The 121,896-nt window shown below is 45.3% G+C and overlaps 3 protein-coding genes and 1 pseudogene across 6 annotated transcripts; 1 reads left to right on the top strand and 3 right to left on the bottom strand.

The window, feature by feature from the left end:
• Positions 1-4,165: 4,165 nt before the first annotated feature.
• LOC119461438 (TGF-beta-activated kinase 1 and MAP3K7-binding protein 2-like) lies at positions 4,166-28,659 on the bottom strand. Its single transcript, XM_037722741.2, has 8 exons — positions 28,536-28,659; positions 26,563-26,694; positions 24,086-24,430; positions 22,514-22,634; positions 16,441-16,589; positions 15,675-15,897; positions 10,657-10,803; positions 4,166-4,507 (listed from the first exon to the last, which is right to left on the bottom strand). Exons 2-8 carry the CDS (start codon positions 26,665-26,667, stop codon positions 4,500-4,502), a joined length of 1,098 nt encoding a protein of 365 aa, XP_037578669.1. The 5' UTR covers positions 26,668-26,694; positions 28,536-28,659; the 3' UTR covers positions 4,166-4,499.
• Positions 28,660-33,808: 5,149 nt separating this feature from the next.
• On the bottom strand, positions 33,809-82,320 carry LOC119461434 (protein kinase C-binding protein 1-like). 4 transcript variants are annotated; one of them, XM_037722734.2, is made up of 20 exons: positions 82,108-82,320; positions 81,629-81,668; positions 81,247-81,323; positions 76,978-77,232; positions 74,023-74,115; positions 73,849-73,936; positions 72,893-73,023; positions 69,729-69,788; positions 69,001-69,056; positions 66,812-67,058; positions 66,187-66,244; positions 64,931-65,373; positions 61,790-62,035; positions 54,547-54,904; positions 51,166-51,269; positions 47,625-47,682; positions 47,394-47,533; positions 38,900-39,011; positions 36,629-36,753; positions 33,809-34,104 (listed from the first exon to the last, which is right to left on the bottom strand). In XM_037722734.2, exons 2-20 carry the CDS (start codon positions 81,657-81,659, stop codon positions 33,823-33,825), a joined length of 2,964 nt encoding a protein of 987 aa, XP_037578662.1. In that variant the 5' UTR covers positions 81,660-81,668; positions 82,108-82,320; the 3' UTR covers positions 33,809-33,822. The 4 variants fall into 4 exon arrangements, with proteins under 4 accessions (XP_037578662.1, XP_037578663.1, XP_037578665.1 ...); XM_037722735.2 differs by having other exon boundaries at positions 81,247-81,308; XM_037722737.2 differs by lacking the exon at positions 61,790-62,035.
• Positions 82,321-88,460: 6,140 nt separating this feature from the next.
• Positions 88,461-89,834, top strand: LOC125947583 (uncharacterized; annotated as a pseudogene).
• A 5,373-nt stretch (positions 89,835-95,207) lies between these two features.
• LOC119461433 (testicular acid phosphatase homolog) lies at positions 95,208-97,337 on the bottom strand. Its single transcript, XM_037722732.2, has one exon. The coding sequence runs from the start codon at positions 96,458-96,460 to the stop codon at positions 95,495-95,497; it is 966 nt and encodes a 321-aa protein (XP_037578660.1). The 5' UTR covers positions 96,461-97,337; the 3' UTR covers positions 95,208-95,494.
• Positions 97,338-121,896: the final 24,559 nt, after the last annotated feature.

Here is a 121,896-nt window from a genome sequence, read left to right as displayed (position 1 = left end):
ACACTTGCAAGAATGATGACAAAGTGTTGGTTGGCAAAATTGATGGTAAAATTTTTTCGGTGCCCAGGACACATTGCAGTTTTTTTTTTTTTTTCTTGCTTTCATTTTCTCAGTGCTGTACCGAATGTGGGTGGAAAAAGGAAGTTTAGGTGCTACAGAGCTCTCGAAGTGAAGCTTACCTTGATTATCAGCGAGGAAGATTAGTCCCAATATATTCCAGCACTTTCCACACATATGGTATCCGAAGTGTTGCTGAAAGTGAAAATTCCTGGGATGATTGACGAAGATTATCAACTCCACTCTGACATGTTTCTGCAGACATGTGCTTCCTCCAAGCATGCGCAGTTCTTTCAAATTCCTAACCGCAACAGTTTATTGTTCAACTCTGACAAAACCATACTAACTTCTTGGTTTCTTGACATGTGCAAGTACGTGAACCCCAGGTAGCCCAAATTATTCCAGAGTCCCCCACTACGGCGTGCCTCATAATCATATCGTGGTTTTGGCACGTAAAGCCCCATAAGTTAACTCTTTAGGAAAGCAAGTATTTAGGAGTTAGAAATGGTCGATCATTGTATGTGCTGTGCACCGAAACCATATGCGTTGAACTTTACCAAAACTTCATCCACCCAACTACACAGGGCGCTTTTTGGTAAGTCATTTATTGCTCATTTTAGAGCGCATGCAGCTAAGGCGCTCGTTACTGCGTCGGCACTCGTAACCGAGCGAACGCGGAGTGCAGCGGGGGATGAGAGACGGCGAGGAGGAAAGCGGTGGGGGTGCAGCGGAAGCATGAGGCGGAAAGCGGAGGAGGATATGGCGAAAGCGTGAGAAGAAAAGCGTAGTGCGGCGACGATGGCTACGAGATGGCGCCAGAGTAGCGCGCGTCGTCTGGGAATCTGTCGGCGGCGGCTGCTGTAAATCGCGCCCACGCGTCACCCACGCGCTGGCTCTCGCGATCTCCAGATTAGCGAAGCAGTCGCGCCACACTTGGCTCCGTTTGCAACGTCCCGCACGAGACAGATTGCCCACGCCAGCCCATATATCGCGAAATGACAACACCTATAGAGCGGCGCTCAAATTTTGCATTAGGGAGTATCGTAATCGTCGGGAAATTTTTTTTATTGCGATAGCAATTACATGGACACTCCAGGCGCATTTCTGCCGTCGCCGTGAGGTTCCGAATAAAGTCCAAGGGCAATAAAATCTCCTCGTGTATGTGCGAGTGAAAGCGTGCGAGCCGGCGATCGCGGCTCAACCTCGCGCACGCAAGGGAGGGAAGCGGGAAGGGAGCGCGCAGTCTTCCCTCACGCGCAAGGCTCCGGGGGAAGGAGAAGGGGACGGGGGTAGGTTTCTACTCCGGGCGGCCCCGGCGCCCGCCCGGGCCGCTGGTGAAAGCCACCTGCGTCGGGGCACAGTTCACCCCGCAACACGAAGATCAATTCGCGCGCTTTCACACTCCAGCGTTCTGACGGCGAGTTTACACGGTCATCGAGTGTATGTGTTCACGTATGCTTGTGCGTGCGTGACACCATGCTTTTTAATATGCCTATGTTTACATGTTTATACGGCCGATAAAACTCCTATCCTTTATCTGTTTACTAATTTTATCGCAATCGATGGTTCGCCTTTCGGGCAAAACTACGACTTTTCTTTTTTATTTACGCCAGCTAAGCTTTATTTTTTCATTTATTACGCTTAAATTGCTTGAACAGGCCTTTTCAATGAAAGATCACAATGACGAAGGATACGTAAGTAGTGTAAGCTCATAAGAAAAATTATTAATCGTAAATGGACAGGTACGTGTTCGAATTAAAACAGCTTCTCTGTCGCATGATTATAAGCGTTCTGCGCCGTAGCACGCATAATTAAGGATCTCATTTCATCCCACCACCAAAGAAGGCACTCGAAGAACACCAGATAAGAAAGGAATCATGATACCAAAAGTGTACCTCTTTCGCTGGCCGATATGCTGGAAGACCGAGCTTCGAAACAGCACTGAACTCGTGCGCGTTAAAACTCTAACGAATTCGCTGCGCGGAGCCCGCGTGAGACAGTGTATTCATGTGAAAGTGGAGTTGTTACACGAGTTATTAGATTTGCTTCAGTAATGTCGGCGACAATCGAATTTCGTGTAGATCAGTTTATGTAGGGCTTCGCTGCAGTGCGCAGAGGTCATGCGGTTAAAGCACGTGATACAGTGAAGTACACCACTTTCCGCGGACTCGCATGTGTCGGCACGCGACGTTATATATATCGGCAACGAGTCACCGACCTACGACGACTCCCTTGCATTGCCAAAAACCAACATGTCGACACAATATGCACCGTATGTTTGACCTGCGACGCGGAACCGAGGGGCGTGCAACTGAAAAAATCCGGGGCACAAAATAACGTTGCCATGGCAACCGCGCAGCGGCCCAGGTACACACACAACACGCACGAGCGGCGCCGTCGCACGTGTATTATGTGGATGGTAGCCGCGGCGCATAAGAAGTGCACAGGCCCTATCGACTCCTACGACAGCTTCAATGACGAACACCTCAGGCCCCACTTCCACAAGAGCCTCGTCAGGCAACGCTTGGCCCGCGTCGGCTTGGTGCGGTGCCTCCGACACGACGGTAAACCTAACGACGACCCTGGAGCGCACCATTGCACCTGCTCCCTCTCCGGCTCCCGGGAGAGCCCGGACGCAACGAGTACGACGAGTTCCGGGGACAGCGGAGTCGTAAGCTTAAGAAATGCGGACCTCACCTGCACGACGTGCCGCGGGGGGTCCTCTGGTGTGGCTGCTCCGCCTCCAACGGCACTTACCAGCGAGCCCGTGTCGCCTTACCTGATGCCCGTGAACCCTTCGTCAAAACGCAAGCTGACTATGCCGCGACCAACCCAACAGGCCGCCGGTTCTCGGAGCACAGTCAGGAGGGTGAGCATAACGCCCTCGACGCCGGCCAGTTCGAGGGAAGACCTCGTCGTCATCAAAAACCACTTTCCCAAAAAGTCGGACTGCAAGGTCTCGCTGCTCTTTCGTGGGTCGGGCTTGAGGAGGCCGGTCACCGAAGCGTGCCAGTCGGTGATCAGGGTGACTCAGCAGCACTGCGGCGGCACATCCCTGACCGTCTTCGACGGCCGAGTGACTCCGGGCGAGACGTTCACGTTTGCCTCCCGAAGGCACTGCGGCTACCCCTTCAGCATTGTCGTGTTCGTCGACGACATAAGGGACATGCAACTGAGCAGCTGCTGCGAGTACCGTTACAACATGGGCATGCGGCTGGGAGGCTCCCAAGGTCACTTCTCGCTTGCCAAGCTCGAGGGTGGAAGCCCGTGCTACAGGTGTGTACTTGAGAAGAGGCTCAAAGCCTTGCCGAAAGAAGAGCCCGAACAAACGCCACCTCCTAGTAATATGTCGGAAGAATCAAGTGGCCTGAGCAGCCCTGTTATGAGTAGTTCCGAAGCTGTAGACAGTGTAGAACAAAGTGTAGACAGCGCCGTTACGAGCTCTGTATCTAGTGAAGAAGAGTACAGCGACAGTGAAGATGAAAGGCAACACAGTAAAAGTCAACAATCAAGCGAACATACACAAGATGAGATAGCAGATGATGCCGAAAAAGAACTTTACTCGAGCGGGACAAATTACAGCTTGGAAACGTCACGCAGCCAATCCCAGCTTCGCACTTCTGGATCCGAGGATGTCGGTGAACAAATTGAAGGTTACGATGTTTCCAGTCAAGACTCAACAAAAGCAGACAACAGTGTACAGGAGAGTGGCACCATTTCCAACAGCTTCGAAACTTACAGCAGTGTAGAGAACTCGGGGGAGAAGTCTGTACACGGTGAAACAGGGTCACAGGTCGACGATGGAGGTCAGTACAACATGCGCCACAATGTAGCAAAACCATCCGTCTATTTCGTGCAAGATAAAAAGAAACAATGGGGCTCTGACGAATGTCGTGGCGAAAGCTTTTCTTCAGATGACGATGCTCAGACAGTTACACTTACCGTTAAAGCAGAAGTGCACTCTACCCAATAAATAGTATTTGAAGTTGCGTTTAAGCATGTATTTACTGTGAAGAGTGTGTTTACTTTGGTAACATGCTGCACACAGTGTTTTAGCACGTCTGGGTGATCAGAGTCCAGACGAAATAAATATTCTCGGACACTACAGGACGCAGTGCTGCAATTTTTATTTGTCACACATACGCAACTAAGACAAATACGTTACACGAAGAACAAAAAATTATGTCGTCACAAATGAATGGAATGCACGAACCTCACAATTATCCTCTCCAACTGCATAACTTAAGCTTACAGGACCATCTTTTACCAAAACATTACCAGCACGTTTAAATGGTATGTACAAAAAACTGAAGAGTTCATCTGTACAATGTTCTGCACATAGTGTGCCACCAGTGACGAGAAGCATGGCATTGTCTTTGTGTGAACGCCCTGGCTGCCTGCTGTCTCCTGGCAATGAATACTTGTGGTGGGCGCTTTACCGGTCACACATCTGATGAAAACAACAAAAGGAAAAACATCTTCAGGAAAAGTGCCGATAACAAGAACTCGAAACAGTAAAGTGCACATCAAGCGATCTTTGTGTTCTCTATACAGTTTTGATTTTTGTCATGTCCAGCAGAGGTGTTATAACACTGAACCCTAGCCTCCGTTAAAAAAAGTTCTAATTGTGAATTGCCTGCTAAGCAGAACATTTGGGGATCGTTGCTAACGTTTCACAGATGCAGATAAATTCTGTTTTAAGCTGTACATCTGATTAAACGGACATTTTGAAGTCCTGTCATGTTGTTCTTTTAAAAGGTCTGCTGTACATGTGCCAATTGTTGAGCCCCCACACAAGTACTAATTAAGGTGCTGGTCCTAGTCTAGCTCCTTCACCACTGAAAGCGGTGGAAGCAGATATGGCAAAAGAAATGCACACATGTGCACACTTCCTGTTAGCGTTGCTACGATCTGAAGTAATATTGTAACATTAAGGATCGCCCCTTGATGCAACGATGCACTGTACTGGACATGACACACAACAAATGTAGCAGTGTCATTGAGGTACCATTGCATTAAAGTACTTACACTTGCTGCCTCACGTTTGCTCAGCATGTGTTATAAGGAAAAATGGGAAAATGACAACAGTTACTACACTGATGATCACATAGGCTTTCCAGCACAATGCAGTATGCAGCGTTCAGCTTTTGCAAATGTAGGCATTACTGTTTTGCTGTGGCATGAGCAAGTGCTGCAAAGTGCTGACATTTAATTCCAACTTCATCATAAATATAAGAGGGCTGCTAACATAATTAAGACTTCACTAGTCAATTCCCAAGAATACAGAGGGGTGGGTCACTTCTTCAAAAATAGATGAAGGATCGATTTCTCCAAACATGTTTTACCGATGCTTAGCCATAAAATGATTTTGCAATCAAACATACAATGATTCACATCTTCCAAGTTAACTGCATGCCGCATATGCTTTTGGCTAACGATTTGCTACCAAAGGCATTGATTTTGCAATTTACATTCCTGTTACTGATCTTAACTTGATTTCTAAGCCTTCAGAGCGTACGCATCCATCAAAATTGTAATTCCGCTCTTTGCGTTCTCCCCCAGCTGCTTCCTACAGCACCGACGAAGTCCTCAATTTAGTTATGCAAGTTATGCAGTGGAAGATGCACAGCCCTAGTTAGCACAGAAAGCCTGGAGCATTAGTGTTGCTGTGCAAGAGCCATTAAGAATTGGTATGAGCAGGCCTTTCTTATGCCTTCTGTCACAATTGTACTATTACTTACAGTAACAAGATTGTGATGTACATGACAGCAAAAGGTTTCAAAACTTCAAAACTAAAGAAACAGCATCATGGAGTACTGACACACGTTTTCAAATCTAGAAACTCTACCACTTGCTTCTGGCAGTAAAAGAATCACACTTAGCAAGTATGAAGGATGGGAAACATAAGAGATATCAATTTGATACTAAAGTCGTCTCACAATGCACCTCACGCCATCAACATTATCAAGATGTTGTGTGGCAATAAGGCCAGGTATAGTGGTGTTGCTCATAAAGAAATAAAAAAAAAGCACTGCGCAAGCTTATTCTGGCTAGGCACACGAGCGGAAGCCACAGCGATCACACAAATGAAGTGAGCCAGTGTATAGAGATGTCATGACGCATCAACCTCCTAGGTACTGAAACCAAAACTGGTTCAGAGAAACAAATAATATGGTCGCTCTGGTGCTTGCCAGTATTTTTTTCCAAGGTTTACAGGATTTGAAAGTTCATTTAGATAAATTAAATTACAAGTTGAGAATGTCCGGTCAGTACTCCCTTTTACTGTTTCCCTACCGTGCCCATTGGGCATCATTAGCCCGCTAACAACGGTTTCGAATGCCGTTTTCGATACCTTCTGTACAGCTAACCGACCCACTGTGCCATCTGACACATAGCAGGACAACTAAACTTTAGTTTCAGATGGAGTTCGTTTTTTCCCCACTTGGTGGCGATTTTTGAACGGACTCTGAACACGTGCGCATGCTCAATAATGGCCACCCCCGAAAGCGATGTGTGCTCCGAAATATCGCAGATCTCGTGTTGTGCTGCGTCTGCAGCTGGCTTTACCAATGGCTTGAGCATGAGCGAGTCAAGAGGATGGCTGCCTTTTCATCTGACTTTGACTCTGAGAGGGACGACGTCGGAAATCAACCCGGAACTTGAGAATGCAATGCTAATTCGTGCTCCTCCACCAATTTAAGCCATTCGGCACTAGCCAGCTAACAGGGAGACATACTGAAGCTGCAAGAAATGTTATGACAGCAAAATGCAGCAGAAAACGAGCCTACTGCAAGACTTGCAACACTCCCCTATATGTTTCACACAGAGGAGCTCCATGCAGCTGTTATAGCTGTGCATATAATGTGGCTAGTATTAGACAGTGAAAGATTTTGCATATTTCAGAAATACTTTAGCATGTTTTTATTTTTAGATAAAAGCATGTATTTAGAAGTTTTGTTAAATTTTATTTCACAATCTTGTGTTTGGCAATTTATATTTTTTATAACATAAATCTCCTTAATAAATGCTGTATGCCTGAAAAGTCGACTAATTATGCTTTGCTTTCATATATTGTATGAAACTTGAAGTGCAACAGTTCTTCTAGAGTAAAAAAAAATCTTGTGTAACTTACAAAAACAGTCATTTTCCCCAGGGTAGGGAAAGAGTTAAGTGCACCTAAACATTGCTTTTGACAATGACACTACCTATTGCTTCTGCAAATTACAAAATGTGCAATACTCAGACTGAGCTTTTACATTTTTAAACCCCCAAGGCAATACAGAAGCATACCTTAAGCAACACACCTTAAAGCAATCCTAAGGTTGCTTTTGCAGAGCTACTACAGGACAGTGCTCAATAGAACAAGTGGCTGTGTCTCCAGAAGTCAACGTGCGCTCTTACAGACTGCAACACATACGAGACCCCAATAAAAGCGTCTCTTCTTTCTGACACCCCAGCTCTAGTGCAAGTCATAATACTAGCGCAAGCCTCTTAGTTCACTTCCAGAGGGCCTATAACAATTTGAATGGTGAGGACAAGGCTTCCTGGTTTTCCCAAGTTCTGGAGCACTGTGCCTACAACAACAGATTAAAAAAAATGCCACAACCACAAAGTTTTCTTTTTTTTAACAATGTGGCACACTACTAACTGCTATGGCCACAGTGGCCACAAGCAAGCTTGAAAACATAGTTATAAACTGTCTTCAGGTACGAGATTTTATTTAATCAAAACATTATGTACGAGCTATTGTGTCGTTTTACAATTAACATTACTGTAAGACATTACAGAAGTCAACAAGTGTACCAATTAGCAGTATCAACAGACTAGGAACTGTGCTGGTTGACACTACAGGAGACATACTAGTGACAACGTGTATATACATATGTCAACAAAGAACATGTGTATACAAGTGGACAGTGAAAGGGTGCACACAATCTTACACAGACTGCCTTTAAGATGAACCCTGTTAAGATGGATTCTCTGAGAAGCTGAATGGTTCAGTGACCTCTCTAAGACAATTCTTAAAATGACGCTAAAGAGAAACAATTGGTTTAGACTGATAAAGTATTTTGTTCAAAACTCTATTTTTGTCGATTTCCCGGTATAAGAGGTTCAATACTCTTATATTTAGAGAGAGTGATGGTCCAAATTCCATTTTTTTTTTTCCGCAACTAAATTCCAGCGCTAGTATGTCAATGTGACGTCACGGATTGAAAACTTTTCTCGTATTTGAGCCATTGCAGCTTAGTAAAATTTCTTGAAACTTGTTATGTTCAGTTTTTGGCTCTTTTAGAATGTAACGTAGCCCATCTCAAGATTGATAACAGTTAACTAGGCCCCAGCAGGTGCTGTCACAATCCATGACATCATGACAAGTTGGTGTGGGAACTTGAAGGTGGCATCGCCACCGGTTTTCGTTTTTGCATATTTTATGGCTTAGCAAGCCTTTTCGCAATCGTACAAAGGTACCATATTTCCCGGTGTATAAGGCGCATCTTTTTTCTAAAAATTTTCTTCGGTGCGTCTTATATATGCATAAAACCAAGCACGCCTGGTGCAACCAATATACGTGTCTTTTTTTTTCATGAGTACAAGAAACCATGCGTGGCAGAAATCTAATCCTGTGTTAACAGTGGAGCGACCATGCCAGCTCCGAGCGCTCACCGTGTAGGCAGTGTGGCTACCGTAGCGTAGCAGCTGCAGTAAAGGTCGCTATCGTGGCCTCCGTGATAAGAAGTCACACGTACTAGTTTACAGTTATAGTAGTGCAGTTTTCTTTGTAAAGAAGTTATACCCACAGGACTAACATACTAAATAAGACAATGGCACCACAATTTTTCACTGTTACATGGTGGCGCCCGACATCTGCTCTAAAAAGGAAAAAGAGAGCACCACTTATATGTCATCATCATCAGTCAACCGTGCGAGAAGTCTAAGCAGTTCAGCAGTAGTCGCCGTGCTTCCAGTTTCCAGTCATTTCACTTTGTAATGCATTTCAGGTGTGACACGTGATGTGATTGCTGTTTGTGTGTACGGCTTGAGCATGCCACAACATGTCACTCCCCAGACGAAATGCCAGCGACTGACTTCAAGATGCTTATAACATCGGCGTACAAGTTATTCAGAGGCTGCGATGGTAACCCAGCGACGCTGCCGGCCAAAGTGACTGAACTTTGAAAGTTTGCCAGGAAGGTGAGACATTCAATGACTTCGGGTAAAGTGCAATATATGCTGGTTTTCTGTGCCTAAGAGAAGCGTTGGTTCAAGTTACCTTGCTAGAATTTTCAGCTCATAAAAATTTGGTTTACGGAAATTTAGTGCCCTAAAATGGGTGAGCGCAACATTTCACGATGAGTGTACAAAGGAGCACAATCATGTTTGATCATGCCGACCAATCTAAAATATGTGCGTCTTATACAGCAGATGCGCCTTATGTACCAATTCTTTCTTTGAAAGTTGCGAAAAGTAGAGGGTGCGTCTATACAAAGGTGCGACCTTATACACCAGCAAATACAGTAATTTATTTATACAGCTCAACTTACTTTGTCTCTTTAGTGTCCTTTTAAAAGGAAATGGGAAGAGAAAATATGAAGATGAGCAAACAAGCAATCTGAATGTGTTGACTCATCAAGCAGAAGTGAATGCGGCCTGAACAATGGGCAGATGTGAGACACCCTTTCATTGACCACGGGGATTGCAAAAATCGAGGGTGCTCTTGGTGTGTGCAACAGACAGATACAAGCTCTACAGGTACACAGCCCTAACATGTGGGTAGGCTCCTACTTATCATCCTGCTTACTTGTTACCCTAGCAACACTATTGTACATGTACGGGGTCAAAGTGGTTTCTCTTGCCTCAACACAAGTTTTCTCATCCATAAAATTATTGATCATCAACTATGTACAAAGAAAGCAGTCCCACTACACATGACTACATCTTAAAAGCGACAGCTATCCTAGTCTTACATCTGTTCTGCTGTACGGTTTGATACAGATTATTATAGGGACATTTTTGCATCGGTGTGTGCAACAACAGCCAATATGGCATGTTCGAGAGGCGTAGGAATGATGGGAAGTACAGGTTCTCCCCAAAGGCAGCATTAAATATGCCTACGTGGCTTATGTTAAGCACCTTATTAAAGCTGATCTGTCCTACAGATTGGCTTGGTAACAATTATAGCTCAGTTTGACCTCTGAATGCTACCCTTTGAGTTTTTTCAGGGCCTTGAACAAAGCAGGTCATCTTGAGGAATGCACACAGCACGCACACAAGCACACTAACACACACTTTAGCAAGAACAGAAAAGACAATGTAATGAAATAAATAAAGAGACAAACATTACCTCTGACACGTTAAGACCAGCGCACTTTCCACAAATCTCACAGTTGAATGGCTACGGTAACCCTCCACTGATGTGTGCGTCATGTCAACAAAGTCTACAAAGTCAAAATCTACACACAGCCAACTAAGGTGATTTCCATTGCGTCGCATGTGAGCAGGGCTGTGTAGTTGGTCATGCGCGCTGGAGGTACGTGTGGCAATAGCACCGCTGATCGGGTGACAGATTCAGGTGGTGCAGGTAGCGCAGACCCCAGTTACCTGACGAGGGTGCCTTGGGCATCTCGCACAGCTCGCAAGCCTCCAGGGCCGGGTGATTGAGAAAGGTGCACTTGGAGCACTTCCACCGGTTGTCCTCCTGGTTCTCCTCGTCTTCCGAAAGGATGCTGTTCGGTCGCGGTGAGGGTGCTGCACAAGGAGAAATGGGGTGCATGACCATACATGAAGATGGGAAGGGGGAAGGAGCCAAAGAAGGCAAAATGCTCAAAAGACAGAGGTTCATCCTCTGGATGGATGACATCCTGATTCATGGATGAATGGCGTGTGATTTGGTGCCCCACAGCCCTCGATTAGTTGGTGAAAAAAGCGTGCTGCTGCACAGTGTCGATGATGGGTGCAGAAAGTTGGCTGCAGCACACGACACTTCAATTTTGGTGGGAAGTCAATTTGTGATGACAATGAGTGTTTTAATTGTACCCCCCCTAGACATGTTCCTCACTCTCTTTTAAACTGCAGCTTCAAATTACCTCCTGCTGTGGTGAGTCAACAGGTGAAATGTGAAGAACAACCACCCATTTTCTAAATGATACCAGATCTCAAGAATGTGCTTTGCCTAGAAAATCAGGTTTGATACATGCAAATGGCTCACAATTAAGCTTTTCGGTATGCCTTTAGAAGCAGCAACAAATGGAGACACATAAGTACCCTTTTGGATAAAATGCATGCGAGGCATTAAACAATAAGAATAGCTAACAGTGGGAAGTGTTTTCATAGCAGTCATAGCAGTCAGAAGCACAGACTTTGTGCTTAGACACAAGTGCGCAAAGGGATGTGTACATAGATCGGTGCACTAGAAAACATGATAGGCGTCCGACAGCACATAAAAAACGCAAAATAGTTCAGAACACAGTGCTAAGATATTTCTTCAGTGAAGAAAACTATGTCCTCTATAATAATATGTCCAGTACATCTGATGATACAGAAAAGCTGGCAGAAAATTTCACAACGCAAACATTGCCACTGTGACCATATACAGTGGAACCCCAATTATACAACTTTTTCGCGACCGCATGAGAATGTCGTATAATCCGGGCATCACAGCATATTCCGACCAACAAAACCTATGTCTAAAATGAACGGATTCGTGCGACAGAGTTCGGAGGAGCTTTAATTTAAACTATAGGCTAATACTCTGCAGGACTGGGAAACCAAAATCACCATAAGATTAACTGCAAAAAGAATACTGCTGTGCAGCTAGGTGCCAATCACGCTTTATTGGAACGATTTATCATACCTAGCTGTACTGCGATCCGCACCTGCCAGCATGGCAAAACCCATTTGCACACTTAAAAAAAAATCAGTCAATTTCTTGTAGGCTTTCTATGAGCCACGCTGCAAAAGCTTTCTTTCGAGCCCAACGACTTCTGCAAGGAGGTCCCCTACAGCATCGCCTGCACAGATGAATTTCCAAATATTGTCGATGCTACGTAACTACATCTGTGAACACAGGCACAGCAGCATCTCTGGCATCATCCTTGTCCAAGGTGGCAGCCAGCAGTGTCAGCATGAGGCAATGCCTCCTAATCCTGTCTCATATGACGGCCCGCGCGGAACCAAGAACCTAAAGAGGGACGCGCAAGAAGTGGTCTCTTGTGTAGACCGAAAGCTCTGAACTGCGTGAGTGAACACACTTATCAGATTCGCACATGTTTTCGTGCTTTCCATATACACTGGGGCGATATTCTCGGGGGACCACTTTCAAAGATAGTTTCCCTTTCACAAGGCTTGGCAATGGACTTTGCACACTTTGCACTGTGCAAAGATAGAAAGCTTGACACAGTGCCAGAAACAATGTCAGTCATAAACGCAGACACATCTGGTGCAGAGTCACGCGAGAACAAAGCTATCTCGGAAAGAAAACTTAGAGGAGCAAAAAATGCAGAGAGAAAGTGCAACGAGATGGCAACAAAGGGAAACGAACAATGAGAAGGCAGCGAATGCGAAGGAAGGAAAAAGGAGGCTAGTGGAAAGAATTCTCAGCTTACTGCGTGCAAAGGGGCGCTCTCCCCCTCCTGACAAAGGGGATGGTGCCGCAAAGGAGCTGGCGGCGCCTGTGGCACTCCTCAGGTTGGGTTCGCAGTTCCGCGCCAGTTGTTGTAAGAGACAGGACGTGCGTAATCTTGCCTCATATAATCAAGTTTTTTAATGCATAGTCTCTAGGGGGAGTTCGCTGGGACTACACTAATCTGTCGTTAAACTTGGGATGTCGCAAAATCGGAGGACACACAATCGGGGGGTTCCACTGTACCTGTGCCAGAAGGCTTGCCATGTTTTGCAAGTTACAGACCTTGACACAGAGGTCCCGTTTTCACAAATGTCTACAATACGGTCTGCTGTTAAAGGGAACACAAACTTAGTATTCTGCCATTGATGTCATCGACACATTGCAAGAAAGGCCTACTAGTACAGAGGATTGAATTGGTACAAAAATTGCACTGCTTTAACCGATGACTGTTATGACCGGTTTGTGTCGCAAAACAAGCCAGGAAAAGGACGACAACCAGGAAAAGGACCACAAGCATTAACCGTATTTACTAGATTGTAACGCAAGTTTTTTTCCCAGATTTTTGCTACCTGAAGTCGATCCTCGTGTTACTATCGAATACTGAAATTCAAGTTGTCTAAAAAGTGCAATGATGCACCCAATTCTAATCAACGAGTGAAATGTGCAAGTGAACATGCACGAGGGACGCGCACGCTTTCACGGAGAGTAAACACACGGCAGAGCTAGCGCAAACACGAAGTCTTCCGTCGTGCGAAAGGTCCTGGGGGGGGGGGGGGGGGGGGCGGAGGCGACGTTTAGCTGCGACACCAAATGCGTATCTTGCGACCAGGCACAAGGGGAACTGGCGACTCAATTTCCCATGCGAAATAAGGAAAGCCGAAAGGCAGTGCTGGAGGGAGGGGGCACGGCTTCTACTCTGCCACCATGCTGCGTACTTTGCGCGGTGCGGGCTGTCACGCGCACCGTATCTTGAAAGCCATCTCCACACGGCTCTTACCTTTCTACACGCTGTGCTTTCGCCGCTCAGTTTCCGTTCAAGCGATAGACTGCACGAACCTTCGGTCGCTGCAGCTGGCACGCTTGCTCACGCTAGCATTTTGACAGTGGTTGTGCACGGTCATCGAGTGTGGTCTAATCATGTTTGCTAGTGTGCGCTGCCACCATGCTTGTTAATTCAGTTAGTAAGCGAATGTGTCCAAGTTTATACATCCAATAAAACTACTGTCCTTACTCCGTATAGCTTTGTACTAATTTGCTATCTCAATTGATGCTTCGCCTTTTGGGCGGAACTGCAACATTTTCATTCATCCGGTGGTCTCGCGTTACTTTAGCAGCTTTCTTTTTATTTTGTCTTGGTGGACGCAATGAAAAGTCACCCCTCGCATTACAATCCAGTAAATACAGCATTTACTGTATGACAATAGAGCATGCTACGACACTCACTTTGTTGTAGTGAAAAATCCAGCCAGTTAATTTTGCCTGCCTGGCACTAAGGTGACTTACATCTTTTGCAGCACATGCAAAGTCATGCAACAGTCATGCGAAGAGCCTCTCGGGATAGCACAACTTTTGCCGGCTGCGCATGGCTATTACTGTCACTTTCATTGATGTCTGCCCATTTCACCTGTGCAACGAGTGCTTCGCCAGTCAAATATACGTACTTCGCAACCGTGCCATCTGAGCGCGGAAAATCCTCTAGCGCCAACACGTGGTTGTCGTCCATTGTTTCCTCGAGCTTGTACCATGCCACGGTTGATGAGCAGACGTGTGCTTACCGCGGTTTGTGGTGTGCAGAGGCGTAGTTCTATTGGCATCCCCTTACCCCTACATAATGGTGTCCAATGTGGGGCTCTTGGAACATCGAAAGACAGATTTGCTCGGTTCGAGACAACCTTTGTTTGAACTGGAGCGTAGGCTTAGTGTGGATTTTGATAGCTAGCGTCGGCGGCGAGCTTTCTTGGGAGCGAGGCCATGGTTGCTGCGGTGTGTTTGAACCTGCCAAAGTGCTAAGCCTTCCGGAAAGGTTTTAGAAGAAAATCATTTATACGAGAGCCACATGGCCCGCGTCCTTGGAGAGCGGGGCCCAGCACCCGCTGAGCCTCGGCAAGCCCACAGCGAGTGAGCGAGGAAGTATCGTGGGCTAGCACTTAGCATTTAAGTAGCCGCCAGACATTATAAAAGCTGAATTTAAACATCATACCACGTGGGCGATGCACATACAGAATTGCTCTCCCTTGCACTACTGCAATGTTTGTTGAGTGCATTGAGTGCGCTGGGGTGCAAGGATAGAGAGAAACATCGGTTTCACGTGACCTTCAGACCATGTGTATGTTCTCGGCCATTGGGCAAGGCCATTAAAGCAGAGAAGGCGGGAAGGGGTGTAGGGAAACCTCCTTCGCTTCACTTCCATGTTTGAAGCAGCTGACTGAGGCTTCAAGGGTTAAGAAGCAAGTTACATGTACACAGCGCAGTGCCATCAGAAGAAACTCACAATCCTGTTTTTTTTCCTTTTCTAGCTGGCTCACACTTTTCAAATTGTCAAAACCATTAATTCAACGCGAAACAATTGCAGTAAGCGTTTTAACGTGGAATACATTATGAAGTTGGCTGTAACATGGTTTTTTAATTGTTATATATTATATACTGTTTAAAATGGTATTGTTATAAGTGGACTCAACTTTACTTTTATGTATCAATGTATGTTTGATGGATCATATCAGCGACTTTCCGAAAAAGTAAACGAATGTTTCAGTTGTATTGGCTTGACCGTACTGTACAACTATATGACAGAATAGTCGGCTTATAAGAACACCATGAACTATAAAGTGCACGTATTCTAACCAAGTCAGAAGCTTTCCTCTCCGGGCATTGCCCTCTCCTGCCCAGCTACTTAGTTATGCATGTCGTGCACAGACCTAAGGGAGCTGTTGCTCTAAGACTCTAGAACAATGAGTGCTGCAGCATGCGACAAATAATCCTCTGTAGGGCTGCTTACTGTTAGACTGCAACACCCGGGGTGGCGACAGGATAGGTCTACTAAGAGGAGGTGGCACTGGGTGAGGCACAGCCTGGCCCGGATTTAACCTATGGTAGAAGTGCTCGTCAGTGGCCCCTAGCGGCACCTCCCCACGTGCGTACAGGTCGACTTCACTCAGCAGGCAGTGGCATTCTACGTTCAACGTCCGGTTCCTCCTCCGCAGGGTCCCGAGTTCCTCCATCTAAAACAAGGAGAGCAGAGCAGTGTCTTTTATTTTCTTACAGGCTCATATGTGGCCCTTAATATCAAGCACTTGCAATAATAGAAGTCTTATTACCTTCTGGTGCAGGCGAAAAGCTAATTTGGAGTTGCAAACAGGCACTTTTGTTGCAGCGTCCAACGTACTTATACAGCATTTTTCTGTGTGTAACCCACCTCTGCTTATAACCAGGACCCCCAATTAAAGCACCCAGAAGAAGAAGAAGAAGAAGAGAAAAAATACATATATATATATACATATAAAACAAGTGCATACAGTGGAAGTAGTAAGTGCGCACAATGCTCACATCATTTAAAAACAGTTCCCATTTGCGGATGCACGACTCGTCCACGTCGTATCTTTGCCCAGAGGCCATGCTACCCACCTCTTTGGCGATAATGATTATCTTCAGCATCTGCTGTGCTGTACAGAACTGCTTAACAGATTGAAGGGCAGCAAGATCTGACTGGAAAGCTGCAGGCAAGAACTACACAAAAGTAAACAAAGGCACTGATGCCCACCAACCTGTGAGGGAGTGGCATCAAGCAAATGCTTGCTCATCAATCTGGTCTCTTTGGATTCCACCTCTGTTCGAAGCTGCTGGAGGAGCTGCATCTGCTGGGCGTACGTTCGCTGCAGCAGCTCAAACCTTTGGCGCTGGTGGGTGAGAAGAGCTGCATCACAGCGAAAGGGTGCAAGAGTTCATGCCGCCATACCTGCTAAACTACAAATCTTAATATTCGTAAACAATGACACAAACACAACAAAAAGGGTTCATCGCGTTACCACAAGCCGACTCCCCTACCCCTTCCCTTTCCCCTTGCTCGCTCTCAAGCCGCCATCTTTGTCGGCTCACCCTAGCATGCCTTCACTCACACCTAAAGCATGCGGGGTGTGGTAGGATCTTATTGCACTTTGACTTTATACGAAACATGATGCTGCTCCACTTTTTCAACATTAAAGTGTTGAAAATCAGCCTAAAGGCATTTTTCATACTGCAGTGGATCCAGGATATAAAAAACTCCAAGGAGATTACAAAATATATCGGAGTATTGATAATTCTAAATATAAAATAAGCCTATCTGAACTTATCTGAGATCTCCACATGCTTGGACAGTTTCTCAAGATCATGAAAAGTGGGGACTTACTGATTTGCTTCTCCCAAGACTGTATCGAATGCAGAAAGTTCACTAATGTTTTGCTCACGAACATTGCAAGTAGTTTGCGCTGCGGAATGGGCTGATACACAATAATAATGCTAACCCTAAATGGCCGCATCACCCGGACATGCGACCGCACAGCGCCTTGCGCGTGTCAAAGTGCTTGTTGCACATTCTTATTTAGCACAAGGTAGAAATGGATGCACCGCGGAAGCAAACTAGCCTGTATGGATATGCGCTGTGCCGCTAGCAGCGCACTTGTACTGCAAATTGCGCAAGAATATGCCCGGCCGCGTGTCTGTTACAATACCAAGAATACAGCGTTTAAATGACCGATCGTCATAAGTAGGATTGTTATGCCGGGTTTTGGAAATGAGTTCCTGTTGGAACCTGTTGTCCTCACTTCTCGACCGTCCTAAAAAGTCCGCACGTCTCTTCTTGTGTGCTGTTCAGCGCTCTGATGCCTGGAGGCAGGTACGTCCCTTTGTTCTTGGCCCTCCGCCTTCGGCCCCTATGTCAGTGAGTGTCAACACTAAACACACGCCGTTAAGTTTTGGAAGTGGGTTTAAGCTTGCAGGACATTTGCACTCAAGTGTAACCATGTGTGCATGAATGAAACCCTTTCAGGGCAGACCCGCAAATTGCACAGCAATGAGTCTTGCGGTGGTTTAGTTAAATGTTAATCTAACAATCCGTCCAAGTGCAGGTTGAGGTCGGATTCGTTTTGGCCGCTCACAGAATCCTAAAATGCCGTTTGCGGGAAGCCCTTGTCTACAAGACAAACTCAGCAGCACAGCATCTCCAGTTTGGCATCCCATACCCAGCGCCACTCAGTGCGAAGATGGAATGTCATTCACGCTTTCTTGTGGAATGTGTATTGGACCATAAGGCCTTTCGTGTTCTTGAAGTAGAGTGGCGATGTACTCTTGCCAATAATGAATGGCCACCGTTTGCATAAGCCATCCATACGTGCAGCGAGCAAAACTGAGAGCACCCTGCTCATTTTTCCTCCGTGGCATGTACAGTAAAACCTCGATGATACGATCACGGCTGGTACGAATTTCGGTGTGATACGAATTCATAACATTCCCTGGCCGAAATACATTGCTCACAATACAGTGTAGGCCGCTTATAACGCAAGTCACCGGAGTAGCGAATATCCGCATTATAAGCGGTACTGCACTATAACCAAAACAACAATTTTATTGTGACAGCAATTATATAGACACTCCAGGCGCATTTCGAGCTGCTGTAGCTGTCGCCGCGAGGTTCCGTATAAAGTCTAAGGGCGATAAAATTGTTGCTGTGTGCTATATGTGCGACTGAAAGCGTGCGAGGATGAGCCGGTGATCGCGTCTCAATCTCGCACACGCAGAGAGGAAAGCGGGAAGGAAGGGCGCTGCATTCCGTCGCGCGCACCGCTCGGAGGGGGGTGTTTACTCCGAGCGCGCATAGCGCAGATACAGCGGCCCGCAGGGGCCGCAGTATCTTGAAAGCTATCGTGAGGAATGCTTGAAAGCCACGCATCCTGCACCTCATGAGGAATGCTGGGATGCTTGGCCGGCGCGACTTGGTGCGTCGGGCGAAAAATATGAACAGAGCTATTCACGGGCCAGCAACGTTGGAACACGCCGATGGCGCGAGATGCACCAGTTGTTCGCCACCGTGACGTCATGGAGCTCAATGTGCGCACTCGCGTTACATTGGAGTATATCTACGGATTGAGGAGAGCGTTCGCCATCCCATTTGACTGCCAAACTTCCAGACAGCCGCACTGTAACCGGTATTTCGGCTTCCGCAACTGCACTATAAGCGATACGTGTATACATGGAGTGCTATGGGAAAATTAACGGGAGTCTGAAAAGACTGTGCTACAGTCAAATCTCGTTAATTCGAACACGCTTAATTCGAACTGCCGGTTTTTTCGAACTGACGCTGTGGTCCCGTCAAAGTTATGTGTATTCCAATGGGCGAAAATGCTCGGTAATTCGAACGCGAAAGCATTTGCGACGGTTAATTCGAACATACCACGGGCCGACAATGCTCTCAGCAGCGCGCCAAATAACGCGGCGGCGCCTCCGACTGGCATTGCTCCGACACCGCCATAGAGCAAAAGCTTTGGAGAGACCCCTTAATGCAGCGGCGGAGGCCCAGTCCGGCAAACGCTCGCTTCCCGATAACGGCGCCAGCACAGCGGCAGGCGCGCGCGGAGACCGTCGAAGGTGAGGGAGTTGCGAGGGAGTCAGGAGAGAGGGCAAGGGGAGCCACCGAAGCCACTGCCACCGAAGCGGCGGAGTTGCCAAGGCCAAATCCGCTTCCCTGCCGCCCTCCTCCCTCACATTCCACGGTCTCGGCGCGCGCCTTCCGCTCACTGTAAGTTTTGTTGTCTGCCGTTATCGGGAACCGAGCGTTGGCCGGCATGGGCAGTTGCGCTTTTACGCTCGCTAACGGCAGAAAACTAAACTTCAGAGAGCGAGCTATGCCGGCGCCGTGCGCGCGCGGGGACCGTTGAAGGTGAGGGAGCTGCAAGGGAGTTGGGAGAGAGAGCGAGGGGAGTCACCGAAGCGGCGGAGTTGCCGAGGCCAAATCTGCCGCCATAAAGCAAAAGCTTTGGAGCGACCCATTAATGCAGCGGCGGAAGCCAAGTCCGGCAAACGCTCGCTTCCCGATAACGGCAGAAAACAAAACTTCAGGGAGCGGGCTATGACCCGGTGCCGGCACGGCACGGTGGCGCGCGCGCGCGGAGACCGTTGAAGGTGAGGGCGCTGTGAGGGAGTCCAAATCCGCTTCCCTGCCACCATCCTCCCTCACATTCGTCTCTGCGCGCGCCCGCCCTTTGCCATGCAGGCGCCGTCCGCTCCCCGAAGTTTCGTTTTCTGCCGTTATCGGGAACCGAGCATTGGCCGGCGTGGGCAGTTGCGCTCTTTATGCATTTGCGCACCGCGATATTTCACGACTCGCACCGTTCGTGCATCATGCTATGGTGCTGGAATACTTCAAAAATACGTCCTTCCTTTAATTCGAACAAATTTTCGGGCCCCTTCGAGTTCGAATTATCAAGATTCGACTGTAGTAGAAAGTTATACGAAGTAAGGATAGTGTTACTTGTAACGGCCATATAAACTTGTAAGCATTCGCTTACTAACTAAATTACCAAGCATGGTGTCACGTGTGCACAGGTAAATATGAACACATCTCGCCCGATGACCACGGACACTCGCTATCGAAAGGCTGGCGCGAGCAAGCGCAGCAGCAGCGAGCGAATTGACCTTCGCATTGTTTATCCCTTCTACACGAACTAAAGAACGAAAGCACAGCGCATACGAAGCTACCGGCACTAGGCACACTTTATCAACATCGCAGATCGTTTTGACGATGAGGCCCATGCAGGCGCACACTTTGCGCACGTCACAGATTGCTGTCTCTGCAATGTGCTAGTCACTTGTTGCAACATACAAGCTGGCTGCATCGCTAAATTTACGTGAACGCCACATTCAAGCACAACGTAAGCTGCAGGAACATTGCAGATTGGCGACGTATCACGGGGAACTTAATACATGGGAGTCAATGGGATTTAGGTCGGGACCGCAAAAACGTGACATTGCAGCCAGGAAAACACAGCAGCGAGGAAAGTATCAATGGGGTTCTACTATTAGAAATTTTTTCTGGTAAAAATAAAATAATGTTTTTTAAACTTTGTGTATGTTTTGACGGTACGAATTTTGGGTGATACGAATATATCACGTGACCCCGCGAGATTTGTATCCCCGAGATTTTACTGTACTGCACTTCAGATTCCATTTCTTGTTTGACAGCATCTTTCTTAGGAGAAGCACACTTGCAGAAGCGGGGCACAAAGTTTGATATATTGAATGTGGCGGTGAAACGGAATTCAATGTACACGTAGTACATTGCTATACTTGGACATGGGATTTTCAAGGGGATTTTACATCTGTTCGATATAGACAATAATTCGATATATCCGAGTTTGATATAATTGGGATCGACTGCATTACTCATTAACTAACCAGAGGTGTTTTCCAAAGATGTGAAGAGACTATAGGGTTAATGAGCACCACAGTGGTTTCCTCAAAGACATTTTTAGGTACAGAACAGCACAAACTAGCTCAAGCCAAGATATTGCGCGTAATTGACTTCACTTTGCCACTCATTAGACTACCAGAAGCACCGCGACATCTGGAGTTCACACTGAGCGATTGTGTGCATGTCCCTTGAATAAGCTAACTGTAGCGACATTCCTCCTCTCTCGGCCTTTCCTTATCCGAGTTCCCTCCCTGCATGCCCTTCCCTCGCCACTTGCACTCTCAGTTTGCTCTATTTGAATGCAGCAATTGCACTTCCAACCACTGCAATCGCTGCCATACCAGGATTCGCTATCTCCGTGATTGGCGCAATCGTGAGGCTGTGCACTGCGATCAGCAGAAACTGTCATGGCGCCTTCATGATTAAAAACAAAACCAAACAAAACAAAAAACAAAAGGCGCAGCCGGCAGCGCACGCTTGTTTCCGCATTTTCGTGCTCGCATTTTTACGCATTTTCCGTGCTCACGTTGGTTTCGACGGGAATTCAGGGCGCAGGCTCCTTTCCCAAGCGTATCGCCCCTGAAGGAAGCCGAACGCCAGGCCGGGGTACGCTTGTACTTTTTTGAAGCCAGTGGGTGCCCGGCGGCGGTGGGAATCGAACCCACAGGCGCTAGCACAACCGCGTGACATTGCTGCACCAACAAGGAAGTGTGGATAAGCCAAGGACCACCTTGCCTGCCCTCACTCGCCGGCTCGGGGAGCAAGATAAAAGAATGTCGCGACCTCAATTTTTATTCAGGGGGCCTAACCGGTAGCAGCTGTTAGCATCCACAGACAGAAAGAATACGAAAGCTACTTTTACAAAACATCTGAGACCAACAACACAAAGCCCTGCACTGTGCCAGCGATCTTTTGCCGACGCATGCTGGAGCCAAAGCTGTTTTGGCGCCCCATTTCCGACATTTTTTTGCTTTCGCCGCTATTTCACACAGAAATTTATGCGAGTATTAAAATGGCACAATTGGTGCAGGATCCCCACCCCGTGTTTATTGAAAAGTGCTGCTGTCACAATGCAACACAGAATTTTAAGAAAGTCCTGCAATAACTTTAGTTGTACATTTTGCCATACCTTAGGCATATGTGGCTGTGCCTGACATGGTCATACAAGCCAGAAACATGAGCAACATAGGTATAACTTCCAATTAGCATTTTTGGTGATAAATATGTCATTATCAAATACCAACTAGATGAAGAAAGCCTTCTAAAGGAACCTTTATTAAGAGCAACAGCCTTAAGGTCCCAGAAATGCTTCCATGGACTGCAAACCGTTCACAACATTTCCAAGAAATCTTCAGTGAGGACTACTCATATGGTGAACCCTTCAGTGGTCTCACCTTGGATCATGTCATCTAGGACAGGTGGAGAGTGGTGAAGCCGAGTCATGGGGGAGTCCATGGCACCTGTCTGCGGCCAGCCAGGTCCATACAGTGAAGTTGTGGGCATGCTTGTGGAAATCTGCAGTCCAAACAAATTGGGAAAACATTAGAAAAAAAAATGCAAACTAGGCACAACATCCTACTTCTGTTCTACAGCAAAAGGGCAAGAATATGAACAGAGTAAATACTAACACAATAGGAACCTTGGATGCTTCATACAGGGTGTTCTTTTTCAGCTGCACCAAATTTTTAAAAATTGCTTGTGGCAGATAACACAATTCTAACCGTCGATCTAAATTACTATATGAGGCAGGCATTACTTCAATAATAATTCAAACTGCTTAATTGAATAATTAACATAGTTCAACTAATTAACTTAGTGAATTTTTACTTGATGGCACATATTTAAATCTACGAATTGTAGCTAGGGAGTATGCAAGGTATATCGACTTAGAACGAATTTTCAGGACTATGCTACTTTCGAGATAATATTCAAAGTGTCTGATGAAATGCATTGGCGTTCCAGTTACTTTGGTGTGTCAATGCATAAAACAGCCGTTTTCTTAAAAAAGGAAGTGAAACAACAATGCAATTTTACCGCAACTCCAATAGTGCATATCTCGAAACCGGTACCATCCTCAGAATTTGTTCTAAGTTGATATGCTTTGCATACTCACTAGTTACATAGATTAAAATATGTGCTGTAAATTAATTAAAAGTTCATTGGTGTAATTATGTTAATTATTCAATGAAGCATTCCAATTTTTCATAAAATTAATGACCGTCTCACCTAGTAATTTAGATCAAGGGTTACTATTGTGCTATCTGCCACAGACAATTTCAAAAAATTTGGTGCAGCTAAAAAACACCCCTGCATATTAAAATATTCCGACTGTATATTCCCAGGCTACCCGAACTCAATGCCCATCTTTCTGTCTGTCTACAATAAATCGAGATGAGAGCCACACAATCTTCAAAAAACTATCTATCTTTATCTATCTATCAAATGCTTTATCCTGTCCTTCGTTTGCTAGAGTGCCACTCCAAACCACCTCTCCTAACTTTACTGCTCTTAATGCTAGAAATGTATGCACTATGCACTGGCATCCCTAGCAACCTTTGCCTCTCTTTGTTAAGCTGTGAAAAGCCCCCAAACCTTTACTCTCTTTGTTAAGCTGTGAAAAGCCCCAAATATGTTTAACAGCAGCTGTGGTATGCAAGATGGAGGCGATGGACCATCCACTATACAAACCTGATCAGCATGTAAAAAATTAAATTTAGGGGTTTTACGTGCCAAAACCACAATCTGATTATGAGGCACGTTGTAGTGCGGGACTCTGAATTCTGACCACCTGGGTTCTTTTTTTTTAATATGAACCTAAATCTAAGTACACAAGCGTTGTTGCAGTTCGCCCCCCATGGAAATGCAGCCGCTGCAACCGAGATTGGACCCGCAACCTCGAGCTCAGCAGTGCACAATCTTACTAAGCTAATGCGGCGGGTAGCACGTAATAAATCTCACGGACATACCTGTGGCCTGTAGTCCGCGCGTGCGGGAGGCTGGTCTGGTCGAGTAGGAGGAAAGTAGGGTGGTGTTTGGTGGGTTGCCTGAGGGGAACGGTGATACTGCAGCCTGGATGGCGAGTGTGGCGAGGTCGGCGTGACGGGTGTCACGGGTGTCAGCATGCCAGGGTACGGTGGTGGCAGGTCCTGGTCCACTGGGAACGGAGGCTCAAGGGGCTCGAACAGCCGAGAAGTTGGCAGGCGTGCTCCCTCCCGATTTATCGAGGCCTCTTCCGAGTCAAACTGGCTGTAAAGCTGGTCTTGGCTTGCACGGGTGAGGTGTTCTATGCACTCTGCTCTGTTGCGGGGATACTGAAAGTCGCACCAGACAAATAAACAAGATCACTCTTTACCTATTCTATCCCCCTCAGACACAGTGTCCACCCTCCACAGACGACCTTCAATTTCTCCAAAATAAATGTGAAATGATAAGCTAAATTGTTCTGATGTAACGTAAACCTAGACACAGGTGGCACTACATGTCAAGCGTGTAATCAATTTTTATGCCACCAGTTTTCAAGAAGAATCATATCTTATGTGGGACGCAGGGTTCATACACAACACTTGACCCAAAATTGAAGGACAAGTTAAGGATTAAAGGTAAACATTTGATAGATATCTGCCTGGTTGTGGACAACTGAAAACGCCATATAAGCACTGCTACACCTCACGCCATCTCACTCCTGAAGAAGGAGCCGGTTGGGCTCCGAAACGTCAGGTTTTAAAAAGAAATTTTGGTTTGAGTTTTTCCTTCTCTTCAAGAATTTCAATGATTTCAAAGGCTGAAATTCAAGGAGGGGGAAACAAACCTTAATTACACATACACTGAAATATTGTGAAATCTCCCTTCTTTGCTGCAATTTCTAATCAGCTTAGCAGCTGCTGAGTTGGCCATGCACTTCACGCTCTTCAGGTAGCATTTTTAAGTTGTCTTTTCCATTATAATGATGCCAATCACCTCCTGGCATGATGGTCAAGGGCATCAGACATGCCAGACACTTGTGTAAATGCCAAATGTCTGAAACTTCCTTTCTGCTAGGCATTTATAGAGCCTGGGGTATGAAAACGGAGCCATTATGGCTACGGTGCGAACCAACTAGCAAAAATACAAAGTGGTAGCACAGCTTGGTCACTTGATCTGGCTTTGTCTAGCTCTACAATGGCAACGGTGATTCAAACAAGCCTGTCGTTAGTGGCCTGTGGACATGCCACATGGAAATTGTTTAGCCACGCTCTCAAAAGAAAATAACCTGGGATCGTTTCCCAATAGACAGTGCCCATGGTATAGCCCCCATACAAAGCTGGTTACTTTGAATGTTCGAAAGTTTCCCCCAAGCACAGTTTTCAAGGAATACAAGGATCTCATTTATTTTCAAGGAGTCCTGAGGGCCTTTGAATGTCATTTTCCGAATTCATGTGTTTTCAAGAATTTCAAGGAAGTGCATGAACCCTGGAGACGTATTACTGTGTTGTCACCAAAGACAAAAAAATTAGTGCGTAGTACATGTTAAATGCAAACAGATGAATCGGCAATCAAGACTGAAAAGTAAATGCGAGCAACCGCCATGTGATATTAAACCTGTGTCTGCGTGTTTAGGCAAACAAAAGGCACTTTTATGAGAACAAAGTGGAGAAATGGACTTTCTGTCCACATAATGGTACTGATGTGAGCACGCATTGAACAAAGAAGTAGTTTTCAGGTTCATAACAGGCCATTTGACAATAAGAACTGACTTTAAAAGGCAAGTGTCACAACAATCTTGCTGGGTCTGAGGAAGCTATACTTATGTTTCATACTTGGCAGGCATTGCTGCTGAAGCCACTCAGCTATAGAACTGCATCACTGCACGTTTCGGAGCAAACTGGCTTTAATTTACGATGTCTTTATCTGAACAACTTCCTACGTTAAACATACAGGTGGGGAAAAAACACCCAGTAAAACCTTGTTCATACGTTCCGGAAAAAAAAAATATACATATATGTATATTGTGAGACGTTGGCCGATGCGATGCCTTTATTTCCGAGCAGCCGCCCGAGTCAGGGACGAAGCACCGCACGAGACAAAAGATGATGATGAGTCGTATGTACAAATGATGACGACGATATGCACAAATAGCGCTCACACAAGATGATGAGTCGTATGTACAGATGACGATGACGATATGCACAAAATGTGCTCACAATATATATATATTTCGAGATGATAAATGTACTAATAGGAAAACGTACGATCCGAAGATGCTAAAAAACTTGACAGATTCAACTGTAGTTGACATCTATATAATGCGAAGCATTGAGCAACACACAATGAGTAACCAAGTGTGTCTTATAAACACGTAACTTCTTTATTTCACATGTTTTTGTTGTGAGAGTTATTATTTACTAGGGCCCGATGCTAGGAACCACTGACAATAATACAAAGACTGATAGGAAAGGCTACTTACAAGCTGTACATAAGACTGAATCACTGCATCTGGTAGTTCCGGAAACTGAGCTCTCATGTCATTGTAGAGGTCCTGGTGCACTGGTGGCACTGAACACATCGCCATACCCGTAGTGTGAATCTAGCACAGTGTCTGCATGACATAAGAGGCACACACAGCCATCAGGCATCACAGCACCTGCTTCCATACTATGATGGCAATTAAGCAAGCTTGCTGCATATTTATTTAGAATGGGTTAGTGCGATAGCATGGTCTTATAGAAAAATGTCATGTATCTCAAAACAAATTATTGTAAGCTGTTCCCATTAGATATTATTGATACAATTCCATCCTATAGTTCCTTTATTTATTGTGTTGAAGTGACTGTTATTCAGGCTGGTAATAAGACAGTCACAGTTTTTACATTTATAATAATGGTTTGAAAACAGACAGGGCCAGCAGTCCTAGGTGAACTAGCGTTGCTGCAGACACCTGCATCATGTTTGCGGTTCCATTGCTGGTGTGGGTGTGCAGTGTTGTGCAGCACGTTATTCAGAAAGCAGCACATGACACTTTTCAAAGGTTAGGGCTATATTTTGTTTGTAACCCCACTAGGAAAAATCCTGACGAAAATGACATAGAAGTGAGCTTCTCAACACACTAGAAAAAATCCTGGCTACGAAAGCGATGCAGAAGTCAGCTTCTCAATCCCAAAGGATTAGGAACCAAACCAAAATAGACTGAGAGCCCACCACACGAAGGAAAGCGAAGGTTTTGGCAAATCTAATAACTGTGAAAAAAAACTTGCACTGTTCAGGGCTTTACTGAGACTCACCCCTGTGGCTGTAGGGTTACATTTGATTACATTTTTTTTTTCGCTCAAAGAAATGACAGTGATGACCCTTGTAACACCCATCAAAGCATGACTGTTCAAATCAAATCGTGCCTCTGCATAACCAAACCTTCTCGATATTTGCTGTTCACTAGTTAGGACGTTCACTGTCAAGCTGCGTGCACTGAAGCCCCCCGACACCGTGAACCTAAACACGCCAGCGTAACGAGCACCTCTACAGGGTGATGTTGCGTGTAACCCTTCTATACAATTTGTACAGACGGAAAATAGTGCGTGCGCCACGTTCAAGACGCGGAAAGCGAATGAGACGCGAATGATGTGCCGGAAAAACACGTAAACCAAATGAAAGAGCAAACCAAACCAAAGGTGCAGGAACGATTTCGGCGCCGCTGAACTTGTCAACATATACCAAGAGACCATAGTTCAACCACAACACCCCGCTTCATCGTTTCATCGTTTCGCCGTGAATGAACTTCTGTTTTATTCCACGTTCCAGGAACGAAGACAACATTGACTCTCAATTAATGGACGGCTCCATCAGCAAGATCGTTATTGTTACAACACAATGAACCAGATCAAACGCCGGCGTCGGATTGCACAGCATCCGGCAACAATCGGTAATCGCCCAATTTCAGAGAAATATTTGAAAACGAATTTCAAAGTCTAACTGTCCACGGAATCCACATAACTGAGGCCAAAGATAGGGTTCACGACATGTTAGGACGCTTAACATGTTTGCGTATTTGTCGGTGACTTGTAACGATTGATAGGTGACTGCAATGATCTGCGGAAACACGAAACGCGGAGCATGAAAACAGTCAATGCGGCAGGAGCGTGTAGGCTGCGACGACATTCGAAGCAGTTTCTGTCACGTCTCATCAAAGTTACCTGTCATACTTCTGGCACCCAAAATCACTAACTTGCTCTCGGACCTAAAGATAACTTCGCGTTAAAAACAAAATTAAAATAGTTGTGGTCCCGACAGCTATAAGCCTAAATGATATCGGCACAAGACGAACTCAAGCAATGTAAGAAATGACAGCTTTGTATACACTTCCTACAACTTGGCGGCAATGAACTGTGTTAACTTCGTCAGTTATGAGATTACGTAAAGAGTTAAAAACCGTAAATGGGCGCTCACCATCTCAGCATCTTGCAACAGAAAATTACGTCACATCAGCGCGAACTGACATCGGCAATCACCTGTTTACAGTACCTTGTTGCCAGCACTTCATGTTTCCTCCGATGGTTTTCGGCGTTGTGCCCAATGATATGCAACGTTCAAAAATGATTAAATTCTGGAGTTAACCACGGTCTATTATGACGTACGCCGTAACTGGGGACTTCAAGTTAATTTTGACCACCTGAGGTTCTTTAACGTACACCTAAATCTGCACCGTTTCATCGAATCATCGTTGCCATAGGGTAGCACTTATGGTTAAGGTCCCTACATAAGAAAAAAAAAAAAAAAAAAAAACGCCACGCATCTCCACGAAGTTACTCATGAATTTTCTTCAGCATTCCCACTGCCGCCCGATTCTTGGCCTATCCCCCTTAGTGGGTGCGAGCCATGACAGAGGTACATCATCATCATCGATCATGACGAGTGGATTCCAAGCACAGTGCATTCCAAGCACAGTAGCACTGGGGATCGTTCTTACCGTAGATCACCCGTGACATTGCCCACTCGCGCATGTACAGGGTTGTCCACTCTTAGTGCGAACACGGCGCAGCGTCGCCGCGTAGAGTTACTGCTACCAAAGGTAGCATATACAGTAACTCTATGGCCTATATACAGTAACTCTATGACAACTCGTATGTCGTGTTGAGTTCTGTATTCCGTTTTCCCTTCATTATCACTGCTTTGTGGTCCGTGAAATGTAGAGCCAATGGTTCTTCGATCGGATCTAGCGTGAAGTTGGGAAAAACAAGATCTATGCACGTTCCCCTGGTGGTTTTTGGTTGTTCCAGTCATGGGAAATGCATCGTAGAGCGTATCGAGACGTCATATACTGCACAAGCCAGTCGCTGTCCGTGATGTCTACGTTGCAGTCTCCAACAAGTACGAAGGGGTTGTTCTTCCTGCCACGAGCTTATTGTACTCGGCTGTATCCATAATGTCCTGTCGCTTGCGCACAGCAGGACAGGGACTGGTTTCATTGAAAAGACGCAGCAAGTCTTCGTTTGGAACGAGATCTGCATCCTCATGTTCGAGATGCACCGCGGCGGCTCTATCTTCACGCTGTCGAGGTTCCTCTTCTTCTTGTTGATGCATCGCGTCTATCAATTCAGCAATGATGTCACCGTCGTTACCTCGACAATATTCTCATTGCTTGGCAGCAATCACCTCTTTGTTGTCATCGTAAAGCTGCTTGTACTTGTTGTCTAGTACATCTAACAGCTCGTTTCTGGAGCCAACGTTAGCCGTGAGCACGGACGTGAACGGACGGACAAGCCTCCACCCTAAGGTGCTTCGCCCCTAAAAATCTTTATCTAGGGACCTTATTTATAGGGGTGCCCCAGTAGAATCTGCCGAATTCACCATAAGCACTTCACAAATGGCGGCCGCCGCGGCTTGGTTCGAACCAATTGTTCGAACTCGCGACCTCGATCTCAGCGGCGCAACGTCATTGCCACTAAGCTACCACGGTGGAAAAGTGGCAAACGTGAGGTGCAAGAAGTGCAACAAGCGTGATCCCGAATAAATGAAACTATAAACTATAAGTTCACATGCACTACTTTAGGAGGCTTGTAACGCTCTTTTAAAATTATGCAACACTTAATGGCTCCACTCTTCTTTTTATGATAACACCAGCATGCTCGCTGCCACAGCTGCTTGACAAGGTACCTTTTCATTCAACAGCAGGGTTACCATGTTACTTACCTGCACGCCATTGTGCGATGGGGCAAGAAGGCCTGACATCTAATACTTACATGTAGGTGTGTGCGAATACTCAAAACTTTCGAATAACGAATCAAATAGTGTCCTATTCAATTCGAAGACCGAATTGAATAGTCACTATTCGCAATTGCAAATATTTCAGAACGCCAACTGCCCCCAAACAAACATAAAATTGGAGCAAAAGTACAGTAAATATTCATCTCTGCTGGCATAGAACATGAGAAATTACGTAGAGGAGCAGGCTATGTTACTTTAGGTAGCCATACTCTACAGGCTGTACAGCCATCATTTGCACTCTCTGAAGAGTCCTGTGCGTGCGAAGGAACTACTTGTTTGCTTCCAATGCTCCAGTTTTGCTTTTAATAAATGCTTTATAATGTACTATGTAATGACAGAAGCTTGCCAACTTTACGAACACTGGGATGTGAAAATCATTTTATGTTAATTCTTGATAACTGTTACATTAATTGTAGTTAATTGTTAACGGCTGTTCATTGTATACGATTCGATTTGCTTCTGGCACTATTCAATTCGGCCTCAAAAATAACTATTTGCACACCCCTACTTAAATGTAACATGTAGGAGCAAAAATTAAAGGATTGCTGAATTTTGCATCCCATTTATGCAGGCATAGAATACTCGGCTGATAAAGCTTTTCAGGACAACTTGAGATATTTTCAGAGAGTAAAGTAAAAAAATGTGGTTGATCCCTCTTATATAGGAATCGGTATAGAACACGAAAGTGAAACGTGTCTTCACAGAAGTAGTGTAATGTTTATTGCACATTGATATATAATGTCTATTGGTGTTTTGTGGCTAAAGCGCCCTTAGGCGTTGATGCACCCACGCTGACGCCTGGTGGCACGTCTCCTCCATCACGACTACCAACGTCGATGACCATGAGCAACCGTCGTGCATATGGAAGCTGCACTACGCTGCACACGCTAGCACAACGCGAAAGACGAAGCACGTAACTGACACACTAATACAACGCGCAAGACAAAGCACGTATCTGAATCGTCACCGAGTCAAATCAGCGCGTACAGCGCGTCGTAATTGCAGCCTCCGCGATCAACTTCAGAAACATTTTCAGAGCTAATTGCGGAGGCCACGCTCCGCTGTGCTGAGTACGGTGAACGTTGGCGGCGTTGGTAGTGCTTCTTGATGCCAGCGTCCCTTCGAATGCTGGCATCGAGGCGTCGTAGTGCTGAGACCACCGAAGCGTTCACTGTCGGTATAGTGCCTAGAATATACTTACTAGTGTGCCGACCGCGGGCTTTCCGGTGGCACGGAGAATGATGCCTTCCGCCTGCGGCCACCAGACGGCGATAGCCGTACGGACCGTGCTATGCCGAGCGGCGTCTCTAGCCAACGCGCGCGTGTGCGACAGACGCCAATGGACTGTCCCAGCCCGTTTCGTTCTGCGGAACGTTGGTTGAGGTGCAAAGCGTAATCGAAAGAATATGATTTTGTTGCACTTACAAACGATCGTATGCACAGTTATCATTATAACGCTACACGATACGGGGTGTTTCTGCGAAAAATACCAATAAATAAATACGTGGTTTCCGAAGAAGTGTAACTTTTTTCCACAGTAAACTATTATATGCGAGACATGTCCACAAATGCTAAATTCACACCAAGTTGTATCTAATTACCATAAATTAAATTAATTACCATAAATGAAGGTAATTAAACAGGGCACATTTTCATAGGCGACACACCGTCAACTAATTTTGAACGAGCGCTCAATGTAGCAATTATTAAAGTGTTTCTCACAAGCGACAGCCGCCAGAGTTAGCCTTCGATCTGCACTCTTATATTCTTCTCCCACTCGGCAAAACGTTCTGGCCAGTCAGCAGGCGCGCTGAATAATGAGACTTGCTCGTTATTTGAGCGGTATCCAGTTGTACAATATGGGACAAAACAGGTGCTGTGTTTACGCCTCGTTTTCTGCGACGACATGTCGGTTCCGTCCGTGAACAAACACAAGTACGAACCATGCGCACAGAAAAGAACCCCAGCAATGACGTGCGGAGGCACCACACGCTACTTGCTCGAAAGCAACAACGCGCCGCAACCGACTGCGCTTACGAACGCGCATCCGAAGTGCACCCGAAGCGCAAGCGACGCGTGATGCGCAAGCGACGCGTGATGCGCAAACGACGCGTGATGCGCCGCTCGGTTAGCACGGTCCCAAACAGTGTCGCCGTCTGGGGGCCTCCGGCGGAAGGCATCACCGGCAGTGCCAGCGTCTCCCATTGGAAACTCCCGGCGGTCGGCACACTAGTAAGTATATTCTAGGCACTATACTGTCGGTGCGCGTTAGTGTCATAATGTAGTACTTCTCTTTTCTGCTCGTAGGCGGCGGCACCACCCCGAGCAAGAGCGCGGGTACACGGAGGAGTGTTAGATATATAAGGCGCGTCTGTGTAGCTCTCTGCAAATGCGTTTGTGGCGCAATGGGTTAAACGCTCGGCGATCTATCGTCGCGGACCGAGAGGTCGTGGGTTCGATCTCCAAATTTTGCATGTTTGTGGAACTTTTTCTTCTGGTTTCTTTCTTTGTATTATGTTCGTGTATGTTCGTGTGACGTATTTCCGTGACGGAAATACGTCAGTGAAGTCTTGGTGGACCCCGGCATAAAACACTTTCGTGTTAAAAAAAATCTAACAATGAATGTATGATAGAGGTGAAATCGGTTCCGTTACAAATATTTGAGAGGCACTAGTTATTACTGACACTGAGCTAGATGTCAAGCAGTGCATGAAGTGTGAGGTGAAAGGGTAGAAAACCAACTGACAAATGGTTAACAAATGGAGGTCTGTTTAGTCATACATGTGTGATCACACTAAACAACACACTGGCATGCCACCTACACAATCACCCACTGCAATCATCTCTTTGGTACAATATAGAATGCTTTTGACAGGCCACCTGAGATTCTGCTACTAATGCTCGACAGCAATTCACCAGAGACCTAGGAATAATTTGCTACTGTGTTAGAAGCATAGGTCGGCGAAATAGGTGGATACTCCCTCACCAATACTTTCGCAGGCTCTCCACTCACTCACACTAATGTGTACTCACGCTCGACGGTACTCACTCACGTTCTTACTCACGCCCACTTATACTCACCAACACTCACTCACGCTCGTACTCGTGTCCACTCTCACTCACCGGCACTCATTAAAAAACATACTCGCATCTATAACATACTCGCATAGACTCTCACTTGCTGACAGTAACTCACGTTCGTATATGTCGACTTAAAATCACTGTCATTGACTTTCATTCGTACTAACGTTAACTGGCATTCACTCCTGCTCTTACTCACTCTCGTTTATACTCACGTCCACTTACACTTTTCTTCACTCACTGACGCTCTCACGCCTGTGGAATGAGTGTGGAGCGTGCATGAGTCATGGAAGGGAGGGGGGGGGGGTGTAACTTATGAGTGAGAATGCCGACCTACAGTTAGAAGACATGAATGCCAAGAACAGAACATACAGAAAAAGCAAAACATTTATTCAACAGGGTCAAACGGAAGGCCTCCCATAGTATGTGTAGAGGCTGGGAAGCCACCAGTAGACACCAACATAGAAGTGGCTCCTTTGCCTGCAGACAGAGAGAGCTCGGTGATGGTGGGGCCATTGTTCAATATAACTCCTGCATTTTGCTGGCTTGTATTATTTGCTTGGGTGCAGCTTGCTATGTGCTTTGGCCAGTGAGCTTGCTGGCAGGGGTAGTCGCAGTAGCAGGTGTTCCAACAACAGTACAACGCTGCTTCTTTCCAGCAGTTGGCACACTGAAAAAATAGCAACCAGGATGCGTGAACAATGTATTAAGTAAGGTAAGTTTCCTTCCCAGTTGTCATTCAAAGCACCCACTGTTTACGTTCACTATAGACACTCCAAGGCAAGGCAGCTGTACAGTCCCGACGCCTGATCCATAATGCCACTTTCCTAGCACATGCTAAACATATTGTAATGAATCCTGTCTTTTGGTCAATTTTTTTCCCCTCAATTATGCCAGCTGGCTGATCTCGGTGAACATGGCAAATGATTCCACATGGACATCAATAGCGGCGATGCTCGTCTAAATGCCACATCATGTTCTGCCCAAGCTAGCAGCAAAGAGTGAAGAGAATGGATCAGAAAAAGAATTGTAATAAAATCTGGAACCACATTACAGAATCGCGCTACTAAGTTAGTTAGCCATTCACAATAGATTCATAGAACCTGGCAAGGACCAATACAAAATGGCACATAAACATAGACATGCCAAAAAAATATAGACCCTTCACAACCAGCGGTTTGTGCAGCTAAAACCAGATGGTGCTACCAGCCCCTTCCGTGTAAAGCCCCTATATATAAAAAGTAGCGCCATCCACTTCCCTTCTCCTCCGTTCCACTATCGCGCTCGGCGCGACCAGCGCGATCGAGGCGCGATATCGACAGTGGCGCTGCCTGCGTCGGGCCTGCCGTGGCAGACGACAGCTAACGCACTACCAGAGGAAATCCGAGGAAAACTTTAATCGCGCCCTGCGGAGAAGTTTTTGAGGTGCGATTTTGCTTCATTAGTCAGTAACTGGTCTTAATAGTGCCGTTTTGGAAGTAGCAACGCGACGATGCGACACGGCGCAAATATCAAGTGTGCAGCAAGCGTTTGCGCACGCCGGATGGTAAACAAAAAAGGCCTTTTGCCCTCGCCTTGTCGGTTGCGGCAACTTAAGGCGCAGCAGCATGCTATCACAATGAAGTTCTTGTCCCTAACACGTTTGATCCGTTTGTGCGTACAGCACTTTCGTCGCACAGGCCTGAGAATGGCAGTCGGAGCGCGCTGAAAAGAAAAAAATATAAAAAAAGCGCAACGCGTGCTTCCACGTGACATGGATTGGCCAATGGGGGAGCGGAGGAGGCTGGGGCGACCGGAGGCGGCGAGGAGGAAACGCCGGGGTGAGCGCGGTGGCGGCAAGATTTAAGAATGGCGCTACTTTTTATATATAGGGGCTTTACTTCCGTGCCTTTGTTCACATCACCTAACGTGAAGTGGAAATGAATGACTAGCAGCACTGCCATGACTGTTGAGACATTCCTCAGCTCATCAAGGTGTAAACTTGCCTAGCAAGCTAATAGTCAAATAATCCGGAGTATTAAAAATCTGACCTCATTCACAGAGTCACCATGTGGCAAAGGCATGTAGATGAAGTCTAGAGGCCTTTGCCTTTGCTGCATCAAGACTATCCGTTAACAAGGTCAGCTATTTAATGCTCTGGATTGCACGAGTGCAATCAACAACCACATCTGCAATGCTCAACTGTGAACTTCATCAATGGAAAAGTAGAAATGAGCAGATTTCAGCAATCCCCTTGGCTCTAAACTCATTTACTGTGACAGCGGCAGATTCTCAAAATGAACACTGCCAATTCACAAGAACAATTTCTTTCTTTGCAATGTGCACAACATTGCGTTTGTCTGCTATGGTGTTGCCCTGCTGTGGCCTACAAAATACGTGCATAGATGCCACCACTCCCCAAGTTGTACCGGCCCACAAAACCACGCATAAATTACAATGCATGATTTTGGACAGTAGTAGCTTAGCGGCTACCGTGCCTGGCTCCTAATTTCACTGTCCTGCAGGAACAAGTGTTTGATAGCCAATGGCAATGATGGTGGGGGCTAAAAAAAAAATTTTTTTTTTTCCCCGTTGCTATATGTTCTTCCTTACTGTAAGGTAAGAGTGAAGCTGGGCATTTGTGGGGTCCTGACAACAGTGACTGCTACAAGACGATGACAGCCCAATGGAAAGCATAGATGTACAAATAGATGGTCACTTCAAACTAAGTTTTAAGCGTTCGAGTGCTGTCACAGTAAAAGGCTGCAGCGTTATAGAAGGTAAACCGTGCATAAGCCAAATAAGAAAAAAGGAGTGTGTCAGTGCAACATGTCTTGCCACTGCACAGCCACCTCTGATTTACGTCCCCTGGTCCCAAGAACACTGAACAGGTAATGCTGCAGAGATGCATGGTGCATATTCATTACGGTACAACACTGAAACGCTTTTGTGGACATGCATGCCAAAAATGTTGAAAAATATGCCCAACCAGAAATGTTGAAACTTGGCACTACCTAGACATGTTGTGCTTAGAGTGTCAAAGATTGTGTAATACTACACAGCTTTATTGATAAGAGCGAGCCAGCGAAACCGCAGGACAACGACGCAGAGAATCTTTTTCCTAATAAACAGGACCAAGAAAGGTGAGAGAGGAAGAAATCTTGCAAGCAAAGGATAATACACATCAGTAATGTAAAAAAACAAGTTTTGCTTACCCATTGTTTTCTTTTCGTTTCTGATATAGCAGCAGCCATGTCTACCGCATGCTTCTCAGTAAGGGACGCTTTTGTTTTCTTATGTTCGAGGTCTATGCATATTCTCATTTCCTTTAGGGTCAACGCTGAAAAATCAAAGTAAAGATTTGAAGGTCCTTGCAGGAAGCAACCAGAAGTGAAATAGAAAAACTGCAAAAAAATTCTTTTTTTTTTGCATTTAACTGTGCCATTTCTCGTGACAGCTGTAATTCTCAGATTATTATTTAACCTGTAACAAGCACACACAACTCTAGCATTAGACAGAGTGCTGTTTCTCGATAGTTTGTTCAATGTTCATCTATGCATTCCAACAACAAACCACACGAAAGTCAAAGCCATATTCAATTACCATGTATAGTAGAATTTTGGTAATTAAATGAAATTGGCACTTCATTAAACGGAACAATAGCCATATGGTTGGTTGGTTCTGAATGCAGAAGGCATTAAAAAGAAAGAGAGAGAGAGAGGTTTGTAAAATGGAAGCACATTTTTTCCAACTCTGGGTAAATGGAACAAAAAAACAAAAAATATAACCAAAAATGAAACTGAGCAGCAAATGTTAGCGGCATCGCTATACACATCACTGTTTGTGCCATTCCTGCCTTTCTTTTCGAGTTTTTTCTCTGGTTCTCTATGTTAACGTTAAGGCGGCATATGTTGGCTTTTGTTAGTGTCATGGTTAGTGTGGCTCTACTGTGGTCGTGGCTGGCTGTGGCTTCTTTGTGTTGGCAATGTTGGTGAGCGGTATGTTTGCTGATGGCGGCACAGAAACACCTACACAATGGACTCATGCTGCAGATGAAGATCAAAGTTATCAATGGCATTGAAAGTGGTCGCTTCACTAGAACGGCTATTTTTTTACTAAAGCACCTTTTCTTTTCTTTTTTTTTGTAGTTACGTTTTTGTGCTGCTGGCTCTAGTAAGCTGCTGGATGCAAGTAGAATGTTTGCAAGATACCCTTCATTATAGGCATTGCCACGGCACCAGAATAAAGAATTAACTTAATCTCTGAACAGAATACAGTTCATACAAATGTGCGGTATGCTCAGTCGAGGCTGCACTTGCCAGTTATGACCTCCAAAATGGGGTGCCGGGCAGCGTGTGATTCGAGAGGTGCATTTGCAAGCAGCTGCAAGTTATTCAACCATTTGACCATCTGCGCTCCCAGCAGTTTCCATTTATTGCGTCGCTATTCCTTTGTGGTGTGAGTGAAATTTTGTTATAATGAAATTGGGTATAAACACTGTTTGTTATATTGAGGTTGAAAATGCATGGTGTTCTATGGACAAGAAGTTCTAAAAAGTTAGACACTTCAGTATATCAAGGTTTAGCTGTACTTGTAACCATAGGGCAGCATTTTAATGACTGTGCTACTGCTGTAGCTCCTACAACGTTACACCTGACATATAAAAGAGAGTATTAATTGTGCCCTCTTTTGATACTGCACACTGCCAAAGATGGCAGAAAGAAAACTGCTGCTCTTACACAACTGTGTGATTATTCCTAGGTGTTTGCTTCAATGTCAATCCAGATATGGTGACAACTGGTTATAGAGGCACAATTTTCTGGTTTTTGTGACCATCAATGTAATTGGATTCCAGCATTGCACAGGCGAGTAGGCCCCATGCCTGCATACTTTACTTCCCAGAACTAGCAAAGAGCAGATTAGCAATTGCATGACTGGGACATGGCCATCTGTAGCTATGCCACAGATACGTACATGGACAAATGAAAACAAGCATGTGCAGTGTTGCTTTTAATCTCATTATCTTCTTCATGCACATAAATCAAATTACTGTTCAGCGTGTCATTTGTCTCCTCAGCATCATAACAGCTCATGCAATTACTTCCTGTGCTTTATTTGACCATCTCCAACCTTTTGCCAGCACACGAGATGTCGTAAATTTTGTGTCTATAGAAAAGGGCCATTGTCCTAAAATATAAGCAACAATAAGTCCTGGTACCCAGCAGAATATATATTTCAGTTTGCCACACAATTTCCTTTCTCGTTTTGAAGACTTGCAGAGGAATTTTCAACTAATAGCAAAAAAGGCAGCAGCAGGAAGTGAAGGGCTCCTGGTAGTAGGAAATGCTTCCTTTTCTTCAATGCTACAAAGCAGCCCAAGATAGTAAACATACATTTTCTGTCGTAACTGCTGTAACGTTTCCCTGTATCCCAATAAAAATAAGCATGCAAACACAAGAATGCTGCCAATGGCATATCTCTCTTACCAAGGATATGGTGGTACTCCAGCATCTCTTCCTTGCATTCTTGCCTGATGCGGTCAATGCTTTCTGCAGCTTTCTGTACAATTTCAGACGTCTTTTCTGTACATGACTCTTCCTGAAAAGACAGACAACAATAATGGTACCCATCGTTAACAGACAATGGAAGAGCAGCAATCTTCACTCCCGCCAGTTGTAAAGCTTTGCTTTGAACTCATAACTTTGGAAGCCAATCTCTGGGGGCCACGCAATTGACATGCCACCAGTGTGTGAAACATATTGAAACTATTGCTTCGGTTTCTTCCCGTCACCGCTGCCTCTCACCTAATAGAAAGAATGTCTTTCAATTTGTCCTTTATTATAACTTCATTTTGTTTCTTCACTGCGGTGCTTGAAGTGGCATAAGTATAGGAGCACAGTCATTTGTAGCTTTTTACCCACAGGCAATGTAAGAGTTTCACCTAACACACCTTCAGGTCAGGCCACTACAGCTGACATAAGTCATGAGAAGGAATGAGCATGCATGCGCATATCCACAGCTTATCAATGATTAAGTAAGCTAAAGCAAATGTCCATTGCATGGAAAGCCATGAGGAAGAGCCACAATACCACCAGTGAAAACTTATTTCCACACTTCCAACTTTCTCCTCAAAGTATGTTATGAACAGCACAGAAACATGTGCACAAAAAGATTGAGTGAACAGAAGGTAAATAACACAAGATCCCAATTCATTTGTGAGTAAATTATTTAACTTTCTTAGCTTGCTAAAAAATGCTTGCTTGCTCGTTAAATAACCTTCATTTATTAAGCAAATGGTCTTTCTTATTAGCTTGTAAAGTACGAGGAGCATTCATAAAGTTTGTACTAGCAGTGAGAAAATATCTGCTTTAATGAGTATCCAGATGAGACTACTACTACTTGAAAATAAAAAAAAAGGAAAAAAAATGTTGACTGAAAGTACCTGCACAAAACTGATTGTGCATGTTAAGTGAATTATGAAGCATTGTGATGGTCATATTCGAGCGCATTTACGCCAAACATTTTGTCAAACAGACATTCTGGCTACCGGTGGGACAGATAAGGACTTGTAAAAACCTGCTGTGAAACACCGAGTCGCACCACATACTGCTGTTTCAGCAGCTCTCAAATTGTAATGGACATTAAATATTCAAAGATTCGTGGTGCATTAAAGAACACCTTTGTGATGGGTTATGAGAACACTGAGTAAATCACTTTTCAAAATTTGCCTCTACTATACGATCACTTAGTGTGGGAGGCCAGCTAGAGTCAATAGCCTGTGGGACAAAAGGTGCACAGAGTATGCTGCAAGGCACTATCGTGGGCAAGTGCTGCACAGTGTAGATGTGGCTGGGCTACCTGTAGACTACCAAGGCAAATGTAAATGCGGGCCACTACTACTGTTCCTGGCAAAATATGCTTGACGAGCTACAGTGGTCCACTCGCCTGAGTGCTAGGAACTCTACGCACATACTTTAGTACTTTAGAAAGATAGCGCCAAGTCTCTGCACATTAATTTTGAACGTAGCAGTTTAAAGAAAACAGCAGCTCGTTAATATTTAAACCCTGTTATTGGGAAATGATGAACTTAGAATATTGAGCTGCGTTTGGCTACAGGGTAATCCATCATGATAGCTGGGGAGACGAGTGCTAAGGCTACAAGAATGTTGGCGATCCTTGTAAGGTTTCTATAAAATATTCTGCAGACCTATGTTTTGTAAGGAAAAGTAGGAATTGTGACAATGTACACAAAATGACAAACACAATTTTTATTATAATGCTCTAGGTAGCATTTGAAACACTTGCCAACAGCATGCTGCATGCTGAATCTCCTTGTGTCTTTGCAGGTATACATAAAGGCATTATGGTGGGTAGAACTAGAAAATGGCAACCAGGAAGAATGTGCCAGTGAACTTATGTTTCGGAAAGGGACATTTATAAGCATGTAAATCGTGGTGTCAACATACTCTGAAGATATAAGGAAGCCAAAGCATAATCCAGCATGTTTATTATTGAGTGAGCGAAATTGCCAGGACACTTGCAAAGGAATAGCATTCATAATACAGCCAGCATTAGCCCAGTACTGTGTTGCTTCAGAGGCTTCGTCTAAAACAAATTACATGCGTTTTGGAGGCATGATTAGTTGCAAAATCGTGACACGGAAACAATTTTCGGAAGCAGTAGAAATGCACATTCTTGTTGCACTGCCCCATTTTGAAGAGCACAATGCAGAAAAAAAACGCTTTACCTTGCATGCGACCGCACAACGCTTGAAACAGCGAAGCTGGGCAATTGTAGCCCATCATTTTCCGGAAGTGCACGCGAACTTTTCATCTTATTACTCATGATGATGATAATTTCTTTTCGTGCGTCTTGGGCTTGCAACACCGACACTGCGTTCTAATGCCGACACCGCGTTCAGCAGACGCGCTTTGTGAATGTGTCTGTCTCTCTGTCTCGCTCTCATACCACGCAAAACCTCTTCACCTCGCAGAGCACGAGCGTACGAACGCGCCAGCTGTGGATGAAGATGACCACGCTCGAATGCAATCATATGGTTCGCATAAATGCATGTTTTGCAAGCGTGGCTCTATAACCTAGTGGTTATGACGCTCGCTTTGGGATGGGGGTACGCAAGTTTGAATCCCGCCTCGGCAACAAAGTTTATTTTCTTTTCTTTCTTGGTAGTTTCTTGATACGCACCACAAATTATGGCTGGTTTAAACAGCCTCGCTGTTAAAAGTAAAATAAAAGCACAAGAAATCATGACGCCTTCTTCAATGCAGTTTATTCATAGGTACAAATATAAGAGGAAACAAAATATATAGCACTTAACATCTGAACACAGAACATCCATAGATAATAAATGTCAATAGAGTAAATTCGGCCATCATGCATTAGGGCAGTTCATAGATAAGCTACACCGTAGCTCGAACCTCCAATAGTAGCAAGCAAACTTGGCAAGTATATGCTCGGAGGCTATCACTTCACATTTAGAAACACTGAAAACTGTACACCGTAGCTCGAACCTCCAATAAGGCAACAAGTTTGTGGAATCAGGTGGTGGTACAGTGAAAATCTAAGAGCATTTCGTATACAGTCACTAAGACGTTTAGGTCAAACAATCACTCTAGAAACAGTCTTGGTGTCTTTATGAAGAATACGCAATTTAAAAAGTCAGACGTTGAAAATACGGACACAAGACGAATGCAAAGGTCAAACAAACGCCCTTGTTCCATTTGTGTCCGTGTTTTCCAGACCCAACTTTTAAAACCATGAATCCCTACTAACTTGATCTGCTTTTGTTGCTCTAAAGATGCAGAACAGTATGGCAGCAGTATACAAACAGCCCTTGAACCCGACCACAGCTAGCGAAAGCCTCAGTATATGCTGGTCACTGTACCCACTCTTTCAATGTTAATCAAGCATGCACATCCTTCCACTTCTTGTTGCCACTGACGCTAATTCCAAAATTTTACAAAAGCACACTTTTCACATTTATGTAGCCATATACCTTGAATAAAAACCAAAGGCAGCTGGTGTGAGAAAAATCCACTCATTTCAGTAGTACTATGTGCCATTTGTCACCGTCCTTGAACCACAACCACTGGTCCCTTTCTTTGAATGTCAGTGACCAATGATTAGGGCACTGTAAGCTACCAGCAAAAGTTTCCTTCTTGTATGTGAACATCATGGTGATACTAATGTGGAAAACAGCAAAATTTGCTAGGCTGATTATCTAGTATAAGTCAGATAAAGGTGATCCGATAAAACAGAGTTATTACGTTCTGATGCTGAGTACAAGCTATGATTCTTGGCTGCAGTGCCAAGTGCTCATGCCCGAGGTTTTGGTTAGTAATAAGGTGCCCCAGCTGATTGCAACCAATCCAGAGCTACCAATTACAAGGAAGAATAAAGAAGTGCAAGCTAGACACGGGCAGAAAAAGAGGAACATACACACATGTACCCTTTTAGGGGCAAAGCTCCTTAGGGTGTGGGTCTGTCCATCCTCTGTAGTAGTAGTAGTAGTAGTAGTAGTAGTAGTAGTAGTAGTAGTAGTAGTAGTAGTAGTAGTAGAAGTAGTAGTAGTAGTCGTCGTAGTAGTAGGTAGCCACGTCTACTTTTATGAAAAAAAAAAAAAAAAAGAAATTCCGAAAGTTGTGTCCGTAGCGCGGAATCGAACCAGGGACCCCTCGCTTCCGAACGCGCGGTGCTAACCACTACGCCACGAAGCGCACATGGACACACGCACCACGATGACAATAAATACCCAACATTAACGAAAGACTGCGCATTTCTAACGCATTTGTGCTAGCGCGTTACGGCCCGTGTAAGAAGCTGGTGTAAGACGCTGTGGCCTCTCCGCCTTACCCCCATATTCATAAACGCTCCTCGACTTGAACTTGACTTGCCACCGCCTTGGGCAGCGCGTTCGAAACCCGTTGAAGGCGGTGGCAAGTCAAGTTCAAGTCGAGGAGCGTTTATGAATACGGGGGTTATACTCTCTCAGCAGTCATGTGATGGCGTCGGCAAACGCGGTGCACGTTCCGGCATGTGTAAACGGCTGCGTAAGACGCTGTGGCCTCTCCCCCTTACTAGAGAGTACTGCACGTTTCTAACGCGTTTGTGCTAGCGTCCCCTTAAGCGGGAGATGGTGCAATTATAATGAAGGGCGCTGTTATAAAATAGGAATGACGTCACATATGGCGCGTGTCATTGGTGGAAGTCAATCGTTCGATTTAGTGCGGCGAGACTGGGCGAATTACACGGAAGATTCACGGCTTACCGATGATTCCCTCCGGAGCTTCGCCCACTCATCATCATTCACCCCGTGGATATGCGGTGTTTTTCTGGCTGTTTGCACCTCTTTATTTTCCTTAATGGAGTAACAATATGACCCCCGACCTCTCTCCCCTCAAAAAACTTGAAGAGAAAGAAGAGAGGCCAGAAACCATGATTTGATTATGAGGCAGGCTGTTGCGGGAAACTCCAGATTAATTTTGACCATTTGGGTTCTTTACCATGCACCCAAATCTAAGTACATGAGTGCTTTTGCATTTCGGTCCCATCGAAATGTAGCCGCTGCAGTCGGAATCAAACCCACGACCTCGAGCTAAACAGCGCAACACCATAGCCACTAAGCTCCTGTGGCAGGTACAGCCAAACTGCCACCCTTGTGAACTAACAACTATAGTACTCCCCATAACCTAGCTGTAGGACATAAAACCAAACAAGCTAATTTAGTGCCCCCACTGAATCCTTTAAAACAACCCTGCAACTATAAGAAAAAACAACAACATTGAAATGAGCACTAGCATCACTGTGTGACCTCTGCCACCAAGCTATAGTGCTGTCTTCAAATGAAACTTGATTGCTGTTCACCAAGATGCTGCCTAAAACAAAGGGACATCTATAAAGGTATTTAAAAGAGCACAGATGTGCCAAACTGTTCAGCTGTTTCACCATGCTGTTTGGAAAGTACAAGATGAAATTCTGAATGTCTTTACCCTTCGAATGACTCTTTTCAGAGTAATCTTTTCGGAGAAAATCATCCCCAACCACCCCGGCCCCCGACTGCACAGGCCTTTCGTGTGACGCACGGTATTAGTGAAGGAGAAAATGATCCTGAACCACCCCGACTGTGCATGCCCTCCGTGTGGCGCAAGGTGTTAGCGAGCAAAAATTGAATTTCTCACAGTGAAATCCGTCACAAAAATGGTAAAGTACGACTTAACCACAATCTACAGACATGGTGGTGTCGGATTGTAATTTGAATGTACGAGAAAACATCATTCGGTTACGAGGAAACTCAAACACAAACCCCTTTTCCAGCATTTCTACCATACCAACAGTGGCGTGCTTGGATAGGTTAGTTGCAAAATTCATATCCAGATGGCGCTCACATCCTCAGCAGGTCAAATTGGGACTTCGCCTGCCTAATGCGTTTTAGACACGCGCATGTCGGGGCAATAGCAAACAATTAATAAAATAATAAAGAAAGGTGCTAGGGCCTTCACATTTTAATATAAGACGACTTATATTGCCCCTGGAGAAACGCCTTCCCGGCACTGCATTTCTGTTTAAAAGTGAAGCCGAGTTTAAGGGGATCGGTGTAAGCTTGGTCTTTGTAAGCTGGATTTCCCATGTTCGGTGTTGCAGTGAAGCCTACTCAAAGAAAAATGCGATGCGAACGGGGCCTAATAACGCTACGCGTTCCACTCTTAAAGGCGAAGCTTAAGCGTCCTCCAATTTTTTGTTAGTCACATTTACATGAAGCAAGAAGAAAAAGGCCAAGGAAAATGTAGGGAAAATTGAATATTACCTTTCATTTAAATGTATAAATAATAAGAAAAAAGTGGAAGTGGACACCTGTGGTTGAAAGAGTGCCCCACATCCGCTGCCATGGCCATGAGTGTACACATACACCAACACTCAGGAAAGTTGACTGGGGTATACATAATTACAATACATAAGCAATACATAAGCACTGTGGTAGCTTAATGGTAAGGCACCTCACACATAATGCATATGATGTGTGCTTGGCTCCCACCTGAAGCATAAAGCCTTTTTGTCCACCTTTCCTTTTTTTTATCATAGTTATTTCTATATTTCAATTAAAGATGACAGTCAACTTCCCTGATGCTTTCTTGGCTTCATTGTACGGTTGCTTCAAATCTTATTGACATGTATCTGCATGCTTGCGTCCGGTCTCCTCCTCATACTTTTCTGTCAACCAGCATCTTTCATCCATAAAATATAGTATGTTTAACTGAAGTGAGCATACTTTGCACTACTTTAATACAGCGTCTGCCCTAACAATATGGCCAAATAAGAACTTGACAAAAATTACAGAACAATTCAAGAAGCCCCGAAGAACTTCTTGGAGCTCTGTCTGACTAATGCCCCGGCACAAGGTCTCACATAAACAAGAACTTACAATGGCCACGATTTTGTAGCGATGCCTTTTCCTGATGCTAATGCCTATCGGTGCTTTTCCGTTCCTGAAAGGCTGCGTTCGACGCTCCGCCCAGGGCGGAGCATCGCTTGGCCACTCGCGAACGCGAAGAGCGCCGAAAGGCATTAGTCATCGGGAAAGGGCATCATTGCAAAATCGTGGCTTAGGGCTACAGATGGACACAAACCTAACGAAACTATTGGGACTCATGAAATAAATGGGACTATAGACTCTGTACAGTATAATGTCTGTTGATTTTAACAAAAGATATGTCTCACGCTTGAGAAAATAGGATGATCGCAGATCCATGTAAATTTCACTGCAATCAACAATGCAAACTATGGTGGTGTGTTGTGCACCTTGGCGAGAGTGGCCTATTGTTAATTCAGGTTATTTGGATATGTCACACTTTGCTTGTTTACAAACGACCCACCCCCTTCAAATGAAAAGTGCTCTTAACAACACTGTCTGGCATTATAGCAGACATATCTCCACATTCTTGTTAGATGCGCAAGTTTCAACATTATTTTCCATATGAAATAGTGCCACACTGGTATTACATATAGCACGAAAACAGTCTTTAGCAGAAAAAGTAAGAGGACAGCCAGCAAGAAAGTATGCTATTTTATTTTTTATTGCGGGCCCAATTGCCCCACTTTTTGTTATGGGCGTTCCATCATCATCATCAGCCTATATTTATGTCCACTGCAGGACGAAGGCCTCTCCCAGCGATCTAATTTCATCCCCCTACCTAATTTTCTGCCATCCTCGACTGCGCTTGCCTTCCCTTGGCCCCCATTCTTTGACTCTAATGGTCCAACGTTGTTTAACTCTAATGGTCCAACGATGTTTATCTTCCCTACACATTACATGGCCTACCCAGCTCCATTTTTTCCTCTTAATGTCAACTAGAATATCGGCTATCCCAGTTTGCTCTCCGATCCACACTGCACTTTTCCTGGGCACAGTATGCCACTCTAATTCTCTTTTTGAACTTTGAGAGAGATTTGCACAAATTAAATAACCCACCACTGTACAAATTAACATAAATAATAATAAACACATTGTGGAGTGCTTAAACGTTAAGCAAATAACATTTAACTATTTTTTAAATGAATGGCAGTCAAAATTTTTGGCCTTTTCCAAGAGGTTGGCAGCTAAGGGCATCATTAGTGTACCCTGAAGGCAAGGTCAACTCCGTCAAATCCCAACCAAAGATGCATCAGAATCAGTATTGCTTGTGACTTCAAAATCAGTACGCATTCTGTCTTCACAGGGGGTTTGTTTCACTTTTCCAAAGCTGGAGGCTATTAATAAGTTCCTGCTGAAAGGTGCACCATGTTTCCAACCACTGATGTATTGCATAGCACGAGCCATATCCAATTCTCTTCTCACTTTTGCACAAGAACATCGTACTCAAAACTCATCTTTCTTTTTGCTCTGAGCTTCATTGAACTGATCAGGCATGCACGACAGCTCAAGCATAAGGCACCTGTCTTGCTATTTGTTGTAAAACGATCACACACCTCAAGCGCATCAGCCCGCCCTTTCTTGCTGTCGTCCAGCTGATGTTTCAGCGCTGCCACCAAAACGCTCGCTTGCTCCAGCTGTTCCTTGAGCTGCCGATTTATTTCGTGCTGCCTTTTTAAGAGAGCACTTTCATCTCCTGCACACAAATGCTTAGTGAGCAATTCAAACAAGTGGTCAAAAGGCTAAATTTTTTGTGCTGTACAGTTTGGTGCTGAGGTTGTCTTAACCTTTTGGTTCAGTGGAACATGGCCTTCGCATTTCGTCCAGGTTGTCAGGTTGGACAGGCTATGGTTAGAAGGATAAAAATAGTCAATGTTAGAAAAGCGATACAGGTAAAAACAGCTGCAGTACCATCAAATGTGACAATTGGCCGGATTTATGCCTCAGAAAATTTTCACTCTCTCAACAGAAAGACTAGCCATAATGACTAATTAAGCTTAATTTACACATTCAAGAGCTTACGTTACTTTACACACTCTTTGCTGATTCATTATGAAATCGAAAACTGGCAAAGTTCCTTCATGTATGCGCTGAGTGATGGTTTATAAGTTCAATCTAGCTTTTAATACATACTTTCCTTCATACAGATAGATGCCTCTTTACAATTACCTCCTTTTTGGGAGGGAAGATCGTCGGCACTCGAATAATGTGTCTTCTTCCTTCCTTCGTAATGGTTGCCACAAACTATGTGGTCGGCAGTTTTCATACAGTGCAAATAATCATTTGGGACTGCTATTACAGCAACTGTATATTGTTGTTCTGATTACGCTGCATCTATAGTGCTTGTCCGTGACATCCCATTCGATTGTCAGTTGCAATAGTAGTCATGACAGCATTGCCTGGTATTCTTATGATGATTTTTTTTTTATTGATGGGCGATGTCATTCGTAAAATCATGTATAGAATGTTTATCTGACTAATGTTAGTTCCCTCACTGCTATTGTGATACACTTCTGTTCCTTAAGCATGTACTGCTGACACTGTTGCTATGTCAAGGCCTTACCCAGTTTACTAACACATTCCTTATTGTGCAAACATTGTGAATGCCAAAATTTAAATAAAAATGAATAAACAAGTGAAATACATAAAAGATAATGACAACCTGACTAAGAGCAAAAGGTATGTGTGTGTGTGTGTGTGTGTGGCAGGAGGAGAGAGAGGTGACATTGGTGAGGCAAGTTGTATTTGAATGGCAAACAAGAGTGATGGCAACCATGCGGTGAAAGTTCAAGTGAGATGACTGTACAATCTCACAACGAATTGTGGAGCCTTTGCCTTTCCCACTGGCGGTGCAATGTGTGCATGTGTGCAGAGAAGCCTACTTTTGGAATGTCACATGACATTTATTATCACATTCCTCAGGTTCTCAAAAATCAAGCCTGACGCACAAAGAAAACATCTAGCAATGCATACTTTTATGCTTTTTTAGTGCATAATGGCTGATGGCTAACTTACAGCTCACTATCAACTAGATTACCTACATATTACAAGTGAAATAATTGATGGTAGCAACACATTATGCAAGACCAGATTGTATAAAAAGTTATCGGAAAGCAAAAGTAACGAAATAACTTATTTCTTGTAGATCGACAGAGTATATATACCATTTGATTGTGCAGCATGTGCCTCGACTCTCGGAGGAACACCTAGAGAGCGATGAAATTCAGTTTTTCAGGTGCATTCTACGTTGCCAAAATTCCTGTAGGGGTGTTTTTGTTGGCAAAATAGATGGTCTCAAACATGCCTTGGCTTTCATCCCACTTAAACCCTCTGACGGTGATTTTCAACCATGTGACAATGCTTGAGCCAACATTCAACATTCCAAGTCTGTTGGAGGGACAGCGCACAAAAATTCAGGCAGGCTAGCTTGCACACGTATCGCTTTGGTCAACGCAAAGGTTCAATGGAAGCATCGAACAGAAGGCGCTTACAAAGAGCGTGAGCAATTGAGTGGTTGGCACCAAGCATACATGCAAATAATATCCCCGCCTTATTGTTGTGCACATAGCAATTTCTTGACACACACACAATGTTGTTCTTACTGTTAATAATACACTGCTAAACTTATGTGCATTACGCAAGCCATATAGTCATCCACAAGGTGAAAAAAAAAAAAAAAAGTGTCTCTTACTTGCCGTTCCATTGAACTCTGTTGACGCGCTGCAACCACTTCCGTCGAAGCTCGGGTTTCTTCGAGATCACGTAAAATCTAAGGCCCTTCTGTTTCGCGCTGTTGTTGTTACACCCCGGCACACAACAAGTGAATCCACCCATTGTGAAATACGAATAAAAACTGAATAAACTTGCAAATTCTACGCCCACGTAGCTCGTAGCAGCGACAATAATACCTGCCAAGTTCAAAGAAAATAAATCCGGGAGATCTTCCAACGTTACACAACCACCACCCCCTGACGTCTACATTTTCAAGTACTGACAGGAGAATTTCATTACAATTTTATTTACAGCAGATATACAAATGACCCCATGAACATCAAGGCCTCACTCTTGCAATCATTTCGTTGTTGCTAACTTTGCCTTAAAAAATTCTTTAAAATTAAAATCTTGGGTCTTACCTCCCACAACCACCATCTGATTATGAGGCATGCCGTAGTGGGGAACTCCGGATTAATTTAGACCACCTGGGGTTCTTTAACGTGCACCCAATGGACGGCACACGGGTGTTTTTGCATTTCGCCCTCAACAATTGCGGCCGCCGCGGCCGAGATTTGATCCCGCGAACTCGTGCTTAGCAGCGCGATGCCAAAGCCACTAAGCAACCATGGCGGGCGTTCAAAAATTCTTCAGATAATGTTTTACTGTAAGAAATTTCATTTCTTTCACATTTTGCGAGCGTCTTAGACGAGCGGCACTGCGTCCTTGTATTTTTCGCGATGTTAAATTGCCGCTCACACTCTGCATTGCTCTGTGTTATCAACAAAATACCCAGCGTGACTTCGGCTGAGCACTACATTAAAAATACTTGATACTTTTAGCGCTAGCGCTCCTTGATTTTAAACCCACGACTGACTGTAGGCCTACGAAATGCCAGAGCGGCTGACGCCGAGGAGAGCGATGGAGTCGAGTGTTGCTAGTTGTGTAACGCGGCATTCGCTCACTAGCTTAATGAGACTAGGGCCACTAAGGCACCCAACAACCCAACAAACAATGTTTTGCGCGATGAAATTCTAACTGGATTGGATTGGGCTGGATTCTTTTTGCCAATGTGGCCTGACAAAGCGCTGGACGCGGGTAGAAACGGGACACAACTGCAATTTCCTGGAGATTTTCCTGTCAACCGTACAACCGGAAGAAATGGTCCAAGTCCGGGAGTCTCCCGGGTAATCCGGGAGACTTGGCAGGTATGAACAATGCACAAGAACGATCAACTACAGCAACCGGCAAGCACTGCTGCAGCGGTGACAGGCCGAAAGTAGCAATGCTATCTGTGCGATCGATCATTGTTATTTTAAAATAACTTTTTTATAATAAAATAATACCGCATTACTTGTATATTGGCGATTGGAAAGACACAGAGAGCTAGCAGGTGGCAAAGATAAACAAATATAGAATGACTCCAGTAAATGATATTTAAGTCCGAGTCATTTGCAAGAGCGTGCCTCATGCAGATGCAGTGTATGCAAGAACATTTTTCTCCGTTTATTAAAATATACGGTATTCATTTAAATTACCACTGTCCATTGTTTTACCAATGTGACATCCCTGCCCCCTCTCATTTAACAAACTCACAGACACTCCATGCATACGTACAGTTGGTGTGCTGGTTCCACTGGAAGGGGGCTGTGATGACGGAGGGTCGAGCTCACTTCGTTTGGTCGTGAATTTCATTTTAGCACGGCCTGGTGGTTTTGACACTGCGAAATAAATGGGAGAAAACTTTGCACTAAGAAAGGAAATGCTACAAGGGCCAGTTGTGCAAGCCTGCATTAGTACTTCCTGCGCTACTTGAATTCAAAATAAGAAAATAACTGCCACACATGAATTAGTAATATGTAAGGTAAAACTAAACACATAGCAAGTGCATCAACAGCATTGGCAATTAAAACAGTGGGGCCACAGTGGAGGTGCAGGTCACCTGCAAAATTTGCTTGCCACACAATTATCAAATTTTGGGCTTTTTGTGACAGCAGTGCTCTGCACATTGCTGTCCAGCTATGTCACATCTCAACAGGAAGCAACAATAGGCATACTGATGACTCAAAAATGTCAACACACAAAATGAGATGCTTTCTGGGGCTTCCCTTTGAGGCCATAATTCTACAAGGGCGTTTTTACAATAATGCGAGTACTGTTATATGTGGTTATTTCCATAGGTTATGAGCGTGCATACGAAGACAAATGGAAATAATGTACCACTTGGTACTACAACATGGCTTTATAACTATTGGTAATGTGAATGAGAATCATATAAAAAAATCAGAGAAGCTCAATATAAATGAGAAACAGCATACCTTGAATGAATGACAAAGCACAGACATGTATGGGAAGCACACAGAGCCTAATGAATAACCAAGGTATGATATGCATGGTGTTGCCCAATCTTCAAAATGAAATCCACGGACTGTATTATGTAATGTTTTCTTTCATTTTGCATTCCTTCTGCCTTTTCTCATTGGCTTGTACGGCGCCATGCCTCCACTATTACCAGAATCGACCACTCGGCAGGACGGATTATAAAAAGTAACTGGAGGAAAAGAACCCTCACAAAATACGGCCGCTGTTCATACTCCACTACTGATTACAGCACATAGACTTATTAAGATGAACCAGAGCCCCCAAAAAACTGCTGGTCTTCCCTTGCTGTAGTGGACAGTGTGAAAAAAAGGGATAAGAATTCAGGGGCAGAGCAAGATGGTGGGGCTGGCCACTCTGACCACTGTTCACCACATTTTTTTTTTTTTTTTCATACCGGGAAGCTATTCTATACTTGTGCTAGATACTTGTAAACTGGAATACCTTATGGGTGCGTAAATTATCAAGACTGCAACTTCGGCAAAACAATCCACAATGTACAGCAATCTGCAACATGAAAACAACCTTTAGGTGTCTGATTCAGCATTTTCTGCACTTTCTTCCACTTTCAAGTTGCCTCACCCATGGCTTTTACATTGGCTCATCCATTTGTTGCAGTAGACAAGTCAGTATGACAAAATCACAACAAGCAGTTCATTCTATCAAAGCGCATGTGATGAAGTTCACTGAGCTGTGACTGTCTACAGTTACAGCCAACATATTGTTCAAACCAGTGTTTCTCTAAGTACGTTCCAGTGTATAAGAAAAAGCTTACTGTTCAAGTCAGAAAGCTGTATACTGAACGAAACATGACAGAAATGCTAATTATGCAACTCTTCCTTTTTTACACTGACAACAGCGTTCACACACTAGACAGTTCCCTGGTATAAACATTACCCTTAAGGCAAATGGCACTCAATAAAAGAAGCAACTGATTCCTGAAAGGGGATGAATTAAAATTGAAACTAAATTTTGGGGTTTAGCATCCAGAAGCTTAACAATGGGCCACGGCAAATGCCATAATGGAGGGTTCTGAATTGAGATCATCTTTGTTTCTTTTAAATGTACACCCAAAGCACAGTAAAAAAAGTTTTTGCATTCCACCCCGTTGAAATGCCACCGCTGTGGCAGAGTAAGGAGGGCACGAGTGAAAGAGGGCCATAAGACAAGGACGCTTTAGCTATACTGCAAATGGATACCGGTATGGTTGCACCAAATGCGACTAGGAGGGGAGTTTCCAAACATGCCAATTAGCCTGCAGGGAACCAAGATGATAAACCTTGCAGCTTTAACGTAAAGCCTCTCTCTCTCTACCAAAAAGAAAAAAAAAAGAAAAAAAAAAGAAAAGGTGACAAAGCCCATCCCTGCTTCATGACAAAATTGTCAAGTGCTCAGAGATTCAAGCAGTGACAGCCGCACATGTACGCCTTGCACCAAAATAAAGGGAGCACTTATGCTGTCTAACAGTGATTCTTGCAAACACCCAAGTCAGCAACTCACTCACTGCTGTTTAATGTAAATATTACTTCTTGTGCAGAGGAATCCAGCTTACGGGACTTTCATTTATTTCAGCCAAGGAACAAAGGAAAGTTTCCCACTTTAAAAACAGATCTGATGTTCCCATTTAGTTTGGCACTCCGTGCACTTTTTATGGATTGCTATTGTGTATGCATTCAGCTGCCCCTGCTACGCATGAGAAGCCTTGTGACATACTCATGGTATTCATGGTCAAGGGAAAGCCCAGCAACAAGCAAGTGTGCAGAAGCATCAGCCGAGAAGCCAGGTCATTCCAGGTGCATTAACACATGGCATAGGCAGTGTAGTAGTGAGAATGTTTAGCTATGCCAGAGGGCATGTAAGGTTAAGAAAATCCTACATGTCCCAAAATCCAACCCAAGCAACCCCTTGCTTACACAAACATGTGAATGCAGACTCTAAAAAGCTGGCTTGCAAATGTTATATACTGTATTTAAAAGGCCTTACTGAGGGTCAAGTTGGTGCATATGTAACATAGTAAGTTCACACACAAAATAAAATAAGCAGACTGGAGGCGTGCACTTGTCCCCTGTCCATTTCTTTTTTTCTGTGGTATGTGCATGTGCCTAGTATGTCAATTATATGATACAGTGTTTTCCAGACTACTGCCAACACCTGCTGTATAGCTCACAGTGACAAATTACATCTGCAAATGCGCTTTTATTAAAACTGTCTGCAACCAGCATAGAGTCGATCAGCAAAAAATTTTTCATGCAGCAAGATGCCGTGTCCTTCACCAGACTGCATATTATTCGACTTATTAGCCGATATCAATGTGTAATTTAGCACAGTAAAGAGTTACAGTTGCAGTTAGGCCTTTATTTATTTATATTAAAGTATTCCTACAATCTTGAAAAATTATATTGTGTACAAGTCTGCACCCTTAGATAGTTTGCACCATACGAAGACTGAACATTTTCACGTGCATTAGTCCGCAGACTACAGCCCGAAAAATACAGTACTCATCATAAATCAGAAGCTTCATTCTCCATGCTTTGCACTTGCCTGTGCATCTTCTCACAGATACACGCCATGCACAAACCTGTGAGATCTGTTCAAAAAGAGGTGCAGGCCACTCCCTACCTTTGGAAAGCTGCTCTTCATCTTCTACCGTGTCTGCAGATGGAGCAGGTTTTTCCAGGTCCTCCGCCACGTCTGATTTTTCCTCCCCTGCAGCGGTGGCTTCTGGAGGCTCCGGTGGCGACTGTTTGTCTTCAGGTACAGGCACATCTTTCGCTGCCTGCTGCTGTTGTTTTGGTGAAATACCACCAGCCCTCTTCTCCTTGGGTTGCCTGGTATCCACGGCCTCATCTTCCACCGCGTCTTCCTCTGCTCCTCCTTCCTCTTCTTCATCTTCCTCGTCATCTGCCTCCTCCTCTTCTTCCTCCATCTCCTCTTCCTCTTCGGGAGGCTCCTCTAGAAGGGTGGTAGTGCCTCCCACCTGAAGTACAGAGCATCTTACATGCATGCCTTGCTTAATCGATTAGTTGGCAAGATGGGAATAAGCAAGCAGATAATCTTTTCTTTTTTTTCACTGGTTTCTTTTTAATTTGTCTCAAATGAAAGAACCTGAAAACTTTTCAAAGCAATATCAGGAATATATCAAATGTCAAAAATTTTGATGATCTGCCAGCTAAAGAAAAAAATTTCAGAGCATTTCTGCTCAGTATGAAAAGTGAGATGTGCTGCACTGGGTAATGTGTGTGGTGTTGCAACAGGCACCTGTGCCCCGGTCACAGCAATGACCAACCAGACAAAAGCTATAGTGCCATACAGTGTCTTTGTGGTCCAGGTGCAGCTACCGCAGCTTTGGTAATGGGATACTGTCATGTGGTTCAAACAAGTTGAGATTGCGTTCAACCTGCGACGCATCACTACCTGTACACACTTTTGGCCCTTTCCTCTGAAGAGGCCAGTGAGTTCAGTATCACTACATCCAAGATTGTCCCACTTGCACGTAAGATGCCTTTTGAGCAAAGTCAGCTTCAACAGCTGCTTAACATGAAAGGACATGGTGACAACCATCACAGCTCCTTTGTTATAGGCAACAGCTCCTCCAACAGTGGCTGCAGACAACATATGGACAGCCTACTTCTTTGCGAGCTGTTTCCTCAGTGGTTAACGCAGAACACTAGTCCCAGTGGATGATATAACATCAGACAAGCTGGCAGAGCTTGCCCACTGCATTCTGCATTATGCTGTACTGCGCAATCTATGATTACCATGGTTATGACAGCAGCTTATACTCGATCATCAAGCCTTGAAGCCCAGCAGTCACTACTGAAGGTGATCAGCTGATTACATTACTACAATGCGGTTGTTGCCCTGTTGGTGCAATCCCACCTATGCTGGTTGAGATCCTCTTCGTGGTCAACAGTGCAGGCTGATGAATACAGCTGGTACTATCAGAACTTTGGTGCCAGTGCACACCAGTGCCATTATTCTTGTTGCTAGTAGGCAACTTGGCAAAAGGTTGTTGATGGCCAGCCGCTGCTCCTGTCCAATGAGCCTACTACTTTACACCACTTACAAGCTTGCCAGTAATTTTCTGGTTGACACAAGTGTTAATGCTGACCATCACCATGCTGCGACATTCCTCCTTCTTCAAGCTGCCAACAGCTCCTCGATCTCTGTTTATGGCCAATGCTTTGTCATGCTTGATCTGGCTCTGTGGTACACCTTTCAGAAAGTGTTTACTGTCTCGTGTCATGCACCTGGTCAAACTGAGTGCAGACTTATTTAGTGCCTTCACACTCAGCATTGACTTCTGTTTGCATTGCCTCATATACAGTACCACCTGCTCATCTGTTCAGGTACTCCTTGTGCCTGTTACCTCCACTACTTGAACAGTCCCGCACATGTCATCGTTGGCTTTCAGCTTGCTTCCGGCCGACTTTTCCTTGATTACATGGCTGAACAACCTGCAGTGCCCAGATCACCACAATGAGACACATCACATCATCATCATGAAAGCTCCAGTTGTCTGCTGACCATGACTGGCAACCAGCTTGCCATTTTCAGTTGTCATTGGCACTGCAGTCAATAAAACTGCAGTGCTTCACGCAGCAATGAAGCCTCAACTGCCCTGCTTCAAGAAGCTGGTCATCTGCTCTCCACAGGTTTCCTAAGTGCAATCTTTGGGACTAGCAATTGTGTGCCTACAGCACTTTCAATGCCCACGCTGTTTTCAATCAGTATACACTATCCCCTACACAGAAAGCTGCAGCCTCTTTTGCTGGCATGATAATCTACAGCAAGGCTGATTTTGTTAAGGACTGTTATCAGATCCCTGTCAGTTCCGCAGACATTCAAAAGACTGGCAATGTCACGCCATTTGGCTTCTTCAAGGAGATCTATATGCTGTTTGGGCGGCGGAATGCAGCATGAACGTTCCAGCATAGTAGCAAGTTTGTCTCTTCCATAGCATGCTTCCCACCTGTGCATGCTACTTGTAAAACTTCAGGAACATGGCCTCATTGTCACTATAGACAAGCTAACATTTGGCATTGACTTTCAATTTACCATGTAACAATGGAGGGCATCCAACCGTTTAACAAAAAAGCAAGTGCACTGCAAGACTTCCCTTATCAGACGACGACTCATAAGCTGTGATTGGATTTCTACTGTCATTTTTGCTCAGATGTCATGCAGGTCATCCTTCCATTTGCTCACTTTCTTAAATCTATGCTGTCTCCTTCCGTATCAGCTGAGTGTGGATGACTGCAGCCAAAGAAGCATTCACAGCTATCAGGCACCCTTTAGCTGCCAGAAGTCCCAATATCTCTCACTGGAGATGATTCTGGTATTGCAGTTTGCACCATTCTCCAGCAGCCAGAAAATGGTTCTTGGTGCCCATACGCACATGCTTTCTTCTCGCAGAAGCTCAAAACCTCCAGAAGCATGCTGCAGCACATTCAGCCATGGATTTCTTGCTGTATACATACCTTGCTGTAAGCATTTCAGGGACATCCTTGAGGGAATGATTTTTCAACAGGCCATTGACATATGCTTTTCGTGAAACCACATGACATATGTAGCTCAGGTGATTTGGTACCTCAATTTTATCCCCAAGTTCATGGCTGACCTCTGGTACATCAAGGGTTCTGTAAACACTGCTACAGATGCCTTTTCGTGTGTCAATGCCATTTTGACAAGAACCCAAACTTCAAGCATACTGCCACAGCGCAATGTTATGACATTACTGTTTCCCGAGCTGTACTTTGTGTCTGCATTGTGTCTGATGTGACTCTCCCTTTTTCCTAAAGTATCCTCATCTGCGACATGCTGGCTGGTAGCATGCACCCTTTTAATCCGCTTCGTCCCACCTATGAGAAGCTGCACAGCACTAGCCACTCCAAAGCTCATACTGCACAGCACCTTGTAGTATAACCTTGTGTTTTATGTGGTAATGTGTTAACTCTATTGCCAGCCACTGGGCACATAAATGCGCCCAATGCCAATGTGCAATGATCACTCAGCCCATGAAGTTGCTAATACAAACTTTTCATTTTTTTTTCTCTTTGTTTCTGATGAAGACTAGATGATGTGTGCCTCAATATTGTTGGTCACATTCCCTTGTCCCGCCATTGCTGATACATCCTCACCTGTGTGGACAGGTACACCCACTGGCCTAAAGCACTCCTGCTACTGTACCTATTGTGGTAACCACATTTTTCAGTGGTTGGATTGCCTAATTTGGCTACCACAGTGACGTCACAACCGACTGTGGTTGCCAGTTCAAATCGGATGTATTCTGCTTGTTGAACCTTTTTAGAGTCTGTTACATCCACACAGCTGCCTATCGCCTGTCGGTCAATGGTATGGTGGAGTGACTGCATCATCAGCTCAAGGCTGACCTCATTATTCATGATGCTGGTTCCTGTTGAGTCAACAAACTTCCCCTCGTCCTCCTTGGCAACAGTTCTGCTTTCAAAGGATACGTCAACTATATGGCAACAGACATGGTTTTTTTGACACCACTCTAAGGAATGTCAAGCAAATTTTTCATTCAACCCACAACAGCACCACCCACTGCACAGGACACGATACTTAGTAGCGCAAAACTCGATATAAAAGACAACAGTGAGAGGCAAGAGGAAAGACGAGCACTACCTCATGTCACGTCTTTCCTTTCCTCACGTCACGTCTTTCCTTTCCTTTCGCCTCTCACTGTTGTCTTTTATTTCGAGTTTCGTGCTAGTAAGTATCATGTTCAGTAAACACCAACTCGCCCAAGAAGAAGTTATTCTGAAGCACTGCACAGTAGTACGCAGAGAAACTCTAGCTGGTCTTTCAGCGACTACAACCTACCACTTTCTAGACGCCTTCTACTCACAGTGTGTTTGTGAGCAAGGACCTCGCCATCCTGATCAACATCTTCATCTATCAATCTATCGGGAGGGCATTCAATTGTTCCTTGTGCTATGTCACAGTGCCCCTTTTCCAGTTCTGCACCAATCTAAGATGTTGATCACTTGCGTAAAGCATTGCAATGGGGCTGGTGTGCTCGATCACATCAAGGCTGTGTTCACAATTAACTGGATAGTAGCACCAAGGCCGACTAGGCATGACTGCCACTTCAACGGAAGCACCAAGGATATGTCCGATACAAACGCGTCACCTGGACCCCAACGCGTCACCTGGAACCCCCTCCAGTGTCTGTGGTTGTAGAGATGGGTTTTTGATCTCGAGAGGAAGAGCCTTCTAGTGGCGCCCTGCCTTCATAAACATGTTCTTTTAACACGCTTCAGAACTCTGCTCTGGTTCCTCGAGCTGTGCGTGCTTGAGACAAAATATTGGGATTCTCTTTGCTGACCTCACCAGCCGCCTATGCTTCTGCTTAACCATATGACATGACCAAGGCTAGAGTACCTAGCCCTAGTCACTACAGTCGAACCCGTTTATAACGAACTCGATAGTTCCCTGAGAAGTGGTAATCATATCAGCAGTTCGTTATATAAGGAATCACCCGTAAAAATGGTCAAAATTTACCCACACTGAAGCTGGCTTCAGCAGTTACAATTAGGCAGCACTTTGGCCCATAAACCAGATTTTCAGTGTTATTTTTGTTACCGGTGCATTCCCGCACCTAGCTGCAAATTTCTGTTTGGAATGTCCTTCTAAAAAACAAAATGCAGCGCCACATAGCTCTTTCAAAACGCCGCCCGGTTCCGATCATCTGTCATTTCGAAACTGCAAGTGCAGCCATCATTTTTTATTCGAATGCTTGTTACATATTTTACTAGCAGTATGACTGTATTCTGTACAAGATAGCAAAGCGTTCCAGTTGGCTGGAAGCATAAAGTTTGGAAACTACTGTGGCATGCCGCTATTCTGAGAAAGTCTTGGACACTGCGGTCTCGGCATTACAACTGTGTGTCAGCCACACAAGAGCCATAAAATTATGTTATCTATGCCGCTTACCGTGTACAAAAATGCGATGTTCGAAAGGCAGACGGTCACCCAGAACCATTATCAGCCATCGGCAATGCATAAACGAAGCGCCGACGAACCGTGATCTCCCCATAACGGTGTAGTAACTGCCAATCCTATGCAACATTGAGTGGCAGCAGCGCAGGGTGCAGCATTCTTGACGAATCGGGGCGCGTGAATATCCACAGTAATGACAAGAATGAGCGGCCATTGATCCCATGGTGGAAGGACATAGATGGTCGTTCCAAATGATCGAAATAGGCGTAATGGATGTGGTGCCGCATGGACAATTATGCAGAAACTACAGTGTCACCATCGTGGCATGCGATATTGCACCGGTGCACGCCCCGCGCCATGCTGTTTATGCTGTACACTTGCCTTGAAAGCGAGTGACCGTCTTCGCGGCTCCAAAAATCTGCGCAAGGCGGTCGCTCGCTCAACTTAAAGGCCGTATCATCATTGCGGTAACAGTACGGCGATACGGTAACAGTACGGTAACAGTATGGCGATTTAAAAATAATGTTCGTTAAATCTAGAAGCAGTTTCTATATGCAGGGTTAGAAAATCGTAAATTGACTGAAATGTCGTCGTTATAACCGATAGATTGTTATATCTAGGATCGTTATACATGGTTTGACTGTATACATTTATTCCAGGCTATGTAGCCAAGAGGAAAAAAAAAAGTGTATATAATGTTTTCACGGCTCCTGCTTTGTGAAATTTTGCCCTAGGTGTCAATTTTGCCCTAACTGCCAAAGCGTATGGACCCCAGGATGTGAGAAAACTTTGAATTTCTGAGCAGCTTGTAACCATAAACAGTAAAACTACACAGCACAATGTCGTTCGCATACGCTAGTAGAGGCTGGCTGCGTTCTGAGGCTGCAGAGATATTTCGTTTTTTTTCTCAACTACAGCGGCCTGTAAACTTTTATGCTTGACTGTAACCTCAATGAACACCACCACACTAGAATGGGCTACATAGCTTATAAAATCTGCTCAAGTTCACTACCCAAGTGACTGCAGTGGTTGCATTGCAGTCATTGCAATCACTGCATTCTACTGGTGCTACCACATGAGGCAGAAACTTGGAGGATAACAAGGAAGCTTGAGAAGAAGCTAAGGGCTGGGAAATGAACGATGAAATGAAAAATTATGTGCGTAACGTTAAGAGACAGGAAGAGAGTGGTATGAATTAGAGAGTAAATGGGGATAGTCAATATTCTAGTTCAGATCAAGAGGAAGAAACGGAATTGGGCAGGCCATGCAATAAAGCCCATAACTGCTGCTCTGCAGAGTTACAGAATGGTTACAAAGAAGGGAAACGCAGTCAAAGACGGCAGATAATTAGGTAGAATGATGAAATTATGGAAGCTACAAGCACAGGGCGAAGTCAGCTGAAGCAAAACAGAGGCAACTGGAGATCACTGGAGATCACAATCACTAGAGATCACTAGAGATCACAATTTATGTCCACTGCAGGCCTTCACCTGCAGTGAACATAAATTAGGTTCATGATGATGATGATGACTCCAATGATAGTCCTGAGTGCTAAAACAGCCTAAAAAATTTTTATGACACAACATACTCTGCCCTGTCTTCAAGAGAAGTTTTGTTAAGCTGACTGCTTTGATAAGCTGTAAGCTCTTCAGCTTGGGTAAGCTGTAAGGTTAAGAAAATTTCGCTTATTTTTGCGTAGGAAAAAAAAATGTTTGGTATACGAAACCTATCATTTATGCACACTGGATGTTAAGGACTCTCATAGCACCCCAGTGACCAGCATTGTACAACAATCAAATAGCACATGCTTGCAATGACGAGGGGCATGCTTTCGGGACAAAGGAAGTATGGCTCGAATGAAAGTAATTTCAGGGCACGTCCTTTGAAAGCCACCCACCTTCTCCTTGCAGGAGAGGATTGTCTTTTTAAGCTTCTCTTGGAAATCATCAGCTGGAGCTAAAGGCTGCTCTTCGGTAGAGGGCGGCTCTTTCGCGGCAAACTGGCTGGACGGCACTTCACCCTGGTCTGTCGTTATGGTCGTGCTCGAGACCTCGCACGACGATGGGCTCTGACCACTCTTTGGGACGCTGCTGGTTGCTGAAGCCACGGTTCGGTGGCCACCGCTGTTCTCATCTTCGGCATCCTTTAAAGAGCAAATGATGCCATAGCCTCAAGCTCCGTACAAGCAAGCCTTGAATGTGGAATGCCAATACCGTATTTGCATGAACGTAATGCCAGGGCATATTTTTGATTAGGGATATAAAATAAAAATAAGATGATTATATAACACAAACTAATTATGCATAATGCTGCTTTATCTCTGAACTTTCAACATAGTTTGATAAGTGATACATTGCCACGGCAAGCATCCACATGGTACCACCTGCATAGGTGCAGGGTATTTTAGAACAGCCCAATAGTGCTATTTTAAAATGCCCTAGCAGTAGCATGGTGTGTGCAAAAAAATCATAATGCACAGGCAACAGGGAAGCTGCATTGGTGCAATAAGACCACGTATGATGCTTACTGCTGCATTGGTTCAGGCAAATGAAACCAAGTGCCCAAGTAGGCTCTCTTAGTGTAACTGGACTCTCTGCGCCCTTATTTCCTTTCGTTTTATAGGGTCATGTGCTCACCACTGCTCTGATTTCATTTCGTTTTACTCAACAGTGTGCTTACCATAATCAAACCTGTGCCTTCTCCTACTAAGAAGTTGGCTTTGCCGCAGAGTCTAGTTACCTGGGGCGCGATCTTGTACGCGTTCCAAAATGGAACGGAGGCGGTCAGTTCCATCGAGCCGCACACGATTGGTCAATTTGATCGTCACGGTTCAAATTGACCAATCGTGTGCGGCTCACAGTTCAAATTGAGCAATCGTGTGCGGCTCGATAGAACGGACCGCCTCCGTTCCATTTTCGAACGCGTACAAGATTGCGCCCCTGGTTCCACATTTTAGTGTGAAAAAGAACTGGAGGAAGAAGAGATATGAGTGCAAAACTCCAGAAAAAAATAAAACAATATAGTTTCTCACTATTGAGGCACATTTTTTTTTTCAACAAAGAAAAAGACAAGAGAGCTCACGTCACGTTCATGCAAATACAATAAAACTGGCCAAAACGCTGGGTTCAGGCATCTCGCTCATTGTTTGGGATGGTCAGTTACCAGTGCAAATAAACCAAACAAACCCCATTCAAGTATGCATTGGAAAAATCCAGAAATACTGAGGAAAAAGTTTTACTGTGGCTTTGCACCCAACATAACGGAGCAAGACAAGAGTATTGTGGAAAGCTACATTTCAAGCTGCACGGCAGCTTAGGCAGATTACATCAACGAAATTTTGCTGTATGAAGTCATGTTTCCTCACTTGTTGAGAACTACCAGGGTGCTTCAAGTCAAGCTGAGGACATTTAAAGACTTTCAAATCATGCTACCTTCTGCTAAGCATAACAGTAGGAAGATGAAAATTATGCCTTCAGCTGCTCATACGCACTAACCACGGCCGCTGGATCTATATATATATATATATATATATTAAAAAATAGGGTGTGGCCTGCCACGTGCATTGAAAAACGGCGTGATCCGTCGTGGCATCACCAGTCAAGGACTGTTGTCTGGGAACGCCATAAAAAAAGCGTGAGGAACGCACTAGGAACGCCGTCGCCCGCGGAAACTGATGCATCCCATCCCCCGCAAGTAGCACCGTTCGGGCCAGCCAAGTGGCCACGAATGCAACTACGGCTGGGACGCTTGCTACTATTGAAGGCCACATCTTTTTTTTTTTTTTTATCCAGCGGCCGTGGCACTACAGTGTGCCTTGAAAAAAACCGTGCATGCCCTGCTTGGCTTCAAGGAAAACTAGATTCCAGCAATGGCTAATTTAACTATTAACGTGGTGTCAGTAAGAATCTATTTAGTATGAAAAAGTCATACCGGTTGACTCTTGTTAATTTAGCCTCAAAGGGACAAGAGACTTTTGTTGAAATTATGGGATTCAAATTTTAGGAAACATGGTTCAAAGCAATGAATAAGAAGACTCAAGGAACCATAAGGAAACTCAAGGAACCAAGAGGCTTGATATTGAGTGACAACTAGGTTATATGAAGCCACGTGATGGTCCAGAGCAGAAGTAGCAACAGAAATATAGAGAAAACAATGTAAAAAAGAGGGAGTGGTCACTGCCAGATTAAAGGGTAGAGAGATGAGAAAGACCCTTTGCAAATGCAGTTGCATTAACACTAGAGCTGCACAACTGCATTCTTTAAGCACACTTATAGTGGCCCCTCTCAACATACGAAGCCACCTCAATATCCAATGTGTGCACTTTTGACTGTCAGCGGTTTGAGCATGTGCTCTCATTAGGTATTTCCGGCCACGTTGAGTTTCCCTGCATAGACAAAAGCTTCAAATCGACTGAGAGCCTTGTCTGCATTAAGCAGCTTCAAATGTTTTAAAGATTTTTTTAAGGTGATGGTGTGAGAGGGTAAGCTACCCTCCCTGCAACAGAGGCCCTTTCCCACTTCCTTGACCAGCGTCTACAAGTGACATTCCTTCCCTGCCTTCTTCCATTTAGAAGCAGAAGGCCCAAATGACATCTACATTTTGTGACCCCGCTTCCCCCCCCTTTTGCTCCTCTCCCTTCTTGCTGTACGGTGTATTTCCTGTGACGGTATTGTGTTCTTTGCATATCACGAGAATCCATGAGATCTTGTTGCCGCAGGCCTATTTGCGCACTGTAGCTGGCATATGTAGCTCGGAGGTGGCAGCTATGATACCATCTCTGCTGGCAGGGAGAGTGGCTCCGAGAAGAATGGTGTGGGTGCTTTTATTCGAATACTTTGCAGACATGATTATCATCGTATTAGTATCTACACACCACCCTTGACTGTTTGCAATGCCCAGAACTGGTGAGGGGCCCTTTGACTCATCTGAGTTTGAACCATAGCTAGCCAGTCTACTGTACAAGGGAGCAGTTCTAGATTCATAAACTGCCAGCCTCTTACCGAACGCAACTACGAGGACAATGATCAGTGGCACTCACCGGCGTAGAATTGCTGTCACTGCTGATAGAGCGTTCAATCTTCTTCAATGCACTGACCAGGCTTTCGAACTTGCGGTTCATTATCTTTGGAAGGTGTTCCATGTCCTCTTTGGAGACTTTCATCTGCAGTTCTCCTGGCAGTTCGGAACTGACCTCAAAGATCCCCTGCGGTGCACCATCAGGAAGCGGCGGTAGTGCCCCCTTCTCTTCTTTCACCAGACACGTCTCCTTTTTGGGAGAAGGCAGCAGCGTGATGAGCTCTGTTTCCTTTTTTGGTTGCGCTCTCGTGGGAGTTGAACTCGCCGAACTGGTTACAGACTTGTATTTCGACGAAGTTGGCGTGTCACTCTGCAAGTCCCTTGTGGAACCGGCAATGGACTTGTCTTTCAACGAGCTGGTTGTGTCGCTCTGCGTGTCCTTCTCGAGCGGATCCAATGATGGAGCTGAAAGAGGAGAAAGTACATCAAAATGAGCCAGCTTCCAGTTCCCATGCTAATACAATTCACAATTTCGTGAAATGCTCAAGCACCTGAGCCTTCTGTAACTAAAACTATTAAGTAACAGTGCATTTCTGGTTTTTCATAAAAAATAGGAGACACTGTGTTAACACAGTATTTGCAATCATTCTTTATTCATTTTTTCATGTTGTACTTTTACATCTTTGAGCTTTACTGTACTGTACAAATGTATAAAGAACCAAAAGTTACAAGACAGGCGTTCTTGGACACAACAGAAAGGTTTACATCCAGCGGTGCCCAGGACATTACGGCAACACAACAAATGCAGCTGAAGAAGCCGCCTATAGAAGCTATGACTGCAATAGCGTAACACATTGCTTCGAACGAGTGGCCGAAACAACAATTAACAAGGCCCTGAGCGACTTTTTATCGAAGTGGCGAAAGGCGTTTGAAGTGAAAATAGGCTATTTCAGAAATACTTTGCCACAAAAAGTACTTCAATGTGTTCAGAAGAAGCTCAGTTATTGGCAATTAAACACGGCCTCCGCTGTGCTCCCGTTCCTTCTTCAATGTCTTGCACTGCGAAGGCTACGGCGGGGAGGGGAGTGGCCACAACGCACCGCCTTTTAAGTCACTGTGGAGCGCAGTTCAAATTTCATTTTGGATGTTAACGTAGATGCCACGACTTTAAGATTACGAAACACACAAGCTACTAGAAGAGTGCACTACAGACGATATAGTTCTAGCAATGTGTTGAGACAAGTTGGGAAAGGACGGGAGTCATCAAAATGTCCTCACCTGAACTAAGCTCACTGTCGTCTGTTTTGGGAGACTTGCTTGATAATTCACTGTCCTTCTAGAACGACAGAAAACATCAAAAATGTCTGAAGGGTCATCACTTCATCACAATCAACAAAATACTGAACCAAGGCTATGAGTGAGTGCTGTGAAACCACCAAAAAGGTCTAGCAAACATTATAAACAAAAAGACATTCAAGTTGAGCAAGTGAAAACATTTTTTTCACCCTCTCTCTCTCTCTCTCTCACACACACACACTATAACCTTGCTCAGAAAAAATACAGTCGAACCCGGATATAACAAATCTGAAGGGGATCCCAAAAAAGTTCAATATATAGATAATTCGATATATAAAATAGAAACCTTATACAAAAATTTTCAAGGGGATTTTACTGCTGTTCATTACACACAATCATTTGTTTTATGTGGGTTCGATATATCCAGGTTTGACTGTATGGCAAATCCGCATTAATGTAAAAAGTACCCATAATAGTGCTCCATCTTCAAGAGCCACCGACACAACAGAACACCAGTTTTAAGCCACGTGCATTAACTTGCCCCAGCCGACAGCTTTATCACACTGTCAACCAACGACACTGCATAAGAGGTATGAACGGTATATGCCTCCTTCTGTTGATCTTGTTGCTGCTGGTGTTTCACTGGTGGGGGCGATGCCTGGGAGCACTGAAAATCTTCAGCCGTCAGTGTAGTCCGGAGCGCGCTGTAGCGATACTCGCCAAACTTCTCGCGGTAGTTCCGGATGTAGATTTCCAGCTCCTCAACAGCAGTGTGGAGGCCCTTCTTGCGATTCTTGATGTCCGTCGGGGACTCCTTAGAGAGCAGAAAGCACTGGGCCATGGGGACCCACGCCCTGCATGCAGTGAATGTGTATTCAGTGACAAGTGCTCGTGTGAAGGCCTACTAATAACATGGATCATTTCAGTCACTCCAGGAGTGAGAATGGTGCAACTCTCACCATTCCGAGGAGTTAAAAGGAGTGGAATTAACAGGGACACTCTCCGGAAAAGAATGGAAGGCCCCACTCCGCAAGTCCTGTGTGCATATACAGTCCTTTCGATATGATTGCCTTTAGGAATCCGACACAAGCAGGTCAACAGCCTGTGAGACTGAAACTTGCCTATCAGGCTCATGCAGACATTAACCAAATGAGTCGAGCAAGCAAAGGGTTAGTTGGGCTGGGTCAGCCCACCAGCACAGGGCAGGTTGACTGAACACTAACTCAGCAGGGCAGTTCATTACAATGCGAAGCTCAGCGAATCCAGTACTCATTCTGATGCAGATCCCAGTCAAACGTGGATTCATTCTGATGTGGCATTCAGCCAAATGTCGACTCGCGGCAACATGCAGCTCATGCAAACACTGACAAGTCATGCCAGCAGTTCAGGGCCATTTGGAACCACATGCTGTGCTCACTTCCTCGTCTCTCACCTGGATGTTGACTGTTGCTGAGATTTCAGCTGTTTAGTAACTAGCTCACCCAGATGCTGCTGGATAGAGATGGCTAAGCCTAACCCTAACTGACATGCTTTGCATTAGACTAATGCAAGTGAACATTGTTTTCCTGCACAGCAAGTAAGGGTGGCATCCAACATGCCATTTCCACATTTTATTTCACACTCCTCAGTGCAAGTGCCAAGCGTGACTGTCTCTCACCTTTTTCTTGTATCATCATACACAGGTTCGTCATAGCCACTTTAGAAGACCTCTCCACATTTATTCGTGACAATGCCAACGGCAATAATTCTTTTTCTCACACCAGTGTCAACTGTATTAGGAACTCCACCAAGCATTAGGATACTTAAGGCACAATGGCTGATTCATGTACAAAGAAATACAACTTGCAACACGATAGTGTGCAGGTTTCATGGCTGAGTTGGATTCCACAAGCGAGAGAATGTGTGGGGGAGTCTCAGCAGTGCCTACTGAAACTTGCTATGTAGAAAAATTACACAAATACAGCAGAAAGTCAGCAAAGGCAGCACAGAGGTGCTCTTCCACCTCACAACACTGAAATATATCCACTGTAGCCAGATGTCGAACCCAAACCCTCAGGATCACCAGCACAGTTTCTCAGCCTGGGAGTTACCATAATATCCCATGAGATGCCCCGCTCCCGAAAGGAAATCTACCCCAGTTCTTGGTGTGATTTTATCTTTCTTCCAAAACACAAATCTCCCAGCCTGCGAACAGGAGTTGGGTGAAACTGTTTAAAGACAGCTTTTACGAGACATGGGCTACCTTCATCCTTCATTTGCACTGGGGCAGTAACGCCCAAGCTCAAGCTGAAAGAACCCTCGTAGCAAGACATCGCGAACTTTGTGTCCAAGGCTTGGGCATCTGTGTCCGAGGAAGTTGTGGCCCGGTCGTTTAAGTGCTGTGGAATATCTACCACCCTTGATGGGTCCGAAGACTGTGAGCGACGGGCACTGGCTGTTCCCCCTTCCACTTCCCTGCCAACTATGTCTAACCATGTGCGTGGCAAGGTCATTGACATTTCGTTTGACAGTGATAGTGACTGTTCTTTTGAAGGTTTTGAGGAAGACTGAACAAGGGCATAAAAATAAACCTTCACAACCTTTGGCTATGATGTTTTCTTCTTCTTTTTTTTTTTTTTACCTTTACTGTACAATGAAAGTTAGCCCACTCGCTGTCTTCATCTGATTTGCTCTAGATTTTAGGTGGGCTATCTCTTGGGATATTACAGTACCACAGCATATGGGTCCTAAAAACAGTCTTGCTTCAATCATGCTAGTCACACAATTCTAGCATGTGTCTTAAAAGTGAGGACTCACCTATCATGAGCACCGAAAAACCTGGCATCAATGTTGCCATCTTGAAGACGCATTGCCTGAAATAAATATGCAATTTATTTCTGAGGATGTTTAGCACGCTAGGCCAAGGTTAACAAAACTATTGGCACTAAACTGAATATACAGCTATGATGAGATCAAGGTCAGGGGCTTAACTTTCGGAGTTCTCTTGCCAAGAATAGTTGCTGGCTCACACTAAAAGCTTTGCAATTCTGGCACAACTGTACAACCATAGCTATTGAAATTCTCCAGAAAAAGTCTGCACGAAGCCGGATTACAGGAGACGCGTGAGAGTCGTGCATCCCCACAGAAGATAACCACCTAATGGTTTAAGTGCTTGCGGCATCCAACATTAAAACAATACTAAGCAATAATAAGTTCCCCTACCCTCAATCCATCCTCCATGGAAAGGACAGACCAAACAGCTACAACACATAAAAGACCCTGTGATGTGCTTAAAGTGCTTTGCCCCCCCCCCCCCCATTTGCAGCGAATGCTCACCATCTGCTGCAGCTGTGACAAAGGCCAGAAGAGAGAAAATGCTTAGAGGTGCCAGGTTATGGACAGACCAGCCCACACACTATGAACTGTTAATTACAAACAATAAGTTCCTCAGGCTACTTATTCAGCTTCTGGTGGCCCGCGTACATTCATTTAAATATAGTAATATGCCATACGGCAACGGCACGGTCAAAAAACATGGTACGTACCTTTGCAGGCCAATATGGAAATCCTTTCAACTTTGCCCAAACCAGAAGATGGGGTCTTCTCTGGGGGAAAAAAGAAGGAAAGAAAATGAAATGGAGCTTCCAACTGCTAACCAACATTATGAGCCGCTGCCTGCTTGATGAGGTTACATTTGAACTTTCTCAATGAAATAACAGCGTTTTAGCTAAGTGTTCACAGTTGACTCTGCTGAGACCAGTGTTTCCATGCAGCCACTCAGCAGGAATGCTAATGCGCACGTGCACACAGCTCATCGGCAGCAGAAGGCAGAATGCAGCCCTTGCTCCACCGCAGAAACGAATGAGCTAATTGTGACAGCTTCATTGTCATTTTGCAGGAAAGTGCATCTTTCGCGTCCATGGGAAATTGGAAACTTATCAAAAGTACCAAATCAATAAAGCGCTCTGCAGGGCCTAGAAGCATGAAATGTGAGCAGAGTGGACCATAAGCAACGCTCAGCTTAAGCTGTCTAATGTGCACAACTAGTTATCTGATTGCACATTCATGTGATTGGGTAGTAAGAGTACCTTACAACCATGCATCTCCAGGAATCAGCGGTTTAAAATGTCCTCTTACTTTTCATGCAGTCTCCTTTGGTTATAAGTTTCTCGTTAGACTGAGGCCTGCAAACTGCCAGAAACTGAAGACCTGATATTCAATGTGATGATCATAGCAGTATGATCTACAAACAGAAGCAGCATTCGACATAACATAATGGTTTCTGAAGTCAAAACTATACAGAAATCTACAGCTTGCATCTGAGTTGGTAGAAGTACACTAAACCCAAACACTAAGGAAAACTTGAACGATAGATTATTCTTCAAAAACCCTCCCAGAATTTGTATGAGTAAAAAAAAGAAAAAAAAAAGGGACTTAGCTGCAGTGAGAAAACAAAGGACATGCTTCGATTTTTTAGCTTCACACTGAACTGCGGAGCTGCTAACTCTGTTCTAAGATGTCACCAATATCATATTTTCACAATGTGAGCTCCTTTTTTTTCCACGGGTTGCCACATGGCATAATGAGGGAACAGTCCATGGAAGTCCAAGTTGCTTCTTATATTCAAATGCAATGTAATTTTTAATAAGAGTTAACTGCCGTTGATCAGATGTTGCCACAATTTGAGCTTTCTCAGGGAACGGCTCTTACAGTTTTAAGGAGGAAGTGCCCTCTGTCCACCACTTCAATGTCCCTTTTTTAGACATAAAGATTCTACTTACAGGTTGTTTTTCTGGAAATCTTATGGAATGGTTTATTTCGACACAATGCTATATTTACCAAAAAGTACTTTGGCTTCTTTTCTAAGATTAGCAAACTGAGAAAGATGCTTGTGCTATACTTGGGATCAGCTATATCAAGGTACGAATAGGGCCTAGTTAGTTTGATATCTCAAAAGGAAATAACAGTGTGTGAACTCGCAAAACAAAAGAAAGAAAAGAAAAATGGCAAACGCGTTTGTTTTTGTCCTTTCATCCCATCTTCACACGCTGTTTTATTCCTTCTTCTAACCAGAGCCGTGCTCCGATTATTTGCGGTGCAAGCTCAGCCACCAAGTGCCTCAGCTTAGCAGGAAATGCAACCTCTCCGTGACAGAAAGCACGAATTTGCAAAGTGAGACGTACAGCATTTGTGGCTCATCAGACAAATGCTCCTGCTCCAGCACATGTTTGTATGATGTGTAGCTGTAAGTGTATTGAACTCCTGTTAAAATGTTTAAGCCTAACGTTATGGGTGATCCGCTGCTGCAATGCACCCTATCTCTGGCTCTGTCACTTATACATACCTGCCAACCTCAATACTTTCAAATTCGTAAACTCGCGACTGGGGGGGGGGGGGGGGTGCGGCACGGGAATTCTGTCGAGGAGCGGGGAATTCTGCCGAGGACCCTCTGCAGAATTCCTCGGCTACGAAACACCGGAGTGCCGGAGTCGCACTGCGCCCGATGCAGCAGCACCTCGCAAAAAAAAAAAAAAAAAAAAGCGTGGCCCACAAAACAGGTCATACTCACGAAAATAGCCTAGCGAAGGTGACAGGCGAGACGACAAGCCACAGCCTCCAATACAGGAACTGTGCCTGCCGCATCGACCCGAAATCGCCGTCATCTCTGGGGGCGCCACTTACTTACAGGTGGGTCTATATGTTGAGAGTAACGACAACCAGTGACGTCCAGCCGTCGTCAGGTCATCCAATGACCCGATGACGAAGGTAACGTCACAGAGTGAAAAATGTCCTTACTCTGCAGACAATAAAGGTTACGGTGCACACTCCCATTTCATGCGCCCCTATGTAAGTGGCACCACCGCCCACCAGCAACGGTGCGACTTTATTAGGAACTAAAAAAAAAAATCGTGAATAAAACCACTTTTCCGTAAAAATTGAGCTGACATTCGTAAAATCGTAAGACGGGTCCAAATTCGTACATTTTACGAAAATTCGGAAGAGTTGGCAGGTATGCATATACAAGTAGTCTCACATAGGTGAGCACTGAGGTAACAGTTTGTCTACCATGCTATGCTGAAAAACACTATTCCAAGCTCCATACGTATGGCTGAATTAGGCATCGCTAGTTGGCTCTACAATTGTAATCGTTTCCTCTTTTTGTCTTTCAAGTCGTCGAATGTCCTTGTCACATTATATTTGGCAAACACACTAAAATTTTCAAGTGAGTCTGCGGGAACTCTACCGCATTCACAATCGGTCTGCAGATGGGCCTGCTCGCCCTTACCGTTGGATGCACTTAGCCTCTGCAGGCCTTAAGATAGATAAATGAGGGTTAGTTAATCATCACAGCACTTCTGCCCTTTTTAGCTTTATGGCACGTCTGTCTCCAGCTCTAACAATTTTAACAGCCATGTCTCCTCCTGTGTCACAAGTTCCCTTGAGGTATTCTGCAAACAATGGTAGCATGCTCTGTAACCTCGTAGAACTAACACTCACATCACTGGAAGTAAATAAGGGCAGCGGTGACCGCAGTGACAATAAAAAGTGAGCGCAGGCTTTTGCCCAGATTTGTGAGCTTCCTTGCATGCTTTGAAAAGTAGTATTTGTTCTAAGTGGTCATTACTACATGCTCTCATGCTAGGCCCACTCATAGGAAGGTTACAATGCTGTCCAGGGACATTCTGCAGGAACAAACAGAGATACTTACACAGGGTTCAGTGAACCATGACTCTTGAGTATTAGCATTCTTGTAGCAGTCCGGGCACACCTCAATGTCTTCCATCTCCTGCTTGCACACCTTCATCAACACCTTGGCACTCATGGAAAGTTTATGGTTATCTGGAAAAGTTGTGCATGAGTCAGTGGTAATGTACTCAGAGATGCAATGGGCCACTGCACCCTCTGAACCCCCAACTTCCTTCCTAAGCTTAGTGGAAAAGATACTGCATGGTATCCTTCACCTTCTTTTGATATAGCATACCTATATTAGCCTATGCCATCATTCATATTCTTCACATTACTATGATCGAGTGATCGATAGGGTTTGTTGCCCCAAGCACATTAATATGCAGGCTATTAGAGGTGTTGCATTCAGGTTGCAATAGGCTTTGACCAATTTAAGTTCTTGTGCACCTAACTCTAAGTACATGAAGATTTTTGCATTCTGCCCAAACTGGAATGTGGCCGCAGTGACTGAAAATCAAACCCGTGATCTTGTGCTCAGTGGAAGGATGCCAAAGCATCTAAGCCACAGCAATAGATAAAAGAAAGTATGCCAAGAACACAAGTTTGAAACAACTGTATGTCTTTATAGCTTGGAAATTTGGGAACACCGTGAAGTAAATGGGACATAGGAAGGAGTGCACAGGACAAGGTGCTAAGTTGACATTCACTGTTTCTTCCAACAGCAAACAAGACATTCAAAGGTAGAAAAAGGAAGAATACCCAAATTGTGTCTGTGCATAATGCATGTTTAATTGACATGTGCCAGTAAAAGGAAGGCAAGTCCTTTTGTGTACAAAGATAATGAGGACATGCTAATGCAGCTGTCACAACCCTTGGAAACAGCAGAGAAACTAGCAAAAATTATTCACACTTCTGTTCTGAATCATATGCACACAAACAAAAAAGAAAAAGAAATGCCATAAAGTTTCTGCAACTTACATCCATTAAATATAATACAGTTGTGATAAATCCATCGGGCGTCACTGAGAAATGCTTCAGTACAGCCATAGTGCTTCCACCTCACATTCTGCAAGTGTAAAAGCACAGCGCTTACAAAAAACATCCTTGAATAAAAAGAAAATTGCTGCAACTTACAGTATCAGTTGCACTCACCTTTTCAAGTATACTGAGGTCGAAAGGGTGACTAACATAGTCCGTGTATGAGGTGTACGTCTTCGTGCAGACAGGCTTTAAGAAAGCTTCATGCTGTAAAAGTAACCACACATAGTAAAACAGCTCAAAAAATAAAAAAAATATATTATTGCAATGTGAGGTTAGGTTTGCAGTTTTCAACACATTCATACATGAACTGATGCACCGTACGTCCAGAGTCACACCATCTGAGGATGAGCCACTTATCAAGACTTTGGTGCTTCAAACAGGTTCTCCATTTCGATGTTGTCTGCTTGAGATTCACTCTTTCCCCCCAAGAACAAACTCTTTGTAGCTGCAATGTGAAGCTGTTTCAAAGAAACTGCCTGCAAGTTTGGAACTCCTTTAAGATTGGCATTATGCATCATATTGCACCTTCAAACTCTCTAAAGCCCTCTGAAATATCCGGATTGATTAATATCACAGTCATGCATTTCTTGCACCTACTCTGCAGTCTTCCCTGTTGATTTCACTAATAAGACAACAGCAAACTCGTGGCGTCGAGAATGCCGAATGTGAACACTAAGGATTTCTGACTGGTTACTATATGTATAATACATGATAATTATATACTACACACACACACACACACACACACACACACACACACATGTATATAAATAAGTGCTTTAGTTGTTCTACGCGCTAACTAAAAGAGATATCACCTTGTGACCAAACCCTCTCCTTAATGTTTGGCAAGCAAGTGAATAAATATAAAAAACTATGGAGAGTAGCCCCATCTTCAGAACTGCTGTGGCACATGCATGACTCAAGCCAAATACACAATAAGTGGCTTCTATACATGTGTGTACACCTTAATCCAATATGAAAGGACACAACTGATTTGTGTTCAAAATGCGATTCCTGCAAACATGCAAGGCAGAACTTCACTCACTGCTATTTGTTATGTTGCTCAACTGTTGAAGAATCCTGCTCATGAAACTCTTCCTCATTACAATTACACACAAGAAAAATTACTGCATTTGAATGCAAATTCAGTGCTCCCTTTCATATTGGACGACAGCTTACAGCCTGGAACAAAAGTTTACAGTCTTACAATTTTGCTCAAAAGGCTACCTACCCTTTCCTTAACTTCTTGAAATACTTAGCACATTTTGTGTGTATCTTTATGCATCCCTCAGCACCATGGCTATTTTGACAACAAATATCCCCCCCCCCCCCCCCCCCCCCCAGCACTGGCACAATGAATGAACAGCAGCTAATTTTTATACTGTTAGAAGGCCACCATGCTGAATTCATTTTTTGTCCTAGAAATTGGTTTTCCGACACATTACTTCATCTGCATTTAAGCTATCCCACCAGAAAACAACCTGCCTCACTTATTATCACTATTATTTGTAAACTTGCTCAATATACATACCTGCCAAGTTCGGAGAAACTAAATCCGGGAGATCATCCTACCGGCGGGGGGGGGAGGTAAGTCGGTTACACCCCCCCTCCACCAACGTCGATATTTTCAAGTACTGCCAGGAGAACTTCACTACAACTTTATTTACCGATATACAAATGACCACATGAACATCAAGGTCTCACTTTTGAAAGCATTTCGTTGTTGCTAATTTTGCCTTCAAACATTCTTTAAAATTTACTTAAATTCTCGGGTCTTACGTCCCACAACCACCATCTGATTATGAGGCACGCCGTAGTGGAGGACTCCGGATTAATTTGGGCCACCTGGGGTTTTTTAACGTGCACCCAATGGACGGCACATGGGCGTTTTTGCATTTCGCCGCCAACGAAATGCGGCCGCTGTGGCCTAGATTTGATCCCGCAAACTCGTGCTTAGCAGCGCAATGCCAAAGCCACTAAGCAACCTTGGCGGGTGTTCAATAATTCTTCAGATAATGTTTGATTGTAAGAAATTCCATTTCTTTCACATTTTGCGAGGTTCACATTTCCTAACGTCTTGAACGAGCGACACATGGACGAACGGCGCTGCGTCTGAGCTCGCATTTTTCACGATGTTAAATTGCCACTCGCACTCTGCATTGCCTCTGTGGTATTAACAAAATACCCAGAGTCACTTCGGCTGAGCACTACATTAAAAATACTTGATACTTATTGCGCTAGCGCTCCTCACTTTTAAAGCCATGACTGACCGTAGGCCTACACAATGCCAGAGCGGCTGACGCTGAGGAGAACGATGGAGAGTCTAGTGTTGCTAGTTGTGGAAGGCGGCATTCGCTGGCCAGCTTAATGGGACTAGGGCCACTATGGCACCCAACAATAGCATCAGCGTAAGGAGCAGCTCTGCAGTTAACGAAATAGCGGATGTAAAGGGTTTCCCGACTACTTTCTTAACAATGTTTTGCGCAATGAACTTCTAACTGGATTAGATTGGGTTGGATTTTTTTTTGCCAATGTGGCCTGACAAAGCGCTGGATGAGGGAACGGGACACAACAGCAATTTCCGGGAGATTTTCCTGTCAACCGTACAACCAGAAATATGGTCCAATACCGCGGGAGTCTCCCGGGTTACCCGGGAGACTTGGCAGGTATGAATATGGTATCTTGGTTAGCTCACATCTTACTGGCAATGTTATTCTGCACACTTATGAAGCAATGGCTATTTGAATCTATGCAAAATGGTGAAGTGTTTAAAGGACAAAGAAACAAAAAAGGAACCTTTGAACGATAGTCGTCTCCTACCATGTACTAATTTGCATTGTGTATTGAGGCTGATGTCAATAAACGCAAGCTCCCGCTTGCCCTCACGGCATAGATTATGCTAGCTTCTGAGCTCCAAAAATCTGTAACTTGTGTTCCAAATTTGAGCAAAAAACATGATAAGAAACAAAACAACGTATTCTGCCTAAAGCAAGCAATAACTTTTCTTTAGCTGCCCGAGTTAACATCTGCTTCGTCATTCTCTTTGAGATCTTTGTAATTACTCACTGTGTGCTGCTTGAGCCTCTGTATGGCAAACTGAAGGAGACTGCAGAACTCATCCACTGTGAGTAGTGAGAGGGAGGGAGAGCGCGTGTCCACATTCTCGGCGGCCATGACACGCACACACTCGGGGCAGACCCACTCGGTGAGGCTCTTGACCTTGAGGTTGACGCAGGAAGCATGGTAGCTACGTGGGCATGTGTCGCACCACAGTGTTGACGGTTCCCGGTGGCAGATCCAGCAGAAGCGGTCCCCACCCTCCTGGCACGGGGTCAGTCAAGGATGCCATCATCAAATTTTAAATAAATTTGTACTAGGTGGAAACCTTTTTTGACAGCAAAATTTCGAGTTTCTTTCCGTGACTCACATATTTTTTGCAGGCTTTCTGGAATTCGAACGCTTTCCTCTATGGTCACAAAATATACCCTTAACAGCATGGTGCATCACATATGATACGTGACAACTTTTGCTTATAAAATCGTAACCACGTTTCTTTAGAAAATTGATGGTTTGATTAGACATATGTGACCTAACCGAAGGCTTGTTTAAGTTTACCACAAGAAAATAAATATTCATGCAGTAAGGGGTGAATAATTGATAGTGTTTTATGTCAAGAAGTTGCCAGATGGGCACAACTTAGTGGCGGGCACTACAGTCCATTTCCTGCCAGCAGGGAACACTGTGAAGTTAAGCGAGACTTACCTCACTGCTTGCACTCGTGAGCAAAAAATAGTGTATCATGTATGAATGAAAGATATAGGTAAGCATCATGTACTTCGATGCAAAATTGTCCCCTAATTTTATGCCGCAAAATATCACACAATTATTTGATTGATGGTGTTGCAGTTCTGAACCTATTTACCACCAAACAACCAACACATTTCTGCGGCCAGGTGTCACTTAAGCTGGTGACCAAAACAGTGTATTGCATGCCGAAACCACCAAGGCGCACAAAGAATGTGCGATTCGACATAGCCTCTCATCTACAAGTTGTAGTTGTAATATATTCCGTAGAAAGCATACCAGAACAAAAACAAATTGCACTGCAAAATGCACAGAGCGAGATTCCTATGACTGCACTACTGGTGCAGCTTTTACAGCACTGCCTTCAAAGTACAAAACAGAGTATAGGTTAATCCTGTGTACTGCAAAGTGCTCAGCGATTGAAACGCGATACTCAAGACAGCATGGCAGCTGGTGCTTTTAGCGCCACTGGTGATCGCTGGGTGATCGCTTAGGGGGCCAAATGCAGTTACGATGCATCAAAAAGATTCTCGCTTTCATGTAACACAAAAATGCATCATCCCAGTGTCACCAGTGCCCACCGGTGGCACAAAAAAGTGCCGGCCGCCAAGTAGCCCAAGTATCGCATTTCAATCGCTGAGCACTGTAAATAAGATTTTTGATGAAGCTATAGTATGAAGCTATAATATCTACAAACTTGCACCCATTGGTATGCAGGAACGGCAGCCAGGACTTTAACCTGCGCCTTTGTGCTCAAAAAGCAGAACATCACAGCCACTGGTTTGTGAGCCACAGCCAAGCATTTTGGAAAAAAAAGGAAAGCAAATCATCTACAAAATGAGCCAGCTTGGTTAGTCGTCAAATATTTGCAGTTGGAACGCTGTGATTCCACCAGGTAGCAAAAGATTTCACGATTCAAGAATTGTTTATTCGTTACAAAAACGGTAGGTCCTAAGTGGTATATTATACAGGCGAGGGTCTTAAAATGAAAGATTGAACCAAGACCCTCAATAGGCAATACAAAGCATTAATACATTAGAAGCAGCATAACAGGTATCAATGAATATAAATGAAAAACTATCCGGACAGTAGTAGGAATTCAAAAAACATAGGTAGTAATCTAGTACGTAAAAACACAAGTAACAAAAGTCCACATCATCATCATCATCAGCCTATATTTATGTCCACTGCAGGAAGAAGGCCTCTACCTGCTGCAATCTCTAAAGTCTACATGTAACAGTACAATTACTACACATAATACATTATACAACCGAATATAAATAAATATGGCTGAATTTATTGTAAGATAAATGCTCTAAGTGATGATAAAAAAAATAAAAAAAGATGATCTTTATTAAGGAGTTCAGTAAATTATTCCACTGTTTTATTGCTGTGTATTCTGAAGTCATTTGTCCATAATTAGTGTAAGCTCTGGGGTGTAAAAAATTGTTTATAACAAATCTCGTAGGATTATTGTTTTTCAGCATGTTAACACAATAAAGTTATATTGTAGCTGATTTGTTACTAACTTATAAAAAAGAAGCAGGTTAAAACAAAGCAATTGATTCACTGAAAAAAACCTTGTTATCACAGCGTAAGCAGTCTACACTCAGGTATTAGAAGTCCTAGTGATTGCGATGGCTTGATTTTCAATGCGTTGAATAGGTAAAGGGTGACATTTGTACGTGTTTCTCCAAAGCACATACAAATGTCACCTTTTACCTGTTCAGCACATTCAAAATCAAGCCATCCACACCATGGCATGATTTTGCACGCATGCTGAAATCACTCTTAAATGATACGTTGAAGCAACTGTACTTCATTTATTATGCAGATCAGCAATCAAGGCTGGGAGATGTCATGCTTGTTTCAACAAGAAATTGTTAGCTATTGAAAAGAAAAAGAAAGTACAGTATGAAGCTGCTATGAAAGTCACAATGAGAGTAATTCAACTTCATTTGAGCCCAAATTAACTAGGGGTGGGCAAATATTCAAATACAAATTGAATATTACACACTAACTATTCGTATTTGAAACGGAACTATTCGGTATTTTCTAATATTCAAAACTAACCAAATATTTTGCAACAGCCGAATGTTAAAGTGTGGTTACTGTTCTCCGCCTGCTAAACAAAGTACATTCAAACCCGGATATATTGAACCTGATGGGGATTACAAAAAGATTCGATATATAGGTATTACGATATATAAAATAAAAATTTTATATATCGGGGATTTTACTGCAGTTCGTTATACCCAGTAATTCATTATATGTGGGTTCAATATATCTGGGTTTTACTGTATTGCAAATCATCAGCAGAGCAACAATGACAAAAGTTTTTGAAGCAATGCAGGACCAAAATAAGTCTTGCAAGCTTTGTCTTCAGTTTTGTGGTGGAAGCCTACATGTCAATCTGTGTCTTTGCTTTAGTGTGCCATTTAGTGTTTTTGGTATTCTAGTCATAGCAGTTTTATCTTTTACATTATAACTTCTTATGCTCTTGCAACCAGCCATTTACATACACACAAGGCCTTCAGCATCTTCCCCCCCCCACCCCCCTAAAGCTTCTGACCTTTTGCCGGCAACAATTCATTAAGCGTTTTTGAAAAGCTATTCATATAGTAGCCATTCTTTCTTGGAAAGCTTGTTTGCAACCAGGCTCTAAAGTTGTTGAGAAGCTTTTTGTTCAGTTTTTTTAGAGGCAATTAGTAATCTTGCGTTTAAAGCTGATCCTTTGTCTCTAATAGTTCACTGTCTCTCTTGAATTAGTCGGTACAGGTGTGGTACCTAAACATAGCAAAATAAAGATATTCCTGCTGTACATATATGCACCTGCGTTTGACCATTCTATACTTATTATTCGTATTCGAAAAAGTTTATATTCACCCACCTTTACTATTAACTTGTCTATTGTGAACTGTGAGCAGCATCCCAGTAAGAAGTGCAACTTATTCTTCAGCCGCATTATGCCCTTTCTCCTATATGCACATAATAATGAGTGGCAACAACTGATTGATTTATTCATTCATTTATGGGTTTAATGTTTCAAATGAATGCTAGGGCTATGAGAAGTGCCATAGCATAGGGCTCTGGATAAATTTTGATCACCTGGAGTTCTTCGACTTGCACCTAAATCGAGGGACTCAAGCGTTCTTGTATTTCACCTCCACTGAAATGCGACTGCCACAGTAGGAAGCCAAACTTGCGACCTCATGCAGCCTGTGTCGTGAAACACTTCATGCACTTCCACGACTATGAAGCTACAAGTCGTCTTTGAGGAGTCATCATATGCTGCAGGAACAACATCCATGAATGACAACTAAAGACTGCTTTGTTACACAAGCTATCATCTGAGTGCACAGAGGTTAATTAACCACGCAATCAACGAACTGTGAGCATGATGACTTCAATAACAGTATTTCGAGTGCAGATTTTTCTGAACTATTGTGGTTCTAGGAAAATGTTGGCTAAGAGTTTGCCATGCGATAATCAGCACATGTATAAGATACTCAAGCAATCAACAGTGCATACCTTTGCAGGCTTTGGCTTCTTGACATCAGGACCACTCGCTGTTGGGGCTACCCTTTTTTTGCCTGAAATGACAGAACCTGTAGCAATCACTGTCACAGGAGTGCTGCTGCACATAACTTTTATGAAAGATTAATAAACAATATAATGCATCTTTCCAAATTACTACACTGTTTCACAGTGAAGTCTGCAACGATTTGACATTGTAAAAGATAAACAAAGTTCACACGCTGGTATAAGGCAAGCCGTCTCTAAAACGCAAAAATGTTCAGACTGTAGATTTGTCGCTGTTTAAGCTTACGAAAAGCGACGCAAATATAAAGGCAGCTTGAGCTAGACATAGTCAGAGAAGAAATAATGAGATACTTTTAATGAAGTGAAATACCTTTGAGGCGAGCCTGGTCTTCAGAACTCATCTTGCATTACTGAAAGAGCAGAACATATGACTGGAAATAATGAAATGTGCGTAATCAAGGGGCATGAAAACGGACAAAACTGACTGAGAAAATTCACGATCGCTACATTCGAACCCGCGTGCAGCCTACAAGCGCGTGCGCCTCATCAGGAGCAGAAGAACGTGCACTGTGTGGTTCTCCGTTGAGCGCACTAAATGTAAACATGAACGTAATGGTTGCGCGAGCACAAAAAGCAATGGAATGCGAGACACTAAGCGTCTCCTTAACTTGTGCCAACAAGAAACAAGTGTGTAACTTGCACAAGCGTTGGAGTTTACGCCACGGTGAAGGGTCCCGGAAGTGTGATCACATCGTGAAATTACACAAGAGCCCGTTCACAGTATCCTAAGCAGGCGACAGGACCGCGTCGGGCCAGCGAAAAGATGACCGCGCACACATGGACACTAACCAGTCTCGATCGGTGCAACCTCGGTGGATGTTGATCACAGGCACACCACATTATTTAGCTGCTTCGCTCACATGAGAGACGTTCACAGATTCGATTCCAGGTACACGCAATTGTGCATCGTTGATAATTACTCAATTACTTATAAAAACACTTGCACGCTGCTGAAAACAAAACTCCCCACAAAGCGAGCAAACAACACACTAGGTGGCGCGAGCTATGAAAAAGTTCTTATTGAGAAACGCAAGTGTAAATCAAGAATCACGCATGTGGTGCGTGTGAATAAAAAATAGAGGTTTGTGTTCAACAATAAAATGATGGCTGGACGTTTATACTTAGGCGCTGTAAATATTATTATCGAGTACACACACTCACCGCAATGTTGCATTATATAAGCTGATCTAAAGTACGTGAGAGTGAAATATGGCAATATATTGATTCAAAGGGTTCAAAATGTTGCCTTTATTAACAAGTAAAGGGCATTTTCTTTATTGCACCACTTTAAGTAGTTTCGGTTTCGTTATGGACACAGCCGATTGGCATTTGGCAGCAGTTTGCGCGTCGAGCTCAAGGACGCTGTCTAGACGTGTGTGCTTCCTGTGATCGTTCACGCAAGACATACACATTATATTTGAAATCTAGTTTACGCTAAAAAAATATTACGTGGAATCTCCTCAGGGAGTTATCTGAATGATGCGTAAGCACTTCGTAGTAACGGCATTGTGTTGAGTGCTCACACAGCCCTGCTGGTAATCGTAGCATTGCTCAGCGGCTGCGGTCGTCTTGGCGCCATTACAGTAAATGCGACGGCGCTGCGACGACACGAACTGCTGCGGAAGGCAGCGCAACGTTAAGCCACCGTAGCAACGTGAACTGATGAGGCAAGCAAACTACTGCAGGTGGCGTCGCCAGGTGCGCTGATGACGTTCCGACGGTGAAGGACTTTATCCGACGGTTCCGATCCGAGGACCGAAGCCACGGCTGCTCCACAATTCTGGCTTGCTATAAGGGTGTGTCTAGTGCCTGCTGTTGTCGCGCATCCTACACTCCGTGTCCTTTCTGAGCAGTTCTCAGGCACGGCCACTTCTAATGTGTCTAGGCGTGCCTGATTGCACACGTCACGTAGTCACAGAGACGCGCTCGTGCCACTGCTCGCGCGTTCGTCATCGTCACGGTCATCGTCTTCCACAGACGAAAGCATTGTTGCTGGTTTATCTTGAAAGCGATCGACGCGACGGACGGACGGACGCTCGGATAGTTTTCTCGTTGGGTAACCATGCTTACGCATTTTGTAACTTCGTGGAGATATTTGCTCCAGTAGCCCACCCAGGATTGACAGTTTGCCAATACCATCTAAACAGCACTAATTTCGATTTCTTCACGGAAAACTTGTCAAAAAAAAAATTCGCTTTTTTGCGAGTGTGCAGACGATTGCGCGTCTTACATCTTAGTTGCAGCACTCAAATGCGTGAGGAAAGATAAGGGGTTAAACAAAAGACGGGGGGTTAAGTCGGCCTCGGGTTGGGGGGGGGGGATTTCCACCGCCCCCCCACCCCGAGGCTTCCACCGCTTACACATTTAAAACCCAAATTCCTTTGCACATATTTTGCGTTCCTTTGCCGTAAATTTGCACTCGTGGCCGATAGCGTCTTCTAACATTCAGTGCTCTCTTTCTAAAAAAAAAAAAGAAAAAAAAAAAAAAAAAATTAACAGCCCTTCCCCTGTCGAGAAAATGGGGGTAAGCGAAGCTTGTCGTGTGTGTATCTCACCTTCGTGGTGATTTTCTTTCTTTCTTCTCTATCTATACATATATCTCTTTCTTTCTCTCTCTCTTTATTTCTCTCTCTCTTCTTTTCTCTTCCGCTCTTTTTCTCTTTCTTTCTCACTTCCTTTCTCCCTCTCTTTCTTCTCTCTTTCTTTTTCTTTCTCTGACATTCGTGGTGATTTTCTTTCTCTCTCTCTTTCTCTCATCCTCTATCTCTATCTATCTTTCTCTCTTTATTTCTTTCTCTCCCTCTCTCTTTCTTGTTCTATTTTCTCTCCCTTTCTCTCTTCCTTCCTTTCTCTCTCTCTTTCTTTCTGTGACCTTCGTGGTGATTTTCTTCTTTCTCTCTATCTTTCTTTCTCGCTATCTTTCTCTCTTTTTGTCCCTGGTATGTGCCAATGAGCTTGGACCCTTTCTGCACATCGCCAGGATCGGCCCACTTTTCAGCGTGACACCACCACCACCACCGCCGAAACTTGTGAGCCTATAAAGCTTCGCTTAAAATCGCTAATGAGTCGACGGCACTTTGTATCTCACAAAGAGGCCAAGGCTATCCAAGGCGATCGGAGTTCTACATACTCGCAAAGACATGTACACTAGATGAACACTTACAGAATTGCTTAGAAACCGGTTTCTGTGCGATTACACGTCGCACGTACTTCCATGTTCTTACACGAACCAGGCGTTCTGATCAGTCATTTACTGTTCGTGTTCCATTTTATGCTGACACAACCCCCCCCTGAGGCCGACTTAACCCCCCCTTTTGTTTAACCCCTTTTCTTTCCTTACGCATTTGAGTACTGCAACTAAGATGTAATACGCGCAAGCGTCTGCACACTCGCAAAAAGCGCATTTTTTGACAATTTCCCGTGAATAAATCGAAATTAGTGCTGTTTAGATGGTATTGGCAAACTGTCAACCCCCCCCCCCCCCTGGCAGAGATCCTGGGTGCGCTACTGGCTGACAGTATATCAATTTATGGTCAGGTGGTGCGGCAACAACGCTAGCATCAAAGCTTCACCATAGAGTGTCGCGGCGTATCGTCTTTGCGACGTTCTGTGCCGATTTAAAGATGTCGCAGTTTCACTCGAAAGGCGAAGCATCAATTGCGATAGCAAATTAGTAGAGAGCTATACTGAGTAAGCATAGTAGTTTTATCAGCTGAATAAACTTGGACATGTAGCAGCACCAGCAACGCGCAGAACTGTTGTCAACGCCGTCGGCGTTTTGCCCGCGTTCGCACACAACGCGCGCGGCGTTGGTTACTGTTGCCGGTGCCTCTGGCGGTAGCTCGGAGGTTTTCGACGAGATCAGAACGGGACACTCGTCGAGCAGCGTCGGAAGTCTTTACCACCTTCTCGCTCGCAATGTTTTATTTTATTGCGATAGCAATTATATGGACACTTCAAGCGCATTCCTGCCGTCGCCGTCGCCGTGAGGTTCCGTACAAAGTCCAACGGCGATAAACTCGTCGCCGCGCGCCGTATGCTGTATGTGCGAGTGAAAGCGCGCGAGTCCCTCGCGCGCTTTCACGGAGAGCAAACGCACGGTGGAGAGCAAACACGACGTATCCGGTCGTGCAAAAGGCCGTGGGGGGATGGGAGGGAGGGGAGGCGACGTCAAGCTGCGGCACTAAATGCGTATCTTGCGACCGGGTGCAAGGGGAACTGGCGACTCAATCTCCCATGCAAAAGGAGGAAAGCGGTAAGGCAGCACGGGAGGGAGGGTGCGCGGCTTCTACTTTGCCAGAAATTGCGTACTTGTACTTTGCGCGGCTGAGGGCTGTCGCGCGCACCGTATCTTGAAAACGATCTCCACACGGCTCTGACCTTTGTATGCGCTGTGCTTTCGCCGCTGAGTTTCCGTTGTAACCGATAGACCACATGAACCTTCGGTCACTGCTCCTGCCGTGCTTGCTCGAGCCAGCGTTCTGACAGTGCTTGCCTGCGGTCATCGAGTGTGATCTATTCATGTTTGCTTGAGCGCGCTGACACAATACTTGTTAACTCAGTTAGTAAGCGAATGTGTCAAGTTTATGCAGCCCATAAAACTATTATCCTTACTCCGCATACTCTACTAGTAAATTTGTTATCGCAATTGATGCTTTGCCTTTCGGCCGAAACTGCGACTTTTTTATCTAAATACGTATTTGGTGCCGCAGCTAAACGTCGCCTCCCATCCCTCGCCCCCCTCCCCCCATGGCCTGGAGCAAACGCGACGGAAGAAGTCGCGTTTGCTCTCCGCCGTGCGTTCACTCCCCGTGAAAGCACGCGTCCCTCGCGCGCTTTCACTCGCACATACAGCATACGTCGGGCGGCGTCGATTTCATCGCCGTTGGACTTCATACGGAACCTCACAGCGACGGCGACGCCGACGGCAGAAATCCGCTTGGAGTGTCCATATAATTACTATTGCAATAAAATAAAATTAATATTTAAACTGCGAACAGCATATGTTTGATTGTATCACTATAAATCATAATCTTTTCATTACACCAAAATCTCATGAAATGTTCTCGGCGGTTGTCGGTACCTTTCACCGAAAGAAACTATTAGAAATTATTGACTGCAAAGAAACAAACGACCTCTTGTCGGTCTCCATGATGATAATCTGTTTTCAGCAACCTCCTCGATTATAGTCAATAATTTCTGATATAGGGGGTGAAAGGTACCGACAACCGCCGAGAACATGTCATGAGATCTAGGCTTGTCGGCATCAATTGCGATCCATACGGAGATGATAATCTGTATAAACTTTGCAGCAGCATCAGCAAGTTCGCTCAAAATGCTGCGGCGTTGGTGACTGTTGCCGGAGCCGATTATAGTGCCGCAGCAACGGCTTCTCGCGCGTCGGAAGAAGGTGCGTTTTTCATATATGGTGATTGTAAAGGAGAAAAGAGACGCCTACTTCTGCAGCCCTTAAGCGAGCACGGCGCGGAACGCGCGTTTGTTCTCCGCCGGGCTCACTCCCGTGAAACGCGCCCCTCGGCCTTTACCGACAAGCGTTTGGCGCCATTGGCCGAGCCGTGCTCCCTCAAGGGCTGCAGAAGATAGCGCCAACCTTTCCCTTTCCCTCAAGAACCATACCACGGCGAGATTTCTTCTCCAAAGGTCATACGGAACCTCACGGCGACGGCGACGGCGACGGCGACGGCTACGGCGACGGCGACGCCGACGGCAGATTGCTTTTGAGGTCCATATAATTGCTATCGCAATAATAAACAAACGTCCTCTTGTATGCACGAAGGAAGGTAGGAATCCAAGGTTGCAACTATTAAACATTAGTGTATTGACTATAAATCGAGGAGGTTGCCGAAAACAGATTATCATCACGGAGACCAGCAAAAGGAAGTTTGTTTCGTTGCCTTTAGGCAAAGAAACAAACGTGAAGTAGCTAGGAATCCAAAGCTGCAAAAAAAAAAAAAAAAAAAAAAAAACTAATGAGCTCACTAATTGTTGTATGTCTTGTTTTTTTTTTTCCTTTTTAATGGTCGTTTTCAGCAAGTAAGCTTTGCTAGTTTTAGTGGGCGGAACAGGGGATTATGAAGGACGGGTAGCATTTTTTTTTACCCAGTTATTCTTGTCGTGCATCTCGTCTCGCTTCACTGCCAAAGCCCTCTGGAGAGACCATTATGTGCCGTAATGTTTTTTCTTTTGTGCTGATGACAGCGTTGTCCCCTGCCTTTTCAATAGAAGCACGTAGGAAAAATTAACGCGACTTCGTGTTATTTTTTCCTCCGTGCTTCTATTCTTTGAACTATAGCTGCAGGCTCTAGGTTCCAGGAGATCGCGTCCGCGTACACCGGAAGTAGGCAACAATTTTGTTGCGTCTCGTTTACTTGGTATATACCACAATTGGCATGGAAGGGTACGAATGCATGACTAACGTGACTGATAAATCATGACATCAACAACATCTCATGCTCCTCAGTTACGTCACGATTAACGATAATAAAATCACGTGTGGCGCATACCTGCATTTGATATGCGGGTATGAGCCAGGGACAAGAAAGAAAGGACGACGGAAAGAACGAAGGAAAGAAAGAAAGGTAGAGGTCTCGTCATTGTCGTGCCAACGCCTCGGCAGACGATCGGGCCCGCGATGCGGAGCGCATCGCGGGCGGTCTTGACGCAACAAACGCACTACTTGGCCATCGCGCCGGGCGAAAACAAGACGCCGGTGTCCTTGCTCTTTTACGAACATGCCGAAGACGCTAAATATAGTTGTTACATAGGTGTGGTGTGTGTGCCGAATACGAGAGCACTCAGTTGGAAGGTTGGAACATGAATGTTTATTGCTTCCGTCTGGGAGCGTATATATACGAAAATGAAAGGGGGAATGGAGGACAAGGGAAATTATGTAAGAAGAAACCGCACGCGCCGCCATGCGTTTGCGAGGCAGTTTGAGTGTGACTGACGTCACTTTACAACATCTACCCTATCTTAGTACTGAAGTCGCTGTACTGGTTTTATTTGACGTGTAGAGCACCGCAAAGCTTGGGGTGAGCTGTCGGGTTCAGCCGTGGCAGCGTTGCTCGCTGCGAGTTCCGGTTGAACTTCATGCTCTGGTTCTACTATGCCCCCTTGTTCAGCTGACGGTCTCGGCGATTGTGGGCATAGCCACTAGGAGTACCTGTTCTTGATGTTCGATTTGCCGCTTCTTGATCTGTACGAAGCGGTGGCGTCGAATCTTCCGCTTCCGCAGCTGGTCAACATGTCGTCGTGCTGATTCGGCCGGTGTTCGTATGGTAACTGTTATATAGTGACGTTGCATGTCCATTTTATCGCTTATCACCCACGCAAGTAGCAGTGGCCTTATCACGGGTTTGTAATACTATCAAAGGACTGTGCTTCAATGAACACATGTTCATTCGCACCCGGGCGTCCGACTGATTTACAACCTTGGCGACGAGGCGGACCGGCCCGGAGAGGCCGCCGTCGAAGAACGCGGGATGGCTGTCGGCAAGATCGGCGAGTATCGTCTCGGCACGAACGCGTCTTGGGATGAGTACGTCGAGCGGTTGGAAATATTCTGCGTCGCGAACAAGATAACAACGGACGAGCAGTTCTGCTGAGTTGTTGCGGCGAAGCAGCGTACGGGCTTATCGTAACCCTGGTGAAGCCAGTATAAGACCGACCCCGGCAAGCTACGACGAAATCAAGCTGGCGGTTCGCAAGCGCCTGCATCCGAGGCCTTCGGAGCTGTACGCAAGGTTTTTGTTCTACAGAAGAAACAAGGCGGCTGAAGAATCGGTGGCAGACTACTTTACTGCTCTGCGAAAGCGGGCCGAAGACTGCGGTTTTGGTGACAAGCAGTTGCATGACGTCATGATGCGGGTTCGTTTTGTATGCGGCATCAAGAACAAAGCAGTCCAGCAGCGGCTTATCGTAGAGCACAACCTTACGTTCCAGGTGGCCTACGACATGGCCGTGACAGCAGAAACTACGGCAAAACAGCAGTGAGCCATACGCAAACAGGGACGAGACGAGACAAAAGACAGCCAGGGGCAAATACAAGCAACCCGCACGAAACGAGACACCGCGGCGGAAGATTCCATTTGCTACCGCTGCAACGGTAAGCACACTCCGCATTTATGCAGTTCTAGAAAGGCGGCATGTTTCAAGTGCAAAAAAAGTTGAACACATAGCAAAAGCCTGTCGTTCAAAAGACGAGGGTAGAACTTCTAAAAAAAAAAAAAAAAAAAAGCCAGACGCTACATGAACAGAAGAGGAAAGGGTGTAAAAGAAAGGGCGCATAGGAAATGAGCGAAATAATTTATCTCTGCGAAGTAAATGAGCAAGAACCAAAGTTCATGGTAGAAGTACACATTGAAGGGCAAGATGTCCCGACGGAAATCGATTCTGGAGCATCGTGCTCAATTGTGAGTGAAGAAATGTTTCGATTAATCGAGGGAAAGCAAAATAAAATACCCCTTCAAGAATCAAGCACAACGCTCGTAACCTGGTCAAAGGAAGCATTGCCTGTGGTGGGTCGCGCAAGCGTTGTGGTGGAATTCGAGGGCCGGAAGGTAAAGCTGCCTTTGTTGGTAGTGAAGAGGCGAGGTAACAGCTTGCTTGGGCGGAACTGGTTTAGGCCGTTGGACATTGGGTTGCATGGAATTCAGCAAATGAAGATGGACGACGTGTCCTCACGATTTTTCGAGGTGTTTCGCAGTGACCTTCCTGGCTTCAATGGACCGCCAGTTTACATCGAACTGAAAGACGACGCCAAACCGACGTTCCTCAAGAGTCATCCAGTTCCACTATCACTGAAGGACGACGTGGCCAAAGAAGTGGACCGTTTGGTGCAACAAGGAGTCTGGGAACCAGTCGAGTACTCCAACTGGGCAACGCCGCTGGTAGTGGTAAGGAAAAAAGACGGAACCTTACGTCTCTGCGGTGACTACCGTAGCACGGTAAACAAGGCAGTTAAAAACAGCGGGTATCCTTTTCCCACTACCGCGGAAATACTCTCGGCCCTTGGGTCAAGCAAGGTGTTTACCAAGCTCAAGCTTATCAACAGCTTAGTCTGGATAATGTCTCGGCCAAGGTACTCACAGGTTATAGGATAAAGGGGCTGCACAAGGTCAGGCGGCTGCCGTTTGGAATTTCTGTCGCACCCTGGGTGTTTCAACGAGCCATCGACACGTTGTTGGCAGGCATTCCTGGCCTTAAGGCTTATCTTGGTGATATCCTGATTTCTGGACGTAACGCGGAAGAGCACGCAGAAAGACTGGAGACTGTGTTGTCGCATTTGCAAAGCGCACAGTTAAGTCAACAAGGACAAGTACGAATTCAACCAGACATGCATTGACTTCTTGGGACACAGTATTGATCACACAGATATACAACCAATTAAGCCGAAGCAAGACTGACGCCATCCAGCAAGCGCCAGCGCCCACTAGCAAGAAGGAGCTGCAAGCCTTTTTGGGGCTACCGAACCTCTACAGCAGTTCCCTCAAGGGCAGGACTGAAGCGGCGGAACCTCTCTATCGGCTCCTGGACCACGACCACGAATGGCAGTGGACAGGTGAGCACCAACGGGCGTTCGAGAGGCTGAAGAAGCTACTTAGCTCAGATGCCGTACTTGTTCACTCTGATCTCAAGCTTCCCTTGATGCTGTGCTGTGACGCATCCCCTGTAGGGGTGGGGGCGGTGCTGACCCATAGGGCAGCTGACGGGAGTGAGCAACCCATAGCTTATGCTTCACGAACTCTTGGCGCAAGTGAGCGTAACTACGTCCAAATTGACAAAGAGGGTTCAGTCGTCGTCTTCGGTGTAAAAAAAAAAAAAAAAAAAAAGAAAAAAAATGTTTCATCAGTACCTTCACGGTGATAACACGGTGATAATTCACGGTGTTAACAGATCACAAACCACTTTTGGGTTTAACACGGACAAGCGAGTGCCGGAAGTACTGTCGCCCAGAATTCTTCGGTGGATTCTGTTGTCTGCTTATAACTATCGCATCCAGTACATGCGAGGCGAAGGCGACTCCAACGCCGATGCACTCAGGCGCCTGCCAGCCCCCGAGGACGAGGATGAACCACAGCCACCCGGAGACGTGCTTCTGTTGGAAGCTGTCGAGTGTGCACCGTTACAGGCAGCGGACATTGTCATACTGATCAAGAAAGACAGCGTCTTGGCCAAGGTAAAGGACTGGATCCTCACTGGCTGGCCGTCAACACTACTAGACAGCATGTTTGAGCATTACGAGGTGAGGAAGACCGATTTGTAGTTGCACCGGGATTGCATACTCTGGTGAAATACTCTGGCATATATACTCTGGTGAAAAGCCACACGAGAACGAGTGCTCCAACTCGTGCATGCAAATCACCCGGGGTTGAGCGCCGTGAAAGCAGCAGCTAGAGGGCTTATGTGGTGGCAAAAAATTAACCACGAAATTGAAGAGTATGTACGGTACTGCCAGCCATATCAGAGTAACCGGCAAAGCGACCCCAAGACTCCTGTTCATTTTTGGATCAAGCCAGACCAAACCTGGAGTCATCCACACATTGATTTCGCAAGCCCAGTCAAGTGAGATGAATTCCTTATCGTGATAGATGCGTACAGCAACTGGGCAGAGGTTGAAGTCATGTCGTCAATGAAGGCTACTGCCGTCGTGACAAGCTTAACAAAAATGTTTGCGACACATGGTGTGCCAGACGTTATCGTTTCGGATAATAAGACATCCTTCACAAGCGCTGAGTTACAAACTTTTCTGAAGTGTAATGGTCTGTGTACTGTATTTACTGCACCTTATCATCCCGCCAGTAATCGTAGAGCCGAGAGGATGGTAAGAAAAGTCAAAGAAGCGTTCAAAAGCAACAGGAAGGATCAACACAGCGCAAGATTTCGCGCTTCCTGTTTAAACAGCCCCGCGATGCCACATACTGTCACAGGGAATTCGCCAGCAGAAATGATGATGGGGCGAAGGCTGAGAACTGCTCTGGACCGACTTCACCTACCTGGGCCGACAGCATGCGCCTGAGGTTCACCTCCCAGAGACGAAGAGGTACCGTGTCGGTGACGCTGTCTACTCTAAAAGCTTCACTCCAGGTCCCAGGTGGAAAGACGCCAGAGTGGTGGCGGCTCCCACACATCGGCACTCACTTACCATTGAGTTTATACTCGCTTCCATTCACACCCCCCGGCATCGACTCATGTTCGTACTCGTCTACGAACACTTAACCGCACCCATGTCCACTCGCAGTCACTCACGTACATATACCCATGTCCACACGTGCTCACCGTCGCTGGCTTTCGTTGGTACTAACGTTAACCGGCACTCATTCATCTTCGAGCTTAGGTCCACTCAATCTCACCGAAACTGACTCCCATACATACACACCTCCTTTCACACCCCTTTTCACTCACACTCACACACGCTCTATCCCACGTTTGTGAAATCAGTGCAAACTGATGCAGTCAATTCGTTCCAAGTGGATACGCCTTGCGAGCTTACCGGCTGTAGTTCGTAGATTGAAATATGCGCCCTAAAGTGATTAACTAAGAAGAGTATTGACGTAACTGTGTTAATTATTTAATAAAGCATATTGCTATCTCGTAGAACTAATGTCAGCCTTACCGAGTAATTTAGATCAATTGTGCTATATGCCACAGACAATTAAAAAAAAATGTGGACATTCTAAAATAAAACACCCGGTATAAACCGCGTGTAACCATAATATCGTACGCCACGAGGCATTGAAGAAAATATTAAATTTTTGCACTCGTTCTCCTACCTCCTCTGGCTGTTTCAGAAAAGTAATATAGCCCTTAAATGTGCAAATTTTGTCTGATTTGAAATATTTCGGGGGAAAGAACTTTTCCGTGATATCTACGAGTATGCGTCAGATACTATATTAAAATGAAATAAAATCGCGAGATGGTCGAGCGCAGGGCTTTGGGACAGTCTGGACAGTATTCAGACAGTGTTTGGACAATTCGGACAGTATTTGGGCAATTCGGAAAGTATTCAATTTGAAAGTTACGACCCTCGCACGCCCCTACAATTAATTAGCTGGCACAATCTACCTGTAGACGGCGCCTATACTTTTCACAAGCTTGAGTGGACATTAAGAAATCGGAAAGATACGCTCATAACATTTTATCGGCGCAAAATTTTACCAGATATTTTTTTTGACATTTTTATGTTTTATTTAAATTAAATTCCGGGGTTTTACGCGCCAAAACCGCAATTTGATTATGAGGCACGCCGTAGTGAGAGACTCCGGATTAATTCTGATTACCTCGGGGTTCTTTAACGTGCACCCAATGTAGGGTACAGGGGCGTTCTTGCATTTCGCCCCCATCGAAATGCGGCCGCCGCGGCTGGGACTCGATACCACGCCCTCGCTATAGCCCCTACTCCCCTACGGTGGGTTTGATGTTTTGAGTACGTGCCTGAAAAGCTTCCATTTTTTGATACTTCCTAGACAGTTCATCATGTTCCATCGAATCGTTGTTTTGTCGTCTTGGCTGAACCTGGCAAGTTTTTAAAGCCTTCACTGCGCCAAAGCAGCCTAAATATGAGAGAATACTTTGAAATCCGTCACATAACGTTGACGTCACTGGCATTGTTGTTATACAGGTTGTTTCAGCGAACACTTTCAAAAATCTTTACAGCGAAGCTGTATATGCCTAGGCGAAACATTCCCGGTCCGACCACAGAAACCCTCCAGCGGAAATAAACCTATCGAGAACTCGCGTCTCGTTCACTTGGTATATACCAAAATTGGCATGGAAGGGTACGAATGCATGACTAGCATGTCTGATAGGTCATGACATCAATAACATCACATGCTCGTCAGTTACGTCCCGATTAACGATAATAAAATCACGTGTGTCGCGTACGCGCATTGTATATGCGAGTATGAGCCAGGGAGAAGAAAGAAAAAGAAGAAAGAAATCACGTGTGGGCTCATGTCCGCATTGGATATGTGTGTATGAGCCGCCAAAAGCAAGAGCGGGAGCGATCTCGTCGGAACGAATTCTCAGGATGACACCAATTTCGAGATATTAATTCCCGAACTTTGCGCAGAAATGCATTGGCGTTCCAGTTACTTTCTTAACAAAACGTCGTTGTATGCATTGAAGCACAAAAGTAATCTTCGTAGACGTACGCCTACCTGAGCAACTGGTACGTACACCAAAGACAGCGAATCTGTTTTAAGTGACTTTTCACATTCTTCGGAAGTACTAAGCGTATGGGTGTATTTAGGCTTGCTATAACCGCAGGTGGATACCATTTGCGTTGCCTAAGAATGCAGCGTGAAAGTCTTTGGAAATATCCGTGCCGCGCTCACGGTAACAAGTATTTAATGCTGCGCACGTGTGTGCACACCAGGAATTTACATAAGGTATATACACTACAGAGAACCCATGTCACCATAAATTGACACCCAAGAAACTAAAATTTGTACTTTGTGTATAGCAGCGCTTACTATACAGCAACAGTACATGTTCTCTCCCCGGTGGGATTGCGGCAAGATTGAGAGTTTAAGCTCAACAGAGTGAACGCAACTGTCCCTCTGAACTACGGACAACCGGGACTTCCAGAAAAACGCCAGTACAAGGTCCTAAAAACGTTCCGGCCAAGTGTGGGGCGGCTTCGGAGAGGCTTTCAGTAAATGTTACAGACCAAACTTCTCTGTATATAGACTTCCCCACCCTCGACAATCAGTCATTATCAGAATGTATATAATCGGCAGTATCGATAAAAGTAGCCGAAGAAAGATAGGCATTGAGTAGCGAAATTCATGCAGCAAAAAGTTCATTTGATCGCGAGAGAGAAACAACTTTATTTAAATTAAGATCGTGCTTGGTCACTGTGGGTGGAGCCCCTCCCACATCGCGAAAATTACTTATCTGCACCCCTCTGCGACAAGTTAGCCGTATGGAGCATGGTGGCTGGCTCGATGCCGCACACGATGGCAGCAACTGCGCGTGTTTTACTTTTACAGGCACTTGAGTTTCAACATGACAACGTAATGAGCTCAAAACATATCGCAGGCACAGCTAAAAAGATTAGAAATGGCACAGTAGTTCTTTTCTTCGGGCATACATCGACTAAAACGCTGGCGCGCACATTGTGGCTGTCGCTGTCCTTTCTCAGCCCAATTTGCTGCTAAGGCGTTTTTAGAACGTCGCGCAGAAATTCCAGAAACTTGCTCAGCTCACACGGGTTCCCCGTCTTGTCCATTGGAACTAGACAAGGCTCTTCTTGGGCGCGATACAGCACTCGCACGCGGTCGCTGGGACCGTCCTTGTACACCTCAATCAGGATGCTGGCGCAGAAGCACGGTCGAGCGTCGTGCGATCCGTCCAGAAGCTTGAGAACCGAAAACACGCTCGTGTCGGACATGGAGAACACGTGCATCCTCTCGGGACGCTCGACGCGCTTCTCGAATTTGTCCGTGAGGGTGTCCAGCACCCTTCCCAGCACGTAAGCCGCGAACGGCCGCTCGTAACCCACGAGCAACTGCGCGAACACCGTCCGGTCCGCCCACAGCAAGTCGTCCCACACGGGCTTGGCCCAGTCCGGCACGGGGTTGCCGTTGAGCACGTGAGTCACCAGGCTGTCCATGACAAGGAACTTGTCCCTGTTGTTCCGGCACGGCGCCCCCGTCTTGTCGGCGACGAAGGCGACCAGGTCTCCCAGCGTCTTGAAGTCGCCTCGACCCGGCCCCTTAAGCGCTTTGTCCATGTTGTCGTTCACGCCACCGAAAAAGGGCACGTCGTAGCGCGTCGGGTCGGCGCTGGTCGCAGCCCCGGGCACACCCAGGCCACGCACGGTTTCCTTCACGCTGTCTCGACACCGATCCAGGGCGACGTGCGTGGCCACCACCTGACCGGGCGTGTCCGAGGCCCCCAGAAATGCCTTGTAGCGCTCCCGCAGCAGCTGGCCCAGCTTGAAGGTCTGCTCTCGACCTTCCGCGGTTAGTTGGCCGTAGTCGACGGGTTCCTTGTTCGGCAGGTTCTGGCAGCGCATGATGGGAGTCCGCTGGCCGTGCCGGCTGATAACGAACACGTAGAGCAGGTTGTCGGGCGGCCCCTGAAGCTGTTTCGAAGCGGCGGAACCGGGAGCCGACATTGTCGCTGTCCTTCTTCAACGTCTTCCTCTACTTGGACCACCTCTCCTGTTTCCTTTCGGAAATAACAAGCTGGGACGCGTGTTCGTACACGCGTTATAACATGCCGCCCCGCGTCTCTTTGTCTGCCTGTCCGGCCCCCACCACTCTCTCACCTTGGGAAGAGTGCCAGCGGTCAGTCGATTATTGCAGTCGTGCAAGTTTCCGACGGGGATATTGCGCTGTGCGCTCACGCGTCAAATACACGGCACCGTCCGCTATCGCAGGCAGCCGTCACGTCGCTCACGCACATGTGCCTTATGCCAGTCGCGCAGGTCGCAGCTGCCGGCGCATCGACGAATCAACGCTTACAGCAGTGACTGAGAAAAAAAAAAAAAGAAACAGCGTAGAAAAGCGGGCACACGTACGATTAGAAACACTTGTGCTGCTCGCGCAACAATGCCTCGTAGACCAGCGGAGCGAAGTGACGGGAACCGCGAAGGTATAGCACACGCCTGCCGTCCTCTTCGGGCTGAAGAAGCACTGCGGGAACTGTGGTGCTGCTGCTGCGACGAAGCCTCGCACGATGTTCTCGTGAAAAAACCCCGCACTTTTCAAGCTATAGCACTATACACTGATGCAGGAACGCGACTGAACTGAGAGCACGTGCGTTCGCGTGCCCGCACCTGGGCAGTAATAAAAGCTGATGCGTCGTTCTCACAACACGCCGATTTGCACGCGGGAGACTCGTCGACGAGGCGCCCGCCGCCGCCCAAACGTGCCGGCATTAACCGACCTCCTTTTATAACTCTCTCCACAGGCAGTCTCGCTGTACCAGCGGGACCTGCCGGCGGCGCAAAGAAGGGGGGGCTATTTACGAATGCTATATCCGTCCCTCTGCCCCGCCGTGCAGCCCGAAAGTGTAGAGGTTGAGCCGCGACAGAGCCTTCTAAACCCTGCGGCAGATGACGCCACGGAAGCGTTGTTTCGTGCTCTAACGTTCGATTCGACCTTGCCTCGTTTTCCGTATTAAACTTTATTTGGCTGGCTCGCGCGCATCGGGCACAGAACGCGGCAACAAACTAGCAGAATAACGTCACAGTTCGAGCGACATTTCGAGCACCTAATTGTTGTTGGTTTGTACTTGGAAAGCGTTATGGCGCATGGGAAGACATAGGCACCACGGTGTCCATATCCATTTTTTCCTGTGGCTAAATGTTTTCCGAGCACTTAATTACGCTTGCAAATTGGCTTCTATATATGCGCAGCAGTTAGCGCGACAATTATTCACCGCACGTGCGGGGAATTTCTTTCATTTATTTTTACTTAGCATTTGCTGATGGTTCGCAGCGCTGTCAGTACAGCTGATGGCGATTATTTAGGCGATTAGAGTGATTAAAAAAAAAAAAAGCGACGCAGCATTCCTTGGTACGTTATCTGATAAAGAAAACAATTCGGCGCTTCGCTGGCAGCTGCAGTATCTGCAGCATGTTGGAATAGTTCCCACGGATATCATATCGAGAGCTGTACAACCCGTGCAAGGCCGTGTGACATAACAATGAAAACAATAGAGGGGCTTTAAAATTTTGTCACTCTCCTAAACTGCATCAAAATCATGTCCATAGCTTCTGTACAACAGCCATGTTTTGTTTTGTTTATGAGTATACTCGGCTCTCTATTTCACGTATTATTTTTAATTCGCTTGCGTTGATGACATCCTGCTAGCTCAGTTAGGACGGAGAGTTGGCGCAGCAGGGAATATGCCTCCTCTGATATGTTTTTTAGATAACAGGCCGGAAATTGCTTCACAATGCGTTTTCACACAGCCGAAGTGGTTTATACCCCGCAATGCCGTTGTAGATAAGATAGTACAGGGTCGGCGGGACCGACGAAACAATTGTAACAGGGCAGGGTGCAATTCTCTTTGAGTTTAAGGTACGAAACAAGCGCTTTGGAAGCTGCGTTGGGTATTGGTTTATTATGCGCTATCTCCAGAGACAGCTCTCAAGATAGGTATTTAGACGTACCTATATCCCTGAATGGTGCTACAAGATGTGTTCACATTCTACGCCAATAGATGTGTACGACATAGAGCAACGGAGGCCATTTATAGGAAAATGTTAAGTGAAATGCTAGTTTGTTTCGCAACGCATTTTGGACGGGCAATTATTTAATAACTGCGGCGAATATCAGAATTTCTGGTAGCTAGACATGCCTTCATTTCCACTTGCCTTTTCGGTCAACGTGCAAGTTGGCTGCTCAAGTAATCCGCGAGAAGACGTAGAATCAAAATAGCATGCAGCTATCGAATCCCCAGTGAACTGTGCGCTGTACCCGAGAGCAGCTAGCCAACGTGAACAAGCGGCCCGGCCTCAGGGCGAGTCTCCTAATTAAATTCTTGGAAGCTTTCCCATCGTATAGGCTGTCTGCGTTCATTGTGCTATCGTCAACTTAGTTTGAGATAGATTGCATTTTTCCGTGCCTAATTTTTTACAGCCGAGATCTCTCGATATACCGCTAGATGAATGCATAGCGAGATAGATCGAATGTCTCTAATGAGAGTGAGCATGCTTTAATGAACCGAAAAGAAGAGCAGCAGCCGCGAAGCACTGAAAACGATGGCTGGTGTGTATATGTCTACTATGCACGCGCCGTGAGAGTCGCACTGTTTCGCGCAATTTCAGTTATATAAAGCGTTCGCAGCGGCGCGCGAACAGTCGGCTATAAAGGACCGTGGCGTTTCTTACCTCCTTTTTAAGCAACCGTTCTTTCTCTTGTTTATTCTAAGTACCGTTTAACTAATTACAAGCGAAGCTTGTTTATCTCTGGCCTGAACGCCCGTGTCTGTTCGCAGAAACTATCATTATCAGCAATGGTTCGAGCGTTGTCGTCTTCTTCCACAGCTGGCTCCGTTTCCGCTCATCATTCCAGCGAAGAATTTCACTTCTGTCGTCGTAAGGGGGAGGCCGCGTTTACGGGTGTATGAGCCATCGCTTAAAGGGTTATGAGCCATTTATTGTCTTACGTCTCCGGGTTTTTGCTGCAGTGCATGTACGCATGTCTCATCTTGTTACGAATATTTGCTCCGGTATGCTTTTGTCTGCCTGATCTGAACCCATTCTGTAGTTCCCCCAGTACATATTTTTTTTCCCACCCACTTCGACAGTTCTAATTTTATGGCGTGCATTGCCATTATAGATATCACCGACGTTACTGTAACTAGTCTGTGCGAGTTCGTCCTGTCCTTTTCGATTTTGCCTTTGTAGATGAGGTTCACCTTGCTTTCACGCCATTCAACTGGAATTTTCTTCGTTCTTAAATCACTTTTTCTATGGCATTAGTCAGCAGTGCCTTGCTCTTTGGACCGAGGTTTTTGATTAGCTGTATTAGGATTTCATCGGGTCCTGTCGCCGTGTTATTAGGGACATTTTCTTCCGCTTCTTCCCCCAGTCTCTATGCTAAATTTTGATCTCTCAGGATTTTCTCTGTTGTTGCTGGATGTGTTTGAGTCTGAAGTACGCTTTCTTTCGTGCCGAAGTTATCCCTAACAACGTCTCTTATGTACCGCAGCGCATCATCTCCTTCGTAGATGTTACCGTCTTCATCCCTTACAACCGTTTGCGAGTTTTTAATTCGGAGCTCCGAGTGCGTTTATATGGTTCCATAATCTTTTTGGGGCGCCTTTGTCTTTTTTGCGAATGTTATGCACCCTGCGTTCACTTGCACATTTAATTTTCTCTTGCACGAACTCACTCGCCACCTTTTTCTTTTCTCGGTATTTGTTCCATCTAATAAGCACCTCTTCTTCGTGTAATCCCAACTTTTTGGTTCCTAGACGCCTGCTTACGCTTTCTATAGCTTGTTTTATATCCTTGTTCCACCACTTCCGAGGTTTTCTCTTTCCAATTCAACAATTTTTTTTTCTTTGGCGTGTCTGTCTTTTCTCCTGCTGCATAACGTCTACTAGTTCCTTATATTAATTCCCAGACTGTTGTAGGAAACGGTTACATTTTCGTTTCTATACTTTTTGCGATCTCTGTTGTTTACTTTTAATTTATTTTTAGAAATTCTGATGCTATTGGTTCATGCTTTGCGCTAGTATCTCTCCCAAATTTTAAGGTAAACGTTTACAATCGCCACCCAGGCTATTTATTTTTCATGCTCGTCTGTCATTATTTGGTCTAGTTGTTCGTAGACCATTTCTGAGACTAAGGCGTAGTCGATACATGACTGCCTGTTTTCGCATTGCCACGTTACCTGCCCATGACACTTATTCTCCCTGTTAACTACTATAAGGTTCTGTTAATCGCACAAACCCATCACTAGAGAACCGTTGTAATCCGTATATATCCGTCTAAATCCTCCATTTGCACATTCATATCTCCTGCTAAAACCACCTGGCCCGATATTTTTGAACCCATTAATATCGCTTCCCATGCAATCAATCAATTCTTTATTTTTATCTCTGCTATCACTACCTGTCTATAGGTAAGCTACTCCAAGCCACCTCTTTTGCCTTCTCATGTGCCACTAATCCATAAATGTTCCTTAAATGCCTCTTTTACCCTTTGTTACTTGATACCTAGCCTAATTAGCATGCTCTACGCCTCCGCCTTTCCTTGACCCGGTTAATGTTTTGCACACCTCCCATACGCGGATGCGCGGAGGCGAGCGCCATCTGATGGTGCTGCAAGGTGATTGGTTGGCCTATTCTGCAAGGGAACAGCCAGGACGCAGGCACGGTCATGAAACCCGGCGGGGTTCCCAATGAAAAGCTTCGGTTTTAAAACATACTGGTTATATGGCCCCACGTCATTTTGTTGTAGAGGCGTTCAACTGTAGTCGAACGCCTCTGCAACGAATGTGTCCACGCCGAACTGACCTGTATAAAGGGAATTCCCAGTGATACTCGTAATATTTTTCTGCGCTTACGAAGTCAAATTCTCGAAAATAATTTGACAGCGTAAACACAAATCTAAGCAAAAAGAATGCAAATGTGAGCGATAAACACAAAGCACGAACGACTTTGTACATTGCTGGCTTGGTAAAATATTCACCAAGAATTCAAATAGCGCCCTTCGTACATCGACTACCCTACAAAAACGACAATGCTAGGCTCTTAAACTGATAAAAAAAAGGGGAAGCATTGAACCTGGAACGTTTGTGCTTTGTGTGTCGAGTGAAATTCCACGTACCCGTCTAAATTTCTTTTTTTTTTCACTCACTCGATCGTCGACTGAATTTTCCCGCAAGAACCGTGCACAGACCGTCGCCGTGTCTGGTAGTTTCTTGAAGAGAACATGCGCAGTGGCCGGAATGTGTTACTGTTCGTACTCTGAATCTCAGCAACACTCCCGTGCTTATTGCACTATACTTCAAGTAAATGCCGGGCCCGGTGCGTCACCGTTGCTGAGAATTGATTCCTTTCTGGTTCTTGCCCTAGAATGTACAATGCATTGGCATACATTTATAACGCACATGCCGCCGTGCTTTTAGCTCTGTTCGTTCGTCACAGTATAGCTACATCCGCACGCCCGTCTACATGGACGAAATCAGCAACGCGAACGCGGAGCCGACTGTCGTCGCCTGGCAGTGTGATGCATGTTTTGCAGACGGCACGCTAGCCTCGTTCAAATCTACCGTATTTATTCGCGTATCGGTCGCCCTCCGAAGCTCCGAATCACATGATGGCAATAAGTGGAAATATTACAGCACACGCGGATTCTTCTTTTTAAGAGCGTACATGGAAGTTTCGGGGAGACGTATGTTTATTTCTTTAGGTGAGCACTGAGTTCACAGGCTGCTATCGTTGTCGGCACCGTCATCTGAACTTGACAGCTCATCACTGTTTATAATGTACAAGTTATAGAAGGAGTATATCGAAGACGACCATGGCGAAACGTTAGTGAAGGAGGTAAGTGACATCCGTCCGGATGTGTTTGTTAACGAACAGTGCATCGGGGGTAATTTTTGAACCTAGTTCTTGACACTTGTTCACGGTTAGAGGTTGCCCCGCTTTAAGCGACCATTCGTAAACATGGTGCCCATCATTTAGTGCGCGCGCAATGTTAACAGCTTGCCCTTTTCATTTTCTGTGACTTTACCCTTCGTGTAGGGTAGCAGACCGGACATTCGTGTGGAAGTCCATATACGCGTCTGGCTGACCAACGGAAGTTCGTCAATAAGCTGGACGCCCGTAACTGAATGTTCGTCTGGTTGACCTCATATACATTTGCTCTTTCCGCTTCCTTAAACTCTCGCGCTAATAAAGGTAAGGCCTGCGCTGTATACGAATAAACACGGTATAGGCCCAAGGTGGCGGCGGGCGGAGAGAAGACCATTCGCACTGTCGGAGGCAGCTGCTATCATGCCCGAGCGAGGCTGGCTCGCAAATTCGCTGGTGTGCAACGCGAGCGCCAATCTCGTGCTATATATCCTTGCACGCCTCTGCGGGTTCTGTCGAGGACGTTGCGTGTGTGGCATCTTGCCGTTTTACTCCTATTGCGTTCTTTGCGATAATTTTAGGATGCAAGCTGCTTTCTGCTTTTTCTGGCTGTCTGTATATCGTTTCGTTCCTTTTGGTGTCCTCCTCGGTTGCTATGATAAAGTAAGCTGCTTGAGCGTCCTTCATTTCTTGGGGTTGTCGTCGTTGACTTGTATACAGGGCAGTCGGTATTCTAGGCGTTGGTTCCCTCTCTGAAAGTTGATTGATTCATGGAGTTTGACGTCCTTAAGCTGGCTACACAGGGGCTGTGAGAGATGCCGTAGTTGAGGGTGCTCCGGATTATTTTTGGACCACCTGGGGTTCTTTAGTGCGTCTAAATAAAATTACACGAGCATGTTTACAATCAAACGCCGTATGAATGTGGCCGCCGAGGCCACGTATAGATCCTGTGACCGCGTGCTCAGCAGGATCAGCAGGAGAACGTTATAGTCGCTGGGGCACTGCGGATGGTCCTCATTGAAAGTGAGTGTTAGGCCGCTCATCTATCGAACATACGGAATGGGCGGTGCAGGGCTGCATCCTTGTTTTGCATATACTTTCACAGTGAAGCGAGTTGCCCTACGTGTTTTATGAGTATATAGGGAGGCGTCCACTCCCCAGCGCGTCCGGGCAGCAACCGTTTCAGTTTTTGAGGGGTCGGACGGCCCGCGTGGTGTCAAGTGACGACTTGCAGTGCGCGCCTAGAGGCGTGGTGCGCATGCGAAGATCGCGTTCGGAGAACGTCGTCTTGAGAACACCGAGTCCGGATGCCGCCAACGGTCATTATTTTTCTACGCGGAAAAACCTTGCGGGGGGTTGCTGTACGCGGTGTTGTGACACCAGCGGCCCGAGCCCCCTGCTGGCTAGAAACGCCGCTGAGGTTCGAGATGGCCTCAATAAATCGTGCGTACCTGGTGTGTTTAATGAGGCCGTCACTGACCACGTGGAAATAGGAGAGGGAAACGAAGTTGTGGGAAGAAGGAAAACAGGGTTGTTTTCCAATACATTTACTTTTAAGAGTAAGCCCATCCCTTTGGGTTGTGGCTCAACAAACTTTCAACTCTCATTGGCAACTGCTTCTGTGGGATGGGCCAACGGTCCTACCGCCCTTTTTCTTTGTCTCTTTCACCTATAACAACCGAGACGAGGTGCTTCTTCCTCAGTCTAGCCTGTAATCACTAAACCTGATAGATCAATAAGACTCCGTACGATGCAACGCTAGTATGGGCCATAACCACTTGGTGGTAGAACCGTGAGACTCGGTTGGTCGCATGCAGTGACAGTTGTCCCAGGCTCTAACTTAAGAAAATGTAGAAGAGTAAGGCGCTGTTTACTTGTGTGTTTTGCATCAGTGTTCTTTTGCTAACTCTGCATTTGACTGTGTAAATATTTTCGTTACAATATACATTCAAGTCTTGTTACCTCCAACCTGCCTCCTGCTTCATCAACGCCGATCATCACCTTGAAGAGACTTTCATCGACTTCAAGGACAAAGAACAAGCTTAACCGTTAGCTTTTTTTTGTCAATATACTGTCCTCCCTAAATGTCTAATATGCAGATGTGCTGCGGGAGTTTCATCTTCCAACCTTGCCGCTTTGGACAGCTTTGTTTGCAGGATTAATCTTCCTGAACATGTTTTCCTTAATTTGTCCCTCTCAGTTGTAAATTCTTGTCGATTTCGAAGCAACGCATTGCCTTGGCTGAGATGATTCGGCCTATTTACGGCTGTAATTGAACATTGCTGAGCCCGAGCACATTTGCATGCTGATATGCCGCTGACTTCATTTTGGCTGCGCAAAATAATACTCCGCCAAACGGTATCCGCGATAATGCACACGTGACCCGGGCCCTTTGAGGCGATATATTAGATTTGTAGCCGTTGTTTTAGATATACGTAATCGGCGCCAAATAAAATCTCAACGGCGATCCTGAATCAAATCGCATTTGACCTGATATTTACGATTTCAACGGACACTAAATAGAAATGAGAAATAACTTTAGACTACTCGTTCAAAACGCTATTATTGCTAATATCGCGGTAACAGGTTCATTATTGAGAGAAAATGCAAATTAGTTTCATTTTTTGAATTTCACGCCGATACACCAGCGCCGGTAGTGGGACCTCACTGATTTTAAAGTTTTTATATTTTCCGTACTTGAGCCGTTGTGGCGTAGTAAAATGTTCTTGAATGTGGCTAAATTCAGTGTTGGGCTCTTTTACAATACAAAGCGATCAATCTTTACTGATAAAAATTGACGATGCCCTAGCTAATGCTGTAAAGATTCATGACGTCACGAAATGGCGCACCTATCTGGTTTCGTCACAACCATTATTCGCTTGCAGGAGTGCAAGTTATTTTACAGCGCACGCAAAAGTGCGCGCAAAAGCTCGTGGAACGTATTGTACCTTCAGTGGTTATTAAGCCTAGCATGACTTCAGCGGGGATTCCGTATGCCCCGAACACAACTGGAGGGAAGCAGCCCCGCCTATAACAACGGCGGTAAAAGCCTATACTTAACACTACAGAAAAATTAAGCTTAAGCTTCGCCGTTAAGAGTGGAACGCGACAGCATTCAAAGATCCCTGAATGCTTGTCAGGCTTCCCGGCAACTGCAGGTTTCTTTTTTAACACGAAAGTGTTTTATGCCGGGGTCCACCAAGACTTAACTGACGTATTTCCGTCACGGAAATACGTCATACGGAAATACGGAATGACGTTCTTACAATGTACACGAACATAATACAAAGAAAGAAACCAGAAGAAAAAGTTCCACAAACATGCAAAATTTGGAAATCGAACCCACGACCTCTCGGTCCGCGACGATAGATCGCCGAGCGTTTAACCCATTGCGCCACAAACGCATTTGCAGAGAGCTACACAGACGCGCCTTATATATCTAACACTCCTCCGTGTACCCGCGCTCTTGCTCGGGGCGGTGCCGCCGCCTACGAGCAGAAAAGAGAAGTACTGCATTATGACACTAACGCGCACCGACAGTGAACGCTTCGGTGGTCTCAGCACTACGACGCCTCGATGCCAGCATTCGAAGGGACGCTGGCATCAAGAAGCACTACCAACGCCACCTAGGTGGCGTTCACCGTACTCAGCACAGCGAAGCGTGGCCTCCGCAATTAGCTCTGAAAATGTTTCTGAAGTTGATCGCGGAGGCTGCAATTACGACGCGCTGTACGCGCTGATTTGACTCGGTGACGATTCAGTTACGTGCTTTGTCTTGCGCGTTGTATTAGTGTGTCAGTTACGTGCTTCGTCTTTCGCGTTGTGCTAGCGTGTGCAGCGTAGTGCAGCTTCCATATGCACGACGGTTGCTCATGGTCATCGACGTTGGTAGTCGTGATGGAGGAGACGTGCCACCAGGCGTCAGCGTGGGTGCATCAACGCCTAAGGGCGCTTTAGCCACAAAACACCAATAGACATTATATATCAATGTGCAATAAACATTACACTACTTCTGTGAAGACACGTTTCACTTTCGTGTTCTATACCGATTCCTATATAAGAGGGATCAACCACATTTTTTTCTCCAACTTCGCCCCGGCGCGCCGTTGTATGAGTGGTAGAAATGCTGGAAAAAGAGGCGTCTGTTTGTGAGTTTCCGCGTAACAGCATTAGGTTTTCTCGTATATTCAAATTACAATCAACGCTATCATGCCTGTAGGTTGTGGTTAAGTCATACTTTACGATTTTTTCTGACGTATTTTTACTTTGAGAAATCCAATTGGTTCACTAACGCCTTGGCGCCATGAGGAGGGCCTGCGTGGTCTTGGTGGTCCGGGATGATTTTCTCCGCCACGGACACCGGCGTTTACGCCGACGCCGGATTTTTCTGCAATACGGGGCCCTTAACGCTGTCGCGTTAAAAGCGCTAAGGCGTGTAGGAAAGCTCGCGACGTTCGACGGCCCTTCGCTGCAAGCTCAGCGAAGCGAAACGGTTTCTTCGGCCACGAAGACTGAGACCATGTGGAAGGACGCCGCGGTGGTTCGCCACTCTACACGAGGCCGCGTCAGCGCGCCAGAAATATGAACGAATTGCCTTCGCCCGTCCGTTTATACTCGTTAGGGCTAGAGTGGCGATGGTACTTGTCTCTGGCTTCGCACCTTTTTTGCAAAGCGGCGCTGTCTGTCAGTTGCTTCAGCTCCATCGCACCAGAAAGTGTAGCGCTTTTGAGGTAGAAGGGTGTGGTATAAGGGACGTAGAAAGAGAGAGACGAAAGATGGAACACCACTATACTGTTGCGAAGTAAAACGGTGGCTCTCTCGAAGACCGCGACGTGTCTCGAAGGGCCAGTCGTTAATCTAGCGAGCGTCTATACTTGTCCGGGATTTCTTCGCCGGAGTTGTCTCTTGTGTCCTGTAAAGTAAGGACGGATGCAGGAACAAGCTAAGCGGACGGCGTCCAATCATTTGTCTCCATTTTATTGCCACTTTATTCGCTGCATGGGGACGTGTGCATTGGCCATTTTTCTTTCTTTCTTTCTTTCGAAGCACGTACCAAGGAAAAAGAAAGGAACCGACGCAATGACCAGAAATAAAAGATGGATTGTCTTCTTTCTTTCTTTCTTTCTTTCTTTCTTTCTTTCTTTCTTTCTTTCTTTCTTTCTTTCTTTCTTTCTTTCTTTCTTTCCTTTTTTCTTTCTTTCTTTCTTTCTTTCTTTCTTTCTTTCTTTCTTTCTTTCTTTCTTTCTTTCTTTCTTTCTTTTTTGTGCGTAGCCCATTTTGCCTTCGCTGTTGTCAGGCGCTAAGAGTATGTACACCCGTTAACAAAAGTATATGGACCACAGGGTCGCCGAAAAAACTGAATTTCTTCGTAACTGGCATGTATAAACTGAAATTGACGAGTACACTGGACAGTTCGCAATGCAAAGTTTGGACTGCAGTCCTCAATTTCAAGTTGCATTCGCAGGCAGTTGACAAAATCGGCTTTATCACGCAATCCCTGGTCCGTATACTTTTGCTCACGGGTGTACAGTGCCCTCTTCTCTTTATCCTTTTATTCTTTCTTCATGTTGCTGAAGTGCCAGCCAGAACTTCGTTCTTCCCGCATACTCTGCGATTTTCTTTCTAATAAAGCTTTGTATCTTTTTAAGAAGACGGTTTTTCACGCGAGTGAGTGAGTGAGTGAGTGAGTGAGTGAGTGAGTGAGTGAGTGAGTGAGTGAGTGAGTGAGTGAGCCAGCGAGCGTTGCATCTTATGCTCCTACGACATTTCCTATACAAATTTCTTCGAACTTGTTTTAGGGCGCAGTCCTTAAATTTTGGGGAAGCAGTGCTCGCTATGGCATAAAATACGCTTTTAGTACAGGCGCCCGTGTACAGGACGCGTCAGCAGGTTCTTGCAGACATCGGAGATCGCGCTGTAAAGTGGATTTATAGGAAAAGCGAGTAAGTGAACTGTGAAATTGCGTGCGCGCCTCCGAGTCCTTGGGTTGTCGAGTCGTCTCCGACCTCACGGAAGCGCGAAAGGTTTGAACAAATTCGGTGGCCACTGTTTGTTCGAAACGTGAACGCTGTTTCTCTGACTGGTGGCCCCCTAGCTATTCGGCGAAGCACGTACCAAGGAAAAGAAAGGAACCGACGCAATGACCAGAAATAAAAGATGAATTGTCTTCTCAGACAGGGTAGGAGGGGGCAGGAAGGGGGGAGGGGGGAGAGGAGGTTGGTGTAGCTTGCCACGGGGCGTGAACTTGCAGCATTCGTGATTTCTTTTTTTTTTTATTTTTGGTACACAGATGACTGATTTGACAAACCGTCGTTTTCATTTACTGCGTGAAAGGGCTTCCTCTGTTTTCGACCTTCGCGTTTTCTCCCCTCTTCCTTTTCCGGGCCTGCATTCATAAAAAAAAAAAGTTCTTACGCTATAGAACTGCTCTTAAGGGCAGCTGCCAACCATTCGTGATGTTGGGCATAATATTAGAGAAGACGGCTGCCCAATGGCATATACATCACTTGTCAAAAAAAAAAAAAAGCTTTGTGTATTCATTTTCAGGGCCCATATCCACACACGCACACAAAACAAAGCAAAAAGAAACATTATGATAGAATTGTTAGTTGGAGCAAATGGCAGCCAATCCTTATGCCGCACATATTTTTAACGAAGACGGGAGGCCAATAGAAAAGAGAATTTATTAACGAAAAGCTTTGTGAATTTGGCCCAAGATCCGTAAAAAAACAAACAAAAAACGCACACACATTCTTGTGGATCTTTAAATGTAAAACGGTTTCAATCAAGCCTTCTGCTTCAAAACTGACGCTCCAACTCTGACCACTTATGTCGCGTCCTTTACGCGTGCGTCCGTATAGATCAGGCGATGGAAGGCGTGTGGCAGTGACGTGTGAGCACCGCATTCCTTGCGCGAAGACGTCGAAGTGTTAACTATGCTCAGTTAACTGGCGCAATTAAGTTTTTCTTCACTGTCCTGGCGCAATTTAACAAGCGCAAACGCTTACTGTAATGGAAGGGAGCATACGCAGACGGAGCAGTGCTTTAAACGTTCCCCCAGTCTCCGCTAGCAGTTCTTTTATCAGTGGCGTCACACATTCATCAAGCGCTAGTCAACATGTTCACCACAGCGTTTCCTTTTCTTTTTTGTTTCAGCAGAACAAGGAAATCACCGGAAACGATAAACTCTGCTTGTACCCACCCAGGATTCTATCCTAGGGTCCTCTACGTAAGCCACTGTGCCTCAGCCGCAGTCGTCATCGTCATTTCGGAGTCGGATACCGCTGTTAAGGGTGACACTCGAAGGGATGCCAACGAGAAAATGGTAAAGTAAGGAGTATTAGTAAATTACGCTCTCGAAGAAGCAAGGCGGCAGCTCCTGAACCGCGGGAGGGGTCCTGATGGGCCAGAAAATAGGCGAGAACGTACAACATATATGGGCAGCGACCCTTTCTATTCCCCCTTTCTCTTACCCCCAGTGTAGGGTAGCAAACCGGATGCTCGCCTGGTTGACCTCCCTGTATTTCCTTTATTTACTATCTCTCCCTATGTGAAGTGAATGCACCTTCCGTGCCTCTGCCCATCCTTGGTCGCTCAGCGATGTGCTCTACAAGCTAGACGCAGCCGATAGGATAATATAGCGCTCTCGGAGGAAAAGATCCTGGGAGCATGGCCTATGCATTCTTGCATGCAAAATGCCGCAAAAGCCCTTCTTCACTTCTTGAAGGCGACTGGACTGTACGAACGCTTGGGACACCGTACATTCCTCTCCGAGTGTGTTCTCAATGAATGGCAGAGCTTTATTGATTTCATTCTCCTTCCTTACATCTATTCTTCCCCATTTCTACCTCACTAAATGTAGGGTAGCTAATCGGGAACGTGCTTGGTTAACCTCCCTCCCTTTGCCCCTTCGTTTCTCTCTCTCTATCTCTGAAGTTACCACGCCAGCTCGTCGTGAGGTCCGAGACTTACAGCACCTGCTCAGGCACAGTTTTCAATGACTCAACCTGTAGCTTCAAGAACTTATGTTTTTTTTTTCCTGCGCCAAAAAGGGCCAGAACAGAGGAAAACACATTGAAATCGGTGACGTCAATCGGATGCGCCGGCGCTTGTTTCGGAGCGGAATAAAGAGATAAAATAAAGAAAGTCGGCCTCCATCTTTTCAAGTCATGATCCATTCCCCTACCTCCTCCCAGTGAATGAAAATAGGGCAGTGAGAGAATGCTGCATTAGTCTAAGCTGATTTAATGCTGATATCGAGTGTCCCTCTAAGGTTTTCCTTCAATTGGTCCTTAGCACTTACTTGTCACGTAGCGAATAATTGCAAGTCATTCATTCTCCCACGCCATCTCACTCGACGCTTCTATCGACCTATATATGCCGTTTCCTTCGATGTCATCGGTACAATATCAGTGAAGGCACCCGCTAGCGGCGAGCTGGAGCGATGTGACCGGTCCATTTGAAAATGCTACCCATATAGGCGCTTTTGTATAGAACAAATAACCTCTACGGTGAATCTACGCGTGAAGACATCGCTGCTCTCTCTCTCTCTCTCTCTATATATATATATATATATATATATATATATATATATATATATATATATATATACTACAGCTGTTACCGCTTTCAGTTCTAAAGCATACTTAATAAGAAACTGAAGATGTATGATGAATGCGCAGCAATTGTGTATTTTCATGAATGGTGGCTTTGCGCGTGGCTGTATAAAGAGCAACCCAGCTGCTGACCAGCCAAATTTTGAAATGCAAGTCACCGCTTTGCGAACGTGACATTGCAACAGTGCTCGTGCACATTTGGCAGGCGTGATGCACGGGAGTTCCCAAAACGGCATGCCGTAACCTAAATGGTGCACAGAATGTAACTTCAAATCACGTTATACGCACCGCAGAATCCGAAGCCTATATACTACATTAAGCGTGCTTACGCTGCGTAAAAAAACAAATAAAAAAAATCACGCATATCGCAAGCGTGCAAAAAGTTGCACCAAATCCCGCTTGCTCAGCCTACGGGTTTAAGAGCGATACCGTGTGTGTGTGCGTGCGGACAATTCCTTCATTAGTCTTATTTCTCTCACTTGCCGGGATCTTGCGAGCTCGCCACTCCCATTCATCAGTGTCCTGGTGTCGTGCAGAAAAAAAGAAATATATGTAGAGAGAAGGCGACTGGTCTGGCTTTTAGATTGCCCAGCGGCGTCCCACGACCTCTGTCCGTTGCTCACCCGTCGCCTGTGCCTTTCTTGCGAATCCTCCCCTCAAAGGGCCGGCACCGCTTGCAAGGTGCCGGATTAAATTCTCCGCGACAGGAAATTATTAAGACTTGGTTTCTCGGACACATCAGCGCAACTGCTTTCCCCCGGCCAACGAAACACGACCGGGTTCCTCGCCGCAGATTCTTGCTTCCGATTGCTCTCGCAGTTTTTTTTTTTATTCTGTTTCTTCCACCGAGGTGGCCGCCACGTTCCTCAAACGTGTCCCACACGCGAACACCGTATACAGCAAAGGGTTCCTTGTCTTACAATCCCGCGAAAGGGGTGAAAGAAAAGAAAACGGCAAGGAGTCCGCGAAGGCAAATTATGATACGCTTTTTTTTTTTTTTTTAGTGTGTGTGCCCACGCTCGAGTTAAGTGATGCTGCTGTTGCGCCTTTTATAGACGGAAAGGGAGTAAAAGGAAGGAGAGGCAGAAACAGGGAGCGAGGAAATAGGAGGAGGAGAAAACGGTGGAGGAGAATGTCGACGGTAGACGAGTAAAGGAAAACGAAACCAAACCGGAATGAACTGACGGGCTAGCCCATCTTACTGCTCATGCGAAAAGTTAGATCGCTGGAGAAACAGGAAGAAGATAAAGCAGAGGATGTAGGAGGGGGAACGCAGAGAAGGAAGAAGAAGAACCAGGAATGTTCGAATAGCGACATGTCAGAGTCAAACCAAATACGGATAAAAAAAAAAAAACTGCGAATATTGAATCGAATGCCGAATATTTTCTCATGTCGAAGTTGAGTGTCAAGGTTGAGTGCAGTTAATTTGCTAAATAAAAAGAAAGGAAAAAAAAACGCAGGCTTATTTACACCATTCTTTGGTAAACGTAATGCCCTGCAAACTGGATGTTCAGTCAACTGAGGAGCTGACATTATCCGGCGAAGACTGAAACACGCGGTATCATCGGTAATATTATACTGTCTAAAAAAAGTACACTTGCTCTTTTTTTTTTTGCATCCGAAGTGGCAACATTCTGAAAAAAAAAAAAAAGACCTCTTTATTTGCAGCGTATGAGCAATTCCAGAGCGTGTTTACAATACCACGGGCTGCTAGCTCGCTGATTAAGGCCTCTGTCCATGTTTTGCCAAGGAACGACGCTGACAGCCACTAGCAACAAACAATCCTTGCCTAACATCAACCATTATATGATGATAGGCTCGATGTTGCGAAGCTAAGTTTGTTGGCATGCGTTATACCTTTCTGATAGTTGTTACACACCCCCTCACGTCACTGCGCTTTGTGTTTCGTTTTATTTATTTTCGTTAAAGCCGTTGACGAACTACTCCGCATCAGAATCAGGCTTACTGAGTTCATGATAAAGATAATATGCAAATGTCTGCATGGGGACCTCCTGTTAAGTTGCAGGGTAGCTGCTAAAACAGCATCAGAACGGCACTAAAGTTAGCATTATCACGACAAGAAAGTAAACAGGAAAATAGGCAAGAAGAACAGAAACACTCATGAGAAGAACTCGAAGAAGACGCGAGTAACACTGTGTGTTTGATTTGTCTTGTTTTTTTTTTCCTCCGTGGTAGCAATTTCGCATAGCAGGAACAAAAGCTTTGGAGATGAAGCCTTTGCAGTGCGTAAGAAAATTGTGATACGCAAAGTTTCATCAAGTTTTTTCAATCGTGCTGAAGGAAAAGAAGTGGCGAGAGAAAATGTGAAGCCTGAGCTGACGTTGTGTGAGCGGCCAATTAAGCGTATGATTAATGGGCGCTGCTTGGAGTGCCCAAACAATGGCGAACCTTCGTCTCTGATATGATGATACGCGCCACACGGAAGCATGCAGCAATCTGTCAGGAGCTTATCGCTTCCTTCGTACGGCTGTAGTTCTTGTATTTTTGGCGTCGTAATGGCGCTGGTTTTTAGGCCAGCCGGAGCCTAAAAGTGTGCGTAACATTTGCGTTCCTTTCAACTTTTAGACAACGAAAAAAAAAAAGAGTGTTTCGCACAGCGAGTTTCGTCACGAAAGCAGAAAAATCGGAAGAAACGGTTCGTGCAGCTAGCGCTGTGCAGAAATTGCACGGTGGCTTTAAATTTCGCAATGCAGAATCCGTGGACTTTATTTCGGCTAATGGACGCCGCCATCTTGCGTCTATTAGAAGAACAATTCGTCAATTTCGTGCTCACTGACGTCGATTTAACGTGTTCGCGCGAAACACCTAATGCGTCTGTGCAACCATATTTAGGCATCGAATCTGGTACGATGCATTGATTTAGTTCGGAGCCGTCAGTGCTAGAAGTACCAAGATGGCGACACCCAAACGCTGCCGTAAAATATAGCCTTATAGACTATTTTAGAGAGGCATAGGTACTCGTAGACCTGACTTTCAGATGTGCCCAACCAGTGCAGCGTTCTTTCGAGAAACTTGGAAAAGAAGCGAATGTGCGCGCAACAAGATGTATTAATTAATTATTAATTAATTAACGTCAAACGCCAGAGAAACACACAGGCTATTACTTGTTATATATTAATTAGTTGTTTAAATAATTAATTTATAGCAAGTAATAGCCCCCTGCGTTTCTGCGCCGTTTCACGTACACCAAGGAAACGCAGGGGGTATGACAGACAACGCAGTGGGGACTTTAGGAAATCATGCTTAGGCCCGTGAGGGTCGCAGTCATTCTCCTCTACTTTCACTTGTGTAGTCCTTGTTTGTTCGTTTGCTCAGTCGCACGCCGGGGACGTGCTATTTGGTTCGACTGGTCGGCGTTTATGTTTGCATAAACTAAGAATAAATTGTGCAATGGCGAGCCACAACAACCACGGGTACAGTGTGCTAGAATGAAATGTGCTCACTGCACACCAGCGGCAACGGGGCGAGGTGAAGCCGCCGATGTCAACTTGGAAACGGAGCTATACATTGAAATCAACAGTGTGACGCCGCTCTTTGAATCTGTAGCAACATGCACTTTCTCTGGGGCACACCAACACTCATTGTTGGATAACAGTCAACAAGTGCGCGAATTTTATCTTGCAGCACCTGCATCAAACAGAGCTACACGCATTTATTTGACACCTTTTTTTTTGTACATATGCCGTGCGGCAGGCCCACCGAATTAAGTAACTTGAAAAAAAAAAAAAGATGCAATGCCACCTAAGATTTGAGCGATTTCAGTTTCTCTGTACATTTGCAGTGGTACTATATAGGGCACTTGGCGGCTGTGAATCCTGTGAGCATGACATTGTCACCCGCGAGTTGTTTTCCCGAGAACCTTATATTCGACGGATCTTCCATATATTGTGGATACGTGCCATGTTTGAGGCATATATTCATCATTTTCATGTACGACTGTCATGTGCCACCGACGTTGTTTTCTCTAGCATAGAAACGAGGAATCGCCAAGCGAACACACCGCCAACTCGTCAAGAGCCATGTCTATGCGATGCACACAATGCACACACACCCTCGTCCACTGCAGTATTGCTCGTTCTGTCCTCCGAAATACACGCACGGACGCCGTTGGTCTCAGAGTATGTGCCAGGGGCAAAGTCTTGCACTAATTGCCCAGCACTGATGTTGCACGATAGTTACAGTGGTTAGCGCACTGGACTCCCAAATACACATTGCTTTGCTGGCATGGGCTCAAGTCCCGTGTTTACTACGGTGTAGGGACCAATTAATTGATTACAGTGTCAAATGTAATTCTAGTAATGCCAATATGAAACTACTTTCCCGATGCTTTCTCGGGGTCTCATTGTCGGTTTTGTTTGTATGGTTGTACCTAACAAACAATCGAGCACATCGGATCCCCTTAATCTCATCGCTCATTGCATATAGCAACGGTCTCGACTTAGGCAGCCTCGGTGAACCCCGAGGGAGCGTACGTGGGTTTATTGGGCAGTTGCCTGCTCCTAGACTGACGTGTATACTACGTGGCGCCTAAGGCTGAAAGGATGCTATACACAACCAACACATGGCCGTGAGAGGCGCTGGCAAACATTCCTATAGAGTTAATCTTGTACGCTTGCACAAATACTCATCAAAGGGAACGCGAGTATGTCCGCGTTGGCGCGTTATGCGGAAAATGTGGGGTCGGCTTCCACCTGCTACAAATTGTGGTTTCGTCCCAGCTTCATTTCCCTTTTTGCTTATTTTAGGTTTCAATTAAACATAACTAGTTTCCCCTATGATTTCTCTGGCTTCGTTCTGTTTTCTTCATTATGTGGTAACAAAAAAATTAGGCCTCTCAGGCTTCCCCATTGTTATCAATCAGTCAATCAGTCAATCAATCGATCGATTGATCAATCAATCAATAAATAAATCAATTTTGTCTGAACAAACAGACACAGGAGGAGATACGGTAATTCATTATATGGCGTCATACGTAACCACGGAGACGTATGAAATGGTCGCCAGTACGCGGGAATAAAGCGCACAGTGTTGAACACTGTACTATGGCCGCGTCAGATCCGGGCGTGAATGCGCGCCATCTGCGCGAACTGCGTCGCTCTCCGCTATCGACTCCGCGTATCCTGCTTCGCATTCACGGCAAAAGACTGCCCCAATGTTATATCCCTCCGTGGGCGCATGACGATAAGCCGAGCCCTTCTCGCTCGCCCCGGTTCCGCGATTCCTCCTCGGTTCACGCGCCTTCCCGACTCGCACCCTTTCATGCGTAATAGGAAGTGGCAGGGCGTTGCCGTCCGGCGAGATGGAACCCCGCGCTGCAACGCGGATCACGTCTTATCGCGTGCTCGGCAGCGGCGTGCGAATTCTGAAGCAAGGTCCATTTGGGAATCGGCCCACGCTCAGGTGGCCAGTTCTCTCTCTCTTTTTTTTTTTCACGTCGGTGTCGCTCCTTCTATAACTAGCGATGAAGTTAGAAGGGCCTTGCAAGACATGACCGGGGGAAAAGCTGCTGGAGAAGATGTATTAACAGTCCATTTAATCAAAGATGGAAGAGATATCATGCTTGAAAAGCTTGCGGCCCTTTATGCGCAATGCCTCACGACTTCAAGTGTACCAGAGAGCTGGAAGAATGCCAACATCATACTAGCCTATAAGAAGGGAGACGTTAAAGAATTGAAGAATTATAGGCCCATTAGCTTGCTTTCAGTATTGCACAAAATATTCACCAAGATAATTTCTAATAGAATCGGGGCAACACGATTTCAGCCAACCAAGAGAACAGGCTGACTTCAGGAAGGGATATTCTACGACGGCTCATATCCATGTCATCAATCAGGTAATCGAGAAATCTGCGGAGTACAACCTCTCTATATGGCTTTCATAGATTATGAAAAAGCATTTGATTCAGTAGAGATACCAGCAGTCATAGAGGCATTGCGTAATCAAGGAGTACAGGAGGCATACGTCAATCTCTTGGAAAATATCTACAAAGATCCCACAGCTACCTTGGTTCTCCACAAGAAAAGTAGAAAGTTACCTATCAAGAAGCGGGTAAGGCATTGGAGAGTTTGTGTCTGCTTGCTCGGAAGCATCAGTGAACATATTCGAACGAAGTTTAAAGACCTCTAGTGAAAATAGAGGGCCGATACTAACTATTAGCTTTAATGCAGCCGTTGTGCTAAGCTACCCATTTTTAAACATGTTACTTTTTGAGTTACGAGACCGGCAGTGTGCGAAGAAGTCCGGTGGAGGTTCTGCGAATTTCTTGAGCACAAGTCCTCTCTCTCTCTCTCTCTCTCTCTCTCTATATATATATATATATATATATATATATATATATATATATATATATATATATATATATATATATATATCTTGAGAGAGAGAGTGAGCGAGAGAGAGTGTGTGTGTGTGGTGGCGTGGAGCAGAGGTAGAACACCCGGCTTCTAATCTGAAGGTCGTGAGTTCAAATCCTCCTCCAGCCCACTACATTTTCAGGCATGGAGTGGCGTCTGACACCGGCGCAAAAAAAAAAAAAAAATATCGCCGAGAGCTAGTGGGGCTATACTAGTCCAGGTGCAACCAAACTAGGAAGGCTCACTAAGCTTCACCAAAGTCGATCACTCCCACACCAGAACAGGAATTGGCCTCACTAGTGCCGTATTCGGCCACTACCTCCCCCATGACTCCAACAACTAACCCATGGCCCTCAGTCTCCAGCGGCTTCGGAGCACCTGACCAACGTGGTGGTCAGACCTGCGACACTGCAGAAGGTACTAAGAATCTCTGGGGGCCGGACAGGCCGCTACTGGAAACTGAACCTGGCAACGTTCAACACGCGCACTCTATCGAGTAAGGCTATTTGAGGAATTATCAGGCATTGCCTGGGATATTATCGGCCTTAGTGAGGCTAGAAGAACTGGTGAGGCTTCAACAGTGCTGACTAACGGCCACGTCCTCTGCTACAGAGGTCTTCCAGATAAAGAGGATTCGTGGCAAGATTTCTAGTCCATAAGGACATAGCGGGCAACATTGATGAATTCTACAGCATTAATGAGAGGGTATCAGTCGTCGTAGTAAAGTTGAATTGTGGGCGTTTATTACGCACATCTTCCTCAATTGTATGTTATCATCATCATACTCACACTTTTACCTATCCTCCTCTTCGCCTGTATATGTGATCATCATCGCTTGTGTGCTGCGCTGGTTCGCTGACGAGTTCCCGGGCCTAATAAACGTCGTCCCAACCGAGACGTCACAGAATAGGAGGTATAGAATGAAGTTATTACAAGTCCTACACCTTAACCTCCAGTCACGATGGTGAAGAAAAAGAACAGTTTTACGAAGATGTTGAATAAGCAACGAGAAAGGTGCAAACTCAGTATGCTGTAGTCATGGGCGACTTCAATGCAAAAGTGGGGAAAAAGCAGGCAGGTGAGAAAGCAATTGGCAACTACGGAATCGATTCTAGGAACGCTAGAGAGGGAGATGTTGGTAGAATACGCGGAAAGGAATAGGCTCCGAATAATGAATACATTCTTCAGGAAGCGCAGCAACTAGGAAGTGGACCTGGAAAAGCCATATTGGAGAAACAATTGAGGAATGAAATAGATTTCATACTCTCTCCCGATCCCAGCATAGTGCAGGATGTAGAATTAAGTGTTAGGTAGGGTAAAGTGCAGTGACCATAGGTTAATGAGGTCTAGGATTTCTTTCAATTTGAAGAGAGAAAGAGTAAAATTAGTCAAGAAGAAACAGGCCATCCTAGACCTAGTAAGGGCAAAAGCAGGCCAATTCAGGCAGGTGCGCGCAAACAAATATGCAGCTATATAGAACAGGAAGATGACAACATAGAGGTAATGAATGAAACCGTAACTGCAGAAGCAGTAATCTCAGAAGGAGTAATTGAAGTGCGAGGTAAGGCACCAAGGCAACCAGTAGGTAAGCTCGCCCATGTAAGAAAGGACCTAATAAAAAATAACAAAACATGAAAGTGGCAAGCTCGAGAGATTAGATAGAATTCGCTGAACTGTCAAAACTGATCAACAAGAAGAAAGTAAGGGATATTCGAAATTATAACGTGGAAAAGATGAGGAAGCAGTAAAATATGGACGCAGCATGAAATCAGTGACAAGAAAACTTGGCATAGGACTAGGCAAGATGTGTGCACTGAAATATATGGCCTTCATAGAATATGAAAAGGCTTTTAATTCAGTAGAGATACCAGCAATCATAGAGGCATTGTGTAATCAAGGAGTACAGGAGGCATACGTGTGGCATACGTGAATATCTTGGCAAATATCTACAAGGATTCCAGGGCTACCGTGGTTCTCCACAAGAAAAGTAGAAAGTTACCTATCAAGAAACGGGTAAGGCAAGGAGACACAATCTCTCCAATGCCATTCACTGCATGTTTAGAAGAAGTATTCAAGCTTTCAGACTGGAAAGACTTAGGGGTGAGGATCAACGGCGAATATCTTGGCAACCTTCAGTTTCAGATGACATTGTCCTATTCAACAACAATGGGGATGAATTACAACAAATGATTGAGGATCTTAACCAAAAAAGTGTAAGAGTGGGGTTGAAGATTAATATACAGAAGACAAAGATAATGTTTAATAGCCTGGCAAGGGAACTAGAATTCAGGATCGCCAGTCAGCCTCTAGAGTCTGTAAAGGAGTACGTTTATCTAGGTCAATTACTCACAGGGGACCCTGATCATGAGAAAGAAGTTTACAGAAGAATAAAATTGTGTTGGAGTGTATACGGCAGGCATTACCAAATCCTGACTGGGAGCTTACCACTGTCGTTGAAAAAAAAAAAAAAAAACGTGTACAATCATTGCATTCTACCGGTGCTAACATATGGGGCAGAAACTTGGAGGTTAACAAAGAAGCTCGAGAACAAGTTATATATGGACCGCACAAAGAGCGATGGAACGAAAAATGTTAGGCCTAACATTAAGAGAGGAAGCGAGCGGTGTGTATCAGAGAGCAAACGGGGATAGCCTATATTCTAGTTGACATTAAGAGGGGAAAATGGAGCTGGGCAGGCCATCTAACGCGTAGGATGAATAACCGGTGGGCCATTAGAGTTACGGAATGGATACCAAGAGAATAGAAGCGCAGTCGAGGATGGCAGAAAACTAGGTGGGATGATGAAGTTAGAAAATTTGCTGGCGCAAGTTGTAATCAGGTAGCGTGAGACAGCGGTAATTGGAGATCGCATGGAGAGGCCTTAGTGATGCAGTTTACGAGTTCTCTGTATTGCTGCGCGGGGCAATATCGTCTAAGGATTTCTGTCACGACATTACGGCTTCGTAGCAGCGACGGACTCTTAGATTTTTACGAGGAAGACTTAGTGAGTGACCTGCCCGGGTTAACCCATGTGAGCTCGCAAAAGTGTTCCTTGAAAAGTGAGCCACTAACGCATGCAGGACTAGTCGATAACTGTTTATTTGGGTGTTTGGTAGCTGTAAGATTACCGCAGTTTAGAATGATGGGTCCGAAATTACGAGGTAACCTCGAGCACAGCCAGCCAGCCGTACAGTCGCAGTAAATGGCGTTACATCTCCAGTTGCGTATTGCACGTAGCACATATATATCAAACCATGTAGATCTATCACCGGGGCAATGGATATACGCAGCAATGTACCGCCCCCGCATGCCCAACGCTACCCTTCGCGTTCACAATTCGGCAACAGCCCGGTTGCAGCTTTGCGTACTTCACCTGGTGACACCTTTGGGAAACCTAATTTCCAGCAGAGTGGTGCGCACCGCTATGCCTTTTTATCAAACTGATAAATCGTGATTCACACCTCTACGTATACGTATATGAATTTCTTTGCCTTTCGCTGTTGAAGTGAAAAACCGCTGCTAAGGAAAAAGGTAAGTGACACATACAACACGTGGACAACCGCGAATTGACAACAGTTTTTTCTACCCAATCGGTAATTGAGTCAATCATAAATCAGTAATTAGTCTCAGTAAGTCAAATCAGTAATCTGTAAACTGTACAGAATAAGCAGTTGTCCGTTTGTGCTTGTCCACGGGTCGTGTGTGTCCTTCATTCGGCGTGCAATTTTGTTAAAAAAGTAAATTATGGGGTTTTACGTGCCAAAACCACGATCTGATTATGAGGCACGCTGTTGTGGGGGACTCCGGAAATTTGGACTACCTGGGGTTCTTTAACGTGCACCCAAATCTAAGTACACGGGTGTTTTTTCGCATTTAGCCTCCATCGAAATGCGGCCGCTGTGGCCGGGATTCGATCCCGCGACCTCGTGCTCAGCAGCCCAACACCATAGCCAGTGCACTCTTGTTGCTTATTAGAGCGTTTAAACTGAACGTGTACGAGTAACTAGCCCCAACCGCAGCCCTTATTGCCTTTTGCCGAGCTCAACATTCGAATCGTTCAACTGCTGTAGCAGCGTGAATTTGCCTAAAAAATTGGCTGTGGCTTAACTGGGTGTGCGTAGCGAGAGGCACGGTTAATGTTGTTGCTGAGCTTGGTTCTCTCTGCGGTTACATATTTATCGTTTAGCTTCGTACGTCTGAATGTTTAGGTTTGGTTGTTACCTCTCGTTAAGTTATGGTTACATTAAAGACTATACATTTTTAAGGTGTAACGCATTTATTTTGAATGTCTTCATCTTGTTGTTTCTCAATTGCCACCAAGACGGCCCGATGGTCGGTGAAGCTGGAGGATAAGGGGTTGTCGTCCAGTGAGTTGGACACGTTTCGGGTGCTAACCTCATCTGAATCCACTCGCCTGGCCGCTTCGTACTGACGACGCTTCTCGAAGTGTGCGGCTCGTTCTTTCTCCGTCTCTTCGGCTCGCTGCCTCCTCTTGGTTTCCTTCCTTCCGACGAAGCCTGGCTTCT

This window comes from Dermacentor silvarum, chromosome 8, assembly GCF_013339745.2.
Source record: "Dermacentor silvarum isolate Dsil-2018 chromosome 8, BIME_Dsil_1.4, whole genome shotgun sequence".
NCBI classification, from domain to species: domain Eukaryota; kingdom Metazoa; phylum Arthropoda; class Arachnida; order Ixodida; family Ixodidae; genus Dermacentor; species Dermacentor silvarum.
Note: the sequence above shows the minus strand (reverse complement) of the source record. Positions and strands in the feature narration are given on the sequence as shown.

Coding starts and splice junctions, on each gene's coding strand:
- LOC119461438 (XM_037722741.2), bottom strand. CDS start 26,667: ATGGCGATGTGTTCAGTGCCACCAGTGCACCAGGACCTCTACAATGAC. Junction 16,590..22,513: donor CCTAGATGACATGATCCAAG/GTGAGACCACTG, acceptor GCTGTGATGCAG/CTCTTCTCACCCACCAGCGC. Junction 15,898..16,440: donor TTGATGCCACTCCCTCACAG/GTTGGTGGGCAT, acceptor TCCTTGTTTTAG/ATGGAGGAACTCGGGACCCT.
- LOC119461434 (XM_037722734.2), bottom strand. CDS start 81,659: ATGAGTTCTGAAGACCAGGCTCGCCTCAAAG. Junction 62,036..64,930: donor GTGACAGCAATTCTACGCCG/GTGAGTGCCACT, acceptor TGCTCTTTAAAG/GATGCCGAAGATGAGAACAG. Junction 39,012..47,393: donor GGCGGGCTGATGCGCTTGAG/GTGTGTGATCGT, acceptor CTGTCTTTTCAG/GAAGAGTCATGTACAGAAAA.
- LOC119461433 (XM_037722732.2), bottom strand. CDS start 96,460: ATGTCGGCTCCCGGTTCCGCCGCTTCGAAACAGCTTCAGGGGCCGCCC.